Here is a 144,179-nt window from a genome sequence, read left to right on the forward strand (position 1 = left end):
TTAAGAACACCCATTACGTTCAACTAAATTGACGGTTTAGGGTGGTTTTTGGTCTATTGGAATCATCGGCCCGTATTTCTTTTCAAATGAAGCTGGTGACACCGTGGCTGTCAATGGAGTGGTGCTAAATAACTTTTAATGGCTGGAATTGAAAAAAGTTAATCTTGACAACATCGGGTTCCAACAAGACGGGGCTACGTACTGCACAGCACGTTTAACAACCGAATCACTGAGATAAAAGTTTGAAGATTCGAATATTTGAAAGAATTGTGACTTTGAATGGCCTCCTAGAAGTTTTAAAATTGGTCTTTAGCAAAAAACCAGACTCTCTTCAAGATATAGGAGTCAATGTTGAACGTCCTATTCATGACATACATACGACTTGATTTAGTGCAAAAAGTACTCGAAAATTGGGTTCATCGAATTCGTTCCTACAAAAGTAGCCGTAGAGGCCATTTGAATGATGTTGTATTAAGAATCGATTGTACTTCACATTAAATAAAAAAACAATTGAGTTTGCTTAACAATTTCTGTGTGTTTTTTAAAGAATAACTCTTATTTGAAAACTCTGTATATGTAGATTAAGAAGGCCACTAATTACAATTTTAAGTTTTTCTTAGTTTTTATACTCTAGCAACCAGTTGCTACAGTATTATAGTTTGATTTACCTAACGGTTGTACGTATCACCTAAAACTAATCGAGATAGATATAGGGTTATATATATATAAATGTCAGGATGCCTGTGGGTCAAAGGTCCACAATCCGGACGCGACTTTTAAAAATTGACCAAAACTTATGAAACATATGATGCAGGTTCGAACTACAGTACGAACAATATTCGAATATACAGTCGAGCATAGTAGACAATAGTTGACAAAAACAAATCGTATTAGACTGTAAAAGTTATGAAAGTTAAGTGAGTTTAATAAAATATTAAATTAATAATAAGTTGTGGAAAATGTGAATTTAATAAACAAAAACTAAAATGTAAAGTTGTAATAAGCACATTTTTTTGAAGAAGTGCCCTATAACAAGTTTAATGTACATATCTCCTAAACCACTAAAACAACCAAATTTTGTGAGTACAAATCTTATAAGAAATTCTACCGAGAGTGTGAAAATGGATGAAATCGGAGAATAACCCCGCTGACTCCCCAAATAACATTACTGTTAAAAACAACTAAAAGCGCGATAAATCAGGAATTAAATACGGCAGAGACATTAAGTTTTACCACCAAGATTGTACAAGCGAGCTTTATGAGAGCTGGTGTGAAAATTGGACATTGGGCGTGGCACCGCCCACCTTTTGGTGAAATCCCATAACCCATAACCCATCTGGCAAGTTACATTCCCTTTATATTCCTATGTCATGTTGTGAGAATGGGTGAAATCGGATTACAACCACGCCTACTTCCATTATAGCACAATTTCATATTCCACTTGATTCGTTAAGTTTCCAGTACACAAATCAAGAAGCAATTAATATAACGGGATTAAGCTTTGCTCAAATAATGCCCTTGTATGCCAACTTATGGCCAAAAAATGCTTAAATCCAGTAAAAACTGTTCAATCCCCTAGGTACCGAATATTTGGATCCCTGTACCTATACTTGATTGAAAATATCGGTCAATGTCTGAGATATATATGTAAGTGATATTCAGGGATAGTACTTTGCTGACAATGTTTGTCTGTATGTTAAAAATGGCTTGAATCAGGTTAATACTTCCCGGAGCCCCCATATACCTAGTATAAAGATTTTCGAACTTCCAGGTAACTTTATGTTGGATATATCGGGCAATATTTGAGTTATCTCAATAAAAATTACAGTGCGTGTTTTACTCATAACGGTGTATCTTTGTGCCTTAAATAGATAAAGTTTAGCTAAAACTTGGCTTACCCCCCCATATAACTAATATCAGGATTTTCGAACATCCGTCTGACTTTACTCTATACAATTAGTTTTTTAGTAAGTAACATGTTATAAGTATGTGGTATTGGGAAAAATAGATAAAATTTGCAAGAGTATAATATGTTCGGTCGCACCCGAACTTAGCCCTTCCTTACTTGTTCTGTTTTATTTTTAGGTTTTTCTTAGTTTTTCCGGAAGAAGAACTTGAAGTTTTAAACTAGAGGAGCGGTGATCATATCCCCCCTGGGATATCGGACTTCATTTAAAAGTTTTATATTGACATTTGTACCTTAATATAAAACTGTTAAACTGTTCTATTCTCTGTTTATACTGGTTGCTCAGCGTAAATTCACCCGAAATCCATCATAGGGCTATAACTGTATTCTATCGCATTCATACATATATACTACATATATAAATATATAAATACATATTTATGTATAGCAGTATGTGAAAAAATATACAATAAAGTAATCACAACAATACAACAAAAAAGCAGACATGCGAATAGAAAAAGTAGAAGAAATAAGAATGCGCTGAATATAGTCAGCAAGCCCCGCAGCATGCGATGAATGTGGAAGAACATAGCAGGGTTACAGAGCGAGGGGAATGAGAGCAAAACATGAAATTTTTATTCATAATCAGCACTTGTGCTGCCCGAGGTCAACCATGGTAGCGCCGGCGGCGACCAAAGCGGCGGCGAACTGTGCGCCGAACAATGCCACACTCACACCCAAACTCACACAGCTGCAAACACTGTCAACATATTTATGTACATACATATATACATATACAACATGTATACATAAACACATTCACGCTGGCGTCCGCTGTGGCTGTGGCGCTGGTGGTTGGCAGTGGCTCCGTGTATTATTTTCAAAAGTTGAAATCCATCATTGGTGCAGCGCCGGCGGTCACATTTGGGATGAAATATTATAATTACGAGCGAAAGGCCCGCGGGCGCCACAAGGCGAGGCAAGGCGCTGGATGGCTGGCTCTGCGAGCGGAAGGTGCGAGCGGATTTGGCGCAGGCAGCCAACCAAGCGGCAGCAATGGCATAGTTGAGGCGCTGGTGCGCTGGAGCAGAATCAGCGGCTGCGTCTGAGATTGGGACCGCTGCGGTTTGCTGTGTGCCGTGCGATAAGATGTGGTGAGGCGCGCTGGGTTACGTCAGCGCAGCCAGCTCTGCGCGCTGCTGTGCCGGCTACGTTGGGGTGTGGTGTCATAGCTTAGTTTCTTGTTTGTGTTTGTTTGTTCATGTCCGCACACAACTAACCGCACTCCTGTGGGAGGGGGCGGCTGGTTGGTTGAGGTGTATATTGCCAGAGCCGTTTGCGGTGACGCAGGCGATCTGCTGCATGCAACTGACCGATGATTCCACTGTGGTGGTGATGGTAGTAGTGTGTTGTTAACGTTGCTGCTCTTGTTGTAACTGTATGTTCTTGCGTGTGTGTTGGTGTGTGCTGCTGATTGTGGCCGATTTTATTGCTGCTGGGGATTCTCTATTTTCTATGTAAATTTTTACAAGTGCCAATATTAGTGAGTTTGCATGTGAGAGTGTGTGTGTGCATGTACGTGGGTGTGTGTGTGAGTGTTTGTGCTGTTTGTTGATTCTGGCAAATGTGGCAAGCAAATCGACAGTTGCTGCTCTGTTGCTTATGGCAATTTGTTTTTGCTTTTTGTTGTTGTTGTTGTTTTTGCTTTTCACAGCAGTGCCGCTTCGTCTTAGATGTAATCATTAGAGTTGGAATGCGAACACTTTGCCACACTTGCAGCAGTGAAACAATTTGTTGCAGTTGTCTTTGCCTAAGCCACCTATGTATGTGTGTGCGTGTGTGTTTGTGTTGGTGATGTAAGTTGCCGCTGCAATTATGATGTTGCACCAGGCAAAGTTGCTGCGTTGTTGCCGTTAGTGGCGATAATTCAGATTTTGTCATTTTGATAAGCGCTCAACATCGTACCGTTCGAATTTATGTACCGACATTTGAAGTTTACGCACACATACATATATCCGTATGGTATGTATGTGTACACACCGTTTAGAATTATTGCTTGCCAAACCAGAGTTCGTGAACAATTGTTGACTTCAAAAATGCCAAAATAATTTCAACGAAGTTAAAACACGCAAAATATACTAACAAATTTATTAAGTTTAAAACTAAAATTAAAAAAAATTCAAAATAATTAATTTAAAGTAAAATCAAGAAAAAACATTATCATCGGGTGCATCCAAGCTGGAATACCCTCCACAAATAAAGAAGTTAAAATATAAGAACTTCATTTCGATCGTTCAGTTTGTACCTATGAATATAGAGTGTTTCGATAGGGGCTAAAGGATGTGAGCAAAATTTCGCTTATACAAACAGTTTGTCATACTGATAATTTATACATATATTTCAAATGATCTCCGATGTGCTCTTTCTTGGTATTACAAACTTTGCAGCAAACTTAAGGGGTTATATACAGTTAGAAAGCCAAAAAAAGCGAATTTTCCCCAAACTTTTCTGAGAAAACTTATAAATTTATTGATCCAAAAATTTTTAAAAATATTATAGTATCTATTAAATGTGTTTTAAGATTTTTGTATAGTAAAAAAATTTATTTGGAAAGGAACTATAACTGATCTGCGGGAGCTCCTCTCGAAGAAAACGTTTGCGGTAACCATTATATCTCCGAACCGGATCCTCTAAAATTGGAAAACCAAACAGATTTCGATAAAGTAATATTAAATTTTGTAATTAATCGCAAAATAAATTTTTTTGACAAAATGGCGGTCTCTCAAATAATAAATCGATATTTGACGAAAATTCCGGCCTTAAATTGTTTATAAAAATATATTCATTGGTGAGAAAAGTCGTCGGGTAATTACTAAAAACCATTTTTAAGAAACTCGTGTTAAAATTTGAGACCAATCGATTTAGCCCTGTTTGAGTAATGTTGCTCACGGACTTTGAAAACACCATTTTGAGAACAACGCGTTGAAAGTTTGGAATGCTCTTCCAAGCACTCTGAAATGTTTTTTAAAATTTTTGTGTGTAACTTCGAAATTATTCACCAGAATGATATCGAAAATTCTAATTCTCTAAATTCTCTAAATATGCCTTATTCTGAGTATAACAAACGCTAACATAAATACCAAAATTTAAAACAAATTATGTTAAACTTGTAAAAAATTTAATTAAATCTTATTATTGTTGTATTTATGATTTAGTAGATCAAAATATCAACATTTGAACCGTTCCCACGAAAGTAGGGTCCGTGTAAACCGTTCTGACTCGGAATTCCAACCGACGAAGGACTGCCAATTCGTCGCTAAAATAATAAAAAAAAAAACAACTAATAACCGATATATTAGCTGGTTAGGTTTCGTAATTTCACTATCTGCCTTAAGTTTAAGAATATATGTATGTATGTAAGTATATATTCTGCACTTTATTCGCATAGTTCAGTCATTAATGCTGTATTAACATATATTAATTCTATTCATAATTATATGTACATACAATGTATGAGAGTATCTATGTATTCCGCTTGCCAAAACAGTGATCTACACACTTAGATATGTATGTACACTTGTCAGTATATATTTGCGAAATCTTTTCACCAAAATCTACATTTAAATGAAGCAAGTTTCAAAGCAACATTTTTCGCCTTCAGCCTGCCCGCAAGACTTTCTGCCCCTCATCCCCACGGCGCACGTATACCCACAAATGTATGCTTAGGTTGTCTATAGACGGCTATATAAATATATGTGTAGATGTATGTGTGAGCTTATAGCTAAATGTATTTGTATTAAAATTCCATTCAACGCATAACCCGAGGCAATGCAGAACGCCCGCAGCGAGGACTCTTTTTCTAACATCCACAGAGCACGCAAAGGCAAAACACACGCACACACACACATGCATATAGAAGCGTGGTAGTTGATGTATGCAAATGCCGGCGTGAACCTGTTGGAACCAACTAATCGCCGGAAGCGCTTACTGTCGCGCCATTCGCTACCTCGCCTCCACCTCCGCCACCAATCGGGCCATTACCAACAACACTGCATTTCCTGTGCTTAGACACAGTCTCTGTCGCGTCGGTCGCGCGCCGCAATGTTCGCTTGCGACCAGTTCGATGGAACGGTTGCATGGTTTGGTCGTTGCGTTTGTTGTTTATTTATGTGCCAAGTTGCTCAGTCGTTGCTTGCTTTTCATACAGTTTGCTATTCGTTGAGGTGAGCGCGTTAAAGTGGCTTTAGATGTGTGAGGAAGCCAAACAAAAACTTTTTGTCAAATAAATAAGCATCTGAAAGTTATTAAAGTAGTGTAGTGCTTCGGAGATTTCTGACTTTGCCGACCAGTGTAAGTTCTTAAAGCATTTTGAAACATAAAATAAATTTTTAAGCAGTGGAATCGCCATTTTCTATCGGAAACATTAGCAAAGTACATATTGAGCTGTTCCAAAAACAAAGCCGAATTTGTGCATTTAACGCTAATCACACTTATTCGCAATTAGATTGTGCTAACGCAGATTGAATTGAAAAATGTCAGCAACAGTGCAAAGCCAACTGAATAATCGCAGCAAAAAGCGGCAACTTGTTGCACCCTTGTGTGTGAGACGACGCATAGTCACGTGCCGCATAACAGTAATCTGGTTCACATTCATATACATACATACACTTACAACTACATATAGGAAAGAAACGAAAGTGTACGTCGTGTTTTGCTTCAAATCAGTCGACGCAGATTTCCTTGACCTTAACAACTGCATTTCATCGAATAAAATGTGATAAAAAAAAAAATATTTAATAGTTTCTTACCTATTTTTAGGTTCAACATATTTTTACAGATATGTTAAAGTACTTATATATGGTTATTCAAGCCCTTCTACAACTAAAATAAAAATTGGATATAGTCACTCTAATAGTAGGCCTATAAAAGTTTCGAAATGTTTCGTTAAAAGAATTAAGGTAAGGATTATCCTAGGTATTTAGGAACCTAATTATTGAAACAGATCCCTGTAAAAAATGCGGCAGGCCGGCATGAGTCCCGGATTAGTCTCAAAAGATTAGGTGACAACTGTTATTTTTTATCTTCTACATATGTATATACATACATATATTCCCTTTTCAGTTTTTTACGAGTAGGAAGCATCGAAAGCCTGAACCCAATGTCAATGTGAACTTTAATCCACCATCATGTATTACGTCGGGAGTATGATTGTGATCATCCTAATGCATTCAGGAACAACCTGTATTTACTTGACCCTACCTTGTTTTGTCTTATAACCCCCTTGTACAGTGTTTATCCCAAAACCATTCTTGTCTACTCCAGTCATGACTTATGTGTCGCGACTTAGTTTGCCGTTGCATTTTGTTGATCTCCTTTACGTTGTTGCTCTCCAACACTTTGGTGTTTCATTATTTTAGCTGATAATTCGCACACGGCTTTTCACTTATCTAATGACCATATCCCGAATGCTTTTTTCAAAATTGCCTTTCTTGGTCATATTTCGCACAATGGAACAAAATGTGCTCTACATTCTCGATGGTCTTGCCTCCACAAAAATCACATTTGTTGTTGTCTTCATGTTTGAACCGCCTCAAATATGATTTGAAAAAAAAACTGTGTCGTATTTCATTAATCTATTTTCAACTATACCCAAAAGTATTCCTTTGGGACTAGTTATAACTAAATTGTATCCTAAATGCAATAATCCGAAAGTACTCTCTTTAAAGGGATAGTAAACAGTATACTGGTAGTAATCTCACATTTAGTAAAATTGTGAAAGGCTTGCACAGTAAATCGAGCGTGTCCGAAAAACGGCTCTTATCGGCGTCTGCAACCGTGGATAGTGTCGGCAATTGCTTTGCTGCGAAGGTCTATTTAAGGCTTAGAGAACCTGTGTATATGGAGAGGTCCAAACAAGGTCACTCTGAAATTCTCTCCTTCTTTAATTACACCCCTAAAAACTGCAGCGACGATGCAACTTCTGCGGGTAGTTTCTCCGCTCATTTACTCACGTGGGATTTGTGGACGGAGAAAAGTCGCTGGAGAAGAGGCGCAATGAGTTTTTCCCATATGGGTCGAGGCTAGGAGCTAGCTAGAAGGACAAACTTTCGCCGCTCACATCTGAATGGAAACGAGTTGGATAACCGTTGTCATATTGCGTTTTAGCACTGGACCTCGCTTGGTCGTGTTGACCAGCAGGCTCTGCGTGATTGCAAAATACTTCTGAGTTGAAGTTGAAAGTATCATATCTTCCAAACTACTTGTTCTTAGCAAAGTTCATATTGCCGCAATCGTTCTTACTGGATATTCTTCATTAGGCATTCATGCTTTAAGGTTAAAAATGCTGCTGGATATAAACTGTCAAAGTTGTATGGAAGAAGATGGATACATCTAAATACTTTCTTTTACATAGATAATTAGATAATTATTAGCTATTGATAGACTGAGGTTAAAACATGTCGGCAGAGATAGACTTACTCGACACTGGCATTAGCCGCCTTAAGAAATTTGTGATAGGGTCAAAGTGCTTCCCCTATTAATGACGGTCCTTATCAATAATTTTATTAGAGTTCTAGGTACCACAATAAACCGGCTATGAGCTATACAAAAGAGATCATTGTTATGCTCGATTCTTTAATCTAAGCTAACCTATAGTATCGACATAAATTTGCATTATAATGTTCCGAATGTAGGGTACTTTTTGAAAAAAGGCAACTAATTCTTACTCAACTTTAATTCAAGCAAATCGCGATAATGTTCAAGCAGTGCGCGAATTTTAGTTAGCCCCATAGGCTTGTCGATGGTTTAACATAAGAATTACTGCCAAAAGTAACTGATTTTAGATTATTCCAATACTTCTTTCGTAAGAAAAAAGGGAGAATATATATTTCAAATCACAGAAACAATAAAGAGAAATTATTTAAAATACAACTTAACTATACACAAGGTCATTCGCATACACAGTTGTTGAAAATACTCCCCAACATTTTCGATTGAGTGCAGATTTAACACTTCTGGCTGGCCATTCAAGCAATGGTGGAGAGCGCGAAGCAAAAACCTCCCTTGCTTTCATGGGAACGTGGATCCTGGCATTGTCCCGTTGAAGTGTAAACTTAATTTCGACATTATCCTCTAAATAATCATTGAACCAACATTTCGATATTTATTTCCAAATCCATTTTCGTCTTAATAAAACATTGTTTAAGCTTTCCATGGTAGAAAAACCTACCCCATAGCATTACACATTCACCTTTAAAGTTATAGATAATTTTAAGTGGATTATTTTCACGCTGATCATGCCAGTAATAACTGAACCCATGGTCCGTCTAAATAAAATTTATTTTTGTCAATAAAAATCACATCCTATCGATGGCTACCTTATGGACGTGCTTACTTTGCGGTTTTTTCAATGGATTTTTCCACTTTATGTTTCTGTCTGCAGCTAAAATATTTTGAATTCTTCTTTTTTCAGTTGGGAAATCTAATTTTTCTACTATTTCAGAGGCTCTCAATCTGTAGTGGCGTCTTCTTTAATAATATTAACTTGCCTTCGTGTTATCTTGTTATTTCTCCTTGATTTTTTATCGTCAATTGATAACCCTTCAACTATTACATATAAACACATTGAAAAGAGTAAATGTTAATAAAACTTCACGAATAATAATTAAAAGCACAGAGAACTTACCGCAAAAACGATGAAAATAAGACTTCGGCTAACGAAACCTCGCAGCAGTTGTCGGACAGTATTCACGTTTTGTTGGCTTAGTACCGCGAAGCTTCTGTAGCTAACAACTGTTGTTTATAAATACAAAAATATTAAGATTGCATGCGACAGTTACTTTCTCTCTATTTTAAGAGCGCGGACTTACAAGCATATGTGTAGTATAATAATGTATAATTTCCCTCGTCGTTGTGAGTATTTGTTCTTGATAAATAAAAACACTTCTCTCAGTTCCATTAAGATAACTCACATGTTGGCCCATATATGCGGTCCAAAGTCACCCGGAAATTCGAAAAACTTTATAATAGATATATGGGAGCTAAGGGAAGTATTGACCCGATTCAACACATTTGTAACATAGAGACATACCACTCGCGCTTTTAGTAGTTTTTAACAGTACCGTTATTCATTTTCACGCTGTCGGTAGAAGTTCTTATACTCGTAATATTTGCTTTGGCGATATTGGTTACTGTAGCTATATTGGATTTAGCTAATATACCTGTCCCGTATATTAAGCTTATTAGAGGCCACGCGAATTTTTTCAAAGTGGCAAAGAGTTTTATATCTTAATTTAGCGGTTAATGGCATTCTCAAGTTCAGTTTGTATGGCCAGGCAGAGGCCATCGGAATTTCATCTCTTAAAACTTAAAGCTCATAGATAGATATAGAGATTTACATATAATTGATCAGAATGACGAGGTGAGTTGAATTCGGATAGCTGTCTGTCCGTCCGAATTGGACAACGAGCTTTCAAAATTAAGGAACTACTCGACCAATATCAACCATTACATTTTGCTTAACTTTATGCTAGTGCCCTCAAGATATAAATTAAGTTGACATTATGATACAGAATGGGGACTATTGGACCAACTTTTGGAATCGCTTTTTCAAAGAGGGCCTCAACGGACCACCGTTAATTTCACTGTGTACTGCTATTAGTGACATCCGTATTTTGTGTACTAGTTCGGTATTTAGACGGTTGGCATTGTTGGCAAAGCCTTTGTGACCGTGAGGACAAAAATGACGATCAACATGTGGGCCAATCAAAATCCGTGATCACCGGAAATTCCATCGAAACTGTGCTTGAGTTCTTCAAAAGTCAGCCGAAATCGTCCTTGAAATTCATGGAAATGGAATTGAACATCTCCAAAACATCGATTTATTGTATTTTGACCGAACATTTGGACATTTGGGCTTACGAAAGGTGTGTGCACGGTTTGTTCTGCACCAATTGACTGACGACCAAAAATTGCTTAGAATCCAACATTCAGAGAACATCATTAAAGAGGTCAAAAAGGACAAAAACTTCCTTTACAATATTGTGACTGGTGACGAAAAGTGATGTTTTCAATATGATCTCCAAACGAAACGCCTGAGTGCTGAATGGAAGGCACCGGACGAGCAAAAACTCAAGAAATTGCGCATGGGGAAGTCAAAAGTGAAGACAATGCTGATTTGTTGTTATGTTTCCAAGGGTATTGTCTACAAAGAATTTGTTCCACCCGGCCAAAACGTTAACGCGGTATTCTACCTTGGTTTTTTGAAGCGTTTGGTGCGCCATATTCGACTTTTTCGGACCGAATATCCCGAAGATGAAAGTTGGCGTTTGTTGCACGATAATGCGTCCTCTCATCGATCGACGCTTCCACTCCCCGTATTCACCTGATATGTCAACGTGCGACTTCTCCCTTTTCAAAAAAATGTTCCATGAAAGGAAAGCTTTATGCAGACGTAGAGGTCATTCAAAAGGCTTGCACCGGCATACTGTCGGCCAAAGCGGCCAACGAACTAAAACACTCGTTCCACATGCTTTTGGACCGTGCAAAAAGCTGTGTTGAAGCAGAAGGAGACTATTTTGAATAAAATATATTGATTTTGCCGAAAAACCCATTTGTTCTGTTTTTTTTTTTAAGACTTGTTTTCTTTGGGAAGCTCTTTGTATAAGCAGCTGCCTCCCGCCAGCCCTCCGGTTTTTAAGGGATTCTCTGACGAAATTACTAAGATTATTGCCTAAATTGCCGTCTACCTATCGATATATTTGTAGTATTGCGGGAGCTTGAAATGTCGCCTGAGATCGAGCGCCGAGTAATAGATTCCGACTGCCACTTCAGTGACCATTTTTGATCTCTCTATAGATATTGCAAGTCCCGCTGGTGAGTTGCATGCTCCTGCGCCAACCATCCACTTTTGGTGTGGTTTGAAACAATCACTCCAAAATAAAGCGTGAGGATATGTAGTCTATTTTATCCCCAACCTCCTGCTTATTTCCGCCAATGTTGCAGTTGATTTTGTTGCATAGCTTTCCACTACAATTTCGGTTAGTGACAGGTTCAGTAAGTTTTGTAGTGCAGTCATTGGAGGATCTTAGCGCGTGCTCATGTTATGTAGAGAACATGAAGTCGCTGTATCCACTCCAACGGTTTTCTGTATATTGCAGAAAGCGATCCACTCAGTGCTTAACTCTTCAATTACATATGTATAAAATTAAGCATAAACATATTTGAAAACTAACTATGAGAGAATGAGTATCCCGGACACCCTGGTTAATATATAGTATATGACTTTTTTCTCAGTAAATGTTGGTATATACATATGTACATTTCTATAGGCCCTAATAGCCTAGACAGACGGCATCATTAATCCGGATTAACTGCGCACTTAATCAGATCCAAATTTGTAGGTGACAGATGGCAGCTTTGCGAGTTTGATAATATTTTCAATGAAAAAGGTTAGAAGATAAACATTATCGTTGTTGGCCGAAGAATTTTTACGAACATATCAACGCGTTATTTTTAAAACTGCATCATAACATAAAACAGCTATCAGAGTTGCTTGTTTCTCATTCACAATAGATTAAAATTGGCCGTTTTTAACAATGTTGCCAACGAAAAGGCAGCTAATTCTCTGAAATTTTGAGGATTAAATGGGAGTTAGTTAAGGTGTTAACTTCACTAACTCCTGAAATAATCCGGATTAATGCAATTAACCGGATTAACGCTGCCGTCTGCAAATGCTATAAGGGATATAAAGAATGTCGTATTCACCGTGGAATTAGAAAGAATAATAAATTTTTCATACTAATTAAGATACCTTAATTAAGTTGGGTTAGCCTGTTTCTTCCGCACAAGTTACTTTCTTTCGAAATATTTTTGCAATCGGTTCACAATTTTGGTAGATTGGGAACCCATATCTAAAAACTATTGTAGAAGGAGATTTAGGTAGTATTTGACCTTCGGTCGAAAAGTTAGTATAGTCACTTTGCTTAGAATTGGACGTAACTTGAGTTACTTTCAATGAAAGATGATTGATTTCCTTACATTTTCTGGTTGTCATGGGCGCTACATTCAAAATGATATATACTTCTTGAATCTGGTTTTCAATGGAGTCAAATTAAATCTGGTATTTCGCTATAATTCACTGCTTTAACAATGTATACTTGTTGCAACTAATGCGAAAACAAATCTAAACGCCTCAAGAACATTTGAGCACAATATTACTTTTAGAGCGATATACATACAGATTCTTGTGTACACACATATGTATGTATAGTATGCATGTATGTGTATGCAGTCGGGTGCCATGATTTGTACATGAACATCTAAAATAGTCACGATTCCATGTTTGTGGTAATGTGCCAATATACATATGTATACGTATATATATGTATGTATGTATATGCCGATGTATGTATATGTACGTACTTATTTATGCTCATGCACAAGTGAACATATTTGCGTGAGTGTATTTATTAAAGTTTGAAATGACAATACAGCCTCGAACGAATTTCAATTCGACAATGAGAAAACGCAGTGTGTGCGTGCATTTAAGCTGAAACAGGTAAATTCTACAAATTAGCTAAAGGCGTTAATTTCAAATCAAATATAAAATCAGCAGAAATAAATACAATGATGACGGCGGCAGCGATGACACAAAAAAGCAACCAAAGCACAATTTACGGCAGCAGCAGCAGCGGCAGAGGCAGCTGCAGCAGTGCCGGCGGCAGCGATGGCAACAGCTGGCAAATGGAGCGGAGATGTGGCGACGCAAGCAGCGGCGGCAAGCAGAAACACAGACACAGCACAGTAATACAGGCAATAATTTTGTGCTAAAGCATTATGTTAAAGTCGCTTTGAATGGCTGGAGGGCGAACCGGTGTTACCAAAGTTAAAATGCCGCCAGCGATTAGGCCAAAGTAACAAAAACTCAGTGAGGCTCGCATCCAGTGAAGCGCTTAAATAAGTGAAAGACAGAGGTGGAGCTGTTAGGTAGCCACAAATAAACAAAATAAAGCGAGAGTCATCAGCAGTGCCCGAAAGCGATTGATGGTGGAAGGATAGGGACCGGGAGGGGGAAGTATCGGCGCATGCAAATTAAAAATTAAAATATCCACACCCCGCATTTTACATACGGACACGAATGCTTAAGAAACACGAAATCAAAACGAATGTAAGAGAGATGCTTCTCCAGCGTTAAAGCGAAGAACCACACGAGTACCGAGTTAGTTAACGCAGTTTACTTTATTTGACTAAAAGTCTATTAAGCATATTGAATTGGAATTGAATTTTGCTTTCTTTGGATGTCGAGGATAAAAACTGAGATTCGGTTGTGCGAGGCATACAAATAATACAACTTAAATTTTTGTAATATAGTTGAAGAATTTGTAAACGTTGTTCAGGAGTGATGGGATTGCCAAACAATAATGAACAAAATGAACAAAGCAGCTTGACAGGCTAGAAAAAGGTAACTCTACTTGGATCACCCTGTTATTATGCAAGCAATATAGGCAATTATTTTGGATAGAACGTTTATATTCGACAAAATTCCGACTCTCGATGGAAAGAATATCATTAATGCTATTTTCGCCGATGACAATTTTTAAAGTTGAGTAGGGCTCTTAAAGAACCACAGCCTAAATTTAAATTAATTGGCTGATGCAAATGTTGGAGGCTTGAAACTAATTAGAAACTTCAGCACGCAAACAACAACTTCGCTTTAGTGAAATTAATATATACATACATTTAGACTATGCAACCAAAAAAATATCCATATATTTATTTTCTCATGAGTTACTCACACCACTCAAATGAGAACTCTGCAATCTTATAACGATTACTGTAAAATTTCATCCAAATCTCACTTTCGCGTTTGTTTTGACCTCGTGGGGAAGAGATCTGTTCCGCGGAGTTGAGTAAAATGGAAAAAATAACACTATCTCTTGATGATACAAATCTTGCTTTTGGAAATCAAATGGTAAGTCAACTAGTGTTTGGATGCTGTTTACGGAGACTCTTTACCTCTGTTGTTCCAAAAACGTATTTACAGTTCACCGATTGAAGTGACCAGAGAACTTAGTAGGCATCTTAAAAAAACTTCATACATTATAGGTTTGCTCATTGCTGATAGAAACTGCAACTCTTAGGGCACATCACATCAGTCTGTGACGCTGTTTAAGAGCATTTGAACGAGTTTCTGTGTCGTTTCGTCACCATCGATAAAAGATGGATCCACTAAGACTTATCAGAGAGCAAGGCACAATCGAAACAATGGACTTCACCCTGCAAACCAGCTCCAAGAAACGTGATCTCCCATTGGCCACAGACACATCGTTTTCTGGGATTCACAAATTGTGATATACAAGGTCTGTCGCAAAAGAAACAGAACTTTTTAAATATAACTGTTTCTGGTGGCGCCACGTATTGGTGGGTATAAGAAATAAAACGTTTGATCTCTTGTTGACATTTTGTAAACATTTTAAGACAATTGGATAACTACAATCAATGTTATCGATCAAAAAGAGACAGCAGCTTTTGGTCATCGGTTGTAAAATGCAAAGAGCAAATATTAAATTTTGTTTTAAACTTGGGAAAACGTTTACTGAAACATTTCAAATGATGAAAAAAGTTTATGGTGATTAGTGCCTATCCCGTAGTAATGTGCATGATTCCAACAAGGTCGTGAGGACCTCTGTGACGATCAGAAGTCGGTCGTCTTCAGAAGTCAAAAATAAAGACAATGTTGATTTGTTTTTACGATTCCGAGGGTATTGTACACCGAGAGTTCGTCCCACCTGGCCAAACGATTAATGCTGTGTTTTAGCTTGGTGTTATGAAGCGTCTTTCGTCACGCATTCGTCGTGCTCGACCACAATACCTTGAGGTAGGGTCCTGGCGCCTGTTGCACGATAATGCGCCGTGTCATCGGTCGACGCTTGTCACTGATTTTTTGACAAAAAACTCCATATTAACCATTAATCACTCACCCTACTCACCTGATCTGCCACCCTGTGATTTTTACCTATTTGGAAAACTTCATTTGCCCATGAAAGAACACTGGTTTCAGGACATTTCAGCTTTCCAAAAGGCGACGACCGATATTCTCAAGAGCATTCCGAAAAATGACCTTCAACACTCATTTGAAATGCTAATTGACCGGTTTAAACGCTGTATCGAAGCACAAGGAAACTACTTTGAATAAAAAAGTATAACTTTTGAAAAATATACATTTGGACGTGGCTTTTATCCGGCCAAGGACTGTCAACTCGACAGACGTACATTTTCAGACAAGTTAGAAATAAATCGTAATTTTTCAAAAAAAATCCATTTTAGTTTGTAGGTTTTATATGATTTTACCACCGTCGTACTCGCTTAAGATAGAAAAATTTGTTGATAACAATTTTAAATTCCGCTAATAACATTAATTACTAAATGCTTTAATACATATGTAATTTATTTACAAATGTAGCTAGAAAGAAAAAGAGTATAGCTATGTTTCACGGGGGGGGGGGATTGAAGGAATCTATTTGGTGGTGGTATTGAGGAAAAGCTATCATTCTCCTTCTCAAAGGGTACCGAAACATCAGAGGCCATACAAAAACTATTTATTATTCAAGAAAATTGTAAATGCTTTAAGGGAAATACAATAGGTTGGAAATACTCGGGAATTGCTTCTTACTAATAAATCCAGCCAAACACACATCAAAATTATTTGAGTTTCGCGATTCAAGGAGCTCTCAAACATTTTAGTATTCATCAGCTAAATATCTATGGTATATATGTGTACCGTTACGCCATGTTTGACCTTTTATTACTTACGTTCCGATCGCGGTTACAGCAACAACTATTCCTGCTATTGACGGCATTATTAAACACAAATTACCGTTTTTAATGCAAGACAAATTAAAGGCGCTCTTCAAACTTATGAACCATCGTCGAGGTAAAGGTGCTTTTGGCGACTAACACAGCATTGCGCGTCACAGAGCAATCTGGAGTGGGTAGCGGCGAAATAACCAAAACGCTGCTGATTATAACGATTGCGGTTTACACGCAATCGCAGAGATGTCTGCGCACTTTGACAACCAATCGCCACAGTGACACCGGGAATGTGGTATGTACATATGTAAGATAATATGCTAACACGACGATACACCGATTCAACTGAAGAATTATGTGCTCAAGCAGAATTCTGGCCCCTAGTCATTTTGGTTGACTCAATTTATGTTTTTTCCTGTTTTTGGACTGTGGCGTTATTTAGTACTGTTGGTGTTGTTAATGCTGTCATACACACACACACACACAGACAAACACATGAATCTGTTTTGCGCTGAGGTCCTTTTCAAGAAATCATATTACAGCGTCGAAAGCAAGCAAGCCACGAAGGCAACAACAATAATTGTGAATAACGCTAAAGACTGACTGCCATTGTTGACGGTGAGGAACTGGTCCTAATGGCCCCCGGCAATTTTCTATATATTTTTAATTCTCATCCTTTTCGCATTTCACTAATGCGGTCGGAGGGGTTGCGACGAGTGCAGCGTAAAACGAAAGGAAAGCCACATACAAACGTATGGAGAGCAATACAGGAACCTTAAGCGTGGGGAGGTGTGCGGAGCAACAATGCAGCGTGCCCAACAACGGAAAGTATCAAACTGTCAGTTTTCGAAAAATTAAGCTTCGGGCACTTTCATACATTAAAAATTAATTCACACGTACAAATGCGAGTGAAACCGCATTATGACACACACACACACACATGCATGCCTGTGAGTGTGTTTGTGAGTGCCAGCAGCAGGAGCGGTGAATGCAAAACAAAAGCAAACAAGGCAAGGGGCAGCGTGGCACTTAGTTTATGAGGTAAATGTGAAATGTCACGCATTGACAGGTTTTTGAGATGTGTTTAAATATTTCTGACCCCAAACAAATTGCAACAATAGCAATAACAGCAGCAGCAGCAGCAGCAGCAGCAGCAGCAGCAATAAAAAAGCAGCCTTGCACAGCGGCCAAAGTGAAGCTTGTCCGAGCGGGTTATGTCCCCGAATGCGTTGCATACGTATCGGCTGCTGCAGCGGCAACGGTAAAGCAAAGGTGTATGACAAAACTACAACAAACAACAACAATAACATAAACAGTGCTGCAGTGCATGAAAACGTCAAAGCAACACAAAACTGTGTAAACCTTCGTGACTTGAACAAAATATGATTATCAATTCGGCCCGAGGCTGCATTCCTGCATTTCCATACAAAATGCGCACTCAAATTGTTGTTGTCAAATATGGGCGAGCATGCACACACACACCTAATCCCCGACTCGCTTCACACATATTAACATATTTATATATATATTACATTTATATGTATGTATATACATATATTTATTTACCTAAATGCGACAAATATTTAACACAGATCAAGCCACCTAATGAACGAGTGACTCAGTGAGTGAGTGGTTTGGAAATGAGTGAGAAGCAGAAATGACTCGCCAAAGGAGCGCACTCACGAGTTTGTATGTACATACTTATGTATATATGATGGTGTGCATAAAGAAACAAGAAAAAAAAATTTGTAATTATTTCATGGTTGTGTGGTTAGTTAAAAGTTTTTGTTTTTGCTCTACGACTTTAAATGTTCTTGTAGCTTTATACCCCGCAAAGGCTAGATTAAGTTTGACAACATGTTTGTAACACCCAAAAGAAAAAGCAGGAGATCCTATGAAGTATATAGAATTAGTATCAATATACAATACAAGTACTTTATGTATATAAGTTATCACTCTGACGAGCTGCGTCGATTTAGTCAAGTCCGTCTGTATATATGCGAACTTGTCCCTTGTTCTTGAGACATCGATCTGAAATTTGGCACACGTTATTTTCCCAACAAAAAGTTGATCTATTGTGGGAACCGCCGATATCGGACAACTATAGAATAACTATAGTATATATATATAGCTGTCATACAAACCGACTGATCGAACTAAAGTCCATGCAAGGAGAACTTTTTGACAAGATATCTTCATCAAATTTGACACTGGTTATTGTCCAAGGCACTGGTGCAACCTCCGAAGAGATTGTTCAGATCGGATCACTATAGCATATAGCTGCCATACAAATTGACCAATTGAACTTAAGATTTTGTAAGGATTATTTTGTATTTGTAAAGGGTATTGCAGTTTCGGTGCTGCCGAAGTTAACCTTTTCCATTTTTTTCAATTGTTGCCATACACTATTGATAAGCGTGTTTTTGTTGTTTAAAAATTTTCAAGGCGTGTAAATATTTAAAGTTGATATGGAAAGTAGCCGGCGGACAGATTGTGTGGCATTTAAATGACCAAAATGTGGCAAAAGGCGAAGGCTCACACAAAATATAAACAAAATATAAACACACATTGTTGCATACATATAGTATGCATACCTAACTGTTTGTGCTCCTCACAGTTATGCTCACTTTTTCCCATTTTCTTTGTATGCGAGCTTTTTGTGAAAAGGTAAATATTGCAGTTTAGTTTTGTTGCCGCATAGTGGGGCACATGTAGCATAGTCGAGTGCAATATAACGATGTAAACTCGTCACTCATATCAAAAATGAATTGCTTGGTAATTAATGCAAGATTTGTAAGGAGAGCTTTTACACACTTTTCAACAGAAACTTAACAATTTTTAGCAAGTTGAACATACTAAATTTCTCACGATACATTCACTCATTTGTGCACCATTGCAGTCGAGATATTCTATTGTTTAATATACTTCATTAAAAGAAATTATGTTAAACATATTTTTTATTGAAGCTGAAAATTTAAATCTGGAAATGAAATATAATGTCAGTATTCCTATACTTGTCTTTTTTTGTTATGTGAATTTCAAACAATCTTTTCTATCTTTTCAATCTTCTACGTTGTACTATATTGCCCAGCAGTTGAATCGCAAATATATTTTCATGATTCTCAAAACAGAAGAGATATCGTTTGCTAAATTCTTCGATTGTTTCCTTTAGAGTTAACAACTTTAGACTACGGTGGAGGACATCGTTTCTCACATAGAAAGGAGACCCCATTATTGTGCGCAGAACTTTATTTTGAAAAGTTTGAATTACTTTTAAATTTGAATTCGCTGCACTGCCCCAGATATGAAAACCATAGGTCCTGATCGGCCTAAATATTACCTTATAAATTACAAACTTATTCTTCAGACTGAGGCCGGATCTTGGCTTAAGGAGACAGCAAAGCTGCACTAACTTTAATCTTAGCTGAGTTCTTTTCATTTTTACGTGATTTTTCAAAGTGCGCCTCTTATCAAGTGTAATCCCCAAATATTTTGCGCATGTGTTTGTTAATAACAACTGACCATTTAAAGCCACTTGAAGGCAATTTTTGTGCTTAAGGGTAAATACTACTTGTATAGACTTTTCAGTGTTGGTGTTAATGTTCCATTTGGTTAGCCACGGTTCTAGTGCATTCAATTGCATCTGCAGTTTTCTGGAAGCAGTAGTAAAGTAACCACTTGACGCTAACCAGTATCATCAGCATAGTTTACCGTCATTATGGAGCCAGCGTTGATCACTGGAAGGTTTGCTGTATAAAAGAGCGAGCACACGACTTTGGGGTACGCCAGAACGTCCGATCATGCAAGTAAGACTTTACCAGCAAATAATAAGTCCTTGGTAGTTTTTCTTTTAATTTTAATAATAGGCCTAGATGCCAGATTTTGTCAAATGCTTGGCGGACGTCAAGTAACACGGCAGAGCAGTATTTATTATTTTCCTATACTTGTCTTACAATCTTTTCGATTACTAATTTTATAATACGGGATTTCTAATAGAACAGAAATTAATCTCTATAAAACTAATGAAAATATTTTGCTTCATAAAAGGAATCTTCTGCCGTTTAAGTTTCTTAGCCTGTTTGTTAACGGGATCAGGCCCTAAACGTTAATATACATATATATGTATACTGTCTTGATTACTGTCTTGATCTGTAAGCAAGTAGCATTAGAGCCTTTTAGTCTGGATGGTATCACAATAGGCCTGCTGAACTAGTAGTGTCGTCAGACATCCTCCAGCCTACCCACCTATCTACCCTGGCATTATATTTGAAAGATGTTTTCAGGCAAATGACTGTCAGGGCAGATTCGAATAAATTCCAAACCACTCTTAAGGATTACTTGCAACAATTGCATCATCAAAACTAGCTTTATTGTTTTTGTTTTCAAAATATTTCCTACTATAAATATAAACTTTTCCATGCGGTTGAACCAATTGTCGAAGCGTGTTTGCCTCTCTGATTGAGCTATCTTCAAAACATGTGTTCTGCAAGCATCAACCGCCTATTTAAAAACAAGTCACTCGGTGCTAAGTCAGGATTTTACGGTGGATTACTGATCACATCCATGCTTTAAGTGCTCAAATAAATAATATGAAGGGTGATCCGTCTTCGGCGGTTGGTTTTTCCTAATTTCTCGAAAGGCAACTGGCAAACAAATGTACCAGTCAGACTTTACCTTTCTGCGTTGTTCTATTGGTATGGTTGCGACATGTTCAGTTTTACCAAAAAAGTGCTTAGTGCGCGAACAACTTTTGTTGGATTCGGCTCATCTCGAAACGCCCATACAGTCGACCGCTCTTTACTTTCGGACGCATACGCGTAAATCCACATCATATGCATGTTTCGAAGCATCACTATAGTATTTGTTAATATTTATCTCGACCAGTTGACACGAGCGTTTTGTTAGAGCGATCGAAAAATTTTTGGGGAGGATGCAACGTCAAAAAAGTTTTCTACAATTAAATGTTCATTCAATATTGAATGTATCCTAGCCACATTAATGCCTATAGTTGTTTTAATCTCAAGATAGGCCACACGACGATCTATAAATAATTTGTGCAGAGCATCAATAGTTTCCGGAACAATAACTGATGTTGGACGACCTTAAAGAAATTCATCTTGAACCAGCCTATCGATAAACACTGGTCCTTAAGGGGTTAGGGGTAGTCAGAGGCACGAAAAAATGAGAATTTTCAGTATTTTTGTTTGCTATTAAATCGTGTTATTTTACAAAAGTAGTAATATGGCATTATTATAGAATGTGTTGATTTGCAGTCACGAAAATTTCAAAAACAAAATTTTATTTCCAAAGTTATAGTTGTTTGTGTTGTCCCACTTCAAAAAAAAAGTACTTGCGGTGACAACCATAAATCCTTGGAGATTTCTCTAAAATCAATTGGACAAAAAAAATTAGTTTTATAAATAGATAAACTCGGGATTGATAGAAGGATTTTTTTTTCGAAAATTAACAAAATGGCGGCCTCAGGAGTTTTTTGTCAACATTTTTGGGAAAAAATCAACAGTTAATTGGTCTTAAAAAATCGAAATTTTCGAAAAAAAAATCCTTCAATCAGGCCCGAGTTTATTATGTATTATAAAAGCTGTATAAATTTCATTAAAATCTACTGAGCGGTTTTCGAGTTACAGTTGTCACCAGTCCAAAAAACACAGTTTTGAGAAAAACGCGCTTAAAGTTTCACACTAGCGCTTTGAAGTGCCCGAGCTCTCTTTGTTATTTCTCGAATAACTCAAAAGCTAATCATCGGATCAACGTGAAATTTTCAGAGAATATATGTTTAAGATATTACACTTAACAAAAACGCAAAAAAAAAAAAAAATATTGAAAATTCTGACTATCCCTAACCCCTTAAAGCTTCATCGCCAAAAGTTGTATTAAGTTCATCGAGGTACTGTTGCTGAGTTCGTTCACACACAAAGCGGCAAAGAATAATAGCGCGAAAGTCCTTGCAATTTAATTTAACTTTTTGGTCGAAGTAAATTATCAAAGTTGAAAGTGAACAACTCAAAAAGAACATAAAAATACCAAACTTTACCATAAATTTGAGAGATGCCAGATTGCAACACTAGCGTTGCCAAATCCCGAAATATAGAAGGCAACCTACGTAACCCAACAAAAAATATTTTAGTGTTGTTAAATCGCACGAGCTTGGTGGCCATGCCACATGTTTCAACCGAAGTTGGTTTTTCCTTCCTTAGAAAGAGAAATATCTTATTTATTTCGACTTTTCCTCTTGCTACTCCCACATGTATGTATGTATGTATTATTTACATGTTATTTGGATCTATTGTATAGTAAATATATGTATAAGTATATATGTATGTAATATAGTTATGTAGGTATAACGAATCATGTATACTTACGCAAGTGAATACAATTTTCGATTTTCATAACTTTATGAAAACACGCTTTCATTGCTCTGGGTGCATTCTCTAAAAATTATTTGCGCCAACGTCAACAACAAAAATTTTAAAATATGCCCGACGGTTGCGCGGTGGCGTTCGCTATTACTTTTGCGCTGCAATTAAAAAAGGAATATTTTTAATTCTGATTACATCAAAAGAGGCCCTACAGCCGAACGAGCGCCTAAAAAATTCCAATAACAATGTTTAGCAAGTTCCGTTTTTCCGCATATGCACATACAGGCAACAGTTAGTATGGGTGTATGTGTCTGCCAACGTCATCATGTCAATATTGTAAGGACTAAAGGCGAATTGCATACCAAAGTTCATATGATTATGTGTGCGCACAATCTGAAACACTGCATGCTGGACCTCGACCGCCGAACGGCGCTGTGACGGTGTAGTCGAACGGATCGACGCCGCGGGTGAAAAGTCGACCAAAAAGCCTGTAATTCGTAAAATCAAAATGTCAAAATTTGCGAGCAATGTCAGAGCGTAATAACAATTGCGAAGTTATAGTAAGTGCACATACACACACGCACACACATGCGTGCACGTGAATACTTTTAGCTGTGTAGTCGCGTGTAAAAGAGGGCGGCAAATGTATTAGTGAGCTGGCAGAATCGACACTGCAGGCGTTAAATCTACTATATATGCATATGTAAACGTATATATATATATATATATATGTATATGCAGATATATATACGTATGTATGCAATATACTATATATATATACATATATATATATATGTATATAAGTATATGAATTATGTGCAGACGTTGGTTTGTGCGCAATTAAAATATCCCAGCCGCGGGGCGGACGCATCAACGGCGATAGCACCGACAGCTATAATAATACAATAACAAGAACAATGGCAACAGTCAGAAGTAACAATGACAAAATATAAGCATTTGTGCTCATTTGCATATATGTATGTGCACGTGTATGCATGCGTGTGTTAAAGCTAAAGCTGTCTATGCGCGCACATGTGTGTGAGCGCGTGTTAGTCCAAGTTAAATGGCAGAAGAGTTGAGTGGAGCGTTGAAATGTGGCTGATAAAGCCAAAACAACCGCAATAATTAAGAACATATCAGCGCGCCATAACTGCCATACATACATACAAGTACATACGAAGAGAACAATAGTGGCTGAGATGTCATGACAAATGACATTACATAACATATAGGCACATGAATGCATACCGGGCTGAAACTAATGGACTTACCCTAGCGCAGAGCAAAACTGAAGCCGTACTTATTACTGGCAGGAAGATCCATGAGGCTGCTACATTCATCATAAAAGGTGTTAGTATAAATACATAACCAGTTCTTTAATACTTGAGATATGGTTTTTGATAATTTCGTCTATCTTAGAACCAGCATTAACACCAACAACAACGTCAGAATCGAAATCCAACGCAGAACAACTCTTGCCAACAGGTGCCACTTTGGACTGAGTAGGCAGTTAAGAAGTAAAGTCCTCTTTCGACGAACAAATATCAAACTCTACAAGTCACTTATTATTCCCGTCCTGCTAAATGGTGCAGAGGCATGGACGATAACAATATCTGATGAGTCGACATTACGAGTGTTCTGGAGAGAGGTCCTTTGCGCATAGCGCATTCGATGGAACGATTAGCTGTACGAGATATACGACGACATTGACATAGTTCAACGAATTAAGAGACAGCGGCTACGCTGGTGAGGTCATGTCGTCCGAATGGACGAAAACACTCCAGCTCTGAGAGTATTCGACATAATACCCATCGGGGGAAGTAGAGGAAGAGGAAGATCTCCACTTCGTTGGAAAGACCAGATGAAGAAGAACCTGTCTACACTTGGAATATCTAATTGGCGCGTAAGCGGAGTCTATGCCAATAAGAAGAAGAATATATGTTTCTGACGCAAGAATGTCCTTGAGAGAGCCCTTGACCGACGTACAGTATTGGAAGATGCTGTTTTTGTAATCGATAGTTTAAACTCATTATATCTTTTACCGCAATATGTAAAGAAGTCGGTTATGGACGTACCACTGAAAACCCTAAAAGAAAGTGCTCGAAATGAGTCGGTGAATGGCTGGTTAGGATTAAGTAAACATCTACCTCGCCATGTGGTCTCGCGTGTTTGCATCGTTTGAAATATACTTTATAATAGCCATGTCCTGTGAGAATTTGGGTTTAGTTTAGTCTACAGCGCTATGTGATCTTCTTTGCCATGATTTAATATTGGGTCTTAGTCGAAATGATCGTTGGACAAAAGCACCGCTGGAAGAGAACCAAACAAATGCAACCAAAATGTCCAAGACACATGGAAATGGTTCGGCGGCAAGTATTGGGCGTGGCGGGTTCAGATACCAACAGAGAGGTGAGTGATTTAACGGTGGTACATGGAGATCGGTGCAAGACGATAGAAGATTTAGTTTGGATTAAAGTTCCACAGTGACATAGTGTTCAGGCTTTCGATGCTTCCGTCTCATAAAATTGAGCCTTGATTTCGCCGGGTTAGACATGACAGCCCGCACAAGATAAGACAGTAGAAATGCAAAAGCCGTGGATTTTTGCTCCAATTTAGAAAATTTGCTTTCAGCGAGTGTACTCTCGGTATGTATGCGCTTAGCTACCCCAGTTCCCAAGTCACGTGCATGGCTGGTCACTTGAGCAACAAAACCTGCTAGTTTTCAAATGAAGTTAACACTCGCTAAAGGCTTCTAATAAGTAGAGATTATTTTTTAAACGACTTTAACGACCCAATGAACGGGCTTTTTAGAGGACGGCTCTGCCAACTCGGCTGAATACTTTAAAAAAATTTGGAACTGTTTTCTATCGCTGCGACAGCAATGTGCTCATGACTATTTCCATTTACTGTGCCAAAAAATTGTAATTCAATCTGTTAAAACTATCACTTCTCTTATGATTTTTCTTAATCAGTTAAGTAAATTTGTAATCGAACGAAAAAATACGAAGCTTTGATATTCTGAACTTCAACAGATGCAGTTTTAAATAAAACATAATATTTACAAAAGTATGAATTTGTGAACGAACCTACAGGTGTAGATATGCATATAGGTACTTGTATGTATGCGTGTAGTGATTTGATATGAGAAAGTATGACTGTATTTTTAGTCTCTTACTAAAATCACTTTTGGCGTTTATGTTAAAAAATGAAATATTTGTCGTTTCTAGTTTGATTGGAAAGAATTGGATTTTAGACATTTTTTATTCGATAAAATGTATTGTTGGTATATTTTAGGTATGCTGCTAATTCTTATGTATGAATGTATTTAAAGAGGCCCTTGAATATAGCCAAATTTTATAGTAGTAATAAATTTTCTAAACCACAACCCTATTGACACTACAAGAGGTGAGAGACGTCAAAGTTCATATGGCTCTATAAACTCTTAAATAATAAATTCGATACAATTGTATTCGAAGGAATCATAAGATTAATTTAGGTCTCAATCTTCATCTCAGGCGTTACTAGTTGAGGAAGCGAAATCGAAGGTCTAATATGTTATAGAGGCATTTTTCGCTTAGTTATGGTCCTTTATGGGTTTTGTTTAATGCCGTTTTGTGTGCATGATAGTAGTCCGATTCCGCCCATCTTCAATACCGACCTCCGTTAGGTGCCAGGAAATATGAGTACCGAGTTTCACTCGAAATCAACTCATCTTTTCATTCTGTTCATTTAAATATCAACAACACTATCACCCATATAGATCACGTTCAGCACGCTGTGATAAAAAAAAATATAGCAGTTGTAACGGAGAGTGTACACGAAGACCGTGGAGCGTCGATTCGGCGCCCAAGAAGATCTGATGTGTCCGAGCTACACTTTGTTTAGCGGTGGAGCCTTTTTTCTTTTCGTTGCATTTGGGGTGAAGAGCAACCTGAAAAGATTCAAGAACTGCCATTTCGTTCACAAAAAATAACGATTAGTTTGGGTGCCGGTGGAACCATTGGTTCACATTTCTTATTTCTTCAATGCCGACTCTTATCGCGACATGATAACCGACTATTTGATGCCTGAAGTTCAAACTCGTGATCTCGGCGACATTTGGTTTCAACAATGGGTTTATTGAGAGAACACTTCGGTGAGCAGATAATCTCACGTTTTGTGCCGGTCGATTAGCTGCAAAGCAAAAACAATTTTTTCGAATGACAATAAACATTCCCACATTCACATTAAATCTGAAGTTTCTGTGTTTTGTTTTTTGTAAAGAAGGGAACCTTAAATTAGATAACCCTTTTTATAGTACTCGTATACTTCCATATCTATCTTGATCATTTTTAGGCGATATAAACCACCATTAGGTGAACAAATTATTATACTCTGTAGCACTATGTTGCATAGCTCCTTTAAGGTTTGATATAACACGAATGCTTGAAAGCGGACTGTCAGTTTTTAAGTCCGCAGATATCAAATATGTGGACCACAGTTCTTATAGCTGACTTTCAATCGAAAATATAGGTACATTTCGGAGATTATGTATTAAAATTCATAGCGGATATTCTTCTTATAACAGCGTGATCATAAATAAAAAATGGATCAATGGGTCCAGCGAGGCAAATTGTTGAGCCAATAACCCTACTACTTGTATACTACATATCTTTTATCATCTCTATTATTCTTACCGAAATTAATAACGCGGTTTTTTTATCTTAAATATGTGCCAACTTATTGGAAAACTGCTGAAGGTATCATGATTCCAAAGCGAGGAAAACCAGGATATGATGTATCTTCTTACAGGCCCATATCACTTCTACCGATAATATCGAAGCTTTTTGAGAAAGTTCTCATAAAACGTCTCAATAAAATCATAGAACGAAAAAGCATAATTCCAGCGCATCAGTTTGGGTTTCGAGCCAACTATTCTACGATTGATCAAATCCACAGGATTACACACATTATTGAAAAAGCCTTTGTGGAAAAAAAATTCTGTTCTGCCGTGTTTTTGAGTGTTGCAAAAGCGTTCGATAAAGTTTGTCACAAAGGATTGTTTTCGAAACTGTAGATGTGCACGACTCATATAGAGCGTGATCTCAGGCGTGAACTATGGTTGCACAACTCTGGGGATGTACTAACGAAAACAATAAGAAAGTCATCCAACAAACAACAACATTTCAAAACAAAGTACTAAGACTAATTGTCAAAGCGCCTTGGTAGTGTAGATGTGCTGATATAGAGCGTGATCTAGGCGTGAACTCGGTTAGCGCAGAAATGTTTCGTCATACAAATACCCAATCTATTAAATTTACTTTTTGATTGATATCATGCATTTAAGCTAATTAGTTTTATTAAATTATAAATATCTCGGATACGACGCAAAATGTGGTAATGAAGCTAGTAAGTCCACGAGTCTTTTAGGCATCTGTTGAATACAATATGAGCTTTTCCACAACAGTTTTTAAGAGAAAAGTTTTCCAACACCTGAACGTGTTTTCCGGCTTTGATCGTTAGAGACTATAAAAATGTTCGGTTACACTCGAACTTAGCTTTTCCTTACATGATAATATTGCATGTAGAAAAAACTTAATGCCGTCCTCAATTACTTATTAAATTATCAATAACATGTCAATTGGCTTAAATTGTTGTACTTTTAAAACTCCATTTGAACTCACTATTGTTGTTCATCATCGTTGACATTCAGCAAAAGGGCCAATACACTGTAGGCATTATTCATGGCCTGAAAGGGTACAGATATTAAAAATTAATGCTATAATTACATTTTGAAGGTTTTTGAGAACTTGCCTTAGAAAAGATTGGTATGCCGATTTCGAAAAATCTGCCAGCACATAACACCACTGGCTTCTTCAAAGACTCCATATACACGTAAATTAGACGTCGATTGACCGCAGACATGGCAGTCCAATCGCAGCTGTAGAGGTGAATGCCCAGCTTCTCAGATTCCACAGTCAGTTCATTGCCATAGTAACAGGGTAGAAACATTTCCATAGATATAATTAGTGCGTATTGTAACATGGCTAAAAAGTGAGCGGGATTTTCGCTGAAGTGTGCCTGAGAATATAAAATTACTATTGGAAAAAATGCATTTCTTTGACTATATCATTTTCGGTTTTTACATTTTGCATATTGTAGATTATAAAACAAAGGATTAGGAAAGTGAGCATTATCTGTGATAACAAGCCTAGTGATATGACCTCCTCACACTTTAAAGCCAATCTGAAATGAAAATAAGGGAAATCATCTGCTTTTATAGTCAGTGTATTCATTGACTCACTCTTTCACACGCTGATGCATTTTAATGTTATTGAGCAATTCTGTGGTGATCGCGTCTTCCGTACCGGCATTTTCCAACCGCTCCAAGCGCATGCTGATTACCCGGAAACAAAGTGTTAAATGCAAAAGCAAATATGCTTGAAATAAGTCGATCGTAATGTTGCACGAACAAGTGAACGGCATCGCAATACACTCATAACAGTAAATGCCCCAAAAATAAGTATCGCGCCAATCATAAGGCAACCACAAGGCATACGGCAGTTCTTTGGCGCCCATTAATGCCGCCGCAAGTAGAGCACAGAATGCCGAGTTTAATCCCGTACCCATATAGATCATCGTCAGTTTGTGGAAATTTTTTTGTGATTTTTGCCACATCTGCTCTTCGGCGCTCGTGCGTAATGCTAATATTTCACTGTTCTCCAATTCATCCACTAATTCGGCTGTCTGTTGTGCATAGTACCAGGCATTGAGTACTTTGCAAATAATGGCCATTTCAACGAGCATGTACTTTAGCACATCTATGGCGTAGTCCAAACTTTCACTGTAAATGACTTCTAAGACCATGAGGGATCCAAAGGTGAATGTAATCATAGTATGCATGAATAACTGGTAATATCGATAATGTCGCTTAAACCAGGTACTATCTCCTCCTTGCCACAAGCCCAAAAAGGTGAGTATGGGCTCCAAAGTGCGAAAGTTTGCCAATTTATTGATAGCCATTGCTGAGGCTAATAAATCCTGACGATTGTATAAGTGACTGCACTTCGTCGAACAGAGCTGAGACCTTTTATATACATTCCCTCAGCCCTAATATTGGGGGCGTGTGGTAAATCAAAAATTGAATATGACTTAATGACTTAATAATAGGGGAAGTTTTGAAAGCTTCTTTCAATTAAAAGGCGATTATGGAGAGTGCTTCAAGTTGCTTGCACTCGTATTTGTAACAAATCCATATAATTCTTTCATAACTGTTATACAGCTAGCTATTAAGGAACTTAAAGAAAATGGCTCAAAATGTTAAAATTAATTACTTTTCGCGTTGGTCGCGCTTGTTTCTCTTATGCAAATATTGAATGTATGTGTTAGAGATAGCTTCTGACTAATTTTGGGTTGACAGTGCCGAAAATGACAGCAAAAATTTCCCAACACGTAGAATTTTTTTGCTGCAGTCAACGCGTGTAGGGTGAGTCCACCACCAATTACTAAAATGACAAAAATAATCGCAAAATATTCGAACTTAAATACGTAATCAGAACACCTCAAATACCTCACAGACCTCTAAGCACATTACTCGCAAATTTTTTCTTCAGATTTGTTCAGTAGTGGTATAATGTGTCACAATTTACACATAACGGTTTGAATAATTTTTGGTTTAAGTTATTTCCATTAAATCCTCTGGAAACTATTTAAAAGTTGTTTTGCCTATGTGGCAAATCCGGGTTCACAATACTTGAGATAATTCAGGGTTTTCCAAGAAGAGTGTTATGATTTCTTAAAAAAATACGCTAATTGTTAAGGAAATTCAAATGATTTTTATTTAATGTGAATTACAATCGATACAATTAAGTTCTTAATATAACATCCTTCAAATGGCCTCTACGGCTACTTTTGTAGGAACGAATTCGATGAACCCAATTTTCGAGCACTTTTTGCACTAAATCAAGACGTATGCCATGAATAGCACATTCAATATTAACTTCTAAAGCTAGAACAGAAACTGATTTATTGCTTAAGACTAATGACTTCAAATAGTCCTACAAGCAGTAGTCTAATGATGTTAGATCACAAATTCTTGCGGGCCATTCAATGTCACATTTCCTTCAAATATTCGAATCTCCAAACTTTTATCGCAATGATTTCTTTGTTGAACGTGCTGGAAAGCTCCGTTTTGTTGGAACTAGATTTTGTGGAGATCAACTTCTTCCAAATGCGGCCATAAAAAGTTGGTTGTCATTCATCTATGCCGCACTCCAATGACAGTAACGGTATCACTAGCTTCATTTCGAAAGAAGTACGCACCGTTGGTGTAATCAGCAATCGAATAGCTTCAGTTCTTAAATAGGAATCATTTTATACGGATGCAAGCTCAAACCTCAACCTCAAAGCTCAACCTTTTTCAAACTGCGCTAGGTTGTGGTATGAGACAGCCCTAATTCTTGAGAACATCTTGGAATCGACAAACTCGCTCTTCAGTAACAATTGCCTGAACGGCATCAATGTTTTCGTTTCTTCGAGTTTTACTTCGAGAGTTCTTACTCTTATTAACACTTAAACATTATGAAAAGAGAATGTACAGGGTCCGGTACTCGAAGTGTAACCCATTAAAAAAGCCATTAATTCGGTTTGGAAATTTATTTTTATTTATTTTAAAATACGAAATGCGTGAAAATAATTATAAATTCAGGACCAATTCACTTTTGCTCGATATGACCACCTTTTGCCTTAACTATGGCCTTGAGACGGTCAAAAAACGAATCGCAAGCTGCCCGAATGAGACATGCCGGTATATTGGCCCACTCACGGACAATGGCTTCCTTCATCATCTCGAGACTGGTGTATTTTTTACTTCGGACCTGGCTCTCCAAAAAAACCCAGAGAAAATAATCCATTGGATTCGCATTTGGTTGTTTTTCAGCCATTCTTGGTTCACTCGCGCTTTGTGAGACGGTGCTGAGTCTTGTTAAAACGTCCATGGTTTGCGACCGAAATGTTTGTTTGCCCACGGCTTCAAAGCAGCCTCCAGAACACTTTCCCGATAATATGTCGCATTTACTTTGACGTCAGGCTCGATGAAAACAATTGGAGAGCACCCGTCTGCGGTGACAGCGGCCCAAACCATTATTTGTGGCGGGTGCTGCCTCCTGGTGGCCAACCGATGACATAGATTATCGTATGAACGGTCGGTCAAGTAAACCCTGTCGTTTTGAGAGTTTACGAATTGCTCAATTAGAAACATTTTTTCGTCAGAAAACACAATGTTCCGAGCTCAAGTTTTACTTGTTGCTGCTTCGGTATGAGATCAAGGGCCTATTGGAACTTGTAAGGCTTAACCTTCAGCTCATTTTTCAATACGCGTCGGATGCTGCGGTCGGATATTTTTAGTTCTTTAGCCATTTGATTGGCACTTCGTCGTGGATTTTGCTCAAGTCGCTTCTACCCTTTCCGAACCATCTCACGTGGCATTGCAGTCTTTTGATGACCACTTCCATGGCGTTTTGCGATGCTATCAGTATCATTGTAACGAGTGATGGTGCGATAAACAAAAAATTTATTCACATTAAGGTGTTTGAGCTCACAAACAATTGCTGGCTGTGATTTTCCATCTAAATATAAAGCAGTCACACTATTACGTTTGAGTTCCATCGCTGATCCCTTTTGCGTTCACTTTTGACAAATTTATAAACAGCTGATTCCAGTGCGTCAGCTGCGCTAACGGTCAGAAGTCGGTTACACTTCGGACCCTGTATGCTTCGAATTTTCAACTATTCGAGGAATAGCGAGCAGAGGTGGACGATTATTATGATCATAAGATGACAAAAGCGCACAAAAAGTTGCAATTGGAGAGCGATTATTTTGATAATAATTGAATTGAATTGAATAATTTGTTAACTTGATTCTTACGTACATAAACATATCTTTCTAGAATGAAATTGTAAACCTGACTGAATATAAGGGAAACAGAAATTACAGATCATGACATATAAAAAATGGCCTAAACGACACTTAGAAATCATATCATTGCTATTGCCCGGTATATTAAAAGAGATTAGGTGCAATTGGAACACGTCTCCATAAATGAGAGATATAACTTAGAATTATTCGTTTATCACTGACAGTTTGCTTATATCTGAAAATATTTTTAATGTTATTTATTAATATTGGCTGTATGGACTTCAATTTCGCTGGATTGTTGGGTATTAATATCAAACGACCTTAAAAAATTTAAATTTTTTAAAGCTAGCATGATAAAAGTTATGTGTGTATACTATTTCCAATTTCTAATATCGATATCTTACTCCATATTATGAATATGATCCAGGTAGAATTATGACGATGTAAGTCATAAATACATATTCTCTCTCTGAATCGTGTTTAAAGCCACATAAATATACTTAAATCAAACGCTTTCTAGGAACTTTTAAAATAATATCATGATAACTTTTTATTCAAAGAAATGCGCTTGAAGTTTAGGTTTTACCGAGGCCAAGACCTTTTGAAAAAAAATGTTGGATGTTATACGGAATCGAGGACGAACCAAAGACCTTCGCGATTAATCGAAAGGCTTATGTTATCGTTGTTTGGAACAATTAAAGGCTTGGCTATTATTTTCGGGCTTATTATGAAGTAATATTTTAATGCACCTTAATTTTACGAGACCACCATGTAAGCATAATGGAAAGCAATCACCTTGCATAGAGCCTAATGCAGGTCTGCTCGATTTATTGCTAAGCTTCACTGTTGGCAAGCAAATGTGCCTACATATTTCAATGAAACCTCACACATGTTAAAATTGGCCGGTATAAAGTATTGAAATGTCAAAAGCCCTTACATTCGGCTATTTGGGCTTCGAACGAAGGCTAGAGAAAATGTTTCCAAGAAAGTGAGTAATACTCTGACCAATATATTCGGCATAAAATCCACTAATTTAACAAAATAATTACATATGTATCTGAATTGTAGTAAATAGGGTTGAAGCTGTTCATGAACAGATTTCATTCTTAGGCATCAACGGTATATCTAGTATTATTGTATATTCACTTCATTTTGTTAAAACATCTTAGATATTAGATAGTACATTATAAAGCTAAATCAAAGAAAGATTATAATCCTTATATTAGGTATATTTCCGAGCTAGAAGAAGTATTGATCCATTTTTTTTTATTTTACTGAAAAGCTTGATTTTTGAAATTCTAAAAATTCAGTTTTTCAACCCAAAACAAAAACTTACTTTTCAGATGAAAGTTGCTTTTTCAAATATGAGATATTTAATGACATGTGAGATGATCTGTGACAGTGGAGCATGTGTACCGAGTATCATCTAAATTACCCAACTTTACTCCAGCCATCGCTGGTACGGACATCCGGTATTCAATGGAACTCCTCATCCTGATAAATTTGATATACATTAATCTATAATACTATATATCTATATCGATTACTTTGGTGTTACAAACAGCTGTTAAGTGAACTAAACTATTTTGACTTGTGCAACATGTTGCCAGAGTATAACAAAAACTAATACTCGTAAACTTCATTGAAGCAAGGGGTGGTAAAGGCGATGGATTGACGTTATATAAGTGATATGTATAATCCGTTTATGTGTGTGTGCTGTATTTGCATAAAAGTCTATATGTACATACATATTTGTGGTATATATGATGATAATGAATATCTCGTTGGCTTTAGAGCCGACTGCTAACTGCAGGCCACTTTGTAGGGTATGATTCGAAAATAATTGCTCCGCTGATGACGGTTGTCTGGATAATAATGTCGGTGTTCGTTTGCGCTGCAGCTCATACAGAAATACAATCGGCAATAATGATGTTGGCGCTGGATGCAGTTGATGACGAAAAAGAATAGAATTAAAGCCCAGCGGCTAACAATTTTAATATGGAGGTATACTTAGACAAGCGGGCGCTTAGCGATAAGTGAGGAGGGCGGCCAGGTAGCCGGCACGGGGTGCGGGCCGTGGCAGAGATGATCACAATTTCACAGCTGTATAAAACGACAACACCGCAAGCTATGTATAATAACAACAAGAAAGCTGCAGCAGCATTGATAGAAATAACCAGCGCAATGACAAAATAGCAACAACACAAATAGAAGCAGAAACACACAACTGTGGCAGGCAGCAAAAGCAATAGCTATAACAAAGGCATTGGCAACATTTTTCAGCCGCCGGCGATTCAAAGAAAAACTTGTGATAAATTAACCGCGAGCAATATTTCGAAACAAATATGCCAGCGGCGATTCAGCTGTAATTAGTGTAGCGTCTCAATCGGCTGTAGGGTTGGCGCCGGAATGGGCGGGTCTTTGTGAGGTAGCGCGTGCAGGGTGCGTGTGTGTGGCACCGTGTGAGAGTGGCGGAAGAAGCGGCTGGGACAAGAGCCTTCAATGAGACAGCAGTACCGCTTTGAGGGAAATGAGAGCGTCAATGCAACAGGGCGACCGTAGAGAGGCGGTGATGCTTTTGCTGACGCCGTCGTCGTCGTCTCTGTCGCTGTCGCCGACATTAAGCCCGCAAGAGATACGAGCCTGCTACATGCAACATGCAAATTTGCGACTATCGCAGCAGTTAGGTGCCAAGTCGTCGTTTGGTAGTCGCGCCGGGCGACTGAAGGAATGCATTCAGACGTACGACATCGAAGCCCGAAGTTATGCAAAGGCGTCGTGCTTGAAAAACTCGCAAGCAATCCGGCGAGGTGGCAGCGAAGCAGGGCGAAAGGAAGCAGCGCAAAGCCTGAGGCAGCAATGAGTGCAGACGCACACACACACAGAAATCTTAGACTGCGTGTATGACAGCGCGGTGAAACACAGAAGGACACGAGGGGTGGCGTACAAAGAATTGATATACGTGGCATTTATTGTTGTTATTGATGGCGACGGCGGCGGCTGCGGCGGCAGTGTGGAGAAATTAACGCCGACGGTCATAATTTCATTCGCATTTAAAACCATCTCAGAGCTCATTTTATAAGTATAAAGTGCGGGCACACAAGCTCTTGCATATGCGTGTGCTCTCGTTTGCTCTTCATATCGATGTATATGAGAGAGCATACTAACATAACGGTTGTGTGTGGAAAGCTGAAGTTAAGCTTGACACATTTAAGCGAATACAATAATTGTTCCACAGTATGTGAAGTTAAAAGTGTATAGTGGCTGCTTCATCAGTTCGAATGTTCGAAACCGTTTTGTTCGATTCAAGATGAAGTTTGGACCGATGATTCCACTGACCCGCTTGGATTCAAACAATACTGAACCAAAATAATATGACAGCTTGACACGACTTACGCGTGATCTGTCAAAAAAGGCTTTGGAAAAGAAGTCCAACTACTTAGATTACCCCTTATTTATAATGCCAGTTTACTTTGAAAAATAAGCATACATGGAAGTACACAGATAGATAGATGTCTTAAATATATGATTTATTTCAGTAAAACCCCTTTAATTAGCATATCTTTCATAACTTACCAGTTATCTTTTTAAGAACCCGGCAGATTAATGCCATCGTATGATGACTAAATCAATATTGAAACTATACCTTTCTTCCAATACTTTTAGATCTTAGTTGAACCGCTCCCTTTGTTTCTCACTGTAATTTTCTTAATTATCCGAAAATATACTCAAATGATTACGGTGATAGTTTAACTTAATACTCAAATCTGCTCCTATTTCATATTACAAAAAAAATAATTAAAAATAAGGAATATTATTTGAGTTTATGAATCGTTTGCGCGAATTCGATATTCGTAAAAAGAGCTCGGAATTGTGGGATGACAATGATTCTTTGTGAGTTTTTCGCCAAATTTTCAACTAAAATCGTGCCGCAACCGCCGTATTCGCCTGATTTAGCTCCGTGCTTCTTCTGGCTAGTCAGCAAACTCAAACGAGCGCTGTAGGGAAACCGTTTTGAGTCAATTGAAGCCATTAAACGTGAATCGCTGCGAGCATTAAAGCTATTCCGGGTATTGACTTTGACAACTGTTTTGAGGATTGAAAAAACGTTGGCACATATGTATGTATTGGGGCCAAGGGGGATTACTTTGAGGGGTCAACATAGATTTTGAAGTATAAATTATGAACAATTAAATAAGCCTTAAGTTTTAATTAAGTATTTGTTGTTCATAGTAGTAGATATCTCCAAGCTTAAAACCTTCCGCAGAATTTTTCGCACATTTTCGGTAAGGAACCTGAGAGTGGGAATCACGTGCTGCTAATATTCGCAATTTACGTGCTCAAAACCCTGATTATGACTGGAAAAATAAATTTTAATAAATAAACCGATAACTGATCTACATAAATATAAGCTATGCTGTAATCATAAAAACAGGAGCACATTCAATAAAAAAAAAATCGTAATTCTGGGCAACCAAGTTTATTTTATTTTTAGCTGAGTGATTAATGAAAAAAAAAAAACAATTTTCTTCGATGATACGTTGATTTCTTATTAGCGTGGCGCTGTGCTGTGAGCTAGAGATGTTGGAGGTGAAAATTTAGAGTTTGAGGGGAGAGAAATAAAATTTTGTCTCAAAACTGATTTCATCGTCACGTGGATATTTTTTAATTGAAACAACATTACAATTTTGATTTTAAGAAAGTACATTGTGACAAAAAAGCGCCGGGAAATTGTTATTAAATAGCCCGGGTAAGTGATATTAAAAAAAATTCATTTTTCTATGTTGGTAGGACTGTCCTTAAATACTATGCAGCTGCTTAAGTCCACTCACCTTAGCAGATTTTGTCTCAAATTTTGTCTCAAATTTTGTATTTCTAACCAAATTTCGTGTGCGGACTCGTTGCGAATGTATCAAAAGGCTTACGGTGATTAAAAAACAAAAGCCTAAAAGTGGTACAAAGTCTTTAAAAACGGTCGAGAGATCGTTGAAGACATGCCTCGTTCTGGTCGACCTTAGACCTCTTCAACTGATGAAAATTTTAAAAAAGTGATGGATATGTGGTGATATCATCAGGCAAGTGTTAGAAAGATGGCAAGAGAGCTCGACATCTCGTGCGAGTCCATTCGAATGATTTTGGGTGAGAAACGCGTTCTTGCTCGATTTGTTTCAACTTGTTTTTAAAAAAGAGTGCGATTGAGATCGAATTTAAAGCCAAAAACGCAATGAATACAATCGATTCACCGCTATATTTACCATATTTGGCTCCGTGTGAAATTTTCTTGTTCCTCAAACTGAAATTGCCGCTCCGTAGAATCCCTTTTCATTCGATCGAAGAGATAAAATAAGATTCGCTGAAGGAAATGAGTGCTCATGAAAAGTGTTTCGAGGACTGGAAAAACCGTTGGCATAAGTTTATGATTTTTGTGAACATGATGCATAATATGGATACCAATTTCATTGCAAGCGAGTCAGGAATTCCGAAACAATGGCTTGAATAGTTTTTAGTTTATTGTGAATCGTTGATGGATTTTTTGAGTAAATTTGATATATTTTGATGTAATGGATTTTTTTAAGACTAAAAGCCTTTGGATGCAAATTTGGTCGACTGAAATGTTGAAAATAGCAAAGGCATGCATGCATTCAGCTACCATACATAAGAATATGTAAGAGATTTTAACATTTCAGCGCTTTGAATATGAATGAATGAACAAAGCGGTGCAACTTATTTCTCCGCGCAGCAGCACAGTTTTTCATTTTCCCGACTTTGTTGTTGATTACATGTGGCGCCAATTATTCTCATGCAACTAAAACTTTTTCCATTGATGCCACTCTTATGCGGTCCTTGCGCGCCGTTCTACACTCGCACGCTGTCTGTGTATTTGTTTTGCTCGTTTGTGGCATTCGTTTCATTTCATTGCGTTGCGATTTCTGACGAATTTCGCGCATATTATTTCTTTATTCGCTTTGAAATGAGTTTGTGTTCCTGTGCACGTATGTGTGTGTGTGTATGCACATAAGTGAGTTTGAGTGCGCTCGTAAGTGTGTGTGTGTGTTGTTGCCGACCGTTGGCCGCCGGCGCAAATGCTCCAAATTGGCTTGTAATGCCTTTTTTAGTTTTGTTGTTGCAATTTTTGATTTCAAGTTGTAGTTGTATAAATTGCGCACATACATACATACATACATACATGCATGTGTGCAGATATAAATGCCGTTATATTTATATATGTATGCATATGCGCATATAAAACATATGTAGATATGTATTTGAAATATATCAATGCGCTCGCCACACACACACACACTCACATATATACAACATGCCATACACTCAATGCGCTGCTTTGTTGCCGCCAACGTTTCCCGTTATTATTTCAGCTAGTATTCTCTGCCATTGTTGAGGCAATGCCTGCCAACCACTACACGCGTACACTGGTCTTGTTGTTGTTGTTGTAAATGCATTAAGCTTTATTTATATGCTCGTGTGTTCCTGTCGCTTTTGTTGTAGTTGATTAAAACACTATTTGCCACAATGTGACAACTGAAATGTGAGCACTCATACCGTTATAAACGCGTACTACTACGTATGTACATACATACATACATATGTACATATGTACATATGCAAATTCACTTTTACGCACATAGACGAAAGCACTTACAATAACAAAAATCTTCATAACGATAAATAATAGCAATGCTGCAACAATAACCGCCATATTGGTTTCCGCAACAGCTGCAACTCTTCCTATGCACTTAATTGTCAAACAGCGGTGACAGTCAACTGCATGTACATATGTATGTGTGTATGTGGTATCAGCAGCTAGTGGTGGGGTGGCAGGCGGTAGCAACAGTAGCGTTTAGTGTATAATATTTAAGTTCCGCCGTTGGCGTATTTTAGCAATTACATACGCCTTACTGTATGCTATAATAAAATGAGCACTTTTCCAGTGGCATAATTACCCAACACATTAACGTCAACGTAGGCGCGCACTAATGCACGCACAGGCGCCGACTGGCTGCTTCTTAGGCTGGCTGTTGCACTGAATGAATGCGCTATCAATCTTTCTAAATACTTACCCACATAAGTATTTCATTTCTACTTCGTTCTTAGACTTAATAAATTATGGGGTTACGACAGTCTGGGGTTTTTAAAAAATTGAAACTTTTTCCGATCTTATTCATTATAAGCACAAAGATGCAGCGTTATTAGAAAACCATGCTCTTTCAAGATAACCACCACACAGGCTGATATATGCGGTATAAAGTCACCTGGAAGTTCGAAATTCTTTATATTGGGTATATGGGGCCTAAGAGAAGTAATGACCCGATACAAACATTTTTGACACAGGCAAACTATTATCAGAAAGTGACTCTCTACGATTTGGAATTTAAAATTATGGCAAGTTCGTAGTCTGATTTCGCCCATTTTCACATTGTAACATAGGATTTTCAAGATTCTGTGGTGTACCGAAATTTAATTTACTTATAGCAGTTTTTATCACAGCCGTTATATGTTGAGAGGGGGGGTTATAATCTCATTTCATCAATTTTCACAGGTTGCGTAGATGAACAAAATATTTATGCTTCGAAAGTATTTGATTATCAAACTTATTAGAGTGTATGGCCACGCCCACTTTTAAACACATTTTCCAACTACAGAGGTCCTTCTAATGCAATTCGTTGGAGATTTCACGAACTTATTTGTTATTAGTGCTCACCAGTTGTTTTAAATACAATGACATAGTTATTTTCACTGGTTTCTCAAATTGTTAATAATGAATTACTTTGTTGACTTTTTTAAACGTGTCGAAAGAACTCTCAATCGAACTAAGATTTTCCTTAAGATATTTGAGAACACTGCCAACTATTGACCTACACATAAGCTTTTCTGTAACGCAGTAGAAGACTAACTCAAGTCTCTGCCTTATCCCATTTGCTGCTCGATCATTTCACGTATTAGAGGATGTCATCCTTGCACGATATACATATATATGTATGTATGTATATTCAACTGCGTATTGAGAAGAAAAGTTGAATGAACAATTATTTTACTGAATCTTATGTCTTACATTAATGCATTATTGCCACAAATGCTAGACCTCCATATCACAAAATATTTTAGAAAATAGTTTTTTTATATACCGTACGAACTATTATGATTTGTTCAAGGGCATCGCAATCTTAAGTTGTTATATTTTGTATTAAACATGTTTAATTTTTTTAAATATCTTCCACATCGAACATTTTTTTATGTATACTCGTAATTTTTTATCGGATTGGACTGTATCAATTTCTGCGATGTGATCTTTTTTCTTCTTTTCCCCAAAATAATTTGGGTTCTGCGCACGTTCTTTACGAATACAAACCACACGTGCTCCCTGAGAGTTAGGAAGGTTCCTTACCGAAAATATGCCTACAATTATGCGGAAGATTTTCAGCTTTTAATAAAAACTACACGCTTGGAGATATCTACACTTGTGGTATAGTCTGCAAAGTGTTCCCTTTTACTCAACGAAAAGTTCGCTACCATTTGGAATGTAATACACATGCCTTTAGAAACAATGATTTAATTCTCAGAAATTGATACAGTTTACCATTGAAAGTGAATGAGAGGATGAAATATCTACGGCACATTATTTTCTTTAAATGAACTCAGTGATTTAATACTTGTCCAAGTTAGGAATGATAAAGCAATCTCTGGTCATCTGGATAAATTTCCGAATAATTTATGATAGTAGAGTGAGGAAAAAAGAGGACGATTACAGCAGGATCGAAAGGCTTTCTAAAAGTGATGGAAAAGGATTAAAGTTGATGAGATCGTCATGTGACCCTTAACAAAAGTCAACAGGAAAATTACACTTGAAAAGCTCATTAAAGGTATTTTATTGAAATAAAGGGTAATATATGTTGAGGTTCCCTACTTTTCTAAAGGAAATACCAGAGAAACTTTAAATCTAATGCAGAATGTTGATTATCATTCGAAAGAATATTATCTGTCATATAGTTTTTAAAGATTATCTCTTTCAAATATTGATCGTGGCTACGTCTTAGATGCTCTATCCATTGAGTCCATTTTTCGATGATACTTTTGAGCATTTCGACTGGTAACTGGTGAATTACACGCGGAATGTTTTGCTCCAAGACATGAATGGAAGTCGGATAGTCCGCATAGATTTTAGACTTTACATATCCCGACAGGAAAAAGTCAAACGGTGTGATATCACAAGATCTTGACGGCTAATCGACCGGCCCAAAACGTGAAATTATTTGCTCACCGAAGTGTTCTCAAAATAAATCCATGGATTGATGCACTGTGTGGGAAGTGACGCCGTCTTGTTGAAACCAAACGTCGCCGAGATCGCGAACTTCAATTTCAGACATCAAATAGTTGGTTATCATGGCCCAATAATGGTCGCCATTGCTGGTTACGATTTCTCCGGTATTATTTTTGAAAAAATATGGACCGATGATTCCACAGGACCACAAACTCCAGCAAACCGTTGTTTATTCTGGCAACTCTTGAATCTCTTCAGATTGCTCTTCGTCGCAAATGCGACAATTTTTCTTGTTTACATACCCATTAAGCCAGAAATGGGTCTCATCGCTGAACAAAATTTGGCTCGAAAACATCGGATGTTCTTCGGACTTTTCTAGAGCCCATAGAGCAAAGCAATGTCGCTTGAATTTTGAGCGGCTTCAGTTCTTGTACACACAGATCAGAGCTAGTTCAATTAAAGATCTCGACGTAAAATGAGTTGCTGCAAATGGCGCGGAATTGACTGTCCACGATCTTTGTGTACATACATTCTCAACTACGGCTTATTTATTTTCTTCGCTGCATGCTGAACGTGGTCTATTCGGTCGAATATTATTAAGTAGTGAGTGCTGAGTCTCAAGATGGATGATGGTGTTGCGAATAGTATGCTGTAGACTAGTGTTACGATCTACTTCCTCTATATACTTTTGTATTACATATATACACATCTTATGTTTTTGTTATGAGTTGGCAAGTTATAACCAAAAATCGTTTATACCTTTCAGTGAAAACTTATGAAAAGTGGCGTTCTCTAATTTTGAATTTGAGAGCTTTTCGGGCTTAACTCTTTATGTTCCATCGTTTCTTCTAAAAACTGAAACACCTAAACATTTTGTACAATTAAGGGACCAGACCAGCCTAAAGGTCTAAAAACGATTTCACTTATCGATTTATTCTGGGGGTCACATCTTATCAAAGTGCATCGAGTGCATAAAATATTTAATGTGCATTTAAGACAAAATGGCGCCTACTGGGTCTTTCTTCAGAGTTTCCTTATTTAATATGACCTTGTCAGGTGACGGTTAAATTTTTCACCAAAAAATTAGCAATTTCTTATACCTAAAACGGTTGGAGTCAAGTTTCGGGCTGATATTTGCGATCGTCTCCGAGTAGCAACGATTAGTAGCTAGTATAAGTACTTATTGTTAATTGTCGTGAAGAAGGAGGACCACATGGGTTAGCGACGACATTCCTAGTAAATTGCCGTCGTTCAAGACGCTAAGTGGCACAGCAGTTTGCTAATCTTGTGTTCATTTTAATTACTTACAGATATGCAGCTAAAAGGCTGAACAACAACAACAATTTCGATACATTGGTACAAGACAAACAACTTCCCATACATCAATCAATAAAAAGTCTAACAACAGCACTCCACCAGCCATTAGCGCAGCGACAACAACAACACGAGCAACAACAGCAAAACGCTTATACATAAGTGCAGATAATAGCGGAGCCAACACACACACAGTGGCACACATTCGAAGCCGGAAATAGATAAGTCAACCAGAAAAACGTGAACGAACGAGGCGCCGCAGAGCGCAGCGGTGTGCCATCAAGGGGGCGAAGAACTAGCGACTAAAAAGAGAAAAAGTCGCCGCCACAAACCAAAACATTCGCAATCGAACAACAACACTGCGCACCGCAACCGCTGTAAACAACTGAAGGAAACATTTGAAAAGCGCGCCACAGCGGCAACAATAACAACAATACGGCGAGAAGAAAGCCAACAAAGCAAGCGGAGGATTCTGCGCCACATCAAGGTCGTCTAGGAATAAGGTGGGTACATTTGTGTGTGCGCCTAAGCGAGAGCGCTAGACACTGAGAGAGTGCGAGCGGAAAGGAAATAACTGCAAACAGTTGCGACAATAACAGCAATAACAATAACCAGAACAGCAACAGCAACAGCAAAGCATAAACAAGTTTTACGCCAGTTGGCCATTGTAAGGGAGGGCGCAGCAAGTGGCAAGCCGAAGAGCGCGTGTGCAGCAAACGAACAAGTTGTCGCAGACAAGTTCGCCAACGACTGTTGCAACGAACAACGCAGCGGCTCCATCAAACCATCTGCAGCAACATAGCAAGTACAACGGCCCACGACGAAAGCCAAGTAGTAAGCGGTTGTGCAGAGCAATTGAACCACCACCACCACCAACACGCGCAGCAGCAGCAACAACAGCGGCGGCAATAGCGCCGACAATCAACAGTCAGCCCATATCAGCAGCCAGCGTGGTCTCGACGGCCAGTCGCGTGCACTTGTGACTTCAGTTCGAAGCGGACATTCGGCGCGAATGCAAGTCAGGTAAAATTCAGTGCTCAGCGATAAAGTGTGAATGTAAACACAAGTTGTTGACAAAGTCATAAATCGAGTAATCAACACACAATCTATTGCCACAAAGTCAAAGCGAGCGATTCTAAAGTTAGGCGGGTTTCGGAGTTAATTATTTTGCTTGGCGAAAATATAACAAGTGAAACTGTGAACTCTTGTGAAATTTTGAATTTTAAAAAGTTGCTGTTGAATACGTGAAAGTGCATTTCCTCAATCTGAAGAATATTTTGTGAGTAATATTTTGACAAAAAAAAACAACAAGAAAAAAACTGTAACTTCGGTTTCACCGAAGCTTTAATACACTTCGCAAATACAAAATATTCATTACAAGCACTCGATGCCAATCGATCAGTTTGTACGGCAGCCATATGCCATAGTGAATCGATCAGAACAATTTCTTTTGAGACTCCATTACTGCCATAGATAATAACCCATGCCGAATTTCGTGAAGATATCTCTTGAAATGAAAAAGTTTTCCATACAAGCTCTTGATTCCAATCCTTCAGTTTGTATGGCCGCTATATGCTGTAGTGATTCGAACGGAATTATTCATTGATATCTCAAAAACTGAATGACTATATACTGAATGCATATATACAGACAGACGCACATAGCTAAATCGACTCAGCTCGTCACGCTGATCATTTAAATATATATTTTATAGGATCTCCGACGTTTCCTTTTGGGTGTTAAGAACATCGTGGCAAATCAATATCATCACATATCTTATGACCCTGCATACCCTCACATTTCTGTGAGGTTCAAAACTGTGAGTCCAACATTTCAAAGTGCTTACTTAAGCCCGTTAAAATTGATTAACGATTAATACTTACATTCTTCCACATGCTAAAAATCCGCAACTTTAGATACATATAAACAACGACCAATGGTTAATAATAGAATTTTGAAGATGGACGCGACACAAAGCCAAATGTCGACTTCCAAATCCAATTTGCAAAAATAATTCAAGTAGGAATGCCCATATTTAAATATATAATTAGATATATACCATGTCAGATAAATATATTGATACTCTCCCAAAATTTAGCTTGTGTGCTTAAATAAACGGTTGTTCGTTGTCACTTCAAAATAATGGAATTTATTTACATACATATGTATAAAAAGCTGGTCAGAATGGCGAGACTATATAACAGATTTCGCGGTTTCGGTTTGTTTGGTCACCTCTTGGGGGAATCGGAAGTAAGTGCAATGATAAAGGTACCAAAACTGGTAAAAGGGCAGCTACTGAGTTATCATAAGTTCAACTAATATCTGGTTCCTTCCGTTTTCATTTGAAATTTCAAGCTTTAGAAATTAGCTTCCAATTTCTACACTCTAATTAAGTTTAACATGTAACATTCCTAAGACAAGTTTTAACATGGGCTAAAATATGCCACAGAACAAGCTTATGGGTCGTAACGCTTTTTCAAGAAATTTTTTATTATCACTATAAAACACTAAGTAATTAATAAGTATAACGCTCCAAAATTAGTGACGACCGTTTCAACAGATATATGGGAACTCTCAAATTCTTCCTTCCGGTTTTCATTATAACCTATTATATGTAAGAATATATTCAGGCAAGATATAAAAGAAATCAGTTCATAAAATTCTTTATTTGACTGCAATCCATTCCATCTACACAATCTACAAAACCAAGCGGAGTTGACCTCATCATCTAATATTTTCATATTAGATATCTTCTTACTTTAATTTACATGTAATATATTATAACTTAGAATATTCAGAAATAGAAGAAATCAGTCTAAAAAGTCCTTTGGGTCCCTTCTTCTTCTTCTTCTTAATTGGCGTAGACACCGCTTACGCGATTATAGCCAAGTTAACAACAGCGCGCCAGTCGTTTCTTCTTTTCGCTACGTAGCGCCAATTGGATATTCCAAGCGAAGTCAGGTCCTTCTCCACTTGGTCCTTCCAACCGAGTGGAGGTCTTCCTCTTCCTCTGCTTTGTTTGATGACAGGAGATATTTCGTTTTGCCCTCGTTCACTGCCAGACCCATTTTCTGTGGGTCCTTGTCCTTGTCCAGCCTGGAGAAAGCAGAACTAACGGCGCGGGTGTTGAGGCCGATGATATCATATCATCGGCATACGCCAGCAGCTGTACACTCTTATAGAAGATGGTGGGTCCCTTATAAAAAGCATATATGTATGTCTGTCTGTCCTATCGGAATGTATATGGATACTTTTTATAATAAGTATAATAAGGTAATGGAATAAGTGTATATATATCTCTTAGCAAAAGGCATATTGATTACACAATTATTACTAGTTTCCAAAAAATAAACCTTTACAAATAGTTTTTGTAGAGATTTCACTCTACTTAGCTTTCCTAGGTGTAACTACAATATTTATGAGAATATTTTATGCTCTACTTCGCCAAACTTATCTTATTTCATTCAATTAATTTAGAAAAAAGTCTTCTTTATTTGAGAAGATATCGTCTAGAAATTTAACGTAGATTAAAATTGCTAAAATATCTGAAAAAATTGTTTAGATCGGGACTAGAGCATACATACAAGTATATCAGCAATACAAAGTAATCATCAAACTCAAGTCCATGCGTGGAAAAGTTGTCCATTTGACAACATAACTTTAGCATAGATTAGTATCTCGCAATACCTCCAAAAATATTGTTCAGATTTGAAGACTATAGCACAAAGCGGCCATATAAACTAACCGATCAAAATCATGATAAATATCTTGATTAATATGTTACGCTATAAAAAATAGACCTGTGAAGGGTATTATAGTTTCGGGGCCGCCACAGTAACATTCTTTTCTTGTTTTACGCATAATCGTTGAGCCCATCCGCATAAATAAATATGACAAATTACGCAAAGATCTTCATTCCGTATTGCTTAGCGTTGTAGAAATGACCAAGTGAGCATAAAATGTGACAAGATTTCTGCTAGACTTCATAACTCTGACAACGATGGAATAATGGGTTCTCTTCTAATAAGCTAAACGAGCAGAGAAACCAGACTAAATGAAAATACAAACAAATTTAGGGATTTTTAATACATAAACAAATTTAATGTATAATGTAATTTAATGTTAGTCTCTTCCTACCGTTGATAAATACTCCTATATGTACAGATCTAGCGTGGTAATTTCTGTGGTTTTGACATGGGTTACTGAAAGTAAAAAACCACTTTGCACCTTCATAGTGTCTAAAATTGAATTCAGATATCGATAAAATATCCATAAAATATTTAAAGTTATAACATTAAGAATAATTGAAAAATAGTTTATCTGTTATAAAACCCATGAAATTACAAATTCAACAGTTCAGAATATAACTACAGATTTCTTCTATCACCTTTAGTTTTTTTGCTATGAGGATTTTTCTTTTTAAACAGCGATATATATTTTATTGTTATATTTTTTTTAACCAAATAATACCTTAAAATGTTACTGTCGATGTTTTCCGGCGATATTTTGCTTTTGGAGTATTCCTTAACTATGTCCAGCAGTAATCGGCTAGCAAACTGGCACTCCACTTGCCTTGGTACTTACGGCCACTAAATTTTCGGGGAAAAAATCCAGATGGGAGTCCAGCAAGTGAATTTTAAGGGACATGTTGCAATCAATTTTTTATAGGCAGTAAGTTATTCAATCACAAGATCTTTGTAATTGTCAGCTTTCACTTTTCCCAGAAAATTTTGAACAACTATTTTAAAGGCACTCCAGACTCGTATTTCAGTTTCATTGAACATTTCCTCAAATGTTTTATCTTTCATTAGTTCTCTTATTTGCGGACCCATAAGCCCCTCTTAATTTTTGCTTCACTGACTCTTGGAAATTTTTGTTTCAGATACAAGAATCCTCTTCCATTTCTGTTCATTGCCTTAACAATCTTCATTAAACCCAATTTAATATGGAAAGGTAGTAGTAGTACCTTTTTGGAAACAACTAGAGGTTCACTGGTAACGTTTTTTTGTCCCGGAGTGATTGCCTGACGTACTGGCCACTGCTTCTGTACTTAATGCTAGTCTCTCTCACGGCTGTCCAATTCGCAAAGGAAGCAACAATTTTTCGTATATTCTAGTTGCAGGGCTATTACTTTTAGGTCTCCACATATTGCCCAACCATACTCATGATAACGGATGTGCTCTAAAAGAACTCTCATATTCTCATATGATTCCTTCATATATTCATCTGTACCCTTAACTCATGAACCGTATGAATATTTGTTACCATTATGAACCAATACCGCCTTTAAACTAAGTTTAGATCATGTTTCTTTCCTAGTACTAGGTTAACTTCTGAGCAGTATACTAGATCCCCTTCTTGAAGAAAGCAATTTGTGAGGCCTCTTTCTTTCTTTCTGTTAAAATTAATATTTATATCACTTTGGAAAAGGTTCCAACCTTTTAGTCTGGATGCTAAAAGTTCGGACTGCGATTTTGAAAGGCTAAGATCTTGAACCATTAAGTTCACTCTGTGAAATTAGATGCGGCACTGTTGAAGATCCTGGTAAATCATATAGAGGATCCGTTGTCATTCCCTTTGCGGTTTCTGTAACATCACTTGAAGAGCTAGTCGCATCTAGTTCTTCATCGAGACTCCAAGATTTTGGTGCTTTTGGAATAGGAAGTTGTTCACTGTGATGGTAAATTACAGTATTTAACCGTATGTTTGGATTTCGGTCCAATATGTAACATGGTCATTTTACGATTTGAACCTTTTAACCAAGCTTTTAACAATGTTACACAACACATTTGAGCGGCCCATGCTTTGTCTTGGTCCCCAACTTTAACACCAAAATACAGTTCGTAAGCATTTAGCACAAGCGGAGTAAAATTACGTTATTGCGATTTAAAAGTTACAAAAACTGTTGGCACTATTTACGCACTGCCTAGGCATTGTACCTGCTTCAGGGTATCAAAACTGTAATTTCAAAAACGCAAAAGAATGTGAAATAAAAACGTTTTGCTTTCCAAACATAGTAACCAATTCGGACACCGTTAGTCTACTGAAAAATTTTGTAAAATAAAATAATCGTAAAATGCGCTGTTTACTTCAAACAAGCAGGCAGAACCAATCTAAACCGGACTAATCCCTGATCGTATGGAAATATGAGATCATGCAATATAATAGGGGTATTCTATTGCTCTTGAAAACCCTTGCAAGGTGAACGAATTGCAGAATTTTCCTCTTGGTGCAACGGCACAAAAACAAACACACACAGAAAATTATTTGCAATGGCTGTAAAATATGTAAGACCAAAACCCATGTTTATTTTCGTGCAATGACACGTAAAAAAATAATTGCAACCCTGTGCTACCTGTAATTTTACTTAAATACATATTTTGACGTTAAATTGTTTGAGGAAGATAAATTTTAAAAAGATTTCATAATTTCTATTTAAATTATAAAGATCTGTTACAGTTTTTATACTCTCGCAACAATGTTGCTAAGGAGAGTATTATAGTTTTGTTCACATAACGGTTGTTTGTAAGTTCTAAAACTAAAAGAGTCAGATATAGGGTTATATATACCAAAGTGATCGGGGTGACGATTAGAGTCGAAATCCGGATGTCTGTCCGTCCGTCCGTGCAAGCTGTAACTTGAGTAAAAATTGATACATCATGATGAAACTTGGTACACGTATTCCTTAGCTCCATAAGAAGGTTAAGTTCGAAGATGGGCAAAATCGGCCCACTGCCACGCCCACAAAATGGCGGAAACCGAAAACCTATAAAGTGTCATAACTAAGCCATAAATAAAGATATTAAAGTGAAATTTGGCACAAAGGATCGCATTAGGGAGGGGCATATTTGGACGCAATTTTTTTGGAAAAGTGGACGTGGCCCCGCCCCTACTAAGTTTTTTGTACATATCTCGGAAACTACTATAGCTATGTCAACCAAACTCTGCAGAGTCGTTTCTTTCAGGCATTTCCATATACAGTTCAAAAATGGAAGAAATCGGATAATAACCACGCCCACCTCCCATACAAAGGTTATGTTGAAAATCACTAAAAGAGCGTTAACCGACTAACAAAAAACGTCAGAAACACTAAATTTTACAGAAGAAATTGCAGAAGGAAGCTGCACCCAGGCTTTTTTTAAAAATTGAATATGGCGTTGGCGTCGCCCACTTATGGACCAAAAATTATATCTCAGGAACTACTAGACCGATTTCAATGAAATTCGGTATATAATATTTTCTTAACACCCTGATGACATGTACGAAATATGGGAAATCGGTTCACAACCACGCCTTCTTCCAATATAACGCTATTTTGAATTCCATCTGATGCCTTTTCTGTATAATAAATACATTAGGAACCAATGATGATAGCGGAATAAAACTTTACAAAAATACGGTATTTGAAAAATATGTAAATGACGTATAATGAAATCTCGATTATCACTTTATCATGCGAGAGTATAAAATGTTCGGTGACACTCGAACTTAGCCCTTCCTTACTTGTTTTTGTTAAGTATGAATGCAATAGCCATGCACAATAGTCATTTACAATAAATTGACCGAATCAGCCGTTCATATATCACTAGATTCTGCAATGGGTGCTATCGTGCCTTGTATATTTCGGTATAGGATTTTTGCAATCTGCAATCTTGCAAGAGCAAATGAATCCCCCTAATGATATTTTATGTATGGTAAAATCTAAAGCCGCAGGTTACAGAATATCAGTGGTTGATAGAAATATTCTGTTTTCTGATTTGACTTCAGGGTATCAAACTGCATTAGAAACACCTAAAAATTTTCATGTCACAAATTATGTCTCTACCAGTGTTATTGGCAATTTACTTATATTATAAGCTTTAATTTACGTACAAAGTGAAAAAATATATTTATTAAGTGCTATAAAAAATGTATTTTCTACAGCAACATTTATTTAAATTTTTCTTCTAGAACTTCTTTCGTGGCTTTGGAGCAAAGGGCAGCTTTGACAGTGGATTCCTCTTGCCCCAAGAGGTAAGTGCTACCTTTTTTCTTATATTTTAAATTTCGTAATTATTTGTGAAAATTGGAAAAGTATTTCAGATAAAGTTTAAAATTTTGAATCAATTGCTATGCAGTTGAAGATTAGGTTAACAATAAAAACTAGGATAACTCATACGACGTGTATTTCTCATTCTTTAGTTATGTAGTTTTTTTCACAGACTTCTATTTATACACCACAGTAATGAATAACAAAAATAGTTTTTATAATACTCGTATACATACATTTTGTTTACAAGTAAGCAATCTATTCACAGCGCCATTGAATAATGAGATTCTAGAGCTTAACTGTAATATATAAAGCGAAGAAGCCAGTACCAAAATTTGTTATTGTATTATATATAGAATACAGTTTTTTCGGAACAATATATAGTCTAGAACTTTAGGAAATTTGTTGTAATTTTGCCATTTTTGTAAATGACATTTCAGCAAATTTTATTTCACAAAAAACTTTTTCTTCTTCCACAACAACGAGTGAGGCAAGATATATACTTAAGGTGCTACCCTATTTTTAGCCAATTTTATTCTGTTTAAGCGAAATTTTAATTTTTACTAATTTTTGATAGAATTAGTTTCCCATTTTTTTACTTCGTTTTACTTTTCTCAAAGATTTTTGAACTTTTCATGGGACTTAGTCTAGTAACGAAAAGGACTGGTATGAACTCTACTGACTATGATATTAATCTCTGCCGCGCCTACTGCCTATAATGTTCTTTGAAGTTTAGAACCTTCTTTTATCTCATCTTAGGTAATTCAATTATTCCGAATAGTGATACTAGCAGATTTCATCCAAAAATATTTGAAATGGGACTATGGTACATATGTCTTTCCTGTTCTGCTTATTCCGAATATTCTACCTATATAATTATACCCATTCACCTGTATTTAATTGGGTGCCCAGCTAAGTGAGAATCACACCACTGTATTTAAGTTTTAGGAGTCACTAGCACTCACGACTAATATTTCAAATTAAAATGCATTATTTTAGCGGTTAGGAAATAAGTGTTAATTTATTTGTAATATAAACTCCGGTTACAACAAATGGAAACTTATTCTAATAGGGAAACAAATGCGGGATCGATATAGAACGAAGCGTGTGTATGTCGAAATAAGTAGTTCAGGATCACGGCTTATACAAAGTTACGTAGAAGCGTTTTAGCTCTGCCTCAAAAAGGGGGTATAAATTATGCGCTTAGGCCCACAGACGAGTCGTAATTATCAGCACGGGTGTGTGTAACGAAGTGTGTCAACGAATGTCTTGTAGATGATTGTTGACGTACGAACTGTATGTGACCAAAAGTGTCAACCAAAATGTGAGCCCTTTCCCTTTTTTTGTCCATCCCTTTTGATAAGTGGGTTGATATACAGCTGTGGTGAGTTGAGCTGGTGTTGCGATATGGTGAATTGCACTGTAGCATTAGGATGCGCCAGGTTTACCGAGTAGAGGGGGTGGATGCTTAACTCATTTAAACAACCTGATTGATTTTACATCATTAATATTGGTTAAATTGGGAGATAAGCCTACAAAATGTCCATAAATATATGGTAGTTGGTCTTATACAATTTACAAAGCTCAGGACACTTCAGTAAAAAAATTAAATTAGTACACACTTTCTTATACTTCAGTCATAATTTTCGCCCCTCTGTTTTACTATATGTGACCTGGTCTACGAAAAGGGAGCTAACGTGCGAAAACTAGTTTTCTGGGAAAAGCTGTTAAAAATAATCGTCAGTTTCTCGTTATCTCATTAATTGTTCTCCTTTTTTTTGACACCTAAGCCCCCTTTCCGTACACCAGGTCACATATATGTATCATATCATTTTACATGACATAGATTATAGCTTAGCGATCAAATCGTTTTAAAAAATCAATGTCAAATATAAAGCAGGTATGCTTCAATCTCATCGGTTAGCAAATTTTCAAATAAAAATCTTAGAAATCAATGAGCACTTCAATTGGCACTTCATTTGAATACGAGGCACCATTACAGCTAAAAGAGTATACAAGATTGTTTTGGGTAGCTTAGTGTCTACCAGTTTATCTTTCAAAAAGAGTTAGTGCAACTTATTAGAAGGGTACATTACCAAGGGTCTAAGTCAATGAGATGTTAAATGAAGAATTTATTGTGGTAAATACAATACACAAGACTCTACTAAATTCAGTGAAACACTAAAGTGAAGTTTCATATAAGAGTGAGGCAGTTGAAGACTTCTTTCACTGACATTTTGGTTCCATACAAATCCACTACGTGCCACACACAACTACGTACCTGTATGTATTGTATGTACCAATATACATATGTACGTATGTATGTATGTTTTGTGAGCTCACTACCAATTTGTGTGAGTGGTAAATTGAAAACACCACAAAATGCGAACGTGTAACCGTTGCGGTGAAGTGATTCTCAGACAATTTCCATCGGCGGAAATTGTCTCCATTGCGACGGCGTTGATACATTGACAGGCAAATATCAACAGCATTGCAACAATTACAGCAACAGCGGTGAATGAATGCATGCACTCAGATGTGTGTATGTGTGTGTGTGTGTATAGGTGCATGTATGTATTTCGTGTTTGTGTGATTACATGAATGAATGATTACAGCAACAACATAGAGAAGATGGAGTGACGCTAAGTTTGCTGCTGTGGCGACGGCGTCGTCGGCTGCGAACGGCTGTGTGTCTAACAAAGTGGACATATTGTTGTTGTTTGCAAGCTGGTTGCCTTCATCCGCTTGGTTGGGAAAACCGCGAAATTCTCATTCAGCAACGAATGCGCGCATGGCTTTTGCCTGACAGCAAAATGGTCGCTGATTTTGACCCAGGCGGCAAAGTGTTGTGGGCACAGGCGACGGTTGCTTGTGCCCTCGCCTTTAGATATGACTTTCGTATGGCAGAATATTGTATTTGGCGTCGCTTTCTACACTTCCTCTCCCTTTCACGCTGCCGCGTTGTGGCCTGTTGCAAGTCAATAAGTTGCAGTCATTGCACATACGAGTATAGTCAGCAACTATTGTCAGTGATGCAGTTGTATCATATTACCCAAGATTGCGGCAAATAAATGCCAGCACATCGCCTGGGGGTCTGTGAAACACTCTTCAGTGCCTATGATTATCGTGACACACGTTCACTAGGAAATGCATATTTCTACTCAACATACGTCACACAATTCAACTAACAACGACTAACAATAGAAATCGCTGTGCCCGTTTCCGAGGCTTACAGCCGACGACATGTGAACGGTTAAATTGATATTCGTTATGTTGTTGCTGTTGTTATTATTATAATTGCTGTTAATAAAGTCATCATTATACACCAATTGTAATTACAGCCATTCATACATCAGCGACTGCAAACTGCAAACTAAGATTGATTTATGTTTGTTATTGTCGGGAATAGCCAGAAAGGCAGAATCCAGAATGTAGAGCATGGATCGTATTTCGAAAGTTGCAGATTTAGATTTGTGATGTCGATGATGAGAATTAGAACTGGTTAATGCTTGGGTTACCACTGACATCAATACCAAAAAATTCCGGAAAGTTTTCTTAAATTAGGGCTTTACTGCTGACACAATTTGTCAAGCTAATTGATTGAGACATTTTGCTGCTGACATGGTATGTCATCTGAGCCTGCAGAATTATTATCATTAATCCTTTCATTCCCTGCACTTGAAAAATTATATACATCCTTTATTGGCGTTGACGGTTCCAACCGAATGTACAACTGCGCGTCAGTCGTTCTTCTTTTTTGCTGTTTGGCATCAATTGGAGAGTCCAAGTGTAGCAGGTCTGCCTCCCTCCTGATCTTTCCAACGGAGTGAAGGTCCTTCCTCTCCTTCCCCCAATGGGTACTGCGTCGAATACTCTCAGAACTGCAGTGTTTTTATCCCTTCGGACGACATGACCTAGTCAGCGTAGCCGCTGTTTTTTAACTCGCTGAACTATATCAAAGCCGTCATATATCTCGTACAGCTCATCATTCCATCAGCTGCGGTATTTGCCGTTGCCAATCCGCAATCTTCCGTAGAACCTTTCTCTCGAAAACTCGTAACGTCGACTCATCAGATATTGTCACCGTCCATGTCTCTGCACCGTACAGCAGGACGGGAATAATGTTTGCTTTTTGTTCGTCGAGAGAGGACTTTGCTTCTCAATCGCCTACTCAGTCCGAAGTAGCGCCTGTTGGCAAGAGTTATTTTGCGTTGGATTTCGACGCTGAAATTGTTGTTTAGGGTTATAATAAGTCGACTTGTACCTACCTTTCTCCTGAGTCATGAAATTTAAAAGAATTTTTTAAGCGTTGAGATCTCAAATTGCTCAGCTACAGAAACTAAAATTTCAACAGCTAAGACGTTAAAATAACTTGTTACGATTTCAGAGAATTATATTAATTGAAAGCAATACTGTTTTTTCAATTTTGAAAAATGAGTTAGGTAAGTCAAATGTGCAGGAATGAGAAATAAAGTCATGACATATGCGGCGGAAAGGTTCATTTAGTTCAAAAATGTATCTTCAGAAACAACAGTAAGGATTTTAACTACCTCGAAAGGCGAGTCGGGATATTAAATTTAGCTTCAGACAAGAGAAAAGAACTACAAACTGTTCCATTGAGGATTTTCACTAACAATTTTATGCCAAGCGGCCCTTACGACTATAAAGTGCATGTAGATCTATAAGTTTTAAACGACTTGTGTATGGAGGAAGTCTTAACTCCCATAGATCATACCCAAAAGGTAAAAAGTAAAATTGTTTTTGAAAAGACTTTAACTTGTCGGAAAAGATTTGGAAACCAAGGTTCCATAGCATTGATCTATATTCTAGTATAGACGTAACCAAAGTTGTAAAGTAGTTAGTAGCACATGGATATTTAAATTTTCTAGACCAGCATTTAAGACATGAATACCTCGTGCTTTCAAAACCAACTTAAGCTTAGGGTCCATGGTAACTCCCAAAGCAACAAAGTTAAAAACTTGCTCTGCCTAATCTAGAGGAGAAGAGGGGTGCATCGATCTATGGGAAAAGCACCTCGTCATAAACTTTTTTTTATATCCGTTGAAAAACCTCAATACCTTTTTAATATCTCAAGGGACATGTCAATCCTTAGCAATCCTTTGTTTTCCGTTATATGGGAATACACCCTCTCGCAACCATTATTAAAAAAACCCTTTAAAACAAAACCATGAAATTACGATCTTATTTCGTTGTAATTCGGTGCTAAACCTGAACATTCACACGATGCAAAATCCAAGTCGACACCACAAACGCCAAAAAACGTACCGAACAAAATGACGAGCGGCAACCATGGACTTCGCGGTACTTCGCCATAATGTGCAGCCCTTTGTAGTTATCTCCTGATATATGCTCTTGTTGTTGCTGGCTCTGTTGCTTTTGTTTTTGCAAATATATGTGTGGGATTTGCGGCTTTCATGGCAACGCTTCGTCGTGCATTGCCGAAATCCGCAGTTCAGCGCAACCAACATAATGCCTTTCGGTGCGTCAATTCAGGCGTTGCAGCGCTTTCTTACCGCCGGGCAGGTCCACCAATTCGACGGCTGTTTGTAGATTTATCCGTTTGGTTATCTAGCTGCCCACACACACAGGAACCGTCGAATTGCAACAGCCGGCGCGACGCCTGCGGTTTCAGCGCATTCGTGGACATAAGACAATCGGCAATGGCCTCGGTCGCGGTCGCGGTCTCGGCATCGGCCAGCAAGTCAACCAAAGCTTTCCGCAAGCCAATTCGCCAACTCGGCGTCCAGTGATCGCGCCAACAGGCAGCAACCGGCCACATGAATCGCGTTCGGCACATCTTCAGTTGGTTGCGCTACAGTTGAATCGGCTCGACTGTGGCTATTTCGCCTCTTATTGACCGCTGTTGCCTCTGCTGTTGAATATGTTGTATAGCCGGCGGGTAAATCGCGAGATTTTCGCACGAAAATCACGCTGATTTAGTTGTCGTTGTGGTTGTGGCTGGACCGACAATGTAGCTATCGCCGTTGTTGTTGTTGTTTTGTCTGCTGATTTGTTTTGCCGTCAATAATCTTACGGGTATTATTGTTGTTGTGATTGACACTAAATACACAGCCGTGGCCACAATAACAAAGCGACAGGCGACGAGGCAACAAGAGCACGATAATAAGCGATAGCCAAAATCGTCGTCGCTGTAACGCAACACTGAAGATGAGTCGCCTTTAGCCGGTGAAATATGGGTAATTATTTCAATGTAATCCCATGCACACATCCATACACATGTATGTACATTCACATGCATGGGAGTAAGTGCAATAAACGCCGGCTTGCGATGCACATGCATACATATCTTTTACATAAATTCTTGTGCGCTTATCACCGTGCAATTGTGAACAACTCTGAGTATTAGTGTGTGTGGCTACGTGTTGTTTATGCCACGCAGAGCTTTGGGGAATGCGCGGATGTTGGGAACCAATCACATTTCCTTTCACATACCGATCAACCTCATTTCATGCATTTCTCACAACTGCACTTATACTACACATGAATGAGTGTGCCTATACTGAGGCACCAGAGGTGACAGCACGTTCTCGTGCTTTTTGTTTTACTCTTGAATACTCGCATTAGTGCAACATTAACGATTTTAGCGCGATAATAATATTTTGTATTTATGTACATACATATATGAAAATACATTCACATATGTATATGTACAATATAAAATATATATATATTTGTATACATATATATTTATGAAGGAGCAGTTAATGAGGTGGGAACCAGGTTGGGTATGAGTGTTACTGGAAATGATAAATTGGTACCAAATAATATTTGCATTAAGGCATTGTTGTGTTCTTGAGCTCCATGAGATTATGCTCTAACATGGAAGGCACTCACATAAAACACAACCGACGTTGTCAGCCTAACTGTATGTTATACCCAAACTACTGCCTCAGTTTTTGAGATATCTGATTTAATCTGAACATATTTTGCCCAAAAAGTTGCCATACAAACTTATCAATCAAAATCAAGAAAAAAATCCTCATAAAATATTAAAAAGCCTCAGTTCGACTTAAAAGTTGTTTATATCAAACAACGTAATTGGAAAGAACTAGGAAAATGTTTTAATTTAACAACCGTAGCAGCCGAAGTTATTGCAAATAAAATATTGCAAAAAGATACTACGTATATGTTGGAGAGTTTTATGAGAAAAATTGTTGTCGAATATAAATCTGTTTCATAACTGCTAGTAGTAGAAAAACGAGGCTGTTACTTTTATAAAAACCGATTTTTTCAAACAGTAAAGAAACGCTGAAATTACTAAGAAAAATCTGAGCTATTTATTTGTCAGTCATATTTATTACCGCTTGAACTATAAATAATTATATAAATAAAGGCCTTTTAAGCTAGAATAAATGAATGATTAAATTATTAAACCAATTGATAAATAGTTTAAACCTATTAAGATGAACGAAATCGAGACTAAGACACCAAATATGCTAGATTGCAGATGTTAAATAACACGTCAATTGAAAAGTCCCCGGCTTGACACACAGATGGCGCTACTAGAATTAAATCTATATGATTTTCAGTTATTGGATCATTAATTTGCGAATTATATAATTTTTTTATTGTGAAAATTTAAATTATAATGGTAAAAGCGAATTTCGCGTGTTAATAAAATGTTGTTTCTTGAAGGGGAAAATAGAGTTGAAATGAAAATTTGGCTTTATGAAGAGTCTCCAGGCAATGTCTTCTCGGGCAATCCATCAAGCATTGGTATGCTAAGTTTGGAAATGAGCACCGAAAATAGGGAATGCGGTGGACATCGAAAAGTGGTTGTTTTCGACAAAAACATCAAAAAAGTCTACAAAATACTTTGGATGAGCGGATAGGACCGGAATCCTAGCAATTATATATTTATACCATTTGTGTTATTAGCAAAACACCCTCTCTCATATTCATTGAGATAACTCACATATTGGCCGATGTAAGCAGTATAAAGTCACTCGGAAGTTCGAAAGTCTCTATATTAGGTATATGGGAACTAACATACAGACATACCATAGTCAGGAAGAGACTATTCCTGAATTTCAATTATATATCTGACACATTAACAGATCTTTGAAGTAAAAAGTCAACTATAGGGGCTTGAACAGTTTCTGTTGGATTTGAACAATTTTTGGTCACAAGGTGGCATAATCTGACGGTATTATTTGTGCAAAGCTATATTGTACAGACGAACGGACACTCAATTTGCGCTCTCCTCTGCTAATTTTTTCGAGATTGAGAAACACTGCTTCAGCAGAACACTGGCTAACCATTGAGATTTAACAATTAGGAAACATACTAACGATTTTTCCAAAAAGGACTAAGTTCCGTTTCGGTCATTATGATCTGTATTTTTTTATTGTATTCAGTAATGCTTTAATTGTAATGTAAAGGTATACACAAGAACAACGTTTACAAATTATTAAATTTTATTATCAAAATAATCGCTCTCCTGTTGCAACTTTCGTGCGTTTTTGCCATTTTATGGCCGTAATAACCGTCCACCTCTGTTCGCTATTCCTCGAATTGTTGAAAATTTCGAACGTACACTCTCTTTACATAATGTTCAAGTGCCAATAAGACAAAGAACCGCTTGAAGTAATGAAAATATTGCTGCCGTTGAAGCAAGTTTTGCTGAAGGCCGCAATTTATCGATCCAAAGACGTTCCCAATGACTGAAGAACTAAAGCCATTCGACCACCGTAAACGTGGTGAATTTGCAGATTTTACATTGGATCATCTTGAAAACCATAATGATTTTTTTAAGAAAATCATTTCCGATAAAGCTAACTTTTTCATCTGAGTGGTGTGGTAAAAAGCAAAACTGTTCATTTCGGTGTAAAGAAAATCCACATATTAATCATGAGCATCCATTACATGCACCTTAATTGACAGTTTGGGGTGGTTTTTGATCTGGATGGAATCATCTGACCGTATTTCTAACAAAATGATGGCAGCGTTACTGTCAATGGAATCTACAGATTGATGATAACCAATTTTTAAGGCCGCCATTGGAAGAAGTTGATCTTGAAAACCCCTCGTTCCAACAAGACAGGGTTTCGTGCCACACATCACGTGCAAAAATCGAATTATTGCGATAAAAGTTGGGATATTCGATTATTTCAAGAACTTGTGACATTCAATGGTCTCCAATAAGTTATGATGGAACACCATTAGACTACTACTCGCGGAATTATTTGAAGTCACTGGTCTTTAGCAATAAACCAGTCTATTTTCAAGCTTCAGAGTCAGTGAATAGCACGTTATCTATTCATAACTTACGACTTGTTTCAGTGGAAAAAGTAGTCGAAAATTGGGTTCATCTAACTCGTTTCTGCAAAAGAAGTTGTGGACGCCATTTGAATGACTGTTACATTCAGAACTTAATTGTATCGATTGTACTTCACATTAAATAAAAAACATTCAAATATAGTGTGTTTTTTTTTCTTAAGAAATTCTATATCATTCTCGTAGCAATAAAGAAGATTTTGCAATAACAGCTAGATTTTCATGAAACATTTAGATTTCAAATAAAAATTCTAAGTGAAAACGTAAGTAAGAAACGGAAATTTAATTTTTAATTTGGAACTTGGAATAAAACATTGGCCAAATTTTAAATTTAATTAAAATCACTTAAGTGTAAATAACATAAAGGGTGTTAAACTATCTTGAAATTTTATTAAAAATAAGCTTATCTTTTCCAAGGATAACCAAAATAATAGAACAGGAAGTACGCAAGCGGGGGAGACAATTTTAAAATCATACACACCATTCTTGTAAATTTTAATTACAAACTTTAAGCAAACAGTTTTTTTTTTTTAATTTGGAATTCAGGTTCGAAGTTTTCATTTTTAAATTTTAATCCCAAAGCTTGGATTAAATATTTATTTCCGTGTCAGAGATAGTTTTACTTTGTGAGGGCAATATAGCAACATGTGCCTACATACTATCCAGGAGGCTCTAGTGAGACTTTTATTCAGCAAAAACAATGTCTTGTGTAATAAAATTAAAGTAAAAAGTTAATTTGAGAAGAGTATTAGTTAATAAATGTATATTAGTCTCATATACATACCTACATGAAAATGGGTTGCCCTATGGAGAAGTGAGAAGATTTAATTTGCCAGGTTTGCGCTTTGCAAAAGCCCTAAATGTGCCTATGGATGAGAATTCGTATTTAAATGCACGCCAACACCCATATGGTAGACTAAGGGCACTTACGCCTGAGGTTGCACTACCCATTCAGCAAAACAGGACCTTGAGCTTTGCAAGCACTGTAAGCCTAACTCTAGTTTTGCGCAAATATTTAATACAATTCCGTAGACAAAAAAGCTATGAATTTTAGAGTTTTGGTCATAGACACTGAGTAAACTTTGGAAACATATATTTAGCAATCAATACAAGAAATAACTAAAGGGAGAAAAGAAGTTCAACTGAGACACTTTCGGAAAATTTGTGCTAAATATCTCGCCAAATATCTATGGGCGTTCCTACGTTAGGTAGCTGAGATATTGTTCTACATTTTGAGCTTATGTTTTAATTTCCTTCTGGGAAAATACCAAGAATACCTCATAAAATTTGGAGCAAATATTCATTAAATAATTAAAAATTTTGAAATTGGAGCAAAACCGCCAATATTTGAATAAATACAGACAATTTGTTTACTGGGTTACCGTGCTTGTGTCAAAATTATATAAATGACTACACAATGAAAATGCAACTGCCTATGATATCAAATCATTATAATATCTAAATTTCATTCTCACATGTTGTAACAATGTCAGCAAAGTACAGAGAGAAGGGTGCAGTATGGTTCGGACATTGGTACTGCAGCACTAAGTGGGATTAGAGGAATGACTGGATGGATGGACGTATGTATTTGATGTATAGATGTACAAATCTTTGACTCGTTGATTTCTTGACTGCGAAAGTAATTCAACTTAATGTTGCGTTTGATAATCGGAGCACTCTGCTTGTTGCGGCAACACCACCTTCTAGTGGCGGAGGCTGGCAACCGGCTCTGCCTACTTGATAGCTAGTAACTTACTTGACATCGGAGCGCTTCAGGCGTTTCTCACAATCAATTGTACATAGCATTTATGCACGAATCTTGTACGAAGTCAGCGGACGTACATAGTTCAGTGGTGTATATTTAAGACCGACTGGTTAAGAGTGGTGTAGTAATTCGTTGCAGAACTGTTTAGATATACTGGTGGTGCACTAAGTAGAACTGGTACATACGAGGTGGGTTCCAAAGTAAACAGGACTTTTTGAATCTAGCGCCCCCCGGCGGCGCCATCTATATGTGGACTGGTGCGTTAGAATCTATCTGCTATCTTTATCGATTGTCCAGTGAGAATTTCATGACATTTCATTGATTGGAAGTGAAGTTAACGCGTTTTAAGTGTCAGTATGTTTGTGTTATCGGTGCGAAAATGAGCTCAAGCAAAAAGCAAACATTAAATTTTGTTTTAAAATTGGTAAAACTTTTATCGAAACGTTTCAGAGTGCACGAGTGGTTTCAACGTTTTCTAAATAATCGTGAAGACATAAATGACCATCAACATGTGGGCCAATCAAAATCCGAAATCATCATTGAAATTCATGAAAATGGAATTGAATATCTCCAAAACATCGATTTATCGCATTTTGACCGAACATTTGGGCTTTTGAAAGGTGTGTGCACTGTTTGTTTGACGACCAAAACTTGCTCAGAATCCAACATTCGAAGGACGATTATTTGACAAAAAATCACATTTTAACCATTAGCCACTCCCCGTATTCACCTGATATGGCACCGAGCGACTTCTTCCTTTTCGGAAAAATACATTTTCCCATGAAAGGAAAGCGTTATGCAGACGTAACGGCCATTCAAAATTCTTGCACCGGCATACCAGCGGCCATACCGGCGGCCATACCGGCCAACGAGCTAAAACACTCGTTCGACATGCTTTTGGGCCGTGAAGAAAGTAGTATTCAAGCAGAAGGAGACCATTTTGAATAAAATAAATTGATTTTGCCGAAAAAGACATTTCTTCTGTTTTTTTAAGTCCTGTTTATTTTGGAACTCACCTTGTATAGCAGCTTGTTGCATTTTCATTGACAAGCAAATAGTTTGAGCTAATCACTTGGCTACCGTTTGTGTTTCTGCGCTACTGACTTTCGGTATTACGTAACTGACTGAAAGTGTTGAGGTTGAAAAATGTACCATACGAGTACAAAAACAGGAGCGTACGCACGTCTAAAACACTGGAGACGTGTCTTCCGCTTATCACAACAGCCAGGTAGCTTTCACAGATAACCATATTTCGATCCCCGGCGAAATCGATAATCCTCAACCAATTTAGGTAGGTTTCATCATTGATTTGAAGAGATCCTCGGTTTCCCTTGCGGCAAACCACTCACAAACACACAGAAAATCCGCATTTTTTAAATATTCCACAAACATACTTAGTCCTCCGATTGTGGTGACGAATTAATGTAACCATTGCCAGAGGTAGATAAATCCTTAAAGATTGCCTCGTGGTTAATTTCGACTAGAAGAAGACATCAGACGATACTTTGTAGCTGAAACTATGACAGTTTTAGTGTTAACATCCTTGTTTGGGAAATACAGCACAAATTATTAAGGACCCTTTTGTTAACCTAAACTTTATTTATCCGGTCGCACAGAAACTTTATAAAATCTTTAGTAAGCTTTTGGTGGCCTTTTTTGATTTTAAGATATTCTATGAGTAGTCACAGAAAAATATACAGCTCGAAGTTCGAAGTTACATGATATAAGATTGCTCTGAAAGAAAAGCTTTGCTCAACTAAAGCGCTATATAAATGTAAGGTCTTTGATCACCAACACATTTTTATACCCTGAACAGGGTATATTAAGTTTGTCACGAAGTTTGTAACACCCAGAACGAAGCGTCAGAGACCCTATATAATATATACATATATAAATGATCAGTATGTTGAGCTGAGTCGATTTAGCCATATCCGTCTGTCTGTCTGTTCGTCCATCAGTCTGTAGATATGGACCACCTAAGACGCAGCCGCGGTCAACATTTAAATGAAATTATCTTCAAAAAGTAAATGTCATGAACCAATCTAGAACCGATAAGATTTTGCAAATTTTATGCGTTTTTTTTTAAAAAAGTTATCAAGCTCTTAAAAAAATCACCCGATAAATATATAAATAAACAGCCTTGAGGCTGAGTCGACATAGTCGTCCTCAGTCTTTATACGAACTAGTCCCTCAGTTTTTAAGATAGTCTTTTTTTTTTGAAATTTTGCAAACGTCATTTTCTCTTCAAGGAGCTGCTCATTTGTCGGAACTGCCGATATCGGACCACTATAACATATAGCTGTCATACAAACTGAACGATTAGAAAAAGTTCTTGTATATAAAACTTTTGCATTAGACAAGATTCACAAAAGTTGCCACAGGTTATTTTTTAGGGCAACAATGTAATCTCCGAAGAAATTGTTCAGATCGGCTTACTATAGCATATGGCTGCCATACAAACTGAACGATCGGAATCAAGGGTTTGTGTGGAAAACTTTCGCATTTGACGTGGTATCTTCACGAAATTTGACATGGATTACTGCTTAAGGTAACAATATAATATCCGAAAAAATTGTTCAGATCGGATTACTATAGCATATAGCTTCCATATAAACTGAACACACAGTTACTAAAAGAAATGCACCTGTGAAAGGTATATCAGCTTCGCTGCAGCCGAAGTTAACGTTTTTCTTGTTTGTATTGGAAAAAGATTTTTGCTTAATATTTTAGAATTGTTAGTTGACATTATTTCAAGAGTGAGCAGCGAATCTGTCCTAGTAAAATCAATACAAAGTGACTTTACATATACTTCTCCATTCTTAGAGCGGTAGGCTAAACACAAATGCTCAAATAATTTTTAATATCCATATAATTCTTGAATTGGCCCACACTAGTGCAAGTATTCATTAGCTTTCCGATGCCCAATGTGGTGGTCAATTTGTCTTGCTACATTTGCAACCGGTTGTGTCATGACGATGATGCTTTGTCCACTTGGCCGCCGGCGATTGTGTTCCACCTACCGCACCAACACCTCCAACCAACCTTAACTGCCTGTCATATCGCCACATACGTGCAAACATATACATATACATATTATATAATATATACGGACATACATACATGAGTATATACAAGTATTTTATTGCTAATTTTTTATTTAAGTCATATTGTTTTCATTTCAATGTTTTGTTTAAATTTTTGCCACTAGACACACACACACAACACACACTCATACATACATACAGGCATTGATACAAGTATTAGAAGAAAAGAACACACAAAAAATGCCTTGCCTCACAGCTGTGCTAATGTGCATTTGCCAATCGCATGTTCGTAGCCGAGTGTTGGACGCTGTTCGTCGTCAAAATATGGCTGCAGGTATAATTCTATAAATATGTATGTGTGTGTGAAGGCGAGTGATATGTGCACCTACTATATTTTTGCACTGCACCACATACACACTCAACTGTGCGGCTATATGCGCCTCAGTACTTATATTTACTAAACAAGTTTGCTTTTAAAATGTTTTCGATGCCCGGGGCAATATTTCTGGTAATTACGATTTGATTAACTTTAACTACATAAAACACATGTGCGCGGTGGTGTCGGTGTGCTAGGGTGGTCAGTCGACGCTGGAGCGGTGGGGTTAGTGCGACCACAGAGCTTATGCCCCACTGTAGTTTAAAGGGAATGTCGTGGGGGGGACGAAAGATGCGCCAGGGGGACGGGCGATTGAGTGCTTTGTGCGGCAGGGCTTACTCGAGTTATAAGCGCATTTGTGTGTGTGTGCGTGAGGCGTGTTGTGAAAAATTTTATAAATCGCTGTAGCTATGCATACCTCTGTATGTATTATATACACGTTAGTGCAGTTAGTTGTTGTTGTTTGTCAGCCTTTTATGTGTGCTTAAATGCGAAATTGCCAAAGGCTTTCTCATGGATTTTATATTATTTTTATATTTTTATTTTCCCTTTATTCCATTACTTTTATAATATTTTTTATTGCGTATTATTTTTTGCGCTCTATCTGTCGTTTGCTTTGTGCCGTTTGTAGGCGATTTGCAGCAAGTAATTTGCTTTGAGAAGTTGTCGTTTTTGTATTGGCTTTGCTTTGACATGGAGCTGCAGTTGCTCATTTCAGTGTATTTTTAATTTGTTGATTGTGATAAGGTTATTAAGTAGAAAAGTTAATTAAACACTATTGCGAAAATTATCGTATGTAGAAAACAGTCAGTGGTTTTACAGATTTATTTCAAATCGCCAAATATATTCCGCAAATGTTAACGCATCACAATGAATATCTTGCGATTTCTTACATCGAGAGCACCGGAGCTCGATTATTATTGATTATTTTGATTACCAATCAGATTGAAAAGAAAGAAAACAAGAAAAACGCTAACTTCAGTTGCACCCAAGCTATAATACCCTTCACAAATGAAAAAGTTTCCCATACAAAAACACGACTTATCCGATATCCGGCAATTCCGTCCTTAAAAACATAGTTGCTATGTATGATTTTTCTTAATCGACTTAGTCTGTGCTATATCTAAGGCATTTGGTATGAACTTCACTCGTAGATATTGCATTTATAACCTCAAATATCTCTTTCGTGGATCCGGGAATATTATCAATTGAAGATGCTTTCAGCAATGCTTACAAATACTTCGAATTCTGTCAGTGTCAAAAGAACGTATAATTAGAGAAACACTGCATCGACCAACCTTTATGGTCAACAAGTGTTTCCTGCCTACTAGCACCACATCCGTGTTGTCGATATGAAATGAAAATATTTTTTCTGTTTTGACCAATAAACATAGAAGAAAAGAAGTGGCGTTTTTTCTCTCAGTTGCAAATTGAAAAATGACGTTGCACATTAAGAAGAAAACTGCAAGATACTCATTCATCATGCCACATGCAGCTACGGAGCCAGTTGGAATTTACACGCTAGGCTTCCCGACCGCCACACATAGACTGAACTAGTAAATTTATGTATATTTGAAGAGCATTGCGGTGGCTGAAGTCGCTGCTGCCGCTGTTATTGCTGAAGATGAGGATGATGAAGGCATCAGTCAAAGGTGGAAATTGTAAAACAACAATTCTCGCAAAACAGTAGCAAACACAGCTGTCCGCACAACGGAAACCAGAAGCAGGAGTCAGCATGAGCAATAGCAATTTATGTGCCCATGGTAGTTTTGTGATTGAACGGATGACGGCTGTGGCTCCGTGGCCGTAGCGGTAGTCGTAAACAATAACAAAAGCAGAGTGCATTGCATGCAACCACGATACACTTGCCCACGCAGATATGTACATATATCCGAAGGAGAAGACAACGCAGATTAATCTTACTTCGAGAATGTGGCTGCTTGTTGAAGCTGATGCATGTGTGCCCCTTCCTTCACTTCGGACTCGTGTTAGAAGCTTTCGTTTTGGTATTCATCTAATCGGTCAGATGTGTTCTACGGTTCTGCGTAATGCCGTACATTTATATTTGGATAAGAGTGTAAGAATATTTATGACTTTTTGGTCGTTCTCTGCCGAAATGAGAGATCGGCTGATATTTGTAATTAAAAACTTATTTCTGCCATATTTAATAAGAGATTCAAGTTCAAAGGTTCAATCATTAAAATCGTCATATAGTTTAAATTTGTTTTTTGGGAAAAGAGTTTTAATTACTAACCTTGGTTGGTCGATCTAAACAATTATGTACCTTTAGAGGTATTAGAAGATCCATCAGGATTGGCATGAACGTCCCCGAGCCGTTCGATATCAAACGACTTTTCAGACAAGGCGACTCCCTATCGTGCGACTTCTTCAATCTATTTATGGAGATAATAATTCGAACTGCAGGGATTTAACGAGCAGGTGCAATCTTCCAATAGAGTGTACAGCTGCTGCCGTTCGCCGGTGATATTGACATAATTGTCATCAACATCCGCGTCGTTAGTTCTGCTTTCTCCAGGCTGAATAAGGAAGCGAATCAAATGGGTATGGTATTAAGCGAGGGCAAGACGAAATATCTCTTATCATTAAACAAAGAGTCGTACTCGCAACTTGACTCCTACATTTCTGTTGACAGTCATAACTTCGAGATCATAGATAATTTCGTCTATCTTGGAACCAGTATTAACACCAACAACGGTCTCAATCTCAAAATCCTACGCAGAATAACTCTTGACGACAGATGATACCTCGGACAGAGAAGGCGATTGAGAAGTAAAGTCCTCTCCTGACGTCGTTTATTATTCCGGTCCTGCTTATGCTGTAGAGTTATGGACGATGACATCATCTGATGAGTTGACGTTACGAGTTTTCGAGAGGAAAGTTCTGCGGATGATTTATGGTTCTTTGCGCATTAGCCATGGCGAATAAGTATTGCATTCAGTGGAACGATGAGCTGTATGAGATATACGACGACATTGAGATAGTTCAGCGAATTAAAAGACAGCGGCTACGTTGCCTAGGTCATGTCGTCCGAATGGATGAAAACACTTAAGTTCTAAGAGTATTCGACACAGTACACGCCGGGGGAAGCAGAAGAAGACCTCCACTTCGTTGGAATGACCTGGCTACACATGAAATCTCCTATTACCATCGTCTATGAAATTTCAATTGGGTTCATTGCATGCTGCATAAGTCCATAAATGTAACATTACAGTGTAAAATTGGTGGTAGTAATGTCTAGGTATACCACCCACAACAACTTCACAACCACACACCTTGCCACATTTGTGTGCTCATCCGCCTTTCGTGTCTATTCTAGTCCATTTTCACCGGCGGCTCTATCTTTTCTATGCCAGTTAAGTGTTGTTCGCAGTGCCCGCGGCCAGTCTTTTGGATGAAAATTTTGAAGAGTTGTCTTCTACGCAAATTTGTGAGCAAAATGTTTGTGTGCGCGACGCTACAGCTGTACATACTATGTATACTGCTTCGCAGAGTCCATGGACTTTTGTTAGGCGTTTGCACAATTCGTTATGTGGGGAAATTGCTCGGGTCACAATGGGTGAGTCGCCAACTATATACAGAATATCGGACTTTAGAAGCCAACATTACATTTACATGTGTACATGTATGTGCACATCCGAGTGTGTGTGTGTTTGGGTCATTTGTTTGGGAACACTTGTCTCGTGCCGGTCAACCAAAATTAGAACAACAAAAGTTAGCCATTAATTTTTGGTTTCATTTTCTGGTTGTTTGTCATTTTTACAGATTTTTTATCAGCAAACCGTTAGTTATCCTATGCATGTATGAGTGAATGCTGCCTGATGTTGTGGGTGTTGAAGCTGACTGCTGTTGGTCTCTTCTGAAAGTGTTGATGTTTACATTTGTTTTCTGTATACGTTTCGTACCTTTTTCGATGTGCAATTTAAAATCTGAAATTGCTGTTGTCGCTGTTGTCGACAATTTGTGAATTACTGTTACTCACGATAAGTTATTGCCACCTATTTTTACATAATTAAATGGTCCCAGGAACCGTTAATAGGAGTTTTCAAACACCAAATGAACTGGAGATATGGTCGCTATTTTTATAAAGAAATCACTGAGAACGAGAGCTAAGACTAGCTGACGATGGAATTTCTCAGAACAGTCGGGCTACGTTGCGGAAATGGATACGGATTTCTGTCGGGCCAAGGACTACTAACTTAACAACATTTATCATACGTCTGTTTGAGCGTAAAATAGAAAGAATTAATAATTTCTCGGAATCTGGTAAATGGATGGCTAATATAATTACGTTCATCCGAAGATTATTTTATTACTCATTTTGTATTGAAACGAGTTCAAGTGAACAGCTGCGCAGACAAGATGTAGTAAATTCTGAGGAATTCCGGTAACCGGCTGTCGTAGAAGTTGACCACAAAAATCTAGAGTGAGTTCCCGCATAACTCTAATCACCTCTTTGCATGCTCAACGAACCCTGCTCATCTAACTCCACCCCCTTATAGTCCGACCGCGTCGAACCAGAACGTTTCCCAGACACCCAAGAGGGGACTAGAGAACGACAGCAATGAAATGTTGTGGAAATTCGATTGCACAAAAGTCAGATCTGCATATGTATGTAACTGCGACGAATTCGAGGTTTTGTGCGTTCAAAGGCTGTAGACTCGGCAGCATAACTTATTATCTACGCATTGGTGAAATCTTTTCAAGGAAATGTATTATTGACTTATCAGAAAAAATCCTTCAATCATTAGAGACCGAAATCTAAAGACAGTTATCTTAGATGTATTATTTTAGGCCACATAGTACTACTACTCTACTCTCCGCTACTCTCAGACCAGTAAGTTTAGAGTGGAGCACTCAAATGCACATAGATATGTACCAATATGTTGAATTACAATGCTTGTGCCCTAAGCCTCGAATCTTCTTTGAATGCCAAACCTCGATCATCCTTTATTTTCTTCTTTGCTCTGTCTTCAACAATGATTTCTAACATTCACTGCATCCTACATACACAAACGAAATTTCTGCCAACGGATATAATTTGTGTAGAAAAACAAAAATACTTGCAACATTGCCGCAGGCATATTGAATCCCACACCTTTGCCCGAGGTCACAGAGTTCGGTATGGTCCCAAATATAGCTATATGTCCATGCCGTTTTAACCCTGCAGTAGAAACGCTAGGTTGTTTGAAAAAAAAAACCGTTCAAGGCTTGTATTTTCTGCTTAAAAGCGAATTAGTCAGAAGATGTCAGAGAAAGAGCGTAGCTACGTTGGGAATTAGTAATTTGTAAGCAAAACAGAGACTACCTAACGAAATTCAAGTTATTCCCTTCAAGTTGTTCCCTTTGTTTATATATTCCACTAGACAACTATGTACAAGATAAGTCTCGATAACCTCTTTTAAAATTGATGTATTGCTGACCAAAATCTGGCATTTCATTTTTCTCAAGGGATCAGCTCTTAAAAAATACCAGTTGAATACATGAAAAATAGTGGCGTTTCACTAGTTAGACCAGCGTTTCAGATTTGTTACAGTTTAACCAGTTGATTTCACTGCTGGGCTGCCGCAAGCTCACAAACACGAAAGCATCTGAATATGTGAATACCTCGCGTGCGCCATAGTTGATGCTGCGGGTATCTGATGCTTGTCTGAACTTGCCTGTGTGCGTGTGGCATCCCTTGTTAATACATACGTACATGTATGGCACGTATCTTGGGGCCGTTAAAATTTCATTATAGAAAACTTGGGGAAATTCGAAGACAACCAGCAAAGGAGAATTGATACACTAACAAATGCAACAACATTACCGAAAGTATATACAAATAAATCCTACTACTAAATACCACACACGAATATATTCACTAAATAGAAATGTGCTTTTGTGGGTTACTCTGAATTCAAGATTATTAGCGAAGCATTCTATGGTTGCTAGAATACAACCAATACTGGTTCAAACAAAATTCGGAATTTTGAAGTAAAAAGTTTTTCTAATAACTATCTCATCTCAACAGATAGTTTTATCGGCACGAGTGTAATTCTGCCAATAACGAGGTTTGTTAGATACTTCGAGATCAGCTATAAATTATTTTTGCGTTTATTTCCAGATAAGTGAACAAGTTTGAACAGGCAGTGATCAGGCGTGGCCGCAAATATTTATTATGATGAAGTGTGTTCCTAATGAGCAAGAACGCAAGCTTCGTTGGTATCCACACTTTTTGCCATTACTATATTTATAAACTGATATTTTGACATTTATTTCCTATTAGTAGTTACCAACGCTGGCTATTTCACTGCTTAAAATACCGAATACGACAAAATCGGTGCTTAAATCTGCAATTTCTGTCCTCTCTCAGACGCCCACATTCCGGCGTGCACACACTCCAAGCGTTTTATGTAACTGTGTAAGTGACGTTTTCTGTGTGGCTAGCTTTCGAGCTAAATTTTCGTGTTTCTTTATCCTTTTTGCGGTTTGTTCCCTACAAGCAGTGTTGTGTGCGCTTCATTCGTCTTTTATAGTGCCACGGGCGTTATCCTTCAACCAACCAACCCTACCTCCAATTTACCTGTCTGTCGTCAATCTTCATTTGCTTACATTCCTGCAAAAGTTTGGTTGAGAAGTGACTGCCGGGGGTACAGGGATACCGCTACAGACACACATTATTTTTTTACACATACGACCACTCTTAGCTTGCCATACACAACCTGCAGGAAATGCATACTATACAAAAGCAAAAAGGTGCTAATTATAAAATATACATACATATGAGCCATCGATTCACCATGGCTTTGCGTTAAGCCTGCTCTGCTCTTTCACCGAAGATACAAAAAATATCTGTTGATGTTGCTTTTGATTCGGTACTCCCACAATTCAAGTGAATCGAGAGCAATTTGAAGAAATGTGTGCAAACTCATTGTAAGCAAGTGCTGATTAAGTCCGCTAGAAATCACAGCAGTTCTCTTGCAGGACTGTATTAATATTTAATGTGGTCTTGTAGTTGATATTTCTCGTTATTATACCTGTATGAACTAGCATAGTCAGCTTTTACTCGCTTTCTGAATTATAAATAAAGTGAACTTAAATTTATTAAACTAATATTTCCTACAGGGTATTTTGGTTGTAGTGCTTGATTCCTTCGTCAGGATCATCACTATTCATACTTTTTTTCCATTTCCCTTCGAGAATTCACCTCCTGCATGCCACACACTGCATTCACAATCACAACCAGAGCACTAGCCATTGCAACAACAAAAACAAACAATTCAATCGCAATCCAATTTCCGTGAACGTTTTGCAACACTAAACGAAATTATTTCCCAAGTTTTACGAATACTTGGAGTTACTTGCACTTTCCGGATTATTGTGTGTGTGGGCGTGTGTGCAAAATATGAGGAATATGCTTAGCAACCATATTTCTGGGTGTATTAGTTCGACTGTTCAAGTTGGAATTTCAATTCAGCGCCATATTTGCTGCATTGAAAGAAAACAATCTCATTCTGACGGATAAAAAACGTTAAAAAGTAAAATTTCAATCTCAAAATAGTGTTTCTATAATCGAGTGAGGCTGAAATGTTGGTATCATCTTTTCCAGAGTTTTCTTTGTAGTTGAATCTAACAAAGTAAAAACAAAGTAATGTTAAGTCGTCTGAAGTCGCTACTACTCCAGAGTCAAGCGCAAGTTTCGGCATTTTGAAAAAGAGAACTAGATAAAACGCCAACTTTGAAGGAAAGAAACTTTTTCTAACAAAACGGATCCGTTTTAGTAAGAAGGATACGCTATTTCATCAGGACCATACACAAATCAATAAAAGGGGCATCAAAATTTCATGAAATGCCCTCCGAATCTCTGCCACATCCACCCACCGTATTCTTTGACTTCGGTTCCCAGTATTTTTTCTGTCCCAGACCTCAATGTAATCATCGCTAAACACAAATTTAATGGCAAGGAAGAGTTAATCGCCGAGACTGAAACTATTTTGAATAGAAGATCACTAGGAACCTTGTGTCATCGGCGAATATGTGGAATAATAAGGCCAAATTGTGACAAAAGAAATTGTTTTTCTTTAAAATTATATTATTCAGGAATTTGAAATATCGTTAAGCAAATATTTAATATTCAATTTAAAAATAGTGATAATCCAAATATTTCAGCGAATTTGCCGAGAAGTTCGTAAACTTTTTAACTTTGATTTGAGAATTCTGATTTCGGCTCGAAACTAAATCCGACAAAAAACAGAAATAAGTAAACAAAGTAAGTGAAAGTAGCAGAAGGGGCAGGGGGGACACATTCCAAAGAAACCAACATTTAAGCATTTGCTTTTGTGTGTATGCACGAATGTAAGTATGTAAATTCTCCGATGACGTAAAGATAACCGAAGCGGCTAGACACACACACCCTGGGTTAACACGAAAAAATCACAAATTTGGCTTTGAGCAGTGTGAAGGACAACAAAAAAGATATGTGTACCGTACACTGTGGTATTTTTGGGTAATTCCGAAATTGAAAAGTTGCCAAGGAGTATTCTGTTTGCTGTTAACTCATATCCACAGTGTCATGGATGTATTGCTGTCCTAACCCGGTAGGGAGCTTCAAACTAGTCGGTCAAGTTCGAAAGTAAAAAAATTTTTACCAAACCAGACAAACTTGAGATCATTTTAAATGGCTCAGCGATTAAATCATAAAACTTGTTCCATAGAAGATATAAATATAAAAAGCAAATTATTTAATTGTAAAATATCGGAACCTGGAGAATATTGATGGAAGTGATTCAGAGCCAAGGTTGATGGCTGACATGATCAGGGATGCGAACATTGTCAAACATTCGTTCAAGCTTTTTGAAGAGCGAGGGACATTCACTGGGAAAATTTAAAAAATTTTCTTTGCCTAATTCCTGCTAAAGTTATTATTTGTTTAGAACAGGAAATAAGACGCGATCAGAATCCAAAATTTATTAAATTTGGAAATTCGTGTGCTAGAGTATATGTACTGGTCCAAAAAGCATAAGAACCTAACAAATTTGGAAGCAATGGGTGTCCAACAGGGTGTATATTTATGTACTTGTATGTAAATGTATAGCAGTAGTGTTCGAGTGGGCTGAACAAGCAGCAAACCTTGCAAAATAATATGATCAAATTCTTCACAAAGTGAGTCAATTTGGAGATTTGCTGATTTATTGGATTTCAGGAGATTGTGATTTAGTGAAAACGAAGTCGGCAATTTTAAAAACGTAAAGAATATTCTGCAGGCAAACATTTCAAGCAAAGTATTACCCGAATTCCATAAGTCGGAGTAAACTTTTCGGTAGTTCTATTTTTTAAATCCTCGATATAAGGCTATTGGTTGGCTACAATATAGTTAATAACCTTTGTCCCCAGAAGTAGAAGCTTTTTGGTCTGTCCACCATGAACACTACCCAAAAGCAACTTTGTGGAATTCCCTGAGTTGCTAGTTTTTCAAGACCTGAGGTGTTCCTCTGGTGTCTATTGCTTTAAACATCCCCTAAAGTAGCTGGTTTGAGACAGCTTGCGTGAATTGTGTTCCCAATTACCTCTGAACGGATAAACTCGTCTGCCTTTAAATTTCCTTCTATCCCTAAGCTACGTTCCAAAGTAAACAGGACATATTGAATCTAGCGTCCCCTGGGAGCGCCATTTATATGTCGACTGGTGCGTTAGAATCTGCTATCTCTATCGATTGTCCAGTGAGATTTTCATGACATTTCATTGATTGGAAATGAAGTTAACGCGTTTTAAGTGTCGGTATGTTTGTGTTATCGGTGCGAAAATGAGCCTCGAACAAAAAGCCAACATTAAATTTTGTTTTAAAATTGATAAAACTTTTACCGAGACCTTTCAATTGATGAAACAAGTTTATGGCGATGATTACCTATCCCGTAGCAGAGTACACGAGGTGTATCAACGTTTTCAAAGTGGTCGTGAGGACATAAATGACGATCAGCATGTGGGCCAATCAAAATCCGTGATCACCGGGAATTCCATCGAAACTGTGCGTGAATTCATCAAAAATCAGCTGAAATCATCATTGAAATTCATGGAAATGGAATTGAACATCTCCAAAACATCGATTTATCGCATTTTGGGCTTACGAAAGGTGTGTGCACGGTTTGTTCCGCACAAATTGACTGACGACCAAAAATTGCTCAGAATCCAACATGCGAAGGACGATTATTTGACCAAAAATCACATTTTAACCATTAACCACTCCTCGTATTCACCTGATATAGCACCGTGCGACTTCTTCCTTTTTCGGAAAATGCATTTGTTCATGAAAGGAAAGCGTTATGCAGACGTAGATGCCATTCAAAAGGCTTGCACGGGCATACTGGCGGCCATACCAGCCAACGAGCTAAAACACTCGTTCGACATGCTTTTGGACCGTGCAAAAAGTAGTATTCAAGCAGAAGGAGACTATTTTGAATAAAATAAACTGATTTTGCCGAAAAACCATTTGTTCTGTTTACTTTGGAACGCACTTTGTATATGGCTGGGTACCCAGATGATATTAACCGAGTTACCTACTGAGAGTCTAGTTATTGCTTGCTTGCATAATCGAACGCTTGGTTTCGAGGCAATTAAAAATTTTCAAAGTTACATTCAAATACAAAAACAGTATCTTAAAAAAATTATCTTTGAAAGAAAATATATATTGTTGAAACAAAAGGAACTCACTCATACTACATTATCCTTTCTGAAAGTTCTAATCCTTAACTTGCAGATAGTTAACTGCGATCGTTTAATCTAACAAGGAAATTAAGCTTTTTTGAATGATGCTATGGTATTATGCTCCGACAAAGCGCATCCATCTAGAGTAATGCATCTTTTGTAACCGTTCTCCAGCAAACCGGTTCGATAGAGAGAAGCTTTCAAAATAGGTTTTTGTTTTTTTCTGACATTTGAGTGAAATATTTTTCCAGAGGAAAATCGTTTCTAAGTTTGATGTGAGGGGCTAGCTCGAAGGTGATAGCGTAATTTCTTCAAATTATCGACTGTGTAACATTAATATCAAAGTTAAACTTCTTTGACCGTAAAGTATATTTAATAGACAAAAGTCTATGTTAACTTTGAAGAACGTTGCGCCTGATTTCCTTAAGTTATGGCATGTTCTTACGTTATTTCGCTAGATGATTGAGACCTTGATAAAGACCTGAGCACCTCCACCAGAGAATGCGACTACATTGGGCGCTCACACTGCTGCAAAGAAGTTCTCCGAACAGCAGGAGGCAGCAACCAATAGCCAACAACTTATTTGGCGAAATGCCATTCACACAAGCTGATCAACGCAAAGTTCTGTTAATTACCAGTGAATTTGGCTAAGCGAATTCGGGTGCATTTAAGTGAAAAGGCGAAAAAATTGCGTAAAGGCCTTTGTGCGCTTGCCGCATGCAGCAATTTGCGGCAGTCAATTAACGTTTCACATCTAGCATATAGGCAGCAATTTCGGATTGCATGAGCAATCGCAGTAGCAGCAAAACCAACAACAACAACAACACGTTTATAACGGCTTAAATGCAGTGAATGCAAAATGCAACCAAGTGTAAATGCAACTGCCACGAACAAGAACGTAATGCTTGGTAGCATACTAATTGTTGTTGTTGTTGTTTCTGCATGGAAGCCTATTTGCTTGTGAGGGGTATTAATATGTTCGTAATTGATTTTCAATACGCTTCACTAGTCAAAAGATGCACAACAGCCGTTTCCCCAATTGCTGTTGCAAGCACACCATTCTGCATGTTGCATGCTGTTTGCGTTAATTAACCCACACAAAGTGATTGTGCTCCTACAACAGCCCTATGCCTTATTCGGCATGTGGCAGCGGCTACAAAATACGCTTGGCTCCCATAGTAAGAGTAGCAAATATATCGGGGATGATGGGATGGGTTCTCTAAACACTATGCCTCACCCTAGTAGTGTATGGCTTGGCAGTTTCCGGCACAGATGGGAAGAAATTACACGTAAATATGTGGAGAGGTAAACAGCTTTTTCTTATACTTTTGTAGCAAAACCGGTAAGCTGTTGTTTTTGTTGTTGTTGCTTACCATTACACAGCACACAAATCCCCTACTAACAAATTGCCTATGATTTGCTCAAATAAGCAAATTCAATCAATTAGCAGTTTGCGGTGCTGCCACATGCCACATGCGCGCACATACACAGCCACAAACGCCGGCATAGCGACACCTCGTGCGTTGCCACTCATAATAATCTGCTGCGTTGAAACCAATTATCGTCGCTTTCCACCTGAGCGCGTCGTGCAGCATTCAACTGTAAATTCGTATGAAATTCATACTGCTGTCATTTATTTTTCCACAATTAAGCTTTGTTTGTTCGGCCTCAGCCGCCTTCCCTCGCTCGGCTGCAGCTATTGGGCGCATACTTTTCGTTCGTACTGTACTGTACGGCCTGCGTGTGACATAGGCAACTTTATTTGTGAGCTTTTATTTAATTAATTTCTTTTACCAATGCGCCGGCATGCTGAACTATTCAATAGTATTGGCAATTTATAATGCACAATTAATTAATAAATTCATGAATAATTTCAGCTTCACTGATTTGATGAGTTTTTTATGCTCACAATTTGGCATGCACTTCTGTGTGAAATTTGAAAGCATTGAACTCGATCGACTTTATTTTTATCACAAAAACATTTGCCATTTTTCCAATATAAACACTAAATATAAATAAAATTAATTAATTTATGCATGTGCAAAGAAATTTCCAATTTTCCAAAATATTAAATTATTGCTTCAATTGAAGTGTAAATTTTCCCACTAACAATTTTTAATCCATGACTGCATTCCATAAACACACATGCATACATGCACGCTCTCATACATACATATACAATTTTTAAACAATAGTAGATTGCGTTTTGCATTGCATATTCTGGTTCTCGATAGTGACCAAATTAAAGTCGGTTGGAAATCAGTTAGTGCTTACTGTGGTATGCTTTACTTTTGTTTTTTGAGACATGTGGTGTTCCAGAAGAAAGGCATATAATAATATGTTTTGGCCAAGAATTTAGCTACATTATAAAGATAGCAATTTGACATTTTGCTTTAAAAATGATTTGAATAAATTCCACTCGGCGTCCTAACTTTCGAGCACTTTTTGCGGCAATTGTGGCAGTACATGAGCAATAACGCGTCATATATAGTCTCCCGAAACGTTAATCGTCTCGGGCTCATCTGCGTAGACAAGTGACTTCGCACAACCATTGTTCAGCAGTGTTAAGTCGCACGATCTTGAAAGCCCACGTCGCGAAATATACCGCGCACACCAAAAGTCTCCTTTAAAATTGCTTGTTTCCCTCGCTGTATGGCATGTAGCACCCATTTGTTGGAACTAACGGTCGTCAAAATCAACATCCTCTAATCCATGAAAAGTTATTAGTCATGACTTCATATATTTATATATATATTTTTTAAGATGAATGGACCAATGGTTCTCTTTTGCCATAGAACACACCAAGCAGTGACTTTTCGAGGATGTAACAGCGTCTCAATTATGACTTGTGGATTTCAACCACATTCCATTCAACCAAAAGTGAGCTTCATTGCTGAACAAAATTGACTTGTGAAAATCGAGCTCGGTGGCCATCCCATTCACCGAAAGTGCGACATGTTGAATGGCTGGCCGGCTTCAATTATTGCACGAGTGAACCCTCAAATCAAGATTCTAATGCAAGATCATGTATAAAGTGCATGGGCACAGTTACAACTATTGCGTAATGTATTTATTGTTTAATGAAGCAGAGCTTCTGGTGCGCACTGTCTCTGAGGATGCGCATTATCGACTAGAGTAAACGTAGTGCGAAACCGGTCTTTGGTTGCTCGAATTGCCGACCCCGCTAGGCGATTATGTCAACTAAATATTAGACGCAGTGTTTAGCAACATTAATATATTTGTAGGAGTTCTCCGTCCATCCGTCCGTATGTCTGTATATACGCGAACTATTCCCTCAGTTTATGAGATATCGATCTGAAATTTTGCACACGTCCATTTCTCCCAAAGGAAGTGCTCATTTGAAACCACAAATATCGGACCATCATATCATATAGCTGTTATTCAAACGAAACAATCGGAATTAAGTCCTTATTTGAAAAACTTTTTAATTGACGTAAATCTTCACACAGTTTGCTCTGAATCATTGTACAAAGCTTTGGTAAAATCTTCGAAGACGTTTTTTAGATCGGACCACTATTACCCTAAGAGAAAGAAACCAACGCAGTCGAAACTTTTCTAATATTCAATTTTTAAACTGTCACTATCAGCTCAAAATACACCAATTGTCTTGTTTGACATTTTTGTTATGCAACTAATTAGCCCACCATTATTTCTGAAACCGTTAGTTTATGCACGTGGTTATTTCAGTACTTGCGTTTTTTTCTGTTGAGTAGGTAGTAAATATAGTATCAGGAAAGTTGAACTTAGAGTCATTAGAGAAGAAAGCCGAAATAGCTTCATATAAAATAAATTATCCAAAAGTCAAAAAGTTCGTGAAATGAGTATATGTGAGAGAGAGTGTGCGCAATGTTATTCAAAATTGCACGAATTTTAATTTTAAGCGGAAAAAGGGGAATGAGCATCCGAAAAAAGAAACACCTCGTCCTGAACGACAAATTAAACGGATGTGCATTACTAATCGCTATCAACATGCTGGGAAAATCAATTCAATATTTTACGTACATAACTACTGCATTAAAGATAATTACACAGCGTGACGTCCGGGCAAATAACCACTTCTAGAGGGGACAAAATCACACAAAACTTGGACTGCATTAGACTGGGGAAATGTTATTTCTTCCGACGAATCCAAATTTTATTTTTTTGGACGTGACGGAAATGCCACAGTGCTTCGTAGAAAAGAACAGCATTCGCTCTATTTAATGGTGTGAGGAGTATAACCAAGTTTGGTGGTGCGCAGCTTATTATTTTAAAGGATCTGTGAATGCCGAAAAATGCATTGGAATTTGAAAAAAAGCACCTTGCCAACTGTCTGTTGAACAGTTGTTCGAACACACTAAAAAAAATTATTATCAGGGTGATAGAGCCAAAACGGTAACAAAAGCATAAAACTATTGAAATTGATTTTTCAATACTCGTAATTCATTACAAACGCTTACAGGTTACAAATCAAAACACTTTTTGTGTTTGTCGTGGCCAGGAATCCGTTCAGATCTCAATCCAATTGAAAACATCTGGCATTATATGGACAAAAGGATAATAAGAGAAAAGCTTCCAAAAAGTCGAATTAAACAGGAAAAAGTTATTGAAGCTGTGTGGAATGAAGAAATTAATACAAATTATCTTCAACGCTTGTTTGAATCAATGTCTAAACGAATAACCAGGGGGGAAGAATTTTTTAACAAATAATTTTATTTTGACTTGTTATGCACTCTATTATTTAATATCGATCATATAAAACGTAAAATATGTAAATAACTTCTTAGAAAGATGTATTATCATTCATAACAAATTTTAGTTAAAGGGTTTGATAGTGTGTGTGTTTGCATTTTTCACCAAAACAATTGTTGCTTTAAACATGAATTTAATAAAAGTGGTTGACTCCTAAAAAAACTGTCTAACTTACGATAACATGGTCCTTCGTTTTGCGATAGGCATCAAACGAAAGTATAAATGTAATCTATACTGGCAACATCAGATCATTAATTTATTTTCTACATTTTCGCTTAAGAATAAATTCGGAAGGCATTTTATGTAGATGCATCGTTATGTAAATTGGAGTTGGAGTTGCAGTAATATTTGCACTTATTATTTAGACGCAGAAAATATTTACTCCATCGAGAGTGATTAGTCTTCGCTGGTGAGCCTATGAGTGCGCGTCAAATGAAAGTATAATTTTTATTTCGGTTCATTTCTTTCAAGGTAAAACTGAATTTTATTACAGATTTAATACATTTGTATTTACTAAGGGATTTTCTGTTATGGTGAACATGTTTTTGTTCTGTTCTTAGTAAAAAATATAAAAAAATTTAAGAATCGGATCTTAATTGTAGAAGATGGGAAGAGGGGTGAAACATATCAAAAAATATATGAAAAGTATTCCATTTCGATCAGAGAGGCAAAAATAAAGATTTTTGAATACTCCAAGAGAAGGAACACATGCAAGACTCAATACGGTGGAGGTACAAAGTCCAAAATTTTTATACACGCTGAACGACTTGTACGAAGAAAAGCTCCTGAAAACCCTGAAATTTTATCGGAGAGTTGATTCAAAATTTTGGTTTGGATATTTCCATTAGTACAATGAAAAGAAAACTGCAAACATCTGCAAATATCCAAATGTGCCAACCACATTTTGAGATAAAGTAATTTAATCCGATGAATTCAAATTCGAGTTGAGGAGTTAGAAAACACGTAAGGGAGTGTGGTATAAGCATTCTGATCGCTTAAAACCACAATCATCAGTGAAGCATGGAGGATGTTCTCTCATGGTTTGGAGCTGTTTCTCAAAATTTGGTGCAGGTGGTGTATTTAAAATCGATGAACGAATGAGGGTTGCTTCACATGTTGACATTCTTAGCGAAAATTTGAAAACAAATGCGGAAAAAGTGAACTTGGGGTCGTTTGTCTTCCAATAAGATAATGACCCCCAACGCACATCTCGCCTGACTACTCACTTTTTTGAAGAAGGCTTAAAGAAAAACTGGCCTGGCCAGCTCAGTCACCGGCTTTAAATTCAATTAAGCATTTGTGGTTAATTTTTGATTCCAAAATATCATAAAGCAACCGTACAAACTTGGAATAATTTTTCTTAGAGACGAAGCGTCAACTTGACATTATTCCAATGAAAATATTAGAAAATTTGGTTCGAGGCGCGCCAAAACGTCTTCGTGCAGTAATTCGGCATAAAGAAGGCAATATTATTTACTAAATTTACTTTTAAACCAAACGTTTTGTATTTTTTCAAAATGTCATTCATTTGACCACTTTTGTTTAAGAGTCCTTTTTTTAAAGTGGAACAAAATTTTTTCTTTCTATTCCGGGAAAAAAATATATTAATTTATAATTTGTTACTTAAGTACCTATGTAAATATAATATTAACGTATGATTTATGAATTGTTTATTTTAATAAAACTGCATTAAAACAACGTCTGTGAAATTTATGCTTTCATTTGATGCCTAGTGTATGTATATATAGCCGCTCTGTAAAGTGCGTGTTTTTTCGCCGAGTGCGTATGCTGCCATACAAACTTACCGACCAGAATCAAGTTCTTGTGTGGAATTTTTTGTATTTGTCAAAAGTATTATAGCTTCGGTGCAGACAAAGTTAACGTTTTCTTTTGTTCTGGACTCACAAAGTACTATATATGATAATCCAAGTGAGAACCCCGCTGTTCAGGCTCAGCCAAACCTGAGAGCGCTAGGAGATTTTTAGCACAGTAATAATGGTCCGCTCCCATTTTCACATCATAATATTTTAGCCGTTTATTGGCCAATGCCGAACTCAAAATTCCTCATTGTCAAGAAATCGTTCCACAAACCACCATTTGTCTCTGGCAACAACACCGCATGCGCTTATGCATATTTGCAGCGCGCAAATGCACACCTGCAACTGCCACTCCGTCAAACACACATACATATCTACGGTGAAAAAGCTCACATTTATGTAAATAAGCGTGCACGCCAGCTTCTGCCTATGTTGACACAGTTAGGTGAGTGTGTGTGTGTGCATTTTGGACTAGCCGTCCTCTTAGGCAGACTTTTGTTGGTAAATTTTACGCGCTCAATTTGCAACTCCGCGACGTGGCAACTTGCCATTTCGCGTTGCTCGCAAATTGACTTTTTGATTGTTGCAATCAGCCGAGCAAGTCCGAGTTGTTGTTATTTGTTATTGCTGCAACTAGTGCTGTGCAACAAGCAACATATGCTACAATAACAAATACAGGCACTATCAATACACACGCGTGCACTCGCAGCATATGTGCACTTAAATACGCATGCCACAAACACCGGCACGCCGGCCAGCAACTGCACCTGATGTTGCTGCTGCTGTTGTCGCTGGCAGTCAAGTTGCGTTGTTGCCTTTTTAGTGGTTTTGACACCTTCCGCGTAAGCGCGTGTGGCAAGCAAACTCGCCCAGCGCAAAACAGCACGGTGATGCGTGTGAAAAAGCAACAACACCGCCAACCTGTGTGGCAACACTGGCAGTCAAGGTGCAAAAATGTGTTAATTATCTTTTAATTGCTTAATGAGACTTCAGCGATGTCGATGAAGTTGGCGGCAATGCAGCTGCCGCCGCCACCGCGCACCTCCCTGTTGCATTAATTAAGCGCACACGTGTATTATTGCATTGTTGTTTACGCATACGCGTCAATGGCAGCGCTGACGGTTGGGCATTGTCGCTTATTTTGTGTTGCCGTTGAAGCCATTGCAGCTGTTGACAGTGCAAGTGTGAGTTTTGGCGCAGCGCACAGCCGTTCTTACAATTGTAACTGTGCGGTTGTTGCGCAACGGTTGTGTGTTGTCATTTGGCAAACACCTTCGTGCTCTTGTTTATACACCTTTGTTGTTGCAACGCGTCATTTGTGTTAGCCACAGTACCGAAAACATAATTATCATTACACTCATCGCTGTTGAATATTCAAACCGTTATCCGCGAGTCATAATGACAACGCCGTGCAACGGTAAAACGTAAAAATTTCGTATGGCAAGCTGTCAGAGACGCACTCGGGCACTCAAACGGCAAAGTGCCAGATTGCGCTTGACCCGAAGCAATTAAAGCAATTTGGTAAAGCTCTGGGCACTTGCGGAATTAATTGATTAAAATTCTCAGTAGTTTAAATATATATTTTATATCAAACAGGCTGATCTATATACTTATGTTTTTTTTTTTTTTTTTTTTTTTTGTGTCGGAGGGAGAATCTTCCAAAAGAAACTGCCTTAGACAGGTAGCATGCACGATTTATATTGCCCGCTAAAGATACACATCTTTCGGGATCACGCCCAGTTAGTCTTATCTAACTTTACTGGACTTGCGAAGCAGTACGCCTACGTACTAAACCCTTAACTACGGCTGCGTTAGCTTGTATTTGGTCCTGCGGGACCGCCGTTAGGTATTACTTCGCAGGATCAAGCTGGGCAAGAATGCCTCTTCAGAAACTCCTTTCGTGGTTATTCAGCTGGTCTCAAGCTTCTTCGCTGTCGTTCTCTTATCCTGAGTTCGTCGATCGCTGTTGCGGCCCACTCTTTCATTTTCGCCCACACCAACTTTGATTGCAGCATGTGGCTTATAATGTTGTCAGACGTCATCCTTTGTTTAATTATTCCTTCGATGGTAGTTCTCTCCACTTCGTATCTCGAACAGAAGAAAAAGATATGCTCGGCGTTTTCATTGGCACTACTGCAGAATGAGCATTTTGTGTCATCATCGTGGCCGAATCTGTAAAGGTATTCCCTGAAACAGCCATGGCCTGTCAAGAATTGTGTCAGATAAAAGTCTGTCTCCCCATGTTGTCTCTCAATCCAAGCTGATACGTTCTTAATGAGCTTGTGCGTCCATCTTTCTTTTTCTGCCGCGTTCCATTGTTTTTGCCACTCTTCGAGGCTAACCTGTCTCTCCTTTTTTCGCTCATCATCTGTTAGACGCCTATTCATAGCTTTAGATTTTAGGTAGACTCTACGTAATTCTGAGGCCATTAAGTCCGGAGGCATAAGACCAGATATGATACTGGCCGCTAGTTCAATCTCATATCAATTATAACGCCAAGGTATCTCAGGGAGTTTTGCGTTGTAATGTTGTATCCATCGATATTTAACGTGACCGTTTCTAGCTTTTTCCTGCTCGTAATAAGCACCGCTTCCGTCTTTTCTCCGGCCAGCTGCAGCTTAGTTTCCGTGAGCCAGTCCTTAGTTTTTGCTGTGGTCGCATTGCAGAGGTTTTGGATTTGGGATAGCTCCTTAGCAACTATCGTCACAGCAATGTCGTCCGCATAGCCAATTATTTGAGCCTCTTTTGGCAGCCTGTCACCACGTAGCTCTTTGCGCCGGCATCGGTGTCATACAGTAGCAGTCTATCCGACAAATAGCTACTGATTATCCTTAGTAGATATCCCGGAGTGTTTCTTGCCTCCAAAACCCTAATTATATGAGGCCATGATGCAGAATTGAAAGCATTTTTGACGTCAAGTGTAACAACTGCGCAATATTTTTTATCGCCATGCATCCACCTGGTTCCCTCTATGGTCTTGGCCGCAATGTCCGTAAATTTTCCGACTGCGTCCATGGTGGATCGATGTTTTCGGAAACCAAATTGGTTTTCAGACAAGCCAGGCAGCTCTAATTCTAGGTGACGTTCCAGACGTTTGCAGATCAGCTTCTCTAATATTTTGGCCATCGTATCGATCATACAGAGTGGCATAGTGCATATAGAACCTGCCGGTTTGTTTGGCTTCTGGAGGAGAACCAGGTGCTGTTTCTTCCATACTCTTGGGAAAACGCCTTCGTTTAGACACCTAGAAAAAATTTCAGCGAAGGCCTTCTTGCTGTGTTTAACTGCAATCTTAAGCGCCTTGTTTGGGATGCCATCAAGTCCTGGCGCCTTTGTATTGCCGGATCTTTCCGCCACTTCTACTACCTCCTCCTCGTCGATTGACAAAACTTCGACCACTGATGGTATTCTCCTGCTCGTATGTTGCTCTTGCGATGGGAGCAATTTTACAGGCATCTCCCCACGGATTTTCAAGTACCTTCTCGCAAAGTTCTTTGAAGCTTAAGGTCTTACTTCTTTTGATAGCCTTTTTGAACTCATTTCGCTTTCTTTTAAAATATTCGCGCAGTCCTGTGTGTTCTGGCGTACCTAAGCTTCTTTGGGAGAGGCGTCTCGCTCTATGACACTCGCTTCTTAGTGCACTTATCTCCTCGTTCCACCAGTATGCGGGCCTTCGGGGTGTGTTTTGCCTTTTTCTACACATGGCCGCGTCGCAAGCTTTACTTACGTGACTTACCAGCATTTCAGCTTGTCGATCTCAGTCGGTCGAGCTACCCATTTTTTCATACGATGACTTACCAGCAGCTTTTTTCTGCTTTGGGAGGCTTCTTGCCGATTTCAAGCATGTGGCAAATAGATTCCGCCACATTTTTGCTCGCGTATAATATGATTTCCCAAGAGCGGCATAAGAGCGGCTTGTCTTGGAAGGCGTTTTCCCCACAGGCCCATATGGCAGCTTTGCTTTCTTTGTCGGTAATCCAGGTACCAGCACTTATGTTTTTATACTGCTCACAGACTATCGCCACATCTATCTTCTTCTCGTAGATTGTCTGTTTCAGTAACTCTTGGGCCGCTTCGCAATGATTTAGGTTGATTTGTACAACTCTCATTTCGCCTTTTTACATGCCGCTTGGTAGAGGGGACATTTCCAACTTTCCATTCGGTGATCCGTATCCTTTTTTCCGTTTGATTTGCATGACGCACAGGACGGTTTTTTGTCGCATTCTTTTGCAAAGTGCCCCGTTTCACCACATTTTGCACAACACTTGCTTCTATCATCCTCGCTGGTACCGGAATGCTGATCACCGCCGTCTGCGTACCCGCGTATGCCTGTCTCATGCTTTTAATTGAGCTTTCCCTGAAGGAGCTTAGCTCATTAATTTGCGATCGAATTGCATTTACGATGTCTTCTTTTGTTGTTACCTCATCTAGGTCACGGATCTCTACAGACACCTCATGAGTTAAGGCTCTTATCTGTGCCTGGTCACCTAACACCTTACATATCTCCCTTGTAAGTATCTATATACTTATGTAGATACATTCATTTGACGAGAGGTGTTCATTGGATCGTACATATGCATGAAACTACTGAGCTTCTCCTATAGTAAGGTGTGAACCGACTTTATATACATATTTTCGGAAACTTTCACTATATAGATAATGTCACGACTTACTGAAGCTATTCCAAGATTTGGCGAAATATGCTGATGTGAAAATAGGAAACAAAGGTTATACAGTTAGAAGGCGGAAAAAGCGATTTTTCCAGAAATTTTTCTGAGAAAACTTTTAACTGAAATTAAGACTTAGTATTAGAAAAATTATTGCTTTTGGAAAGGAACTACAGCTGATTTCCGGTTGCTCCTTTCAAGAAAGAATTTTTGCGGTGACCACTATATCTTTGTACTGGAATCAAAAAATCCAAACAGATTTCGTTAAAGTAATGCTAATCTAGTAAAGCAAAACAAAAAAGTAAGCAAAATAAAATTTATTGACAATTTCAGTCTTAAATTGTTTATAAAAAATAATTTAACGGTGAGAAAGAATCTTCCATTAATTACCAAAAATTATATATAAGAAGCTCATGTGAAAAGTTCAGACCAATTGGTTTAGCCGTTTTCGAGTCGGTGACCAATAGACTTTGAAAAAACCATTTTGAGAAAAACGCGTTTATTGTTTGGAATGCACTTCCAAGCACTCGGAAACGTCTTTTCAAATTTGCGTCTATTTTCGAAAATATTCAACGGAACGATATGAAATTTTCGGTGTGTATTCTTAGATATATGTACATATGTACAATAAGAAAATAAAATTAAACAATTCGACTTTTTGAAAATTCTAACCATATATGACCTCTTAACTCTCCTTATATCGGTAGTATTCAAACTACTACTCTCAAAAAATTTCGTGAAGATATCTCGTAAAATATAAAAGTTTTCCATACAAGAAAATTAATAGCTTTTTATGCAAAAATTCAGATCGACGGTCAGACAGAAATGGAAAAAATATGTGGACTCCAAATTATATTGCTATCCCGTTAATTTTGAAAGAAACTTAATCCCATCCAATCCGAGAAACCTAAAGAAGGGTATCAATATGGTCTATTAATCTATAATCTGGCTTAAAATCAGAGATGGGTCTATTAAAAATTCTGATATCAAAAATGCATGTCATACTTGTCAAGTACTTCCAAATAGTCTCTTTGCTAAAATCAGAGTACAAACATGACTACTTTTTGATGTCACTAACAAAACTGTTTAGTCCATAAAATAAGTTCAAAATCTGTTTTTAGTTCTGAAGAAGTGTATTTCTATTGATCAAGTAGAACATCACCTATTGAAAAAGTAGCGTTTGCCTCCTGCGCAACTAAAAATTTCTTTCGGACAGATTTTTTATTAGAATGAATTGTATTTACAGATAACGAATTTATTAAATCTTCTTGTTGCAACAAGTCTATGATAAATGTAAGTGAGCACTACACATGATGGAGATATACAAAACATCGATGATTGGCCGAAAGCAATGAATCTCTTTGTAGAAATTTGTGACTGCAAGTAATATATCGGGCAGTTGAAAGAAAGTCATTGAAGTTATCCCCCGCTGCAGCAGCGGTTATAAGGCCCAATGAATGCACGAGCCGAGGAGTTTACTTTTATTCACAGCACATGCTTGCAGGTATGTGTTGATGTGTGTGTGTGCTTATGTGAATTTGACAAGTAGCTGCAGGCGCGCCCATGTAAGATACATAACTCAACAATGGGAGAGATTTAATGAAATTTTTGGCCAACAAGCAGCACAACCAAAAGCACACAGCAGAGACACCCGGAAAAGTACTCAGAGCAGTGCAATTCATATTCTAGTAGCAATGAAACCGTAGAAACAATTATACATGTAATATTGCAATTATTTAAACAAACCAACACACACACGATACTCACAGTAGCTAGCGCCCTCAGTTAGTTGTTGGTATTATGCGCAAGAGTGTTGATTAACATGTTCACACATTCTATGAGTTACGCTCGTTTTAGTCCGTCTGAAATATAGAGTTTTCCCACATTACCATTTTTTAGTTGCGAAAAACTTGACGGCGAAATGCTTATATCGGGTGATTTTTTAAGAACTTGATAACTTTTTTTAAAAAAAAAACGCATAAAATTTGCAAAATCTCATCGGTTCTTTATTTGAAACGTTAGATTGGTTCATGACATTTTCTTTTTGAAGATAATTTCATTTAAATGTTGACCGCGGCTGCGTCTTAGGTGGTCCATTCGGAAAGTCCAATTTTGGGCAACTTTTTCGAGCATTTCGGCCGGAATAGCCCGAATTTGTCTTCCAAAGCTGGAATAGTTGCTGGCTTATTTCTGTAGACTTTAGACTTGACGTAGCCCCACAAAAAATAGTCTAAAGGCGTTAAATCGCATGATCTTGGTGGCCAACTTACGGGTCCATTTCTTGAGATGAATTGTTCTCCGAAGTTTTCCCTCAAAATGGCCATAGCGCCATCTTGTTGAAACCACATGTCAACCAAAGTTCTTCCATTTTTGGCAACAAAAAGTTTGTTAGCATCGAACGATAGCGATCGCCATTCACCGTAATGCGTCCAACAGCATCTTTGAAAAAATACGGTCCAATGTTTCCACCAGCGTACAAACCACACCAAACAGTGCATTTTTCGGGATGCATGGGCAGTTGGCCACCAAGATCATGCGATTTAACGCCTTTAGACTATTTTTTGTGGGGCTACGTCAAGTCTAAAGTCTACAGAAATAAGCCAGCAACTATTCCAGCTTTGGAAGACAACATTTCAGAAGAAATTCGGGCTATTCCGGCCGAAATGCTCGAAAAAGTTGCCCAAAATTGGACTTTCCGAATATACCACCTAAGACGCAGCCGCGGTCAACATTTAAATGAAATTATCTTCAAAAAGTAAATGTCATGAACCAATCTAACGTTTCAAATAAAGAACCGATGAGATTTTGCAAATTTTATGCGTTTTTTTTTTTTTAAAATTATCAAGCTCTTAAAAAATCACCCGATAGAATCGTTCATCTATACATACGGACGATCTAAGATCAAGGTTGGTGAGGACCGACCCCCACCTGAGAACAATTGTTTTTGTATTTGTTATCCAGTTTTTCTCTCAAATATTTTTTGAGTTCAAAAGAACAAACTGAAAAATTCAGTCAAGATGTCTGATTAAAGTTTTAAAGATTAGTTATTATAACAATTTTGAAATCTGAACAAATATAGTCTTTTTAACTGATGTTTCAGGTCTCCGTTTGTGAAACGTTTGATATGTAAATGGGCAGAATAGGTCCAAAACTAAGCTTTTGTCACCGTTACCCTAAATTTTCAATATATCGCAATTTCAATAGCCACTAACTATTCCAATATATAGCTCAGACATCAACAAAGATATACTCATATAGAAACAAGAGAAAATGGAAATACCGTTGCGGAAGCTGTAATCTTCTCTTCTTAATTGGCGTCGACACCGCTTTCCATGCAAGAACTGGATTTCGATCGGTGCCAACTATATGATTCCGATATTGACGGCTTCGATAAATGAGCAGGTTCTTCGGAAAAAAAGGAAAACTTTCAGATCGATATAGAGACTGATGAACATTTCTAAATCGACTGAGCTCGTCACGGCGATCATGTTATTATATATTTGATATGGTATTCGACGTTGCCTTCCGAAAGACAAACTTCTCTGTTCAGGGTATAGCCGCTGTCTTTAAATAGTATCTCTGAACATATATCAATCATAAAGAAAACTGTAGAAATCGATGCGCAAAGACCATAAATCTTTCCTCTTCGACGTTTAATTCGTAACAGCATCCACATCGGTTTATAGCAGGACGCGAATTATTCCCCGTAAACTTACAAGAGATTGAGAGAAATCTCAATAAATTTTGGTCGAGAGACTTTACTTTTCAATTGCCTACTCAGTCCGAAGTAGCACCTGTTTGCAAAAATTGCGTTAATATAACTGACATTATTGGTGGTGTTACTCCATGGTTCCTAAATAGACCATTTGATCTACAATTGCAAAGTTATGACTATCAGCATGAGTGAGATGATGTCGCGAGTGCGATGACTCTCTTTTTAATACAGGAGATATTTCGTTTTCTTTGTTGGCTACCAGACCCATTTTCTGTGACGGCGTCTTCCTTATTCCAGCCTAGTATGGACAAGCACCTGCTGGGGCTGACGAACAGCTTGGCGATGTTGAGGCCGAGAATGCAAAGTGATTTTCATCCCCAAGATATCTATTCGTTAACCAAATACGGCCAGCAGCTGTCACGTCTTATGCTGAAGATGGGGATGTTTAGTTCTGACAGCTCATATTAGAAGCAGGTTGAAAAAGTGCACCCCTACATGCCAGACAACACGCGTACAGTTTGGTATCGAACGGCTCGCTCTGGTCCTTCTCCGATTCTGACGGAGCTTTTCGTGTTGATAATGGCGAGGTTGCGATCAGCCGTATTAGTTTTGCGGGGATACCAAATTTAGAAATAGCGGCATAAAGGCAGCTCCTTTCCATGCTATCAAAACCAGCTTTGAAATCGACGAAGAAGTGTGTGTCTGCGCACGGGTCTTTGCCAAACAAAGGAAGTAAAACTCGTCTTGGCACCCGAGGGCTGCCCACAGGGTGGAGTACTGTTGACCTCTTCACACAGCCTGATCGTAGAACTTTATATGCGATGTTGCTCACCAGTAATGGAATCCGCTGTTAAGGGTACGCGGACGACATTGTCATATTTGGGCAAGCACACGTATTTGAGAACTCTCTCCGACCTCTGTGACATTGTTCAAAGTGGCTTAAACTTTTGAATAGCTGGTCGGTAGAAGGAATGCCGTGTGTTCTTGGGCGGGTTAAACATCAACTTCCAGCAAAACCACCGTGATCCCATTCACTGGGGAGATCTCTTCCGGGCCTGAGGACCCTAACAATTGGAGGCACAGAGGTGGAAATGTCTGGGAGGTCAAATTGGGGGTTCTACAAGAGTACCCTTGAGACCTTCTGTAAGCCGCCGCATTTTTCGTAGCATTTGGACTTAACGCTGTCCAAAGCAACAAGAGCACTTATGATTTGCAGACTTCTTCTAGCCGGCAAATCGTGGGGATCTCGGTAATCCAAACATCATGAGATGGCTGTATACCACGAGGTAGGCCCATCGTCACCTATGGACAGCGGTTGTCTGGTTCCTCTTTTTCCAAAGCATTTCGGTTCCTCTGTGATTCAGAACTGTCGTCCCAAGACTTGCGTGTGTCTGTGCTTCAGGGGGGCAATGCGAGTAGAAAATCGTTCCTGTCAGTGGCACTGGAAGTCTTGTTGTTGGCTCACACTTAGCTGCAACAAGATAAGGTGATCAAGGACCTCGGAGCGCACGCACATCTAAAACATGACTGCTAATGTCACAACATGATCGATCTGGTTGGAGTTTTTCGAGGGAAGATAATGTCCTCCAGACAGATGGACGCTCGGGCCCCGGAGTCAGTCAAACTCGCTGGCCATTTGGGGATGTTTCGTCTCCCCCAGAGACGGCACACCGACCGTAGTGAAAATAAACTTCAAAAGCATTTCAAAGTAACTCTAGGCGGGGGCAGTAATAAGAGCGTGGAACGATTCCCGCGCTGGAAAGATCTTTGGAAGACAGTACTTCTCTTCAGTGGTACAAATCAGATATGTTGAAGAACCTCGCTTTGATGCGGATTGTGGCAGACGTTCATTCACCGGGTGACAAGCTATCCATACCTATGGGTCTCTCTCCCAAGCATCTTCAACAGGCTTGAAGCTCCTTTATATGTCAGTGCGCTGTAGTAAATGTCACAGGACCTACTCGTCCGCAACTCCCGTCCATCCAGCGCGGTGATGTCAGCTTTATTCTCAGCGATAGTCAACCAGCGGGCACTAAACCTTCCCGATCTCATCGTGCATGCCCTCAAATCGCTTTTCCGTTTGCCATGAATGTCATCAAAAGGAAGGCTAAATGCCTGTCCCTGTTTCAACTTTTTCATTGGTATTGTTTTTTTGGGTCCCAACCAGGGCACAACCCTATGTAGGGAATGTGTCGCCTTCAGAAGGCTGACGGATGCTGGCCCCACGGTGGTCAGCGTCCCAAGAATGGGGACCAGAGCTCGTTCGTGAAGCACACAGGACCCCTCCATTCTTAAGGTAGCTGCTCCTTCACGGAGGAGAAGTATTCCATGCAAGAACTGGCGGCAGGCAGCATATATCCGATATTGACGGCCACGATAAAAGCTGCTCCTCGGGAGGATATAACCTCTCCAGGTTTAGAGAAGATGAAATTAATTAAATCGACTGAGCCCCGTGAGAAATTATATATTTGATATGGTATCCGACTGCTGAAAGTTACAAACTTCTCTGTCCAACATCATGGTATATAAACTCAACTAAATAGTGTCTCTGACCTGGATCAATCTAAAAAAAAACCAGCAAATCTTATCCTAAATTGCACAGCAATCTGTGAAAAAACATCGGTTTATAGCTGCCCTTATTCCATCTTTATCAGAGATTGGGATCACATCACCTCAGAGCGCCCGGCAAGCATACTGGAATTTTCAGACATATGGGGCTTTGGGAGGTCCATGTGTCTGACCATTTGACGCCTACATTGCATATTATACTGCAGCATAGACGAGTGGTGTGAGCGTCTCTCTTTTCTAATACTTCTTCTTCTTCTTTGTTGGCGTAGACACTGATTACTTACGGCCGAGTTTACAAGTAGTTTTTCTTTTTTGCTGTTTGGTACCAATGGAGATTCCAAGCGAAGCCAGGTCCTTCTCCACCTGGTTTTCTCCATTCGGACGACATGACCTAACCAACGTAGCCGCGATCTCTTAATTCGTTGAACTATGCCAATATTTTTCTAATACATACTTATATTTTTAAATTCGAGATATCTTTCAAATGAAATACCCGAAACGAATAATTCAAAATTTTATACACAGGCATTGAATCATGCTTAAATATGTAGAAAATAATTTTGATTTTTAATAAAATAACAATTATTGTAGATTATTATAAGTTTAGCAAAGTCGTAAAACATTTTTTGTTCTGCAATCAATAAGTGAGGCCCTATGTACCACCGAGGAACTACGGGAAAATATATATCTATATAATCAATAAGTAAGGCATGTTTTAAGTCATTTTTTGTTCATCGGAGAGAATGTATCTTCCCAACAGAGCCTATTCAATTCAAAGAAGCAAATAATAAAATCTTTACTATTTTTATTAACTCCAAAATACCTGTATGAGATTTGGGTGGAAATTGGAATCGGAGTGACGAGAAAAAGGCTAACTGCTCTGCAAATCATCTAAAAAGGTATTTCAACCTAATTGCCCAAAGAACAACTTTAAGCTGTCAATCTTACCCGACATAACTAACAAATGGCTCAAGTGTTCCGAAATTATTAGATTCATAAAAGAACTTTATCCAAAAAAGTCGCCAGAAAAGGATAATATTAACTCAAAAATGTTAATTGAGTTACCAAGTATTGCTGTAGAAATGCTCTCTTTGCTCTTCAAAGTAATTCTTCGTTTTGGAGACTATCCAATTTCATAGAAAAAATCGCAGATTATTCTGATAGATAAATCTTCATACAGACCAATCAGTATTCTACCCTCTCTTTCTAAAGTATTTGAAAAAGTGTTATTATCAAAGATGTCTCCTTTCCTCTACGAACATAATATAATACTATTATATATACTACTGGTTTTTTGGACCAATTCGGGTTTCGTGCGAAACATAGCACGATAGAGCAAGTAATAGAATTACTGTTCAGCAATATTTCTAGAAGTAGCTCAGGCGTTTGATAAGGTATGGCATAAAGGCTTTCTTTAGAAGATTAAAAAAAAATCTACTTTTAGAATTGTTTAAAACATTATTTGTATAAATAAGATTGAATCTCTACGTACTCAAATATTTGATTTTATAGAGTATATATTTATCGGCTATTGAGCGAAAAATCTTTAGAACTAAAACTAAAATTATGTTCGCTCCGCCGACAGTAGGGTCCACGCAACCGAAACGGACTCGGATTTTTCTCCGATCAAAGATTATTAACTCGACAGCACTACTCAGAATTATTTGAGATAGTTTCTGCCGACAAGACCCCCAACAATAAAAAGAAGTGAAGCTTCAACATTTTATAATATAGTTCTCTATGCACCTGGAAATATGTATGTATATTGCAAACTTAATTAAATTTTGCTTCGGATGGACCCGAGCATAACCCTTCTTATGCGTTATTTTTCAGTGCAGTGCAAACAAAAAATATTGCACAAAATTTCTACCTCGAAAAAATAAATTACTCACTGAAAATGTTGCAGTGTTCCAGTGCTTTATTAGTTGAACGTACATTTCGTTCTGTGTTTGAACTAACGAATAGACGACGTGTGTTTGTAGTGCACGATGTGTATATGTATTAACGTATGTACGTAGATTCTTTATTTCATATTTTCTAATAAATTTTTCAAAGTTTGTTTTTGAAAGCCCTCCAGTCTTTTAATATCTACAAGTGCCCATACAAATATATTTGCACAACTTTGTTGCGCTGCGTCTTGCATACATGCACACATGTACAAGCTTGCATATGTTCGTGTGTGTACGTACATTCAGTTCACCGAGTAGACGAAGGCGCATACATGCACTAACATGTAAATATGTATAAATATATGTGGTACATTGCATATCAACTCATAAGTCACCCACCCAATATCGCATACACTTACATACTCAAGCGTGTATGTGTGTATGCTAAAGCAGAGGTAAGAGCGAGTGTAACTTCTATTCCCACTACGGCGACTTCTCTGGCTGTAGGGCATTCGTGTACACACATACACACACTCGGCCATACATACTCACAACATCCACTTCGTTTGTAGCCTGTCCACCATCATCCCTACGAATCATTCAACCATACTGCCATGCATCCTTCATTGCTCGCGGCCATCCTCTTACTAACCCAACAGCCAGTTAGCGAAGTCACTCCCCACCGTCACCACCGTCACCATCGCCACCATCACCGGCCCAATCGTGTGCGCCGCCTTTGCCGTCACCATTATTGTCATCCGAGTCCTTGCTCAGTGTCGTTATCGCCTTTTGGCTCTAAGCATTGTTTGCCTCCACATATTGCTGTTCCACTGCGCTCTTGCCTCTGCGACGTCGTCCCACCTCGTCTACCTCGGATTGCCGCCGTGTCGCAGCGCGCACAGGCCAAAGTTTTTCATTTGCCATCTCATCAGCGTTGTGATTTAATTCAGTCCAAAAGGCAACACTGCAACAATAACAACAAGCCACCGCACAAACATCTTACCAACCAAACAAAAAGAGGCAAACACCGAACCACCTCGACCCTGGACTCAGACCAGCACCAAGTACTTGCGCTGTGAGCGCTTGGCAAACGGACGGACCTATCCGTCGTATGTGCTAGCATGTGTTTGTGCGAAGAAGCGGTAACGCAATGAAACCAGAATCAACCCAAATGAAACGAAACCCATCCAAATGTCCGTAGGCGATGAATTTTTCTTAACTTGGCCCCAAGGAGTTTTTGATTTGTGTGCTTCTTTCGCATTCGTTTTTGGTAAACATTGCTGTTGCTTTCGCCATTGTTATTGTTGTTATTTTAGTTTTCCAAATATTTTTGTTTTGTTTTGTTTTGTTTCACATCCGACAACGCTATCGCAGTCGTCGTCAGCGTTGTTGTAGTCGTCGGCGTTGTCGGCGTCGTCATCATCGTCCACCTCATCGATTTGCCCAGCTTTAGATTCTTCCGCTCGCTTTTCTCGTTTTATGCTATCTTCTTTTTTGTGTTTTTGTTTCCCATATTGCCTTCGGTGCAATTCTCTGGTGTGTCTTCATCTAGTCTATACTCGCCTCTGTTTGTATGAGTATAATCTTTAGTCGCTGTTAGTGCTGTTGGTGGCTTATGCTTGGGTGGAGTTGCTGATGGCGCTGTTGCACTGGGGCAGTGGGAGTTGCAGTGTACGTCTATTAGTTCGGATATTTTGCAAAAAATGAGAGGAGAAGGAAAACTTTCGTAACGTTTCAAGCAAAGCGTTTAGAACTTTAAGGGGAAGTGCATACTCTCGTATGTGTAAACATGTGTGCTTATGTGTAGAGAGATCCATATGAGTTCAAAGTTTTACTCAAATGAGTAGTGAGTATGCGATATGGAAAGATGCCTTACTCTGCATGTAGCGGGTGATTTACTGCTTTTATTTTCAAATTCTCGAAAGCCGCACAGTGTATCGAGTGCGCGTTAACTTCGGCTGCACCGAAGCTATAATACCCTTGGCAGATACATTTCTCATAACAGCAAAAGGGTGTCAAAAGGTCTTTAGCTTGATTTTGATAGGTAAGCTTGTATGACAGCTATAAGATAAAGTGGTCCGATCTCAACAATATGTCCTGAGATTACAGCGATGCATTGGATAATAATCTATGCCAAATTTTTTGAAGACATCTCATCAAATAAAAAAAGTTTTCTATACAATGTCTGGATTTTGATCGGTCAGTTTTTATGTCAAGTATACATATGATTTAGTAGATCGATCTCAAAAATTTCTCCGAAGATTATGGTGATGACTTGCCAAATTTCGTTATGAAATTCGTCATATAAAAAGATAAGGATAAGGATAAGTAGTTGTTTGTTCAGTTTGTTCAGCATGGCAGAAGTTTTAGGTCGGCCTCGAACACGACCAAGGCGGAAAAGGTGTCCTTTCCATCTCACCAAATGGAACCAAATAAAGCATGCCGCTTGCAAGCTTTTTGAAAGTATTAGTTGAGGTTCTGATCAAAGCATTGTTTTGATCTATATGCCTTTAAGTACCGTGGGGTATGGCCGTTGGCAGCAGGTACTCACGTTAAAACACAACGACTTCTTTGGGAGAAACGGGCGTGTTCAAAATTTCAGATAAATATCTCAAAATCTGAGGGACAAGTTCGCGTTCATTCAAACAGACTCGACTCAGCTCATCATTCTGATCGTTTATATACATATACTTGTACATTTTAAAGGGTCACCGACGTTCCCTTATGTGTTAGAAGTGTGTTTCAAACTTCATGGCAAACTATCTAAATACTGTCCAGGGTATGAATATTCAATTCAAAGAAAAAAAAAAAAATAACGGTATTTCATAAAACACTAAATAAAAGAGCGTTGTTTGTTAAGCTTTAGTTCTAAAGACTCATTTTGTATCATTACCGAAAGTTTTTCGGGTACTTTTGTAAATGAAATGGAGCTTGAATGTGTACCAAATACACAATGCTTTTTATAGGCTCGAGCATTGTCGTCAACTCTTTTAGTAACGATGACCTAATAGAATTTTTCTTCTCATATTTAATAAAAATACATATGTATATAGTCGTTCTGCGTCCACTGTTCCGAGCCTTCCAGTATATTCGCTACCTCGTTGCGCCTTCGAGCGATAATTTCTCAGTGCAGTTTTTCTGCTTCAGCGACAACGAGACGCTGCGTCTACTTTTCCGCCCTCCTCCCTATTTTAACTTCATTCGCCGTTTATGCACTGTTTTATTCTGTCGCCTTGCCTGCACTATGAACTTGATATTTTGATTATTGTGGGAGGACAAACGATATTTCATAAGAATATCAAGCTGCAAGCGCCGTATTGTTAAGTTAGGCACCGGAAGCAGCGCAACAAATACCCAGCTGGGAAATTTGGACTTTCTGTTAAATCGACAATGTATTTTAGCGTCATCTTATCTATATCTATTAAGTGGTAGGACGATTCTGACATAGTCTGCTCTATTATTAGCGGATATGTAAGGCATGCTGAGAATCAAGCAACGACGGAAGTTGTCATTTAATTAATCACTGATAATTTCTGCTTAAGTTAAATTCACTGAGATCAGCAAGAACCTGCTCTATTTTAAGCCTTGCGGAACTTTTTGGAAAAAATGATCTGATTTTCATTTCAACTGCTCAAAAAAGTCTGATAACATTTATTAAATCTGTAATTGCTTAGATTCTTGGGTACTACATATTAATACACATATCCGTGATGTCGACTACCAAATTGTTTGTACAAGTCAGATTTTCTCACAGGGTAGCTATACACATTAACATACATGTTATTTCAAACAAATCCGCTTGTAGGTACTTTTCATTTGTTTTATCTCTCACTCCCTAGCCATGATTGCCTTCATTGAGTCGTAGCTGGCTTTTGTTGATATTAAAGCGAATTGGTGCGTGTGTGTGTGTCTGTGCATTTGCTTATGGGATTTTACATATGTGTGGCATTCTTAGTGTAGTGTGGTTTTGGCTTCAGTTGAGCCGAAGTAAAGCACAAAACCTCTGAGGGCGGTTTAAAATTGAGATAAGGTTTATGCCTGAAAAACTTTCCTACGTATGCTAAGATACAGATGTTTGCACATGCACACCTACACCGGCACAAGAACACATCCCCATTGGCGAGTATGCACATGCAATATCTTTTAAATACAAATACAAACACATATACTTGTATGTAAACACAAACAAATATAGAGGAAAGAAAAGTTTTCTCTTTTTTGTGACTCGAAGCGTTCCACTGGGGAGGCATGAACGGAAGAGTACACGGATAAAGGCTCATTCCTACTTACGTTGCCACAAGGATTACACACACAACGCCACAGGCAGCATTCGGAGAGTTTATGTTATTGGCTGTTGTTGTTGTTTCAGATATCTTACTGCTAATTGAACAGGCGCTGCTGAAGCTGCTTGCTGTGCCAGCTACTTACGAAGGAAACTTCAGTTGCTAGTCGAAGCCAAAATACTCAACTTCGATTCTAATTGCTCTAATTGTTTCACTAACGCGTCGGCTTTAAGAGCATGTAGACACAGCTTATCGAATTCTTGTTTTTATTTGAACGGTCCACTGTGAAACAATGTAAACTGTGAGCTCAGAGCTCTTGTAGGTTATATGACTTTCGAAAAACTTCAAGTTGCAGCTCTCTCAGAGCTTAGTGCCCAAATCAGCGGTTGTATACTTTCTTCTATTTACATGCAACTTCATATGCGTGTGGCTGTGTGGCATGTACTTGGGTACCGTTGAAAATGCACCCTTCTATGTGTGGCACTAATTCCGGCTAAAGAGCCTGCAGGAATTTTAAGCTTGCCACATTTTTCGTCACGATGAAATATTATTTTGTGCTCCAGGAGAAAAGAAACATAGAGAAAAGGATAGCTACATATGGATTAATGCAAAGCTGCAAGCCCTCGCTTTGGCGCAATGATGTTTAGCTCGCTACTGCCTTCAGCAACAGTGTAGCATATCAAAATGGTGAGAGCAGCTTTGAAGTCACATCAACATCTTGTTGCAACTGCTCTAGTTTTCTGGCAGCCAAACGATTTTTGGTGGTTTACTTAATTATGCGTGGCGGTGTATACAGATGGCTAAATGCCGTGCTGTACTATAGTACTTATGAAATCAAATAGCGAATGTTTAAGATTATACTCGTACCAGATTATATCTTCAGGAAATTTTGATCTGAATTAATATTTTTTGCCCTCGCTTATTAAGGAGACATCTAGTGTGATAGCCTAAAAAACGTTTATTTCTGGGAATAAAAAATAAAAAAAATACTGTATCGACTGTTTTGACATTTGAATAACGAGTTATCCAAGTAGAGGGGCTTTTTCCAGAAGCCCTTTTTGTGTTAAGCTGTCATGTTAGTTTTGTTCAGTATTGTTTGGCATTTCATCATGGAAATGAACAACGTTTGCAAACCGTTCCACTTTATTGAGAAGATTCACATTCTGTAAAGAATGTGTTTCGCGTGTTTCGTGTATTTCGTTCAACTTATTATTAACATAACCTACCTACTGAGCGTACTATTCGCAACACCATCACCCATCTTCACCCACGTCCTGCCCGAAGGTGAAGAAAATACGAGGGCTGCTATATATATTCTGGCCTAGGGCAACACTAAGTGTTGTCAGGTGCAATCTGACATTTCCATTGGAAAGTTTGACATTTTGAGCCATTCTATAGCACTGTGAAAAACTGCTACAACGAATTCAATAGTGGCCGACGCTCGCTCAAAGACGAATTCCGTGAAGGTCGTCCAAAAACAGCCGTTGTGCCAGAAAACATCGATGCCGTACGTGAACTGATAATGCAAGACCGTCATGTAACATACCTTCAGATAGAGGCATGCCTATGCATTTCTCCCACCAGCATACATCCGATATTGCATGAACACCTGGCCGTAAAAGAGGTTTGTTCTCGTTGGATCCCGCACAATTTGGCAATCGCTTAAAAAAAGGCTCGAGTGGATTGGTGTAAAGAAATGCTGAAAAAATACGATCGCGGTGCTTCAAAAGACGTTTATAAGATCGTCACAGGTGACGAATCATGGATAATAGCAATCGACAAAAAAAAAGAAAAAATAACCAGTTTCGTTGATAAATATGCCTATTTACATTATTAGGCCAGAAATATATATAGCAACCTACGTATAGCTGTCGTAACTGAGAGTGTATACGAAGACCGTGGAGTGTCGATTCGGAGCCGTTCGCAGCAACTCGCACTGACGTAAGGAAAGACTTGGCTCATTTTACGTTGTGATCCTAAATTGAAAGCATACAAAACACAGCTTGTGCAAGAACTGAAGCCGCTCGACCCTCCCAAACGACATTGCTATGCTCTATGGGCTCTTGAAAAGTTCTTAGAAGTTCCAATATTTTCGAGGCAAATTTTTTCAGCGACGAGGTCCATTCTTAGCTCAATGGGTATGTAGACAAGCAAAATCGACGCAAAGAGCAACTTAAAGAGATTGAAGAGCAGTCCTTTAACACCCTTTATATATTTGCAATTTTCGAGAATATCTAACGTTCGATGCCTCTCATATTTAACCCATCCTATTTCTTTGCTTTGTTTTAGTGCGGGAAACAACCTTGTCGCTGTCTGTAAGTCATACATAGTACTATATGTTCTCATATATTTCCACATAACCCCACATACGCGCACACTCTCGGCGATCATGTTTGGCAACACTCGTGCGCCATTTTCCCTTTGGTCACACACACATACCTTCGCAGCTAAACGGATGCAATCTTTGACTCGAAATAACAACAACAACTATAAATTCAGCTGCAGGCATTTGCTTCAGTTTTCTTTTGAGTTTGGCAAACTTTTTCAACTGATTTCGCCATTTGAATATTGTGTGTTTGCTTCGTAGTTTATGAGTTTATTTTCGCTAAAATTTTGTTCCTCTTTTCATTTCAATCGACTGCAATAACTTAATATTTGTAAATATAACAAGTATGCAAGGGTTAGGTTCAGGTATAATCGAACATTTCACACTCTTTGCAATTTGTACGGCTCAAAGTCGGGGAAATACCTTCAGGTGTTGGCAAAACTTCATATCCAATATGTTGCGTAAGAATTCCACGAAATTGTGTATGGATTACAATCAAATTTGGTATATTTTTAGGTTATAATATACCCCCAACTTAATTAAGAGATCTCACATATTGGCCGATATATGAGGTATAAATTCAGCGATTTTATTCGATTTTACCTATTTTCACGCTGTTGCAAGAGGTGCCAAGAGGAGCTTGAATGGGTTGGAATATCACTCGCCTTTACGATTCGAACAAGGACACGTGTACAAAGTTTCATGACGATTACTCAAGTTAGAGCTTGCACAGACAAGAAGAAGAATTTCAACTCATCTCGTCATCCTGATCATTTATATATGTATATATATATTTAGGGTCTCTGACATTTCCTTCTGCGTGTTACAAACTGCGTGACAAACTTAATATACCCTGTTCATTTTTGTCTCAAAAGCTGACCTTGACTGAAAAGAGCGAATCCTTTCAGAGCGTTTTCTTTATTATCAACCCATCATGGTATTGAGCGAGCATTTCAACACACGACGCACCGACTGGAAATCGCGCACTCTTACTCTTATTTTGAATACTTGTTGCATGTGCCACACTGTGTTGACTGTAAAAGATTTACATAACTTTCAGCGTAGACAAAAAATCAAAGCTAAAAAGTTAAGCTTTTATGCGCTAACAAAATAAACCGAATAAAATGGTGACCCAAACCTCTTATAGCTCAAAGGAATACACGAAGACCTCGTGAGCGGCAGTTACATATGGTAGACGAGGCGAAAAATGGAGCGCTGTGGCATCACACTGTAACCCACACAGTGTTGTTGTGTTCGTATATTTGCGTTATTGTTATTGTTACACGCCGCTGCCGGTACTGCAGCTGCAGGCACTGCGGCATTTTCTTCAGCGAACGAGCTTAACGCGCAGAACCTACGCGCCAATGCCGCAAGGCGGGAGTGTGTGGTAAGAGAAAAGGATTGAATCTTGAAGTGTGCGCGAGTTGGTGTGGTGGCGCGGTCGTAAAAGAAGTAAAATATGTCAAATCGCATGTGAATAGAGCGCCAATCAGTTTTGTAAGTTTTAAGGCTAAAACTACAACAAAACTCACTTTTCGAAATACTTGTACAATAGGTAGTTCATTTCGTTAAGGTTGAGCGAAATAGTTTAACAAAGAGAGCAGCGATTGAATTTGTGCACATTGAACCATTATTCGTTAAAAGAACTGTACAGTTTTCTCAAAAAATATAATACAATTTTTACACTTTTCTTATCTTTGCAGAAAAAAATGCGATATGGACCGCGAACGCGAAAGAGATACAAAATCCCTCGAACCCCGCGATCTGTCATCGACGGGGCGTATCTTTGCCAGAGGCGACATTAAAATAAGGTAAGCTTCGACAGATACATATTCGCGGCAACAGACTATATTTAATTCTTTACCTTGCAGCGCCTCACCCACTGTCTCACCGACGATCTCGAATTCCTCCTCCCCCACGCCTACACCGCCAGCCAGCTCATCGGTGCCCCCAATTGGTTTGCCGACCAGCGTGGGTGGCGGAGCATCCAGCGCTCCTGGTAGCACGTCTGCCGCCAGCGCCAGTTCCTATTTGCATGCCAATCACAAGCCCATCACCGGCATACCATGCGTAGCAGCTGCCTCGCGATACACGGCACCCGTACATATCGATGTGGGTGGCACGATTTACACCAGCTCATTGGAAACGCTCACCAAGTATCCGGACTCAAAGTTGGCAAAGCTCTTCAACGGCACCATACCCATTGTGTTGGACTCGCTGAAACAGCACTATTTCATTGATCGTGATGGGGGCATGTTCCGACACGTACTGAACTTCATGAGAAACTCAAGACTTTTGATTGCCGAGGATTTTCCCGATCTCGAATTGCTGCTCGAGGAGGCACGTTACTTTGAGGTGGAACGTAAGTAAACATAAGCTAGTAATATCTGTCTTTATATAATATAAGCGAGAAAGGTCTAGATTGGGAGTAAACAACCATTGGCTGCTCTAGGGGATTGTATAAGAAGGCGGGTGCCTACAAAAAATTTTTATGAAAGAAATTGCATTGCAATTCAATATTCTTTCATAAGTGAAATTATAAACTATTTTAAGTCGTATATGCTCCCTTCCACTGCGAACTCATGTGTCAAATTTAAAATTCGTTGCTTAATTGATGAGCTCAAGCTTAAGCTTTTTGTAAAGTTCTTCTGTTTTGGGGTTTCCAGCCGGATCCATATCGTTTTTTATTAATATATAACACCTCAAATCGTTCTCCAGTTATCGCTTTCATGGGTATACACTTCGGAGGCATAGTATAGTCCCCTCAGAGAGAGCCAACATAAATAAGTAACTAGAAAATGTGGAATTATTGCAAATCATAGTAGTACTGAGCTTGGTGTGAACGATTTTGTGAAGTTTAAGGTAGACTTGATATCTAATTTGTATACTAGATCTAATACCTTAAACTTTGAAACTCCTAGACATCTAAGACAAACTCTAGAAAGGCTGGACAGAGGTGGGGATGAAATCGAGGTGTTCAAGGCTACTGCCTACTTCTCTGCTATTTATTTATGTGCCATCCTTACATATGCCCATCCGGCTTTCATCCGATGCCAGTAAGTTGTGACCTATCTTTAGGGCAACAACAGTCTCGCAGTCTTCTATGACCGTGTGGGTAAAAAGCATGTGTGTTTTTCTTCGGAGCTCTCGTACTTGAGCCTGGCGATCCTGTATATCCTTATAACATTCTATTTCCCCTCATCGGCTGCCAACCATTTCGGAAATTTCATTTTACATTGAGTTCTTTTCTGAATTGTTAACTGTCTTAGCAGTTTAATAGCGAGCTGCTGTATTCGCTTACCTTATTCGGTAAACTGTATGATATTTTGCTGACACCACACTAAAGCACGGTAAGGCAAAATTGGATTGACGACCGTTGTCTAACGTTAATGCTTGCGACCAGGCTATAGGCTCTTAGCATGCTTACAAGCATGAAGGTCAGCGCTAGGTTTTTTCACCCTCCCTTCCACATTGAGTTTCCCCAGCACTTTGTTTGTCCAAAATTACGCTCAGCTACTCCTCAATTGTTAACTGAACCCCATTGAGCCTTTCGCGTTTTCATGTCGGGATCGGGTACACTCTTGTAAAGAGTACCATCTCCATTTTACAAAATAATGTATTAATTTTACATACGTAACTGTACAATTTTAAAAATATTACATAATTCTAAAATTCTTGTATGCATCCACTCACTTGCAGCGATGATCAAACAATTGGAGAGCATGCGCAAGGATCGTGTACGCAATGGCAATTATCTAGTGGCGCCACCAACACCACCGGCACGCATCAAAAGCAGCCCGCGCACCAACTCCTCCCCGGAATATAATTACGAAGTGGTCGCATTGCATATATCACCCGACTTGGGTGAGCGCATCATGCTCTCCGCCGAGCGCTCACTACTCGACGAAGTCTTTCCCGAAGCCAATCAGGGCACACAGACCAGCCGCAGTGGCGTGTCGTGGAACCAGGGCGATTGGCGGCAAATCATACGCTTTCCATTGAACGGCTACTGCAAATTGAATTCGGTGCAGGTGCTGACACGCCTGCTTAATGCCGGCTTCACCATCGAGGCGAGCACCGGCGGCGGCGTAGAGGGGCAACAGTTCTCCGAGTATCTGCTGGTGCGCCGCATTCCAATGTGATAGTCCTCTGGATGGCAATTTATTTACGTTAAAGTAATTGTTTAAACTTTAAGGAATTTTTAGCGACAAAAATCAAATTGAAATATTGAAATAATTCTTGAGGAGAATCAAGCAAATAAAGTAATTTCAAGGAAAAGTATGGCATCTGCAGTGAATATGTAGAAAATTAAGATGAAAGTTCAATGTGAGACATTTTTAAAGGCGACGCTCGCACACAGCGCATTCGCACGCCATCGCGCATGCGAGTGTGTGTGTGAGGTGTGAGGTGCGTTTGTTGGCGAAGATGATGCAATATGCCATGCATTTTTAATTAGCTCGTAGTCTAAGGATTTGCAATACATATGTATGCGTATACTCAATGTAACTAAATTAATTAATTAGTGTTTTAAGCTCCTAGAGTTAATTGAATGAAATACAAAAATAATTTATTGTTCTAACTTTTTTAATTTGACAAAATTTAGTTTAGACGAAAACATGTTGAACGCACTGATTTGCTTGGCGAATTGATTTATTGTACAATTTTAGCTTAAAACGTAAAATTATTGAGATATTGTTTACACTGAACGCTGCTGGAACTTCCGTTAATTTAATCTTAAGACAAAGTTTTTAGAAATCCGATTTTAGCATTTACATGAAGAGATTTTGTAGAAGGAGTCAAATGAAGGTCGATGAACTTATGTACACGCGTGCATGCACTTCTTTGTGTGTATGTGTGTGTTGCATTTGCATTAAACGTTTTATGAATGTAACTTTTACAGAAAATTAAATACTACAATACAGACATAAAGTATTGGAATAAATAAAATCAACGCTCATATATACATACATAAATAGACATACATACATCACATTAGATGTTTTGAAACGTGGTACTCAATAAATTAATTATGTAAAATTAATGACATTAAATGGAAATACTCGTACTTTTGGCTTTCAATTGGGCAACTTTTAATGGATGCAAAGAGTAAGTAAAATATAGGGTTTTTCAATAGGGCACTACAAAAGTAGATCGATAGGGACAACAAACGACGCCATATTCTTGCCGCTCTCTTGACATTTCTCGTCAGTAAGGTTTGCCATTTCATCATGGAAAGATATACGATCCAACATTAAGTTGAAACTTTACTACTGAAATTCGAAGTCAGTGGCCTCAACTTTAAAAGCGGGTTTTTCAATAAGAGCGCTACAAAAGTTTTTTTTTTTAATAAAAGAAAAACGATTTGGGATATCAATGAAATTATTTTTTCCTGTGAAAGTACATTCGTATGTACTCCATGAGTCACCATTGCATCCCGAAAAAATTACGGTTTGGTGCGGTTTATGGACCGGCGGCGTCATAGGGCCGTATCTCTTCCGTGATGATCAAGGCCGGCACGTTACTGTGAATTCGAAACGCTACCGCTCAGTGATAACCGAATATTTTTGTCCCGAATTGGATGATATGGACATGGACAATATGTGGTTCTAACAGGACGGCGCTACAAGCCACACAGCGAATGTCACAATCGATTTATTGAAAACCAAGTTTGGTGAAGGTGTTATCCTACGAGATGGCCCAGTCAATTGGCCGCCTCGGTCGTGCGATTTGACGCCGTTAAACTATTTCCTGTGGGGCTACGCCAAGTCTATGGTACTATGTGGGAGTTGGGGTGATATCGACCCAATTTTATCAATTAATTATTATAATGCCACATTTAAAAAAAATGTTCTGTAAAGCTAAATAGAGAAGCTGCTGGCGTATGCCGATGATATTGTCTTCATTGACCATAACTAACGCGCCTTTCACACATCACTTTTGACAGTCATAACTTTGAAGTCGTTGACAATTTTGTCTACCGGTCAACACCAACAACAAAAACAGCTTTGAAATCCAACGCAGAATTACTCTTACCAATAGGTGCTACATCGGACTGTGTATGCAATTGAGAAGTAAAGTCCGCTCCCAATGAACAAAGACCACACTCTATAAGTCCCTCATCATTCCCGTCCTGCTATATGGTGCGGAGACACGGACAATGACATCATCTGATGAGTCGGCCTTAAGAGTGTTTGAGAGAATAGTTTTGTGGAAGAGTTATGGTCATTTGCGCATTGGCAACGGCAAGTATCGCAAATGTACGATGAACTGCACGAGGTATACGGTGACTTTGACATACAAGGTGCATTCCAAAGTAAACAAATTTTTTTGAATCTATATGTCGACTGGTGCGTTAGAATCTGCTAACTTTATCGATTGTCCAATGATAATTTCATGACAATTTAGGTGTCAGTAGGTTTGTATTATACGTGTCAAAATGTGCTTCGAACAAAGCGACAACATTAAATTTAGTTTTAAAATTGGTAACTTTTACCGAAACGTTTCAATTGATGAAACAAGTTTATGGCGATGATTTCATATCCCGTAGCAGAGTGCAAGTGTGGTCTCAACGATTTGAAAGTGGTCGTGAGGACATAAATGACGATCAAAATCCGTGATCACCGGAAATTCCATCGAACTGTGAGTTCATCAAAACTCAGCCTAAATCATCATTGAAATTCATGGAAATGGAATGGAACATTTCCAAAACATCGATTTATTGCATTTTGACCGAACATTTGGGCTTACGAAAGACGTGTGCACGGTTTGTTCCGGCCAAATTGACTGACGACCAAAAATTGTTCAAAAAAACAACATTCGAAGGACGATTATTGACCAAAAATCACATTTTAACTATTAACCACTCCCCGTATTCACCTGATATGGCACCGCGCGACTTCTTCCTTTTCGGAAAAACACATTTGCCCATGAAAAGAAAGCGTTATGCAGACTTAGAGGCCATTCAAAGGGATTGCGCCGGCATACTGGCGGCCAAAGCGGCCAACGAGCTAAAACACTCGTTCGACATGCTTTTGGACCGTGCAAAAGGTAGTATTGAAGCAGAAGGAGACTGTTTTGAATAAAATAAATTGAAGTCCTGTTTACTTTGGAACATACCTTGTAGTTCAGCGAATTAGAAGTAGCAGCTGCGTTGGCTGTTTTGTTGTGCGGATGGAAGAGAACACTCCAGCTTTGAAGTTGGTCGATTCAGTACCAGTTACCGCCGGTGGCAGCAGTGGAATCGGAAGAGCTCCACTCTGTTGGAGAGATCAGATCAGAACCTGACTGCCTTTTGTATCTTTGAATTTTTCACTAAACAGCAAAAGAAACAAGCGACTGACGCGCTGTTTATAACTCGGCTATAACCGCGTAAGCGGTGTCTACGCCAGTAAAGAAGGAGTATGAGATTTGTTGAGATATGAGATTTCACCTAAAATTGTTATCATATAATTATCTTGGTCACGCAATTATTTAGTTCAGAGGTGAGCAAAACTAAAAAAAAATTAACTCTTGAACCAAATAACAACAAATGAGTTTGGAGTGAGTCATAATGGCATAATTCATAATCTTATTACGTATTTACAGATATAAAGGCGCGAGTACAGCTGCCTTTCGACAACATTATAACAAATTGTATATGCCAAATTGTTGGGCTAAGGACTTTACAGCCCGTATAAAATAAAATATAACTTTATACCTAGCCTGAATAGTTCTAATTGTTGTGTGAACAAAACTATTTTTCTCTGCCAGATATCAGATTTTAACCCTATATAAATTTCAGGCCGCTGTTCTAGTTTTTTCCCAAAGTTTGGTTGGGAGGGAATGACGAGGGAAATGATTTGTTCAAGTGAGATTTTTCCGGCTTGTAAACCCATATCAAACCTACCAGAGTTAAATCAAGTTTATTTAACATTTTGGCCAACTATAGCCTAGACATGCTCCCAGTTCTAGTTCCTTTAAACTACAGCCTGTCTCAAAGGAATCATTACAAAAACTTCTGGTTCAGGCATAAAATTGTGTCAATCTTTGAATTCTCCTTTGCGGCACCTAACGGCCAATAGTTGCAATATAATTTGTATAAAACACAGGGCGGTCTATGGTTTTCTACACACAGTTCCCGGATGTGACAATTTATTTTTGTGCATTAAATAGATTGTGGAAAAAAATTTGATAGAGGTAGATGCCTTTAGAGATTTTTAATTTAATTAATATGGTATTTTTGTGCATTTGTGGTTAGTTGTTGCAGTAGAAAGATTTTCGGTGTAGATGTGTATGTGAATTTATTGTTGCTAGTTAAAAAGGGAATGAATACTTAGCGATGGTTATTTAAATAACTTGGCAGCTTTAGAAAATAAGGCAATACAGTGAGTGAGGCACTATCGCTCTTTAGTAACACTTATAACTGGCATCCAATTTTAATGAATTTACACTAAAGGCACGAGATATTTGTCAGGTTTCCAAGTCGAAATTATTCATTTCATGCCATTATTCATTTCCTAAACTAAACGATAATAACTGATATTTCTTATAAATTAAAATTAATGCCCTCAGACGAATTACTCAAGCTATGCAAATGACTCACACCTGAAGTTTCGAATGTAATGAAAGCGTTTTAGTCAGCGATTGATTTCTCTGAGTATTTCCTGAATTAACTATTGACACTAGAACTATACTCGTGTAGTTTAACAAGAGAACTTGAGCATTATTCCTCTCTTCCAAAATTATACCTCTATCCTTTTGCGTTTTTTAGAGTATTTCTTTCTTTTGAAGTGTAAACAAAAAATACTTTTTGCATTTTAAAACGTTGAACTTTGTGCCTGAAAAAGTGTTCTTGCGGGATGTTCTCCATTACTTTAGTATGAAGAAAAACTTAGCCGAAAGTCATCCTCTTTTAGTGGATGTCAAAAAAGTTTGAAGATAGAAAGTATTGGCAAATGCAAGAAGAGCTCGCAGATTATTTGAGTGTCACTCAACCATCCATTTCAAATCGTTTAAAAGCATACATTTAAAAAAAAGGGTTGTAATATGAGTTCATTCTAAGAAATGTTGAAAGAAGAAGTCAGAAATACCGCTTTAACGCTACAAAAAGAAATTGTTTTTACATCGGATTGTGACTGGTGACTAAAAATGGATCCATTAAGGCAACTTTACATTATTTACACTATTTGAGAAATTAGGACCTCCAGCCCAATCAACGACATAGCCGAATATTCATGACACCAAGGTAGCACTCTTTATTTGGGCGGATCAGAAGAGGGTGCTGTGTTCTGAAACCGGAAGAAACCATTAACAGGGAATGTTACAGACAATAACTCATCACATCGAGGAGTTTGCCCCGATCGATTGTCGAAAAACACCCGGAATTAGCAACAAGGCACGAAGCAATAATTTTCATCACAATGCTTGGCCTCGTCTTAAAATACCAGTTAAAAACTAGTGGAAAATAGCCAATGAGAAGTTTTGCCTCATCCGCCTTATGGCTAAAGCCTTGTCCCTTTTGACTACAATTCGTTCGGGATAAAGCACGACGGCCTTAGTGAAATACGACTTACATCAATATTATCTGCGTACCCAAGAGCATTGCACTTTTAGAGTAGGCAGTGCCACTGCAGTTCAGATTAGCGGCACGTTTTACTTTTTCTAGCATTATATTGAAAAGGACACACGAGAGAGAATCTCGTTTCGCAGGGATACCAAATTTAGACATGGTGTTGAATAGGCAGCTCCTATCAGTGCCGTTTGTCAAGAGTCTTCTACAGGATTTTACGTATTGTGAAAATTTGGTCTATGGTGAATTTGCCAGGTCTAAAGCCACACTGATGAGAACCAATCAGTTAATTTACAACGGGCTTAAGTCTTAAACAGAAGACTGATCCGCGATAGTTCGCGGATTGCTGGATCTCCCTTCATGCGGATAGGGAGTACACTCGTATTCCAATCGCCGTCTTTACACAGCTTCGCCGGTAATCCTTCGGCCCTAGGGCTTTGTTGTTCTTAAGCCGCCTTAGAGCTGTTTTCATCTCGTCTTGGTTGAGTGGCGGGACGGCAATGTTGTCGCTCTAAATTTGTGGTGCGTTTATACCTTTAAAACTAACACGCTTATATTTCAATTCGAAATCTCAAATACTTTTTGAGTTAAAGCCATTTAAAGATTAGCTGTCCAGTTCAATCTGCTTCATCAGTTTATTTTTAAACGTTTTTTCTTTGAAACAGCAATTTTCGTATTTGCTGAAGTTATAATTCGAAGACAAATCATCCGATTCATGAATCATCCATGCACCTATATACATACCTTATGCAACGATTTTCTAACTTCCGAGAATATGCGAAAATATGAAAACTTGACATAGCCCCATATAGTCGAGAATTTTCGAGCATGCGACTTACTTAACTTCATATGATTGGGGATTGTATGTGAGGTACCTTTATGAAACCCAGAGAACACTTTTTAATATATGGTAGTGTAGTTAATAAATAAAATCGGGCCGATACTACCCCAACTTCCATATTTCCATATACTATATATAATTTTTTTCGTTTTTTTAATAAACCTTATGCCGAATATTTCGGTCGGTGTATAATTTATAAATATACATATATGTATGTATATACATGCTTGGATTCCGATCCTATGGTTGACGTTTTACACCTTAAGGTGTTTCCCAGGCTTTGACTATGGCAAATTACAACAGTATGAAATGTTCGGCGCCATTCGCAGTAACTCGGACTGACGTATGGAGCGACTTGGCGCCTTGCTTTGTGCAAGTTCCAAGAAGATCAGATGTTTTCGAGCCAAATTTTGTTCAGCGATGTGGTCAATTCTGTCTCAATGAGTATGTAAACATGCAAAATTACCGCAATAGGGACGAAGAGCAACCTTAAGGGAATTCAAGAGCTGCCATTTATCCAGAAAACACAACGGTTTGGAATGGTTTATGGGCTGGTGGAATCATCGGTCCATGTTTCTTCAAAAATGATGTTGGTGAGAACGTAACTGTCGATGGCGACTGATATCGCGTCAACATAACCGACTGTTTGACGTCAGCAATTGAAGCTCGTGATCTCGGCAACATTTGGTTACAACAAGGCGGAGTCTATTCCCACATGTCGCATCAATCGATGCATTTATTGAGAGAGCGGTCAATTGGCCACCAAGATCGTGGGAGTCGTAAAGTCTAAAGTCTATGCGGACAATTCCGTTTCGATTCAGGCCTTGGATCAAAACATCACGCGTGTCATTCGCCAGTTATCAGTCGAAATGCTCGAAAGAGTCATCGAAAATTGGAGTCAACAGATGGACCATCTGAGACGTAGTCGTGGCCAACATTTGAAAGAGAAAATCTTTAAAAAATAAATGTTAAAGAATGTTCTTTCGAATGATAATAAACTTACCTTATTAAATTTGAAGTTTCTGTGTGGTTTCTTTAAAAAGTAGGAAACCTCGTAATGGATCACCCTATATAATTAAACCCTGAAAATTTGAAAGCAATCGATACAGCAGTTTTCTTAAATTCCCAAATAACGATCTTTTTTTAAGTTGTCAAACTAGGTGTGCCCCTTAACTGCGGCCGTACCTAAGCTATAATATCCTTCACAGATGCACTTTTATATCACAATGGGGAACAAAAGGATCTTTCTATTGATTCTGATCGATCAGTTTGAATAACAGCTTTTTGTGAATATATTTATATTGGGGAAGGTTGTGTGCAAATTTTCAGGTCGAAATATCAGAAACTAGGAATCTACTTCGGGTGTATACACGCATACAGATAAGCAGGCATATATACAGTATATACTACTGTGCCCAAACAATAAGGTGGCATTGTATTTATTTTGAAAATTCTTTATTTATTCTTCCAAATCAATTTCATCCCCTTCCAAGTAATCCCCATCCGATGCAATGCACGTATGCCAACTGATTTTCCAATCTTCGAAACACTGGTTGTAGTCACTTTCGGGATGGCCTTCAGTTCCGTCTTCGCTGCGGCTTGAATCTCCTCTATCGTATAAAAACGGTGTCCCCGGAGCGGTCTTTTAAGCTTGGTGAACAGCCAGAAGTCGCACGGCGCCAGATCAGGTGAATACGGTGGTTGCGGAACGATATGGGTTGAGTTTTTGGCGAAATGATCACGAATTACGAGATCAGTCGAGCCAAAAGAGAGCAGAGACCAAAAAAATCGAGCCAAAGTCGCTCAAAAAGCAAGGTCATGTTGACTGTTTTCTTCGATTATCGTGGTGTTGTGCATTATGAATTCCTTCCAACCGGTCAAACAGTCAACAATGAATATTATTTGAGCGTTATGCGTCGTTTGTGTAACGCTATCCGCCTAAAAAGGCCGGAATTGTGGAAAAACAATTCTTGGTTTTTCAACACCAAATCTTTGATTTGTTGAACGTGAGCTTCGTCGGTGAGGTTGATGGTCGCCCTGGACGCTCTTCGTCTTCGACACGTTCACGGCCGGCTTGAAACTCACTATACCACTTGTAAACATTTGTTTTAGACATAGCCTCATCACTAAAGGCTTTCTGCACTATCCTCAACGTATCCGCAGCAGAAAATTGATTCCGTAAACAAAATTTAATGCAAATTCTTTGCTCAACAAATTTCGACATCGCAAAAAACGAAAAACTCACTTTTAAAAGCTCACAAAACGACACGTTTTCAAACACTAATTAATATTTTGACATGAAATTTGACATAAATGTGACTGACAGTACTACGAACCTAAAAAAAAAAATAATTCTCCAAATCCTTCGACGCGCGCAGTTTAAATTCAAATGTCACCTTTGGGCACAGTACTTTATAGGGTCTTCCTGGGTTCTAAAAACTTCATTTTCAACTAAACTCAGGGTATAATAAACTCACGATTTGACCCAACAAAAACAAATGATATCAATTAAAACTTTAAAACAAACCTAATCTCGCTAGACAGATTTAAGGAATGTGCAGAGAAACTTAACAACGGTATGCTCAACCTTCCATATTTGTCTACATAAGTAGCATATTAGTACTTATTTGGTTAGAATTTGTAAAAATTATTTATTCTCGTCAAGTACAATGTTCTTCCAAACCGTACCTTTTATTAAAATACCATTAAGTGCTGCGTAAGTAAAAGTAAAAATAAAATCTGCCATTATTTTTAGGCAAGGTGTATCTCAATATAATCGCTCGCTTATAACCTATACATACAAATATTTGATGGCCCAAATGTCGCCAAATCAATAAGGCTATAACTTATGGATGGTTTAAAGGAGCGCTTTTACTTGCAATAAAAATGTATTGTTCATCGTCGAATAGAGGGTGGTTAGTATGTTACTTATTTATTGCGATATGATATTTTGTTATTTTGCAGAGATAATGCTTTGTCATAGTGAGCAGGTCAGACGTTTATTCCACGTATACTATACCTTTTGCATTTTAAAATTAGAAAAAAAATATTATTACCGAAAATGAACGGAGCAATTAGTAGTAAAATTAATGGTAAAGTTTTAGGGACATGAGATATTTATATACATATATTATATAATTGATGATTTTAAAACGAATACTCTCACAAACAAACATAAAGAGAGAAGAAAGCTTTTAAAAAGCTTCAACTAGAAGCAAACTCTTGAGCGGGGCCGATTACTTTTTCTGAGCATCAAACTATGTATGTTCAGGTTCATTTCGTGGATTCACTTAGCATAACAATTTATTGATATTAGATGGAACTTTCTACCATGGAGAGATTGCCCTGAATTATATTTAATTGGAAGGAAGAAAAATTTATTTCAATACTGAATTACTTAAAGAAAAATCGTTTAAAACACACTAAAATTGTGAGAACTGAAGTCGCTTGACTTTCCCAAGCCACATCACTTCGCTCTATGGGCTCTTGAAAAGTTCGAAGAAGATCCGTCAAACTTTCTTCAGCGATGAGGCCCATTCTTGGCTCAATGGGTATGTAAACAAGCAAAATTTCTGCATTTGGGACGAAGAGCAACATGAAGAGATTCAAGAGCTGCCATTTCATCAAATAAACAACAGTTTGGTGTGGTTTCTCGCGTCATGATAACCGACTATTTGATACCTGAAATTGAAACTCGTGATTTTGGCGGCATTTGAAATGGATCACCTTTTATAATTCCGAGGGCTGAGTATTTAACTACAAATAATTAAACAGACTTATTACGGAACAACGTTTGCAAATCGTGAACATTTATGAATAACGAATGACCTACTGCGCCCAATATTCGGTCGACATAATCACCTAGCAGAATCGGTAATAAGAACAACCATGAATCGATTTCACACCACGTTTACTCTAGTGGTTAATGCGCATTCTCAGAGGCGCCGTACGGTGCGCATAGCAGACGCTCTTGCTGCTGTAGAGCAGAGTATCGCACGTTCAGTGAATGGGCCCAAAACAATGATGGCCATAGATTCCGATTTTCCCAAGCATATTTTGTTCAGCGACGAAACGCACCTTTGGTAAACAAAATTGTCGCTTTTGGAATGATGATAATCCACTGGCAATTGTTGAGACACCTTACATCCTCAAAAAGTACCGAAAAGTTGGTACCTCTTTCTTCAAAAGTAAAGCCGGTCAAAATGTTACAGTCAATGGGATGCCTGAATGATGTTAATGTGGATGACCTTTGTTTCCAACAAAGCATTCAATTTACTGAAGGAAATTTTTGGTGAGCGCATATGGTATTAAAAACATCGGATTTGGATATTCGAATGCTTTTTTAAAACACAAAAACATATGAGCCTAATAAATGTTCGACGAAGTGCAGTTCCAAATTGGTGGTTAAACTGTGATCTAAACGAATAGCCTTTTCTCTGAGGGTGGCATTATCATTTAAATGCGGTGTTTTTGATAAGAAACCTTCGAGGTGAATCTCATTTAGGTTATTAGTAATATATGAATTTCTAATATGTGAAACACCCTGTATCGTTTATTGCCGATGCTATGTTGTATGTGTGTACATGCAAGTGTATGTCTACGCATTTGATCACATAGGTGAAAGGCATGCAATTTTCGAAAGCGAATATTGAATTGGTGATTGCACATTTTATCGAGGGCCACTCAGTGCAGCTATCATCTTTCGGAATTGGAGCGTTTTCGGCAATCATCTCACGCACAAACAAGCTCACAAGATATCACACAAGCACACATACGTGAATAATGGTAGATATGTATATATGCTCGGCAGATAAGGACAAACATAAATTGTTGGAGCTGTTGGGCTCTCGTTAAATTCCGACCTGCCATCATTCACGTTTGTGCTTTTCTTGCCAAAGCTATTTATTGCTGTTTTGTTTTTGTAACAACATACCTTTGTGTACGTGTGTGTGTGTGTGCTTGTACTCACTTGTTTATGGCTGCCACTAAAAATATATAAATTTTATTTCAAAATAATAAAGCGACTTTGCTTGAGTGCTTTTTTCCGGTTGATGCGTGTCCCGACGACGGACTTACTTTTGTACGCTTTTATACACACACAAATATAAATATGTATGTCATATGAAGCAAGCATTTTACACGCACATACATATGTATGTATATGAACGTGAGCGGATAGTTGGCAGCACGTATGAGCAAGGACATTCTTGCAGCTTACTTTAGGACGTGCGCATGTGTGTGCGTGCGTTTCCGCAGGCTCTTATTGCGTCAGACAATGCCACGCTCCGACGCTACACAATTAGATTATGTCGAATCTATTTCAGCGCACTCACACAACAATTGCACACGCACTTACGCATCTGTGATCGGTGTGTGTGTGAGTGTGTCCACTTAATTTCCTTATGAAGTCGTGCCGTCTTCGTCGAGGTGAAACTTTGTCGTCGACTAGACGAAAATGGTCGCCAAATTCAGCTTGCAAATTGAAATAAAGAAAATGAAGAAATCAAAAGAGACCGACAAAGCTGCGAACACTTTAAGCGAGCGCAAATGGCCGCCTGAAGACAATTTGGCTGGCAGAGAAAAGAAAGAAGCAGAACTAGCCACTAAATCTACTAAAACATAGCACGAAATTGGAACAAACGCAATGAAGTGTACGCAACTTAGGCGAATTGAATTGACCTGCGCTGCGTCGTGCTTGGCTGCGCTGTGTTATGCTGCGTTGCGCTGCTCGGTGCTGTGAGCTGATGTCAAGTATGCTAAAGTGTTGTAAAAATCTCGAATGAGCGCAAAATTTTTGCAACAATTTTACGACGCTCTGCTTGTGGTCGAAGTGAATTGAAGTTCTTACGGGAACAATGGGGCGTTTTAGGTCTGATGCCCTGACAGTTCTGCTAGTGCTGTCTTGGTTTACAGTGTTCTCAAGAGCGAAGACCTGTAAACTAGTTGTTTTATATTGATTAGCACAGTTTTTGCAAATAAATCTTTACTTTAACAAAAAGTTAAAGTTAAAAGTTAGTCCGAAGCTATGTAATATAATATTAAGTGGAAGTCCTTTTAAGAAAGTGTACATTTCAAAACCCTTCAATACTCAAAGTGGGAAGAATTCCTTTTATTCACCAGCCAGGATGATAAGTTTGTTGCATATTTCTTTCCTTATAATATGTCACCAGAATTGAATTCACTTTTCTGCAGTTAGGTTCATCTTTTAAAAGCCATATGTATAAATTTCAAAGCTATTGGACAATTGGTTCGCCAGATAGTCCGTGAATAAAAAGGAGTATCGAGTGCTAATCAACCACTTGCTTAAGTAAATGCAGATGCCAAGCTGATGCCCAAAAGTGGCTTCATAAGCGATAGCGACAAAACAATTTGTAGATGATATTAAGTTACCATAAAATGACGATCAAAGAGATAGCTATATACTTTATGAAGATATTGATGCTCTGTGCGAATATGGGGTATACTCTTACGAACTGTTCCAAGCTAGTTTTACATGTCCATATAATTTAAAGGCGTCATCCCATGTGACTGCCTGTTTTTTAGTATTTTTTTCCTATTAGTAAATAGATAGAGCTTTAAGTTTATTATAAATTAATAACATATGTATATGTCGACAGTATGAATATAAGTTGTAAGCTAAAAATATTGTGTTGAACATGCGTTACTCCATTACGAACACCCCGCTACTCGCTTACACCATGATTCCGGCTGTTTGGCTTATCCGAAACAAAACAAGTAAGGAAGGGCTAAGTTCGGGTGTCACCGAACATTTTATACTCTCGCATGATAAAGTGATAATCGAGATTTCATTATCCGTCATTTACATATTTTTCAAATGCCGTATTTGTGTAAAGTTTTATTCCGCTATCATCATTGGTTCCTAATGTATGTATGTATTATACAGAGAAGGCATCAGATGGAATTCAAAATAGCGTTATATTGGAAGAAGGCGTGGTTGTTAACCGATTTCACCCATATTTCGTACATGTCATCAGGGTGTTAAGAAAATATTATATACCGAATTTCATTGAAATCGGTCTAGTAGTTCCTGAGATATGGTGTTTGGTCCATAAGTGGGCGACGCCACTCCCATTTTCAATTTTTCAAAAAAGCCTGGGTGCAGCTTGCCTTCTGCCATTTCTTCCGTAAAATTTAGTGTTTCTGACGTTTTTGTTAGTCGGTTAACGTACTTTTAGTGATTTTCAACACAACCTTTGTATGGGAGGTGGGCGTGGTTATTATCCGATTTCCTCCATTTTTGAACTGTATATGGAAACGCCTGAAGGAAACGACTCTATAGAGTTTGGTTAACATAGCTATACTAGTTTCCGAGATATGTACAAAAAACTTAGTAGGGGGCGGGGCCACGCCAACTTTTTCAAAAAAATTACGTCCAAATATGCCCCTCCCTAATGCGATCCTTTGTGCCAAATTTCACTTTAATATCTTTATTTATGGCTTAGTTATGACACTTTATAGGTTTTCGGTTTTCGCCATTTTGTGGGCGTGGTAGTGGGCCGATTTTGCCCATCTTCGAACTTAACCTTCTTATGGAGCCAGGAAACACGTGTACCAAGTTTCATCACGATATCTCAATTTTTACTCAAGTTACAGCTTGCACGGATGGATCGACGGACAGACGGACGGACGGACAGACAGACATCCGGATTGCAACTCTACTCGTCACCCTGATCACTTTGGTATACGTAACCCTATATCTGACTCTTTTAGTTTTAGGACTTACAAACAACCGTTATGTGAACAAAACTATAATACTCTCCTTAGCAACTTTGTTGCGAGTGTATAAAAATCTGCGCTGTTTTAATATGTAAGCCTAAATGCACAGAATGACCTATTAACAAAAGAATACTCTTAACATTGAACTTTTGATGGACATTTAAAACAAATTGTGCATTTTGAGATTTTTTTTTCGTTTTTTGCTTCATAAAAATCCGAAGTTTTAGGAATTTTTGATTGATAATAGATGGTTCCATGCATTTCCGATGGAGGATTTTTAAAATTTTGACAAAAACTCGATTAAAGTGTCAAGTACGCAAAAATAGGAGCCGACAGCTCCTTCTTCTAATATTTTCGTCTTTCCACGAATTTTCAAACAACTTTGCTACCATATTTTATATTTATGTTAAGAAAGCAATTTATGAAAAAAATGATTTGTTGAGCCCAGAGAGAAATTTAAGCACAAGAAGGAGGTCATCAGAAAGACAAGACCGGTTTTGAACTACAAACATAAACAAATAAAGCCGAATTTTGTTGAAACAAAGAAATAAATTAACTTCGATTGCACCGAAGCTATAATATCTTTCACATATAAAGAAATTTCCGTACAAGAACTAGAATTTTATTTGAATGGCTGATATGTACTATAAATGTTCATATGTTATGCTACAGTGGTCCGATGAAAGAATTTCTTCGGCGATATCTAAAAAACTGAAAGACTACTTTGCATATAACAGACAGACGATCAGCTTCTCATGCTGATCATTTATATTTACTTTTAATACTATCTCCGACGTTTCCACCGGGGCGTTACAAACTTCGTGGCAAACTTAATATACCCTGGTGGGGTTTCTTTAAAACGCCTTGAATATTTCAATCCTCTTGTTATTAGCCTATATTTATGTTATATACATATGTATATCTTATACTTTGCAGTTATTTGCTATCATATTTTAATTGTTTCTATTCTAAAATGACACACTGTGTGACACATATTGCTGCTATTTAATTGTTCTTGCAGCAGCACTGCCGCATCAAATCACCATTCAGCAGATATGTTACTCCACAAATTCACATTAACGACCGTAAGCCAAAGAATTATGATTACTGTGAATAGCGAAACCAACTGTGCCTCTTCGAAAAGGCTATAGTTTTTATGGGTATGCCCTAAGCTCCGTTATTATTTGACGTGAATATAATTCTCTACTTTTTATGACCTTTAGCCGATATAATGGTTATTGGCGTTGTTGTAGTTGTAATTGATAAAGTAAGCTATTGACATAATAGGTCCAGAGTATGAGACCTTTAACCTCCAATAGAATCAATGAATTAACGTGGAAACTAACTCATACAGACCGTGCAACCCATAAGGCCTTTACGTAAAAAAGGTCCTTACCTTTGCTAGATCTAGACTAAGTGGCTTGTACTATTCAATTGATAATTTCTTCTTCTTTCTGTTGAACATAACCTTTTTTAGAGAAATACTGTCTGTTATTTTTCTTCAAGAAAGGGAAATCTCAGTAAAATATTGTCTGCTGTTTCAATAATAGCAGATGCTGTCCTCTCCGCTCTAAAAGCGTTCGTGTAAATGGTTTTTTTTATACTCTCGAGACACGTAACATAGAGATTAAGAATTGTGTTCATCTAACGTTTGTATTACCTGAAAGTAATGAGATGAGCTGAAATCCGGAGGAAAATCTGCCGTGCCTTTGAACGTGTAAGCGGTAATTGGAGTATGGGATATTTTGATGAAATTTGGTACTTGTATTCCTTGGTATCATAGGAAGCTCGGTATTTTAGATGGGCTTAATCGAACCACTGACAAACCCACTAACTGATTTAGATTCAGAATTGTAATTTAGCGAAAATTGGTGATACCAATGATAACCATGAAATGAATGAATGAAAAAAAGATGTTCTGAAGGGCCTTAATTGGTGGCGGTTTCAAAATTGGAGAATGGGCGTCTCAACGTCCACCTCTAGGAGAAACGTCATATCAAACGACATCAGTCGTTTTTTTCTTTTCGCAACTTGGCGCCAATTGGGGGTTCCAAGTGACTCCTGGTTCTTCTCTTCCTGGTCTTTCCGACGGAGTGGAGGTCTTTCTCTGCTTATCCCGGCGGGTATTACGTTGAATACTTTCAGAGTTGGAGTGTTTTCGTCCATTCGAATTACATGACCTAGCCAGCGTAGCCGCTGTCTTTAAATGCGCTGAACTATGTTAATGTAGTCGTAAATCTCATACAGCTCATCGTTCCATCGAATGCGATATTTGCCGTGGCCAACGCTCAAAGGACCATAACTCTTCCGCAGAACTTTTCTCTCGAAAACTCGTAACGTCGACTCATCGTCCAATCATCTGCACCATATAGCAGGACGGGAGTAATGAGTGACTGCCTACTTAGTTCAAAGTAGCACCTGTTGGCAAGACTTACTCTGCGGTGGAATTCGAGGCTGACATTGCTGTTGATGTTAATGCTGGTTCCAAGGTAGACGAAATTATCTACAAGTATACAACTTCGAAGTTATGATTGTCAACAGTGACGTGGCAGCCAAGTAGCAAGTGCAACGACTGTTTGTTTGATGTCAGGAGATATTTCGTCTTGCCCTCGTTCACCCATTTCTTTTGCTTTCTTGCCCAGCCTGGATAAAGTAGGACTAACGGCGCGGGTGTTCAGGCCGATGATATCAATATCATCGGCATACGCCAGGAGTTGTACATTCTTATAGAAGATGGTACCTTCTCTATTTGGTTCTGCAGCTCGAACTATTTTCTCCCGAAGCAGGTTGAAGAAGTCGCACGATAGGGAATCGCCTTATCTGAAACCTCGTTTGGTATCGAACGGCTCGGAGAGGTCCTTACCGATTCTGACTAAGCTTTGGGTGTTGCTCAACGTCAGCTTACACAGCTGTATTAGTTTTGCGGGGATACCAAATTCAGACATCGCGGTATAGAGGCAGCTCCTTTTCGTGCTGTCAAAACCAGCTTTGAAATTGACGAAGAGGTTGTGTGTGTCAATTCTCTTTTCACGGGTCTTTTCCAATATTTGGTGCATGGTGAATATCTGGGCGGTTGTTGATATTCTAGGCCTAAAGCCATAATGATAAGGTCCAATCTGTTTGTTGACGGTGGGCTTTAATCTTTCACACAGTACGCTCGATTCAGACGGGTAATTGCTATTCGAACTTTTTCATGGTCGGTTTTGCCTTCTTCTGGCGTAAAACTTTCACTGCCATTCAGCAGACTGGAGAAGTTTTCCCTCCATAATAATTTTAGTATGCTCTTAGCATCGGTTACTAGATCACCTCTAGGGGTTCTACAAGAGTATGCTCCGGTCTTGAAACCTTCTGTAAGCCGCCGCATCTTTTCGTAGAATTTTCGAGCATTAACTCTGTCGGCCAGCTTGGCAAGCTCTTCATACCCACGCATTTCGGCCTCTCTCTATTTCTGTCTGCAAATGCGTCTCGCTTCCCTCTTTAATTATCGGTATCTATCCCATTCCGCACGTGTTGTGGTCGATTGTAACGTTGCGAGGTAGGCAGTCTGTTTTCTCTCCGCCTCGACCCGGCACTCCTCGTCGTACCAGCTGTTCTTATACATTTTCCAAAAACCAATGGTTTCGGTTGCAGCTGTACGTAAGGAGTTTGAAATGTCGTCTCACAGTTTCCTTATACCGAGTTTTTGACGAGTGCTCTCAGAGAGCAGGAGTCGAGTATAAAATCGTTCACAACATGATCGATCTGGTTGGTGGCTTTTCGATCTGGAAACATCTTGAATTTTTCTATGCTGGAATCTAGTACTATAGATAACCATATTTCGATCAGCCTCAACCCAAGAACTGATCCTAAAATGAAATAAATTGTATATCGGTAAAAATATCGAAATATGTGAAATCGGTCAACGTATTATCCAGCTTTGGTGTTAAATAGTTTACACCCTATGATAATATCCAAGTGTACGGTATTTTAATGAAATTAATCTTTTTTCTTAACTATTATATCGATTAGCGTTGAATATGAATACAGGCGGCTTACACCTTTGTCTAAAGCTCATCATTATATAATTGTAGTTTTTAATATTATAAAGATTAATGACGTGATTGTTTGTATGCTTGACTACTACGTACTACCTCGCTGGTGTGAGTTTCGACTTTGGCGCAATGGGCACTTTGGTAGAGTGTTCAATTCTGAGGAATATGTGTCTAAAGTCAAAGCGGATCCATAAAATACCTCTGAGCTATGGAAATTTAAAGATAAAAAATCACGATTGTGGTGTATTTTAAATGGAAAATTTTTGCTTGCATTGGTCCAATCCTAAATGTTAATATTAAGGGCTCAAATGTGCAGGGAGTTTTTTAGGGTATTTCCAAGGAAGTTTCATGATGGGATTGAAAAAATGAATAGTTCAAAACAAAAAAAACACCTTAATATGCATACATCAAATTTAGCCGCTTTAATTGAGTTGGTTCATTTTAGTTAATTTTTGAGGAAATATGGAGCGAAGGTTCCACCGGCCCACAAACCAAACCAAAATGTTGTTTTTTCTTGATGAAATGGCAACTATTTAATCTCTGCGTATTCCCCTTCATCCCAACATATCCATTGAGTCAAAAATGAATCTCATCGCTGAACAAAATTTGGCCCGAACAAGTCGGATCTTCTTGGAACTTTTCAAGAGCGAAGCGATGTCAATTGGGAAAGTCGAGCGGCTTCAGTTCTTGCACGAGCTGAATTTTGTATGCTTTCAATTTAAGATTTCGACGTAAAATGCGCCAGCCCGAGTTGCTGCGAACGGCTCCGAATCGACTCTCCACGGTCTTGGTATACACTATCAGCTTCGGCTGCTATATTTTCGTCACTGCTTGCTGGACGTGGTCTATTCGGTCGATGAATGCTGGGACTCAGGATGGATGTTGGTGTTGCAAATGGTACGTAAATTTTTGTCATAAATTTGAATGATTTGTAAAAGTTGTTCAGGTGTAAGTCTTTCCATGATGAAATGCCAAACAATACTGACCAAAAATAACAGCTTGACACGACTCACGCGACCTGCCAAACCAGACTATTGAAAACAGTACTTCGACTTGAATCACCCGTTATAACAGAACTTGGCACTTCAGTCCAGAATATTCCAAGAATGACCAAACTGATCTTACCTTCTTCACATTTCCTCCTCTCAGTGATACCTACTGACAATATTGGCATAAAGAACTATAAAATCGATGTACCCGCATCTTACCTAATTTCTGATTTTTAAATCGGTAATGAAATAAGGACAAAAGTGCTCCTAATAAAATATTTTTTATATTTTCTGTCTTAATAAGGTGAAATATTATTTACAAGTTTCATTTAAATAGAAATATAAACTTGGAGTGTAAACTTGAATAGCCATCATTTGGTTGATTCAACAAGAATTTTACATTAAGCTCATAATAAAAACTGGAAATGAACAGTACGTTTTTATATTATATAAAATACCTTCGTACTACAGCAAGTAAGATATTGCCACATAATTTTGAGAAATTTATTACAGACACTATTAAGGTGAAATTATTTAGCAGACACTTGTAGGGATTGCTGCAGGCGAGGTTCGGGTCTCCCTTAGCTTGTACGGCAAATAATGAAGTCACTTAGAGCGTCGAATTGTTTAAAGTATCGACCTCTGCTGTCCTTTCATACAAATCGCAGTAACCTTTTTAACTCCAAGAAATGCCTTTCTTATATAAACTTATGTCTTTACGCGTTTACACACACACACAAACTCATATTAATATTGTTTTTGTGCTTTTCGCTTGTTTGGGATGCGGTGAAAGAAGACAAAATATTATCCAAATAAAATATCATAAAATGTCAAAGGCCGTAAAAGAAGCGACGGTGAAACTATAAAAATGGGAAAACAAACGAAAGCACTTGCCGTGCACACACACACGGCCACACAAACAGAAGAGGCAGTTACAGTTAAATGGGAAAATATGTCCACACGTGCGAATAAGCACACATACATATGGCTGTGTATATTTACAAGCAAACAAACATTTACCCACTTACGTATGAGTGTGTGTGTGAGTATGGCGGCCCATATTACTTAACTACTCACAATCGGATGCAAGAAAGCGGAAATAAAATGAAAATGGAAAACATAAAAAGACGAAAGCAACGAGCCAAAAAGGACACTGGGGTAAAAGGAAACTGTAACGGAAACAAATTTACAAATGTAATCATAATTTTTCGAAATAGAGTGGGGCGGCAGAGGTATGTGATAAAATAGGGAAAAATATCCACATAAGCATACACACATACACGCACATAAAGGTACAGGCTGGCCGTGGACGCAGCCTCAGTGGGGTGGGACCTTTGGCGGCACTATATGGCGTGCGCGCTTAAGGGTGAAATTGAACAAATACGAAATGGGAAAACAAAAGAATAATCAAAACACTCAAAGGACAATAATATTAAATATTAAGAAAAAGGACAAATTGTGATACAATAACGCAAAGTAAACACCCGTGTGTGTGTATATGTGTAAAGAAAAACACAAAATCACAAATGACTGTGTACCGTATAGGAACAAGGTCACATCTATTTGAAGTAAAATTTTTTGAATATAATAGGCGTTGATAAATTCACTACTTTTCTAGTGCTTGTTGACACTGCGTTCGGACTCAGATCCCAGATTGAGGTTGTGTGAAACCACCAGTAACAATAACAAAGTCGTTTAAAATATTAAGCTGTGTTTGAGGTCTTAGGCGTAAGGGTCTAAGATAAAATATTCCATCCTATCTAAAACTCAAAGTGGGCTTAAGAGCTGGGCTCTGCTGAAGTAGTTGTGGGTATCTTATCTGTCCCACCATACATTTTCATCTCTTAGAAAGTGTTGACAGTCCTCATAACAACTGTAAATTTTTTACATACGGCGCCCCTTATTTTACAGGCATCTAGAGTCTACTCTAAAGATGTTTCTTAAATACTGTCATTTATTTTACAATATTTAGCATTGAAATACAAGTTCTTCCATTTTTATTAATCGATTACTTTCGGAATCATCCGGTTTCCATTGGAAATGAAAGGTTTCAAATATTCTGTAAAAAGGGTAGAAAACTAACCAACTGATGACAATCATTTGTGTAGGTTCTAATGCATAATACAAAGCATATACATAACCATGTCTTGTATGAGGTCAGTCCAATAAGTACTTATTCTACAAAGAAATAACGAAAATTAAAAAAAAACAAGAAAAAACGTTACCTTCGGCGGCACCGAAGCTAATATACCCTTCACAGGTGCATTTCGTTTAGTATAATAACTATGTGTTCAATTAAATCTATGGAAGCTATTTGCTATAGTAATCTGATGTGAACAATTTCTTCGGAGATTACATTCTTGCCTTAGAAAATAATCTACACCAAATTTCGTGAATATATCTTGTCAAATGCTAAAGTTTTCCACACCAGCACTAGATTCCGATCGTTCAGTTTGTATGGCAGCTATATGCTAGATTAAGCCGATCTGAACAATTTCTTCGTATATTACATTATCATCTTAGAAAATAATCGGTGCCAACTTTTGTGAAGATACATTGTCAAATGTGAAAGTTTTTCATACAAGAACTTGATTCCGATCCTTCAGTTTGTATGACAGCTATATTTTATAGTGGTCCGATATCGGAGGTTCCGACAAATGAGCAGCTTTTTAAAGAAAAAATCACGTTTGCTAAATTTCATTTTAGAAACTGAGGGACTAGTTCGTATATATACAGACGGACGGACAGATGGACAGCCGGACAGACAGACAGACGGACATGGCTAAATCTAGTATATATACTTTATAGGGTATCCGACGCTTCCTTCTGGATGTTACAAACTTCCTGGCAAACTCAATATACTCTGTTCTGGGTATAAAAATATTGGGTAGTCGAATTTCGTATTTTGTCAATAGATGTCGCGTGCAGTCGAATATCTCCAGTGCTACAATGACATTGTGTCATAATATATAGTGTTGGAATGGTGAGATTTTAAGCTTCATTTAACAAAAAGAAATAAATTCGGGGAAGTTGAAAAATAGTCGATGAAATTATGGGAAAGATTGACCAGGACCGTCAAATAAGCAGCCATGACAAGGCTAAGGAACTTAACATTCATCATCAAACGGTTTTGAACCATTTAAAAAAGCCTGGCTATAAAAAAAGCTCAATGTTTGTGAAAAATTTAATGGACCGAATTAACATTCTTTGCTTAAACGAAATGGAATCGTATCATTTCTGAAGCGAATGGTAACAGGGGACGAATAGGTTCCAGCCTGGTCGTACTATTGAATCTACATTTTACTGTCAACAACTGATGAGATTGAAGCAAGCATCGAAAAAAAGACTAGAATTGATCAACAGAAAGGGCTTCATCTTCCATCAAGACAACGCTAGACTGCACAAAAGGAAGCCTGCGAAAATTACTTCTCGCAAAGGTCTGGAAATCAGCCTTCCTGACGACGATAATCTCCTCAAACTCTTCCCTGAAGATAGACTTTTCCTATTTTGGAAACAAACAGAAATTCCGGGACAAAATCTGGAGAATGTGTTGGAGCAACAGCAGTTAGTGGTCCATAGATTAATTCGACCAATTTAGACATTCTAATTGTGGAAGAGCACCTTTTTCAAAAGTACCATTTTTCTAAGCAATTCAATGTCAAATCGACCCATAACCTTTTTGCCATGTTCCACCTTTCTTTGCTGGATAATACAATTTTTGCCTTTTTCGGAGGAGATTCGACTAAAGTCTTTGGTTTCAAGTGTTTGTTGGAAAGTACAACGCTACAACAGACATGAGAAGAAATTTCATGTAAGATATGACTCATCGGTCTTTTGAGGCGCTTCTCAGCAATTTCGAAACCTTCAGTTGACTGCTAATATAAGATCCTAAACGAGCCAATACGAGATTGCGAATTTAAGTAACGTGGAAGATTCGTCTTACGACCGCGTTCAGGCTGATGAAACCAAATTTTGATGGCCATCATGATAACGAAGAGTCACCGTGTACACCAACTAAATTCCCTTTTATTTTACTGTACGACTTCAAAGAATCGAATAATGTCAATAAACATTGCTCTCTTTCAATTTATTTAAATCCACGGATATGATTTCTTACATATGCGAACCTTACAGTAAACGATGGTAAATTTCTTTTGCAATAGAGTTGACTTCGGGAGGTGATCGGACTGCCTCGTACTACGCTGCCGTCGTCCTATCGCTTAAGATATTTGTAGTATCTCTTGACCATAATTCGTTTTCTGAATTGAAAATAATTTATTCCTGCCGGGTATCTTTACCGATTTTTAAATTTAAAGGTGACTGAACGAAATTTCGTTGGTTTCGACTCTTGTTTGTTGATTCGCCCATGTTTGTGCTGATTGAGATCGACCGAAATATGAGTACAAGTGGCTAGACGACAGTCGGCAAAGCGCCGTCAGCAGTAAGTAAACACACATTCCACACACAAGCTTACAAACATTTGCCAATCTGGAGGTTGGACAAGCCGAGAGGATGGCACACTTGAGACTACGCTATGCTGGCAGCAAGACATGTGCGGCGCAACTTCCGGCTCACTTTCCAGTGGCATATAGTGCGACAATACTTGTACTTCTGCATCGGTGTGAGTGAGTCTATGATTTGTTGCCATTTCTCTACTTCTTTGTGCTGCTGCTGGCTTCTTTTTACCCAGCCATTGTAGTTGTTATCAAATGCCTGCCAAAAATTGTGGCACAGGAACCATGCTTACTTTGTGCCTTCCGCTGGCAGCCTTTGGAGATGCGAATAGCGCTTTGTACCATGCTGATTCAATGGACACACTTGCACACGCACATACAATACATAGCCAAAAGCATTGGTAGCCGGCCGTCCAGCCAGCAAGCAAACCGAAGCAGCCAGCCTGTCAGCCATTGTGACCTAGAAATGAAAAGTTTTTTGTCCTCAAGATTTAACTGCTAACTGATGCTGTTGGCGACGGCCGCTTGAAAGTTGAAAGTACCGTAAAAGCGGCAAAGAAATGTACTTTGCGCACCACTGTCTATGTGGAGCTGTGAGAGAGTTATAGCGACACGAGCACAGATAGCAGAAACACCGAAATATTGTCTTTCTCTCACATGTTTTCGAGTGCTCGTAAATATTTTCAAATGACACCCTTTTAATTCTTACAGCCGGTGTTTTATGTATGTAAAGCAACTGGACTGACCGACCGCCTTTCGGGGGTGTCAGTTGCGGTTGCTTTGGCAGTCTGAGGTCGTGAAAGGTTACTCAACCGAATATTATTTATGCCTTATGGGATGATACTTGATTGTATATAAATTTACATGCACATAAATGTGTTCTGTGCGATTGGTTTCATTTGTTCCCTAATGAAGTTGTTGTTGGTTTTCTTATTTTGTACATTTTGTAATTGGAGTTAGCCAGATAAGCGTGACTTTGTTAAAAATGGATTACTGCCTTATATTATTAAGATATAACGAAAGGTTTGTTGAGTTATTCGCGCATATATTTCCGAGGGGATGCTGAGAATAAATCAGCCAAGTAATTAAGGTGAGATCACTATATCAGCTTTCCTGCCTTTACTCCAGGTAATTGCGACGTTAATAAATATAATATATCGAAATTAAATTCACCAAGTAGAGCTTTTGTGATATGCTGCAGCTCTCTTCTAGAAATGGGGAAAATTGTGCCTTTTCATCCTTTGGCTCCACATGCATACAACTATTTCAATGTAGGCTAAAATAATAATTTGTGTCATTTGAAATTATAACGGGTGAACCAAGTAGAGGTACTTTTTTCAACAACCTTTTTTTGACAGATCACGCGTGGGTCGAGTCAAGCTCTCATCTTATTTTTGTTCAGTATTTTTTGGCATTTCATCATGGAAAGACTTTAGCTTGAACAACATTTAAAACCCGTTCATCTTTATCATGAAAATTCATGTTCTGTAAAGAAAGTGTTTCGCGCGCTTCGCTCAATTTATGGGCAACATAATCGGCCTACTGAGCGTACTATTCGCCGCACCATCATCTATCTCGATACCCAGCATTTATTATTGGATCTCGCGTTAATGGGTATATAAACAAGCAAAATTGATGCATTTGTGACGAAGAGCAACCTGAAGAGATTCAAGAGCTGCCATTTCATAAAAAAACAAAGATTTGGTGTGGTTTGTGAGCCGGTGGAATCATCGGTCCATATTTCCTCAAAAATGATGCCGGTCAGAACGTAACCATCAATGGCGATCGTTATCGTGGAATGATAACTATCTATTTGAGACCTGAAACTCATGCTCGTAATCTTGGCGACATTTGGTTTCAACAAGGCAGTCACTTCCCAAACATCGTATCAATCAATGGATTTACTGAGAGCACTATTCGGTGAGCAGATAAGTTCACGTTTTGGGCCGGTCGATTATCCACAAAGATCGTGTGATATCACACCTTCAATTTTTTTCCTGAGGGGATACGTAAATTCTTAAGTCTATGCTGATAATTCTGTTTCGATTCTGGCCTTGGAGCAAAACATCACGCGTGTCAGTCGAAATGCTCGAACGACTCATCCAACATTGGACGCAACGGATGGACCATCTGAGACGTAGCCGCGGCAAACATTTGAAAGAGATAGTCTTCAAAAACATAAATGCCAAATAATGTTGTTTCGAATGATAATAAACATTCTCCACTAAATTTGAGGTTTTTGTGTTTTTTCTTTAAAATAGTAGAGTACCACGAAATGGATCACCTTTTACATATGTAAGTATTTGTAATCATTATCAACTTAGCTCTGGGTCAGTTATTAAAATTCTTTAGTCGATACTTAGTTGTGAAGCTTTGCTTATGGTCAACTGCTCCTTTATTTGCTTCCCATTTCAATTTTATTAGTTCCGTTAAATTTGTAGTTATAATATATTTGGCTTTACTAGTTAAAAAAATTTTAAAATTTTTGACATGCTTTATTGAGATATCTACGTAAACATAAATTCCCTAAAATTACAAACATATGCTTCATTTAAAGAAATTATGGTATTGCTTAAAATAGAAAAAAATATGATTATGAGTTTCGTGAATAATTGCCTCTTGGAAGGTCCTTTTTTAAGTTTCTAACAAAAATTTGGGGACGAAATCCAGATGAGAGTCGAGCATGTACATTTTTTAGAACATATTATACCTCAAAGCTTTATATAACATTATATGTCTAGTTATTCAGTCTTTGTAATCTTCCGATTTATGGTTTCCCGGATAGTTTTGTAAAACGTTCACAAAACATTTCCAGGCCAGGTCTTTCCCGATCATTCAGTTTTTATGCAAAGCTCTTATTCCTTATCAGTTGCCGTAATATATTTGTGGACCTTCAAGTATTTTCGCTTTAATTTTTGCCTCTATGAGTTTGGGGGATTTCTCTTTCGATTCTGGGTATTGTGTTTGGACTTGATCGTAATAACTTTTGTTTGAATCTTTGGCTCGATCATACCTAATTATTGGTATAGCAAATGGCATACATCTGGGTTATTGTTTGGTCCAACCTAATATCGGTCTTATACATGTTACACCATATTTATGTGCAACCCAAGATATATCCTAATTCCGCACAGAAAATCCGAAATAGTCTTCACAGCACTTTCCAGTTAATGACGCAAAGTCAGGACGCTGAGATTTAAAAGTTAAATCTCCACGCACATAACAAAAAATGTCGGAGTCGTTAGTACACTTTCGTGGCATGTTTACGCTGTAACAAATATTTATATGATGTAATTAAAGCGTTTTATTTTCTTTCAAAAACGTTGCAGTTATGCTGTCTTCTGCTCGGCCAATCAAAATTCTGTGTTCTTTTCTCAACATACTTTCAGGTTCGACTGTTGAGTCGGTAAATTTTATTATAAGCCTTATTGGAAATTGCAAATGAGTTGGTCGATTCATCCTCATTATCATCAGAAAATGAAAAGGGGATGTTAGTTGTTGAAAAAGATTTCTTACACAGAGTGGAAAAATTCGTAGAAGACTTTGTGAACGCAGAGTGTAATGGAACATTGCCATATATAGAGACAACATTTTCATCAAGAACAGAAAATGCTATTAGTCGAATGTAATAATTATACAAATATTATAAATGAAGTTATTTTAAAAAATACACTTAGAATACAATTTAATAAACAACAAGTAAGGAAGGGCTAAGTTCGGGTGTCACCGAACATTTTATACTCTCGCATGATAAAGTGATAATCGAGATTTCACAATACGTCATTTACATATTTTTCAAATACCGTATTTTTGTAAAGTTCTATTCCGCTATCATCATTGGTTCCTAATGTTTATACTCGTATTATACAGAGAAGGCATCAGATGGAATTCAAAATAGCTTTATATTGGAAGAAGGCGTGGTTGTTAACCGATTTCACCCATATTTCGTACATGTCATCAGGGTGTTAAGAAAATATTATATACCGAATTTCATTGAAATCGGTCCAGCAGTTCCTGAGATATGGTTTTTGGTCCATAAGTGGGAGAGGCCACGCCCATTTTCAATTTTTAAAAAAAGCCTGGGTGCAGCTTCCTGCTGCAATTTCTTCCGTAAAATTTAGTGTTTCTGACGTTTTTTGTTAGTCGGTTAACGCACTTTTAGTGATTTTCAACATAACCTTTGTATGGGAGGTAGGCGTGGTTATTATCCGATTTCTTCCATTTTTGAACTGTATATGGAAATGCCTGAAGAAAACGACTCTGAAGAGTTTGGTTGACATAGCTATAGTAGTTTTCGAGATATGTACAAAAAACTTAGTAGGGGGCGGGGCCACGCCCACTTTTCCAAAAAAATTGCGTCCAAATATGCCCTCCCTAATGCGATCCTTTGTGCTAAATTTCACTTTAATATCTTTATTTATAGCTTAGTTATGACACTTTATAGGTTTTCGGTTTCCGCCATTTTGTGGGCGTGGCAGTTGGCCGATTTTGCCCATCTTCGAACTTAACCTTCTTATGGAGCCAAGGAATACGTGTACCAAGTTTCATCATGATATCTCAATTTTTACTCAAGTTACAGCTTGCACGGACGGACGGACAGACGGACGGACGGACACACGGACGGACAGACAGACATCCGGATTTCGACTCTACTCGTCACCCTGATCACTTTGGTATATATAACCCTATATCTGACTCTTTTAGTTTTAGGACTTACAAACAACCGTTATGTGAACAAAACTATAATACTCTCCTTAGCAACATTGTTGCGAGAGTATAAAAAACCTTCGAATATGTGCCGAGGATACTTACTGTATAGAATCATTTGGATGGACATTAATTTCATATTTCCATCTTTCGTTTTTGGGGTTAGGTTAGCATATACGTATAACTAAAAATATCAGTTTTTGAGAATTTAATCTGGGCGTAAGGAACGAGGAACCGATTTTTCGCATTCAGGCTTTATTGAATATGTAAATACTAAAGGGTATAAAAACGCTGGCATATGTCAGTAATAACGTGCCGAATATTTTCTTCCAAAGCGTCAATCGCCTTGGGCTTGTCAGCGTAGGCAAACGACTTCATATAACCCAACAAAAAATAGTCCAGCTGTGATAAATAGAACGATTTTCATTTACATATAGCTCAAGCAACTCACGAATTTCGGTCTTGGACCAAGTATTCTCTATGGAGACAAAAAACATCCGTTTGAAAGACGAGTTAAAGTGAGAAGGCGAAACATCCCTCCCCAGAGTCGTGGGTTAGTTTGGGACCCGCCACGTAAAAAAACACCCACTAATTGCACCTAGTATTCGACAGTTATTCAACATATTTTGAACAATTTCTTCATAATTTGGTTATTTATAGCTACCTGGGAGAATTTAGACTATCAGCACTAAACTTTTCCAAGCTTTACTTTCCGAAACAGTTACAACTTTGATATAATATGAGTCTTCATGCATTGCCGTATTTGAAGACCAGCAGAGAAACCACGTCTCAATTTATTAAAATCAGTTTAATAAAAAAAAAACACCTCCAATGTTTTGACGAATGGCTTATCATTCCCAAAGATTACGTATTAAAACACTGAGTTCATTTTGAGATAATAACTTTGGTGCAGATGTTTCAACCTCTTTTTCACTTTTACTGGTAGATTGTACCAATTTGTGGAAATTTAACGACATTATTGCGTCTGAGAGCAAGCAAACTACTTTCGAAACGCAAGCGAGTTTTTCATTAAATAAAACCGGACTTCTTCAATCTGCTCTTGGAGAAAATAATTTGAGCTATAGAACTAAATACAGAAGGAACCATCTTCTATAAGAGTGACCTTAGCAACTGTTACGTTAGTTCTGCTTTCTCGGAATGGATAAGGAAGCGAAGCAAATTAGTATTGTAGTGAACGAAGGCAAGAAGAAATATCTCCTGTCATCGAACAAACAGTAGTCGCACTCGCGCTTTAACTCCCACGTCACTGTGAGTAGGTAATTGAGAAATAAAGTCCTCTGTCGACGAACAAAAACCAAACTCTAGTCACTCATTATTATACATGGACGGTGACAACATCCGACAACATGAGTCGACGTTACGAGTTTTTCAGAGAAAGGTTCTGCGGAAGATTTATGGTTCTTTGCGCAATTGCCACGGCGAATTTCGCATTCGATGGAACGATGAGCTGTACGAGATCAACGACAACATTGATATAGTTCAGCGAATTAAAAGACAGCGGCTACGTTCGCTAGGTCATACATATCGTTCGAATGAATGAAAACACTCAAGCTCTGAAAGTATGCGACGTCGGTAAATTTACACTACAAACCTCGTTCAGGAGTAAGTCTGTTCATTGTGAATTGGCACACCAAACTGAGTTTAAATCACAAAAAAAAAAACAAAAACAATTCCGAAAAAGGTATTGCCTCATTGACAATCCATAATTATCATTTTAATTAATTATTTTAGTATCTGAGCAAAGTATGTACTTCCTTTTGCCTCATTACTAATGAATTCAAGTTGAGTATGCTCAAGTTGTTTCATAATTAGAAAAATTTCTGCATCTTGAAAGTTCATAAAGCTCAGTGACTGTCATAGCAGACAAGAGAAAATCTAATTAAAACTGCAGTTTGTGATTGGTCTGTACGAGTGGATATATATCATCAGTAGGTATGTGCTCGTACTTTGAATATTTATTAGAGAATTACGTAACAGTCAATCTAATATGCAAAGCTTTGTTTGACAGCGACATGCAGTCCAAAAAGATAGTAAAGGAATTCAGCGTCATAACTCTGCAGTTTACTACAAGTTGCAACAGCAGGAATTTTATACGTTTTGAGAGATTTTTTCAACGTCATGTATAAAAAATATTTCGGACATACTATCGTAGTAGGGATTTAAAAAAGTTCACATTTTTCGTTTTCCTGCTTATACTTCTTTTTGCTTTTGTTTTAAGCATATTTACACATTCCCTTTTCCAGCATTCTTGCATAATTTTACATTTTCTATTGTAAAAGTAGTGTTAAAGAACACGAGTAAAAACCGAAAAAAGAGCCGTTAGAGCATTGTCCAAATGCCAAGTTGGTCACTTTGTCGATTTTGGCATTTCAGCGCTCAGCTGCTGAGGCATAGAAAGAGGGCACTTGCAAATCGCAAGGTATGATGGTTGGTACGGTAGCTGGAAGCATCTCAAGCAAATGTCGAAAAAGTGCGCAAAATTCAGGGATGAAAATAAGCGGAGCACGCTTGAAAGAACCTAGAATTTCGCATGCAGGAATTTGCGCTCGTTGGCAGATAAAAGTACATACATATATGTAAGTGGCCCGCTTAGGCCAGTTCACATGATGGCTGGATATGAGCAGTAAACTCCCACACACATTTCCGTTAAGAGTTGGCGTTCAGCTATGACAACCTCACCATTGTCCACGTGCCCTACCCGCTCTCAATCAGTTTTGTTGTTCGCATTTGCGTTTTTCGTTCTTGCGAAGTTTTGACCCAAAATGTGAACAACACGAATTCGAACGCCAACCATTTTTTTCAAGTTGGCAGCGCCTGAAGTCCGCACGTTGCATACCGTGCACGCTTTTGTTGCTCGTTGCCATCTTATGGAGTTCCCAACTGCGCCTGTCACACGGTACGTATAAGTGCCGTTATGTTGCTTACCGTTAGCTGCTCGTTACAGCCATGTCACCTTTGGATCTGCCAAACCACAGCCGGAATTTATGCATGCAAGTTGACAATGCATCTATATGGTTATGTATGTGTGTGTGTGTGTGTGCCTTGTGCAGTTTTGCCGTTTGCCTTTTGTGTGGCACATGCCCTCGCATTCCTACATTTCGCATACATACATGTGCTTATGCGCTTACTCATGTACTTTGCGGCTTGGCATGTTAATGTTGCTCCTGCGCTGGCATGGTCTTCGAAGTCCTTCGAAGTGCTCGTCGCTACCACACACCCACCGTTCTTAGCAACTGCAATCGCCTGTTTTAACTGGCCGCTTTGTCGTTGCTGCCACATTTGTACTATGTGCCACACTCTCCACTTATCAGTTAGGTGAACAGAGTTTCTTTTGGTTGCATGTCCTCCACATCCGTCAGATTCTGCAATGAGCTTGTGGTTGCTTTTCATTAGTATTGAAGAGTTTTTTCGGTGTAAATGTAAATATATATATGCATATACATATGTGTGGTAACATGTGTAAATAGCCGCTATATTGATTGGAAATATTCGAGTAAATGGAATGTACTGATTAAGTTCACCGCTCAAAGTGTTTGTCAAAAAGTAGCACATAAAGTGGAATATTCAAGTCTTCTTAGTGCCTCTCCTCAAATTGTCGTACATATTGAAAATATTATTCGAAACCGAGCGCAATTCACACGATGGAAAGAGTTTTGAATTCAATAGCAGTGGTCTGTTACGAACAGGAACACAAAGCGTGCCGTCCAAGCCGAGCGTCGTGGTCCCTTCGGCTTTCCTCGTCGTTCCTTTGCCTACAAAAACCCTGTTTGGGCGATAGACGTCTTCGTGCGTGAATCGGCCTAACTACACGTGATAGAATCCTAGCGAAAATCTATTTTGGAAGCGATATGAACTATTTAGCCTGCTTGACATAAATCCTATTCATCCAATGGATTGTGAAACTAGCGAGAAAATCAAATCTATTAGATCCTTGGCGTAAGAACTGTGTATGAAACTATATTGAACCATACAGTGTTCTATAGAAAGTTATAATAAAGCCAAGTAAAAAGTTAGACAGCTTTACGAAATTAAACAAGAGCATAAACGATGACAACTTTCCGATGAAATCAATTTTTAGTCTTTTTAAATTATATCGCCAAATCTCATATTTGAAGACCTCCTATATAGTATGTATAATATAGAATTACTAAAGTGAATATCCATTCCTATATGCTACTCTGAGTGACGCGTTCAATCGTTCTAGACATTAAACAGTTGGTGCTTCGTTAGGCAAAATTGCATACTGTTTCACTACACTAACGCCTGACGTCACATTGTCACATTTACCATCGCACGGTTTTCACGTTGCTTCAGTCAATTGTTCCTGCGCCTCTTGCTATTGCTATTGCAACAAGTAGTTGCTGTTATTGCATGTTGATATCGGCATTTCAATTGCTGCACAGCAGCTCTGCCTTTATACCTCCTTAGTCTTGTCAGCCGAGGTGTGAACTACTACCTCATGTGGGTATTTATGTACGTATGTATGTATATGGCGTCGTTGACTGGTAACTTACACACACATATACCCTGCTGGGAGAACTGAAACTGAAAAGGTTATAAATAGCCTATGAAGACTTGCAACTTGTTTTATATATGATATGATAAATTCGAAATTCTAACCAGATAATATAGATTTGTTTTTTTTTACGCCCTGGTCACGCTAAATAGCTTATAGTAGGAACCGTTAGAGCAAACCATCAATAAGTTTCTTTTTTATGTAGAAGTTTGAATTGAAGCTGATTCAGTAAAATAAGCAACGAACGAAGTGTCGAACTGAAGATGAGGCTAACCACAGTTGCTCTCACTATAAAGTAAACTTTTTACTAGTCCATTTTCCAGCAGGGTTCATTCATCCAGGAGCGCTAGTTTAATTGAATGTTCTATCCATCATTGTTCGGCTGTTGCTGACCACATTGTATGAGCGCTCCAGGTGCTAGTGCGTATCCACATATGTATGTGTATCTGTTTTATTGGCAATTGTTACAATGGTAACTACAAGTTTGACAGGTGGACTTGTCATTTGATTGCCATTTGTTATGTTGAAGTTGATGTGACTGTTGCTGCTATTGTTGCTGTTGCTTTTGATGCTGTTCAGTGGTTTTCGGGTTTGTTGCTGCCTCGTTTCGGTTGATTTTGGTTTTGTCGAAATCCATTTGCTGATACTGATTTGGTGTGTTGTTGGCAAAAACACTTAGCAACGACGGTTTACAAAACGATTTGTATGATGATCATATGTATTTATTGTAGTTTGGCCGTTTTGTGATTGATTCAAGGCAATAATTTTGTGCTTAATTTTCAAATTGCATTAAAAAAATAAAATAAAAACATTTAAGGCACATACATCTTGTTCTGAAAGTGAGGTTTGTGTGAATAAACCAGCAGGAGGTATATTATTGAAAATGGAAAAATTAACGAGAGAAATTAACTTTGCCATAGCTCTGGAAACACAAATGCAAAAACATTAAATTCAGCAACAATATAGGTGAAATTTCATATCTTGTGGAACTTCGTATTTGATTACTTAGAAGAAAAACGTTGATACTCAACTTTCTTTTAACATGATTAGCACCAAAACCAATCTAACTTTTCAAATCAACCCTATTCTGCATGAACTCCGACAATATCCGAAATCGTTTATTATGATATCTAGCATGTGGGAGCTGCGATAATTCACACATTTTCAACATAGGACATATGTATCCACTGTTATAAGTTCACTTCATTTGAGACGAAAGTTTGAGTTTGGTGGGTACTACTATGAGCCAAACATAGTAAATCTTTGTTCATAATATTAAAATTCCTAATTTATTCTTCAAAATCTATGTCGCTCCTCTCAACGTCATCCTCCTTGGCCCCAATACACTTGTGCCGGCTTTTTTTCCAATCCTCAATGCGCGAATCACGCTTATGGCTTCAATTGAATGAAGATGGTTTCCCAGAAGCGGTCGTTGGGGTTTGTTGAATAGCCAGAAGTCACACGGAGCTACATCAGGCGAATACGGTGATTGCGACACGATTTTAGTTGAAAATTTGGCAGTTCATTATAGTGGTGCAAAAACCAAGAGTTGTCGCATAACCCTGTAATAGAATAGTTTTCCTTGTTGACAGTTTGGCCGCTCGAAAGAAATTTGGCGAGCACCACACCTTGACAATGGAAGAAAGTTTTCAACATAACCTTGATTTTTGACCCGCTTTGACGTGGTTTTTCAATTCGGCTTACCTTAGCATTCGGCCAATTGAGCATTTGTTTTCGGGTCGTAGGTATATATCCAAGACTCATCGCCAGTAATAATACGTTTCATGACATCCTGGTAGTCGGAAAGCATTGTTTTTCGAAAAACTTGAGTTATTTTGCAACCAATCGTGCTTTCCCTCTTCTTAGGTCCAAATGTTCTTTCGAAATGGTTTCCACTGATCCTTCCTATATTATAACCATGTCAGTAGGATCTCAAACTGTTAATTCTCAAGCACCAAAATCTTTATTTTATTGACGTGTTGATCATTAGTTGATGTTGATGACCGTCTTGGACGTGGTTCGTAGGCAACGCGTTCTCGATCCACTTTGAGTAATGTCATTGAAAACCACCATTGAAAAACACCTGCTCGCTACAAATAATTATAACCGAAGGCCTTTTACATTTTGAGCGTTTCGTCACTAGTAAGTTGTTATCGTACATAAATTTCAATCGAACTTCTTTGTTGAATAATTTCTTCTGCTTTTTAATTGGCGTAGACACCGCTTACGCGATTATAGCCGAGTTAACAACAGCGTGCCAGTCGGTCTTCCTTTTCGCTGTTTGGCGCCAATTGGATATTCCAAACGTAGCCATGTCCTTCTCCACCTGGTCCTTCCAACGGAGTGGAGGTCTTCCTCTTCCTCTGCTTACGCCGGCGGGTACTGCGTCGAATACTTTCAGAGCTGGAGTGTTTTCGTCCATTCGGACAACATGACCTAGCCAGCGTAGCCGCTGTCTTTTAATTCGCTGAACTATGTCGATGTCGTCGTATATCTCGTATAGCTCATCGTTCCATCGATTGCGATATTCGCCTTGGCCAACGCGCAAAGGACCGTAAATCTTCCGCAGAACTTTTCTCTCGAAAACTCGCAACGTCAACTCATCAGTTGTGGCCATCGTCCAAACCTCTGCACCTTATAGCAAGACGGGAATTATGAGCGACTTATAGAGTTTGGTTTTTGTTCGTCGAGAGAGGACTTTACTTCTCAATTGAAAACTCAGTCCGAAGTAGCACCTGTTTGCAAGAGTAATCCTGCGTTGGATTTCCAGGCTGACATCATTGGTGGTGTTTAGACTGGTTCCCAAATATACGAAATTCTCTGCAACTTCAAAGTTATGACTGTCAACCGTGACGTGAGTGCCAAGTCGCGAGTGCGCCGACTGTTTGTTTGATGATAGGAGATATTTCGTCTTGCCCTCGTTCACTGCCAGACCTATTTGCGTTGCTTCCTTGTCTACTCTGGAGAAAGCAGAACTAACGGCGCGGGTGTTGAGGCCGATGATATCAATATCATCGGCATACGCCAGCAGCTGTATACTCTTATAGAAGATGGTACCTTCTCTATTTAGTTCTGCAGCTCGAACTATTTTCTTTTATTTTCTCCAGCAGCAGGTTGAAGAAGTCGCACGATAGGGAGTCGCCTTGTCTGAAATCTCGTTTAGTATCGAACGGCTCGGAGAGGTCCTTCCCGATCCTGACGAAGCTTTTGGTGTTGCTCAACGTCAGTTTACACAGCCGTACTAGTTTTGCGGGGATACCAAATTCAGATATCGCAGCATAGAGACAGCTACTTTTCGTGCTGTCGAAAGCAGCTTGCAGGTGATTATAATGCAACACACCCTCACTGGGGTTCCCGGTTATGTAACCCTAAAGGCAAGCAATTATATAACGCCCTTATATGTAAAAGAAACAAACTGGACTTCGTGTCTCCTGGAAAGCCTACATATTGGGAGGCAGACCCGAATAAAGATTAAATTGACTCCGCAGTAACTAGGAAAATACCTCACAGCCATATTACTGCAGAAACAAGAGCAGATATCTCATCAGACCACTTACCAGTTCTCTTCACTTTGCGGCATCAGTCACGCTATAAAGAGTAACCCTATATGCTCACGTCAAAAGCTACAAACTGGTTAAAGTACAAAAAATACATCAGCACACACTTGGAACCAAATTTAGATACTCCGGTCGATATTGAAAACACCATTGTAGCATTCGAATCAACCATTACAACAGCCGCCAAAATTTCAACTCCTCAAAAAGGTTATATGGAAAACAAAAAGCATAGCTTAACTAATAAGGAAATTGAAATACTACATAGTATTACAAAAACGACGCCTATGAAGAGAGTGGCAGGTTCATAGATCACCAACTTCAAAATAACTGTTGAAAGCGGCCAAACATGCACTGACGAGAGCCCTCAGAAACGAGGAACAGCGTGCGCAGTACCAGTATATTCAAAAACTGTCACCGACTAGCACAAAGCACCCGTTGTGGAAAGCACATCAAACTCTAAGTGCGCCAATAGAGTGTGAAATGCCAATACGTGACAATAATGGTAAATGCCGAGCCCATTTCCAGTGATGCAGAAAAGTCAGCAACCTGAGCCAGTGAAATTCGTACCTGAAGAATTACTCCAAAAATGATTATTGAGCTAGCAAATTGTGCTATAATCTGCATCTGTATGTTTTTCAATGCAATCACAAAACAAGCTCACTTTCCTCAAGAATGGAAAAAGTCAATTACAGCGATGATACCTAAGCCTGTGAAGGACGAAACGCAGCCATCCTTCTATAGGACCATCAGCATGTTATCGTGCATGTCGAAATTATTTGAAAGACTTCTTATGCTCCGCATTAAGCCACATCTTCAAATACAGAACTTAATACCATTTCACCAATTTGGCTTCAGGGAAAAACATGGAACGATCGAGCAAGTACATAGGATCATATCTGAAATTCGAACAGCTTTTGTAAAACGGGAATATTGATCTGCAATATTTCTTGATG

At 38.3% G+C, this 144,179-nt stretch overlaps 2 protein-coding genes across 4 annotated transcripts; one reads left to right on the plus strand and one right to left on the minus strand.

Moving 5' to 3' along the window:
* Positions 1 to 6,106: 6,106 nt before the first annotated feature.
* LOC126755099 (BTB/POZ domain-containing protein Tiwaz) lies at positions 6,107 to 107,891 on the plus strand. 3 transcript variants are annotated; one of them, XM_050467433.1, is made up of 6 exons: positions 6,107 to 6,256; positions 43,573 to 44,855; positions 51,527 to 51,589; positions 104,530 to 104,637; positions 104,698 to 105,188; positions 106,526 to 107,891. In XM_050467433.1, exons 4-6 carry the CDS (start codon positions 104,543 to 104,545, stop codon positions 106,966 to 106,968), a joined length of 1,029 nt encoding a protein of 342 aa, XP_050323390.1. In that variant the 5' UTR covers positions 6,107 to 6,256; positions 43,573 to 44,855; positions 51,527 to 51,589; positions 104,530 to 104,542; the 3' UTR covers positions 106,969 to 107,891. The 3 variants fall into 3 exon arrangements, with proteins under 3 accessions (XP_050323390.1, XP_050323389.1, XP_050323391.1); XM_050467432.1 differs by having other exon boundaries at positions 43,573 to 44,599; XM_050467434.1 differs by lacking the exon at positions 43,573 to 44,855.
* On the minus strand, positions 28,403 to 30,121 carry LOC126755098 (odorant receptor 94a-like). Its single transcript, XM_050467431.1, has 3 exons — positions 29,375 to 30,121; positions 29,217 to 29,316; positions 28,403 to 29,151 (listed from the first exon to the last, which is right to left on the minus strand). The coding sequence occupies exons 1-3, from the start codon at positions 30,091 to 30,093 to the stop codon at positions 28,837 to 28,839; spliced, it is 1,134 nt and encodes a 377-aa protein (XP_050323388.1). The 5' UTR covers positions 30,094 to 30,121; the 3' UTR covers positions 28,403 to 28,836.
* Positions 107,892 to 144,179: the final 36,288 nt, after the last annotated feature.

The sequence above is a fragment of the Bactrocera neohumeralis genome, chromosome 4 (assembly GCF_024586455.1).
Source record: "Bactrocera neohumeralis isolate Rockhampton chromosome 4, APGP_CSIRO_Bneo_wtdbg2-racon-allhic-juicebox.fasta_v2, whole genome shotgun sequence".
In the NCBI taxonomy this organism is placed as follows: domain Eukaryota; kingdom Metazoa; phylum Arthropoda; class Insecta; order Diptera; family Tephritidae; genus Bactrocera; species Bactrocera neohumeralis.

What these genes read in the sequence shown, in the direction of transcription:
- LOC126755098 (XM_050467431.1), bottom strand. Translation starts at nt 30,093, where the DNA reads ATGGCTATCAATAAATTGGCAAACTTTCGCACTTTGGAGCCCATACTC. An exon ending in ATGCATCAGCGTGTGAAAGA is followed by an intron (nt 29,317 to 29,374) that starts GTGAGTCAATGA and finishes TTTTCATTTCAG; the next exon opens with ATTGGCTTTAAAGTGTGAGG. An exon ending in TAATCTACAATATGCAAAAT is followed by an intron (nt 29,152 to 29,216) that starts GTAAAAACCGAA and finishes TTATATTCTCAG; the next exon opens with GCACACTTCAGCGAAAATCC.
- LOC126755099 (XM_050467432.1), top strand. An exon ending in GATTCCTCTTGCCCCAAGAG is followed by an intron (nt 51,590 to 104,529) that starts GTAAGTGCTACC and finishes TTATCTTTGCAG; the next exon opens with AAAAAAATGCGATATGGACC. An exon ending in AGAGGCGACATTAAAATAAG is followed by an intron (nt 104,638 to 104,697) that starts GTAAGCTTCGAC and finishes TTTACCTTGCAG; the next exon opens with CGCCTCACCCACTGTCTCAC.